This window comes from Salvelinus namaycush, chromosome 19 (genome assembly GCF_016432855.1).
Source record: "Salvelinus namaycush isolate Seneca chromosome 19, SaNama_1.0, whole genome shotgun sequence".
NCBI classification, from domain to species: Eukaryota; Metazoa; Chordata; class Actinopteri; order Salmoniformes; family Salmonidae; genus Salvelinus; species Salvelinus namaycush.
The window spans coordinates 44,608,198-44,752,376 of record NC_052325.1 but is presented as its reverse complement, the minus strand read 5'-3'; the positions used below and the strand labels follow the sequence as shown (position 1 = coordinate 44,752,376).

General features: G+C 41.7%; 2 protein-coding genes across 2 annotated transcripts; one reads left to right on the top strand and one right to left on the bottom strand.

Moving 5' to 3' along the window:
- The first annotated feature begins 52,347 nt into the window (after positions 1-52,347).
- On the top strand, positions 52,348-91,260 carry LOC120064032 (ly6/PLAUR domain-containing protein 1-like). Its single transcript, XM_039014341.1, has 3 exons — positions 52,348-52,351; positions 52,463-52,597; positions 91,004-91,260. The coding sequence occupies exons 1-3, from the start codon at positions 52,348-52,350 to the stop codon at positions 91,258-91,260; spliced, it is 396 nt and encodes a 131-aa protein (XP_038870269.1).
- Positions 91,261-99,983: 8,723 nt separating this feature from the next.
- LOC120064466 (G-protein coupled receptor 39-like) lies at positions 99,984-128,190 on the bottom strand. The gene is made up of 2 exons (XM_039015057.1): positions 126,940-128,190; positions 99,984-102,114 (listed from the first exon to the last, which is right to left on the bottom strand). Exons 1-2 carry the CDS (start codon positions 127,724-127,726, stop codon positions 101,612-101,614), a joined length of 1,290 nt encoding a protein of 429 aa, XP_038870985.1. The 5' UTR covers positions 127,727-128,190; the 3' UTR covers positions 99,984-101,611.
- Between the last annotated feature and the right edge of the window lie 15,989 nt (positions 128,191-144,179).

Here is a 144,179-nt window from a genome sequence, read left to right as displayed (position 1 = left end):
CCCATTACCCAGGTGGAGAGTGCCTGGCGGCTCAAAGGACCATCCCTGCAGCCAATCAGAGCTTGTCAACTCCTCGTTTTCCGACACCACTGTGACCCTTGTCCAATCAGTGCCTTATCCCACTGTGGCCTTCCTTCAGCCCATCCAATCCCTGTCTGAGCCCCTTGTGACCTGTGCCAGTGTCTGTGATACTCAGAGCAGGCTGCCCAGACTAGCCTCAGGTAAAGCCCAGAGATATCTTGTCCAGAGATACGGTGTCTTCAGAAAGTATTCGTACACCTTGATTTATTCCACATTTTGTAGTGTTACAGCCTGAATTCAAAATTGATAAAAAATATTTTCTCTCACCCATCTACACACATTACCTCATAATGACAAAGTTATAACGTGTTTTTAGAAATTGTAGCAAGGTTATTGAAAATTAAATGCAGAAATATCTAATTTACATAAGTATTCACACCCCTGAGTCAACTTTGTAGAAGCACCTTTGGCAGCGATTACAGCTGTGAGTCTTTCTGGGTAAGTCTAAGAGCTTTCCACACCTGGAATGTGCAACATTTGCCCATTTATTATTTTCAAAATTATTCAAGCTCTGCCAAAATTGGTTGTTGATCATTGCTAGACAACCATTTTCAGAACTTGCCATAGATTTTCAAGCAGATTTAAGGCAAAACTCTAACTGTCTTCTTGGTAAGCAACTCCAGTGTAGATTTGGCCATGTGTTTTAGGTTATTGTCCTGTTGAAAGGTGAATTCATCTCCCAGTGTCTGGTGGAAAGCAGACTGAACCAGGTTTTCCTCTAGGATTTTGCCTGTACTTCGCTCCATTCCGTTTCTTTTTTATCCAGAAAAACTCCCCAGTCCTTAACGATTATAAACATACCCATAACATGATGCAGCCACCACTATGTTTGAACATATGTTTATTTATTTTTACCAGGCAAGTCAGTTAAGAACAAATTATTATTTACAATGACGGCCTAGAGTGCTACTCAGTAATGTGGTGTATTGGATTTGCCCTAAACAGAACACTTTGTATTCAAGACAAAAGTTAATTGCTTTGCCACATTGTTTGCAGTATTACTTTAGTGTCTTGTTGCATGTTTTGGAAGATTTTTATTCTGTGCAAGCTTCCTTTTCACTCTGTCAATGAGTTTAGTACTATGGAGTAACTATAATGTTATCCTATCACAGCCATTAAACTCTGTGACTGTTTTAAAGTCACCATTGGCCTCATGGTGAAATCCCTGACCAGTTTCCCTTCTCTCCGGCAACTGACTTAGGAAGGACGCCTGTATATTTGTAGTGACTGGGTGTATTGATACACCATCCAAAGTGTAATTAATAACATAACCATGTACAAAGGGATATTCGATGCGTTCCCCCCCCCTCCCGTACACCAAAAGTGCCCTTCTTTGCGAGGAATTGGACAACATCCCTGGTCTTTGTGTTTGAAATTCAGCGCTTGACTGAGGGACCTTACAGATAATTGTATGTGTGGGGTACAGAGATGAGGTAGTCATTCAAAAATCATGTTAAACACTTCTTGCACACAGAGTCCATGCAACTTATGTGACTTTGAGCACATGTTTACTTCTGAACTTATTTAGGCTTGCTCTAACAAAGGTGTTGAATACTTATACTTAGCTTTTAATTTTGTAAAATTTTAGAAAAGCATAATTCCACTTTGACATTATGGCCATTGTGTGTACGGCAGTGACAAATTGTAATTTAAAGCAACTTTTAATTATGTCAGTCACACAAAATGTGGGGAAAAAATCAAGGGGTGTGAATTCTTTGAGCATTAACAGAGGATTCGATTTGGAGCTAATCAAATCTCACTTAGGGGACCCAAAATGCTAGAGCCGGCCCTGGTTAAAATGCTGGTTGTAGTGCGTGTTTCAATGGAAGGCAGTATCAAGGGATAATATCATGCCACATACAATCACAATAGGTTAATCATTATCTCAATATTGACGGAAGTATTATTGAAGTGTGCCTGGGGACTTCAACGTCCCGTCATGCCTGTATTATGACTTTTATGGCACTAGGGTGCCAGTAAAATAGAAATAGGGTCCTATAAATGCAATAACTCTATGTAAATATAGTCCGGGAGGCGACAGTGATCTGTTATTACTACAACTAAAGCCAGCATCAAGGCAGATGATCACCTTTTCAATGAGCAGAGAGGAGAGGCTTGCTCAGATTAATATGCAAATGTTTGCCCCAGTTTAGACTCTGCCGAATAGACACAAAATGATCCTGTCACGAGAGATGTATTTCACAGAAATAAATAATATCGGCAGTAATTTAAATTCATACCTCATTGCAGAGAGGGTGATCAGTTGGCCCAGACTGCTGTATTTTTTGGTTGGCACAATTTCTGAGGTGGGGCGTACTGTCAACTGGAAAAACAAAACAAAATCACCAATGTTAAGTGATGACCGTGTCTTAAGACGGGACACTAGCAAACCTTTTTGATTATCCAAACTCCAGATTCAGTGAAAGAGGCTCTAGATGTTTTATTCTACAACTGTCTTGCTCTCCTGTTACTGTGTGCAATTCAACAGAACATATTCCCTTAACCTATTTTCTGCATGAGGTTCATTGTGTGTGTAATGACACTCGACAGTGCCATGACAATAATAATTTTTCGCAACAGCAAGGATTGTTTGTCAGATTTGGTTTGAAACAAAAAGGTTTGTGCTCAAACAAATAGAGGTGCTGCAGAAACATGGGAATGGATGTAAGGCACAACACTCTTCATATATCAAGTGATTTAATTTAAAGTAATAAACTGTAACTTAATGTAAATTTTTTTAAACTTTTTATCCATGGAGTGTCACAATTGACCAAATTCGTATGCACTGCAGATACTGTAAACCTGAGGTTGTAAAAGCAAGGTAACTTGACACTGCTGTTATAATGCGGTCTTAGAATTTCTTAGAACTTAAAACAGTGCTCTCTCAGCTACTGCTCTTTTTCTCCTTTTCTCGGCAGGTAGAATGACATGATCGTGACAGAATGACCAGGACGACTGCTAAGAAACCATCAGCAGTGAGTTTATTTTTTATTTGTATGATTGTTGCTTTTATTGGTAGGTGGAATGTAACCAACAAGATTGAACCATTTTAAATCAAAGACAACCCCTGCTAAGAGCCAACAGAGAGAGCAGTCGATACTCCAGTCTAAGTACTGTTAGAACCGGTTTTATATCCAATGAATTGATTATAGCAATCAAGTAATGCAAAGTAATTTTCTGAATAAAATAAAAGTCTCTTAAATCCGCTGTAGTTGATCAACCATAGGTATGCACTTACGGGAGTGGATATGTAAAAGGTTGGGTTCTGTGGAGCCAGTTTAAATATAAAATTACACACAACAAATCAAATGTGGGATAATGAGCTCCAAATCCATTGGCAAACCATGCATAAGGCCTGATGAAGTGCATGGTTGATAATGGAAGTGTCTGCCTATTGCAAACATCACATTTGTTAATGAAAGCAGATGTTAAAATCCAATGAATAAGCACTATGCTCAAGAGGCCTCATTCTGTATTTTATTAGGAACCTGAAATCTCTCTTCACGTAATTAAAAAAAAAATTGCTTAATGCTTAAAAGGATTTCTATTTCTTTTCATGGTTTCCACAAATGGCCCATCCGGTCATGTTCTATAATGAATCAAGGCTTTCCGATATGATGGTCACTCCAAGTTTTTTCGTAATCTAGAGATTAATAAGAATTGTCTTGTGAAAAGTATTCACAATGGTTGACATGTCAATCAATCATACAATTTATGTTAATTGTAAAAAATGTCCAAGGCATATTTTGTAATCCTTCATAGCATAAGAGAATGTCTTGTACATTCATTTTTGTTTTGGTGGATATCAAATACAGATGGAATTGATCATTTTCCCCAAGAAAGTTCAAGGAGTGTTATCTGTTTTGAAATAGGTGGGGTTGTTTGGTTTGAGAATGCAAACTCTTTAACAAATGAGTGGGTCACTATCAATCAATTTAGTCTGAAAGGTATTATATTGTTTCCTGGTTGCATTCGACCACCACCATATCAGCTCTCTTGGTTATTTCTCTTCAATTCCCTTGCCAAATTGGAGCATGGTGAGTCATTTAACAATGTCCTGTGCACTTATAGTTATAGACTGGGGCCAGCCTGATGTCTCTGTCAGGATTGAGAATATTGACCATCACAATACAACCCCACAGGTCTAAGCTATTTGTCAAGCCTCTAACTATCCTATTTCACTGAATGTCCCCTGGAAGATTGATAACAGACAGCAGGACAGAATGACCATAAATCTACTCTGTGTATTCTAGTGGGTCACTTTAAAAGTCACATGTATTGATTGGAATATCAGCAACAATTAGTATTTTGTTTAGTTTTTATTTTACTTTGATTTATTTAGGAGAAACATCCGAGCTAAAGGGTTGAGCTGCTGCTTTCAAGGAGTGGGACACTAATCCGGACGCTTATAAGAAATCCCACTATGCCCTCAGACGAACCATCAAAAAGGCAAAGCGTCTATACAGGTCTAAGATTGAATCCTACTGCACCGGCGCCGACACTCGTCGGCTGTGGTAGGGCTTAAACTGTAACGGACTACAAAAGGGAAACCCAGCCGTGAGCTGCCCAGTGATGCAAGCCTACCAGACGAGTTAAATGCCTTTTACGCTCGCTTCGTGGCAAGCAACACTGAAGCATGCATGAGAGCACCAGCTGTTCCAGACTGTGTGATCACGCTCTCCGTAGATGATGTGAGTAAGACCTTTTAACAGGTCAACATTCCCAAAGCCGCGGGGCCAGACGGTCCACATCCTGGTAATCCAACTGGCAAATGTCTTCACTGACATTTTCAACCGCTCCCTGTCGGAGTCTGGAATACATACATGTTTCAAATAGACTACCCATAGTCCCTGTGCCCAAGAAAGCGAAGGTAACCTGCCTAAATGATTACCGGCCCGTAGGACTCACGTCGGTAGCCATGAAGTGCTTTGAAAGGCTGGTCATGGGTCACATCAAGACCATCATGCCAGAAACCCTAGACCCACTCCAAATCGCATACCGCCCCAACAGATCCACAGATGACAATCTCAATCGCACTCCACACTGCCCTTTCCCACAATGACAAAAGGAACACCTATGTGAGAATGCTGCTCATTGACTACATTTACATTTACATTTAAGTCATTTAGCAGACGCTCTTATCCAGAGCGACTTACAAATTGGTGCATTCACCTTATGATATCCAGTGGAACAACCACTTTACAATAGTGCATCTAAATCTTTTAAGGGGGGGGGGGGGGTTAGAAGGATTACTTTATCCTATCCTAGGTATTCCTTAAAGAGGTGGGGTTTCAGGTGTCTCCGGAAGGTGGTGATTGACTCCGCTGACCTGGCGTCGTGAGGGAGTTTGTTCCACCATTGGGGTGCCAGAGCAGCGAACAGTTTTGACTGGGCTGAGCGGGAACTGTACTTCCTCAGAGGTAGGGAGGCGAGCAGGCCAGAGGTGGATGAACGCAGTGCCCTTGTTTGGGTGTAGGGCCTGATCAGAGCCTGAAGGTACGGAGGTGCCGTTCCCCTCCCAGCTCCGTAGGCAAGCACCATGGTCTTGTAGCGGATGCAAGCTTCAACTGGAAGCCAGTGGAGAGAGCGGAGGAGCGGGGTGACGTGAGAGAACTTGGGAAGGTTGAACACCAGACGGGCTGCGGCGTTCTGGATGAGTTGTAGGGGTTTAATGGCACAGGCAGGGAGCCCAGCCAGCAGCGAGTTGCAGTAATCCAGACGGGAGATGACAAGTGCCTGGATTAGGACCTGCGCCACTTCCTGTGTGAGGCAGGGTCGTACTCTGCGAATGTTGTAGAGCATGAACCTACAGGAACGGGTCACCGCCTTGATGTTAGTTGAGAACGACAGGGTGTTGTCCAGGATCACGCCAAGGTTCTTAGCACTCTGGGAGGAGGACACAATGGAGTTGTCAACCGTGATGGCGAGATCATGGAACGGGCAGTCCTTCCCCGGGAGGAAGAGCAGCTCCGTCTTGCCGAGGTTCAGCTTGAGGTGGTGATCCGTCATCCACACTGATATGTCTGCCAGACATGCAGAGATGCGATTCGCCACCTGGTTATCAGAAGGGGGAAAGGAGAAGATTAATTGTGTGTCATCTGCATAGCAATGATAGGAGAGACCATGTGAGGATATGACAGAGCCAAGTGACTTGGTGTATAGCGAGAATAGGAGAGGGCCTAGAACAGAGCCCTGGGGGACACCAGTGGTGAGAGCACATGGTGCGGAGACAGATTCTCGCCACGCCACCTGGTAGGAGCGACCTGTCAGGTAGGACGCAATCCAAGCGTGGGCCGCGGCGGAGATGCCCAACTCGGAGAGGGTGGAGAGGAGGATCTGATGGTTCACAGTATCAAAGGCAGCCGATAGGTCTAGAAGGATGAGAGCAGAGGAGAGAGAGTTAGCTTTAGCAGTGCGGAGCGCCTCCGTGACACAGAGAAGAGCAGTCTCAGTTGAATGACTAGTCTTGAAACCTGACTGATTTGGATCAAGAAGGTCATTCTGAGAGAGATAGCAGGAGAGCTGGCCAAGGACGGCACATTCAAGAGTTTTGGAGAGAAAAGAAAGAAGGGATACTGGTCTGTAGTTGTTGACATCGGAGGGATCGAGTGTAGGTTTTTTCAGAAGGGGTGCAACTCTCGCTCTCTTGAAGACGGAAGGGACGTAGCCAGCGGTCAAGGATGAGTTGATGAGCGAGGTGAGGTAAGGGAGAAGGTCTCCGGAAATGGTCTGGAGAAGAGAGGAGGGGATAGGGTCAAGCGGGCAGGTTGTTGGGCGGCCGGCCGTCACAAGACGCGAGATTTCATCTGGAGAGAGAGGGGAGAAAGAGGTCAAAGCACAGGGTAGGGCAGTGTGAGCAGAACCAGCGGTGTCGTTTGACTTAGCAAACGAGGATCGGATGTCGTCGACCTTCTTTTCAAAATGGTTGACGAAGTCATCCGCAGAGAGGGAGGAGGGGAGGGAGGGGGAGGAGGATTCAGGAGGGAGGAGAAGGTGGCAAAGAGCTTCCTAGGGTTAGAGGCAGATGCTTGGAATTTAGAGTGGTAGAAAGTGGCTTTAGCAGCAGAGACAGAAGAGGAAAATGTAGAGAGGAGGGAGTGAAAGGATGCCAGGTCCGCAGGGAGGCGAGTTTTCCTCCATTTCCGCTCGGCTGCCCGGAGCCCTGTTCTGCCTTTTTAAGACTACAGCTCAGCGTTCAACACCATACTGCCCACAAAGCTCATCACTAAGCTCATCACTAAGCTAAGGACCCTGGGACTAAACACCTCCCTCTGCAACTGGATCCTGGACTTCCTGATGGGCTGACCCCAGGTGGTAAGGATAGGCAACAACACATCTGCCATGCGGATCACTCAACACTGGGGACTCTCAGGGGTGCGTGCTTAGTCCCCTCCTGTACTCCCTGTTCACCCCCGACTGTGTGGCCAAGCACGACTCCAACACCATCATTAAGTTTGCTGACGACAACAGTGGTAGGCCTGATCACCAACAACGATGAGACAGCCTATATGGAGGAGATCAGAGACCTGGCAGTGTGGTGCCAGGACAACAACATATCTATCAATGTGAGCAAGACAAAGGAGCTGATCGTGGACTATAGGAAAAGGAGGGCCGAACAGGCCCCATTAACATCGACAGGACTGAAGTGGAGCGGGTCGAACGTTCCTTGGTGTCCACATCACCAACAAACTATCATGGTCCAAACACACCAAGACAGTTGTGAATAGGGCACGACATGCATGGGTCCCCAGATCCTCAAAATGTTCTACTGCACCATCGAGAGCATCCTGACCGGTTGCATCACTGCCTGGTATGGCAACTGCTCGGCATCTGACTGTAAGGCGCTACAGAGGGTAGTGCTTTCGGCCCAGTACATCACTGGGGCCAAGCTTCCTGACATCCAGGACCTATATAGGTGGTGTCAGAGGAAGTCCCCAAAAATGTTCAAAGACTCCAGTCACCAAAGTCATAGACCGTTCTCTCTGCTACCGCACGGCAAGCGGTACCGGAGCGCCAAGTCTAGGACCAAAAGGCTCCTTAACAGCTTCTACACCCAAGCCAAGGCATACAGTCAGCCGTTTACATACCAAGTAGGCCACTGGGAAAACAGGCAGCACTTAAAGTACATGGCACTAGCTAGCAAAAAGATGGAACTTTACCACAACAGATAAAGACAAAAAAATATATTATACTTCTCACTAGTTCCTCCACCTCCTCCCTCCTTAATCCTCCACCCCTCCCCCTCCCTCTCTGCAGACAACTTTGTCAACCACTTTGAAAAAAGGTTGACAACATCTGCTACTCATTCACTCAGCCTATTGAGTGCACTGGTCTCACTCACACAGAACTACCCTACACCCTACAGCCTACAGCCTACACCTTCTCCCCCCTCTCTCCAGATGACATCCTGTAACTAGTGAGGCCTGGCCGCCCGACAACCTGCCCCCTCGACCTTCTCCCATTCCTCACTTCCCTCATCAACTCATTCCTGACCCCTGTGACTTCAAAATGTCCCGAGTTGCTCCCCTCCTCAAGAAACCAACACTAGACTTATCTGACGTCAAAAACGATAGACCTGTATCCCTTCTTTCTTTTCCTTCCAAAACACTTGAGCGTGCTGTCTCATCAACTTTCTCATTATCTCTCTCAGAACGATCTTCTTGACCCTAACCACTCAGGCTTCAAGACGGGTCACTCAACCGAGACCGCTCTTCTCTGTGTCACGGAGGCTCTCCGCACTATCAAAGCTGATTTTCTCTCCTCTGTTTTCATCCTCCTAGATCTATCCACTGCCTTTGACATTGTGAACCATCAGATCCTCCTCTCTACCCTCTCAGGGCTGGGCGTCTCAGGCTATGCACACTCTTGGATTGCATTCTACCTGGCAGGCTGCTCCTACCAGGTGACGTGGAGAGGATAGTTCTCTGCAAACATCAAAGCAGTGACTCAGTCCTATAGGTTCATGCTCTACAACATCTGTAGAGTACGACCCTACCTCACACAGGAAGCGGCAGAGGTCCTAATTCAAGCACTTATCCTCACCCGTCTGGACTACTGTTGGCTAGGCTCCCCGCTTGTGCCATAAAACCCTTGCATTTTGTCCAGAACGCAGCAGCTCGCCTGGTTTTCAACCTTCCCAAGTTCTCTAATGTCACCCTGCTCCTCCACACTCCACTGGCTATCAGTTGAAGCTTGCATCCACTTGAAGACCATGGTGCTTACCTACAGAACAGCCTACATTCAGGCTATGCTCAAACCCTACACCCCAACCTGAGCACTCTGTTCTGCCACCCCTACGGGAGGGTCGCTCCCACTCAGCCCAGTCCAAGCTCTTTTCTGTCCTGGCACCCCAATGGTAGAACCAGCTTCCCCCTGAAGCTAGGACAGCAGAGTCCCTGCCCATCTGAAACCCCTCAAACAGTATCTTAAATATTCCTCCTCACCTCGAAAAAAACACCAGCACTTGCCCTAGACCTCCCCACCACCACCCCCCTTCTAGCTCTGACTACTGACAGCTAAGGTATTGAGGAAAAATGTACTTTCTATGCCTGTGATATGTGGTTGTCCCACCTAGCTATCTTAAGATGAATGCACTAACTGTAAGTCGCTCTGGATAAGAGTGTTTGCTAAATGACTCAAATGTAAAATGATTGAAAGAAAAGTTGGGGAAACACGTGTACAACATTTGACACCAATTCTCCAAACTAAGAGAATTAAAAGATGATATGCGGAAAGAGGAGATCATCATGCATATTGACTTTGCAGAGAACTACCTGTGTAAACACACCAGTGAAATCCAGGCAATTCACTTAGGTGATTATCACAAGTAGGTGACCCTCCACACCTGTGTTGGATATACCACAAATGTGACCCAATTCAGGAAACTAGAGGTATATATCGCAATTCAGGAGAGCCGTTTGAATGTAAAAAATATGTTTTTATCAAAATGCGTTTTTTGGCAGAAATGTCTTCTTGAACATGTGAACTTTCATGTGCCTTAATATCAAACTTGTATGCCATCTGTAAAGACTAATAAAATTGCTAAATTACAAGCCTAGTTGGTTAAGCCACAGAAAACGAGAGTAACCTTCCCGCTAGCCATGATTGGCTGAGATAATGAGTGGCCTGGACATGCCGAGAGATGGGTTTGGATTGGTCTGCCATGTAGCACGCGTGTCGAACACAGCTTTCTTTTTTAAATGTATCACGTAGTAAAACTGCATAAACCTCATGTCAAGTTAAAGTGTACTGTTAACGTTAGCTGGCTGGCTCACTAGCTAACGTTATGTGTATGCTCTCCATTTTCTGGAGGACTGAGTTTTGAAATCAGTGGAATTAAAGTATGATAACTAAGGAGATGGAGAAAACACCAGTCTGGAATCCATCTTCAAACTATGGGCAACCATGCATGACATCAGACAGGAGACGCGTCCAACCATGATGTATATCGGTAAGATAGCCTAGCTAGCAAAATTTTCAGATATTACACATTTCTAATTTTGACAGAAAGTGGTAGCTAGCTAGCTGCATGTCTTAACAAAAGACTCCACTATGCAAGTATCCATTCCAATAGAATGTCATGGCAACTGTTGATAAGACGTACTAGCTGGTAAATTCACTCTGGCTATCTACTCTGATTTCAGACCACGGGTAAGATAGTCTAGCTAGCTACATTTTCAGATATTACGCGTTTCTAATTTTGACAAAGTATTTTCATGCCAAGTTAGTGTACTGTTAGCTAGCTAGCTAATGTTAGCTGGCTGGCTCGCTAACTAACGTTACGTCATGCGTTGGGATTCATTGTTTACCTAGCTATCTAGCTAAATTTTTTAACAAAAGACTCTCGTCTTAGTGTGCCAGAGCGCAGAATAACAGATGAATTTTTGAACGCTCAACACCCGTTGAATAAGTCTGGTGTCATTAAATGTCAACAAAGCGTAATTCAATTGTTGCCAGCAGTCACCAACGCTCTGGATAACATGAAAACAGCCTAACCAGCTCTGCTAGGGTGAGTAAAATGTTCAGAGTGGGGTGTTCTCTCATTATGTGTCTGGAAGTAGCTAGCCAATGTTAGCCAGTTAGCTTGGGTACTTGACTGTCATTGTGAGGTCCAGCGTGTGCTCTAAACACGAAACACTCTGCATTTACGAACGAACAATCTGACAGCACAGTTGCCGTCACCAATGCTCTGAATAACATACAGTAACAGCCTAACCAGCTCTGCAAGGGCGAGTAATGTTCAGTGAGCTGTTCGCTCTCTCTCTCTTAAATGTCTGGAAGTAGCTGGGAAGTTAGTACAGAACTCACGGATCAACCGTTAAAGAGATGGGTGGGGCTAAGGCTTAGGAGGGTGTGAACAATGCTTAATGGGTGTAGACAAAGAAGGGCTCTCCAATAGTTGTACCAAAACATTCAAAGACGGTTTTCTCAAAAGTGAGTTTACAAGTTGATCAACTTTCAAAGCAGAATTACTTTCCCATTGTTTCCTCAAATTCAGTGTATGATATACCATTTTGTAGCTCTGAGTCTCTACTTTTATCCAATGTAAAAAAACAGAAGTTCAAATTTTGCTACATAAGAACGAATCCAGGTGGTGAGTCACAAATTATACAGTTTCACTTTGCTCACTGAGCTCTTCTATGCGGATGAGCCCTTTGCTATCTGGGTCCATCTCTCAAAAACACTGTCCTACTTCCTTGAGCTCTGCCCATCGGCTACTTTTGGAATCGAACTTTGTTAAACATTTAATTAATATAAGACAATGGTTGTTGTTCAAAATGTTTGCAAGAAGAAGAAAAAAATCTTATTTTTTTTTATTTTACATGTCATTTCCACCACACCCATATTTTTAGGTACATTTGTATATTATGTATAATTTATATTTGATTTGTTTTAGATATGGAAATCATATGGTTGTTATCATAATCTCAAAAAAAGGTTGGGTTGAAATATCTTATTTTTCACGATAAATAAATGTTTCCAGCTGTCACAAAGGCAAGTTTATCCATTCAGGGGTCGTACTGAATTATTAATATTAAGAAAACCTTAAAAATCCCTAAAAATATTATTCAATACAAGTTCATGTACAAATGTATAAGAAATGTTATAAATTAATTGTATGATATTTAATTTTAAACTATAATGGATGTTTAATGACGTGATGGAAATAACATTTGTCTATGGCTGTCTGAGAAAAATTACACAAATATATACATTCCTGAATAGTACGATCGCAGCCATTATCAGACAAATCTAAAACAATTATAATACTGGTAAAATGGTTTCAATAAGTTTTCATTTCTGAGATGTTACAGGGCCAAAGTTGCAGAATCACCCACACACTGTTTTATACTATTACAGAACTGCTCATATGAACAGTTTCTGCCTTATGTCTTGTTGTTTTAATAGCAGCAGAATACTTAAAAAAAAATGCTTTAAACACCCTTCACTGTACCGTAGTTTGCTGAAAGGTTAGATATTCAACAATGGCCCGACGACTGATACGTGTTATGTTCTTGGCACCTTTATCTGTCAGAAAACTTGTGTGCAGGAAATTGAAGTTGACATGAAGTGTGGCTTCTGCATCGTTTTTCTGTATAGGTAGCTTTTTTTATGAGACGAATTCAGGAAGTGTGTGTGTGTGAGACATGTTTTTTTCTCATCACTCATCACTCATCACTCAAATTTCAAAACTCTGTTGGCCTGAAAGTATCTTTGCAATGTCCTGGTCCCAATGTCAAAATAGAATATTATCAAGTTTTTATTTTATACAATGCCATAGTTATTGTCTTCCTATTCAAATACGGCCTTTATTGAAGCATACTGTAATTAGCAAAGCCATAGTGGTTTGCTACCTGTATTTAGCAGGGGTTGGAACCAACATTATTTTCCAATCATTTCGTTCTGAACAGAAACATTTTTTTTTTCATTCCGTAATGAAATTGATAATTTTTTTAATTAGCTCGACATTAAATTACTTCACCTGTCAGTACAGGTAGAGCAGCTTGCTATGCAGGGGGCAACCTATAGTTGTTTTAGCCTAGGCAGTCGATTGAATTTTTGTTCTGTAACAGTATAGGTCACTTTCGTTCCCAGTTTTAGTTTCTGTATATCAAAAAATGACATTCTTTTACAGTTTTCGGTTCTGTTCCCTGAACCGGTTCCAACCCCTGGTATTGAGGAAGGAAGCCCTTTGTGGAGCCTTAACAATAAGTTTAGTACTTTGGTGTGTAGATTAGCTAAGTGCATAATGGTTTTCTCATTCGGGTGTACCATTAGTGGTCTCTTCACAGTATTAATAGTAATGTAGGATTGGTGATGATTAGGAACAAGGGATTTTGCTGGTCACGTCACGTGCAAGGGAAAACTCTGGGCCCTATATACAGCTGTATTTAAATAAAAAATGAACAATCTTTATTTCAGTCCTCTAGGTCCGCACTTTGACCCAATGATTGGCATGATGATTAGCATTATTGGTATATATTTAACATCCAAAGGCAAGACCTGATCCATCTGTGCTCCTACAAAATCTCCCCTTGAAACCAACTAAATAGTCCGGCAAAGAGACATAGTTGCTCAAATGTTATTGATCATTCAGAAAGGGGTGATTTAGAACACATTAGCATGTTTCACCTTTCCTCAAATCCCCCCCCCCCCCCCCCCCCCCCCCCCGAAAGTCTGCTCTGTAGGTTTTGTTTAATGCAGTATTGATGCACTTAATTAAGGTTTAAAACTCCTTTGTCATTTGAATAACTACCGTCGGGGGGGGGGGGGGGGGTAGGTTCCATTTTCAAATATGCAGCTTTCAGTGAAATCATTATATGAGCGAAAATGACTTCATTTTATGGCTTTGACCCAATGTTACATTCCAACACGTTGGCAGCTGCAGAGCGACAGGTCTCAAACATTTTGCTGAGCTCATATTCGTTCAATTGCAAGTCATTCATGCCATTTGCAATGAAAATCCTCCACTGTCCATACGGCTGAAACACTAATAAGATTTGATGTACTGCCAAAATCAACTTTTGTTTAATTACTAGGAAAGTTGACCAAGTTTTACTTTCTGCCCAACAGCAGTGGGTGAGCAAAGTTTGCGGATTTTCATACTGAAACAATAGAATTTGCATTTGTTGTGTAACACAGATGTTGATTTTCCCCACTGTATCATCTAATCCTCTTTTCCTCTTCCATTTCAGACTAAATGATCAAACTAAATGTGCAGCATCGTGGGGAGAGGGATAGAGAGGGCAATCAGCAGCCATGTAACCTAAAGGAGAGAGTCATGATTACAATGGCTCATGAGTCAGACAAATACCTACCTATACCATCCTGGCTCCACCAAGGCTCAAATCATGGCTCATCGAAAAGCAACACGGTGTCAGTGAACTATGGGTGCTCGCTGAAAACCTGTGATAATGGATCAACCTCTGAATCATGTCTTTATTCTGTGTTTTGAATTTTGGAATAAAACTGCCAATTACAATGTGTTAGGGTAACATATGAAGGCTACTAGAAGCCTGAAAGCTGCCCATTTCTGTCTGATGGGCTTCTATCCACAGTACATACCTGAAGTGTTAAGATCAGCATGCCATTGATTTAGTCACGGGCAATAGTCATGGTCTGCTGTAGTTGACACACATTAGCCTCATCAGTAGCTTTACCAGTTAGCTCACACTTAGCTACTGTACTGTAGCTGACTAATTGCTCCTTATTTTGTCAACTTACATGTAGATGGATGGCTTGGGAAGAAGGTCCCCATGATCTTCTCTCTTTCAGGGTTTTTATTAAAGGGATAGTTCACCCAAATTACAAAATCACATACCTTGTAAGCAGTCATTGGCCAAGATAAGGCAGCAATCCATGCTTTGGTTTTACTTACAGTGTAAGGAAAGCAACATGTAATTTGCGTGAACTATCCCTTTAACAGTTTGCAACACAATACAGACTGACTAGCTCCAGTACAAATAATTACCTAGGTTCTGTGCTGGGCAATATGTACTGTCAACTGATGCTTCAGTTCACAGCAAACAACTTCAAGGCTCTCTGATTTGGATAATAAGCCACCAATCATAGAAGTAAAGTGTAGGCGGGATCTCTACTTATAACTGTACATCAGTAGATGTAGTACATTCAGCCTCAAACCGTATGAACAAGTAAATATAAAAGCAGGTTAACTTTGTATTTATCAAGCACTTTTTATTACGTGTTACACATTCCTGAACTTGTGTATAGTCATGTAGGCCTCTGATCTCAGTTCTACATAAGCTCAACATGAATATTGCTATGCAGTTTGCTCAGGGAAATGCAATTACTAATTTAGGAAATATTTATTCATATATGGCTATATGGAAGTTATTAGCAGGTGTTCAATTCAACCCCAACACGTTTGTAATGTACACACACAAAAAAATCTAGTTTCACCTAAGTATTATCAAGTATCTGATTCCACAGCTTTTTTTTGGTTTACTTAACTTTTCAATCAGTGTTACCTGAACGTAACATTTTTAGTTGTCCCAAACATATGCAAATGTTTTTGTCAATCATATGTTCATTCAATTAGAAATTATTATTTTGGCAACTTACCAACAAAAAAAGGCTGTGGAAGTATACACACACACACACACACACACACACACACACACACACACACACACACACACACACACACACACACACACACACACACACACACACACTGTTCTTTTAACATACAATGTCTTCAACTTACAACTTACTGTAATTATTAGGACAGTGAAGTATTGTTTCTTCTGGCTCTATACTTAAGAAGTTTGCATTTAAAATCAAACACTGACTGAGGTTAAAGTTCAGGCAGTCAGCTTTAATTTGACGGTATTTTTTATCCATATCAAAAGTATTGCGACAAATTCACTTATGTGTATTAAAGTAGTGAAAAAGTTAAGTATTTGGTTCCATATTCATAGCACGCAATGACTACATCAAGCTTGTGACCCCTCAAATTTGTTGGAAGCACTTGCTGTTTCTTTTGGTTGTGTTTCAGATTATTATGTGTCACTTATTGTAAATAATAATAGAAAATGTTTCTAAACACTTCTACATGACTGTGGATGCTACCATGATTACGTATAATCCTGAATGTATCGTGAATAATGATGATTGACAAAGTTACATATGCACAAATATCATACCCCCACAAAAATTATAACCTCCCCTTATTGTAATGGTCTGTTAGTAGTACACAAGAAAAACTATTTTATTAATCATACTGATTAAGGAATAACATTAAAACAGAGTAATATGCCCTACCAACATTTGACAACGATACAGAAACACCTAAAATAAGTAAATAAGTAAATTAAATTAATGATGAGAGAATAGTCAGATTAAATGATAACTGACACAAACATGATGGCGTAGCAGGAATATCGGAATGCCATGTGGAATAATAGTTCATGTATAAATGAACATGCACTATGTAAGCATGTGCAGTGCATTCAGAAAGTATTCAGACCCCTTGACTTTTTCCACATTTTGTTACAGCCTTATTCTAAAATGCATAAAAATATATCCCCTTATCAATCTACACTCAATACCCCATAATGACAAAGCAAAAACATGTTTTTAGGAATGTTTGCAAAATTATTACAAACAAAAACTTGAACTTGAAGCGCTGTTGGCAGCGATTACAGCCTTGAGTCTTCTTGGGAATGACGCTACAAGCTTGGCACACCTGTATTTGGGGAGTTTCTCCCATTCTTCTCTGCAGATCCTCTCAATCTTTGTCAGGTTGGATGGGGAGTGTCGCTGCACAGACATTTTCAGGTCTCTCCAGAAATGTTTGATCGGGTTTAAGTCCGGGCTCTGGCTGGGCCACTCAAGGACATTCAGAGCCACTCCTGTATTGTCTTGGTTTCTCCCATCTCTACAGAGGAACTCTGGAGCTCTGTCAGAGTAACCATCGGGTTCTTGGTCACCTCCCCGACCAAGGCCCTTCTCCCCCGATTGCTCAGATTGGCCGGGCAGCCAGGTCTAGGAAGAGTCTTGGTGGTTCCAAACGTCTTCCATTTAAGAATGATGGAGGCCACTGTGTTCTTTGGGGACCTTCAATGCTGCAGAAGTATGTTGGTACCATTCCCCAGATCTGTGCCTCAACACAATCCTGTCTCAGAGCTCTACTGGAAAATTCCTTTGACCTCATGACTTGGTTTTGTTCTGACATGCAATGTCAATTGTGGGACCTTATATAGACAGGCGCGTGCCTTTCCAAATGATGTCCAATCAATTGAATTTACCACAATTGGACTCCAAGTTGTAGAAACATCTCAAGGATGATCAACGGAAACAGGCTGCATCTGAGGTCAATTTCGAGTCTCATAGCAAAGTGTCTGAATACTTATGTAAATAAGGTATTTGCAAACATTCTAAAAACCTGTTTTCGCTTTGTCATTATGGGGTATTGTGTGTAGATTTTGTACGTCAATGTGTCAAATATGTAAGTTGAAATATGTTAAAGGTACTGTGTGTGTGTGTGTGTGTGTGTGTAACTAGTTCCACCGCCTTTTTTTAGATAAGATGCCAAAATAATAATTTCTAGTTGAATGAACATATGAGACAAATTGAGCGTAGTGTACATTTAACATTTGACAAATAACAATAAGTATACAACAGAAATACTATTTGTCTATTATGGACTACATCTGATACTTTTTTAGGGCCCAGTGCAGTCAAAAATGATGTGGTGTTTTATATATATATTTACACACTCTGAGGTTGGAATAATACTGTGAAATTATTTTAGCGTAAGAGCTGTTTGAAAAGCCTCCCTGAAATTTCAGCCTGTTTTGGTGGGATGGAGTTTTGGCCTGCCTGGTGACGTCACCAGGTCGTAATTTGGTAATAGACCAATAAGAAAGAGTTCCAAACCTCTCTGCCAATAACAGCTAGTTTTCCCTTCCCAACTCAGACCACCCCCAGACAGTCCTAACTAAATTCTTGCTTGAGAAATTGCTATTTTCTAAGAAGCTTTTTTTTTAAACCATTTTAATTGAAAACAATCACAGTAATGTACTTAATTGTTCACCAAAATGTGTTTTCCATTCGTCCAACTTGATCTAAAATGGCTGTGTGAGGTATTGCGTGTAGGCAACTCCATTTTAAGCTCCAAATATAATGTATATTGTCTGACCTTTTCATTGTTATGAATGCATACTGACATGTTTGGCAACTTAAGCTGCTATATGAAATGTTTTACTTCCCTAACGCTTTTGGAAAATGATTCCCTGCCTTGCCTTGTATAAATTGTGATGACCATTTACCTCAGGGCGGTCTCTCTCCTCTTGGGTATATAGTTCATCTTCAGTCCTGGTAACCTGGGGTATATAAAAAAATAAAATACTTAGAGGAAATTGGCACACTACTCCAACAATACAACAACATAGGCCTATGTATCCTAAGCAGGGTTCATACAGACATTGGCAAGTCAAATTCAAGGACTTTCATGGACTTTTTCATGCACTTCATTGTTATTTTCAAGGACCTCAATGTTATATAATTGTACATATAGTATAGAATATATAATATAGAACTCCCCCTCCCCATAAAAAGCATGCAAAAATTGTCCAAAAAGTTGTCTTTTTTCTGTTAGCCTACAGTATGTGGCCGACGTAGGCACACATAATTAGACATGCACAGCGGTAGCATTAATCTCACCATTTGAATCTCACCATCGCTGTTTTTAAGAATGAGAAAGTGACCAAAAGCGAAGTTATTCTTTTAATGGAAGGATTTGTATGGAAAGCCAAGTCGAAGCCAACATTAGATGCTGTCGTCCTCATAATAACCGCAAATGATTTTACCGCAACATAGTAGTGCAACACCTTTCAATTGAAGAGGCAGGAAACAAATGAAAGTGGCCACACCGCTCACAAAAATGGTTCAAAACATAAATAACAGATAATTATAAGGGGGAGGGATAACTTATACATTGGCTACAATAAACATTAGAACTTTTCAAGCATCAAATTGAGGATTGTCTGAAGGTAGACCTAATCCAGTACTTGAATTTCAGAGCTTCAAATTTAAGAAGGCTACTTCAAGCCCCTGGTATTGTTTAAAATTGCAGGTCTAACATGGAAAACAAAATGTATTTGTCATGTTATTTCATTACCAGATCATATTGTGAATAAGCCCATTAGGCTATGTCATTTTGTCATTATATCCAGAATAATGAATAATGTTGCGTGTTGCTCAATAGTCCATCCTACACAATTGCTCACAGTAGACTCAGTGTCCAATCCATGGCACAAAAACATATAAAAACATGAACTCATTAACGTGACTCTTTCTCTGTTAAATCTAACGAGACCCTGCTGTAAATCAAGCAAGACAACAACAGATGATCAACATCAATTCACTAGGGATATTAGATCCAATGTGGATCCAGGCACAATCACTGGTGTAACAGATGAGACAAAAATATTCTGGACATTCCTCGCAAACACCCTTTTTCCAGCACTTGGGCTGTTGTTGGACCACATGCCCTATCACAACATCAGTTTTCACTTGACTGTCATTCTGAAAATTCCTTCCTGGATCAGATGATGTGTGAAAATATCATGGGGTAACTAATCAGCTAGACACCAAATGCGCATCCAATAAGTATTATGCATAATTATTGAAGAATCCCATTAATGACAGTATCGATTTAGGTTTTAAGTATCAAGCTAAGGGGATACTTTTGGTTAGAAGCATTTGATTTTGCAATGCATACATTATTTTGAATGTATGTGCCCATGAAAACTGTTCACCCCCTAACATAAAGAGGCACAAAATGTTACATAGTTACACTGCATTTCTGAAATCCTTATAGAAGAAACTGTCGGACAGCTGGATCCAGGATTCAAGTTCAAAGTTCCACTTAACTGATTAATTCTCAATATATGATAAAACGGCAACTTACACAGCCGTAAATGCAAGGCCAGAAAAGTAATGTTTTATGTCACACGATTTTGGACAAAATCCGCCAAGACACCAACCATAAAGGGTTAAACATAGGTTTTAAATCAACTCATTAATTGTATTGAATATAGCTATGATTCCCCTTATATCTTAATGTAATGACATTAAAAAAAATGGCTGATTATTATCAATGACTTATCAACAGCTGTAACAAGTTGTCCAGTGTAGGAAATTCTCACTGGTACCCTGGTTATTAAAAAATATATATATATTACCTATTGTATTGCCCCCATATTCCCAACTGACCATAGTCCAGCCTACATCATCACTCATGACAAAATGGGTAAATGTATTATGACAGAAAAAGCTTTTGGGCTTTCTGAGAATCAAGCCAAAAAATCCCTAAAACTATTGGGATACATACCGGGTACATTTTCAATATGACTACTCTATTTATACTCCCTATAAACAGACAAGGGGAAATCTGCAGTTCAAACAATTACAAAGCACATCCCCGCCACCGTTTTGGTAAAAATCTGGTGGGGCTTGAGAAATGTAACCACTCTCAAATTCAAATTCATTCAGGGATATAGATGCAAGGACTGACCATCCATGATATCAACATTATAGTTTGAACCATGTTTTGAGGATGTAGAGTGTTTGTTTACAATTACATCGTGACAAACAATGGAGTAAAACAAGCTTATATTTTGGGTTCTGAAGGGGTATGACAATCAAACTAAGCTCATGGGCCATTTGTAAGTTAAACTCTTTTAAAACCAATGGGTATATATCATTCATTTAAAAGTCCAAAAATGGATACAACCGCAGATTGCCCCTTTAAACTATTGCGTAACATTAATTGACGACAATGAAATGTTTGTCAACAGATTGTAATGCAATTTCAAACAACTAAGTCATTTACCTAGATGCCACTTAAAATATTCTGCGTCCCCCTAATACACACTAACACGTGCATATCAGTGTTTACACTCATTATAACCCTTTAATTATTGCAATATTTCATTTATTTGTAAGAAAATAGGAGTAAATGTCCATTTGTTGTTTTGAGTCTCGCAATATACAGGTAACTGCCAAAATAAAGGAAACACCAACAAAGTGTCTTAATAGGGCGTTGGGCCACCACAAACCGCCAGAACTTCACACTTTAAAACCCCTATGTTCCTTTGAGACCCCTATTTCAAAGTCACTGAGGTATCTTCTAGCCATGGTAGCCAAAATAATAGGCAACTGTTTGTTTTTTGTTTTTTTCAGCATTATACTAGCACACAGCTCGGACACCCATGCATACCCCACAAGACATGCCACCAGAGGTCTCTTCACAGTCCCCAAGTCCAGAACAGACTATGGGAGGCGCACAGTACTACATAGAGCCATGACTACGTGGAACTCTATTCCACATCAATTAACTGATGCAAGCAGTAGAATCATATTTCAAAAAAACAGGTGACTGTGAAGAGACACACAAAGGTACAGAGACATGCATACGCACGCATTGTGATATTGTTGTATGGTGGTATTGAACATTTTGTGTTGTGGATATGTGATGGTGTCGGGATGTTATATGACGCACTGTTTTATCTTTAGCTCATTCAGTACAAACATAGTTCACTGTTTTATCTTTTGTTTTATATATAATTTGGCTTTGGTGTGTTTGGACCCCAGGAAGAGTAGCTGATGCCTTGGCAGCAGCTAATGGGGATCCCTAATAAATACAAATACAAATGATGGGATGTTGATGGCTTATTAATTAACTCAGGAACCACACCTGTGTGGAAGCACCTGCTTTCAATATACTTTGTATCCCTCATTTAGCCAAGTGTTTCCTTTATTTTGGCAGTTGCCTATACATGTGTAACGTATACTAGCCATTTAAACCATTCTAAAGTGTCAATCAAGTCTTCCGATGTGGTACTAGTAGAGAGAGCATAGAGTCGTGTGTTTTGATATTTATGGAGAGTCAATTTCAAAGGACTATTGTATTTTTCTAGCGCTCCTGTCTTAATACCCAGTATTTGTATGCTGTACTATGTATTATGATTTGTGTTCTTCACCATTTCTTCTCAGCTGCCTGTTTTTCTATGAACCCAATGCCAGTTATGTTCCCACGTGTGATCATTTCTCCAATGTTTGACAGTGATATCTTCTGTTTCATGCTAAACTGTTATCAGGGTGAAATAAACTACTTCAGCACTTATGGTGTTGCTACAACCATAGGACATTGTTACGGTGTTATATTGACCAAAGAACATTTGTGTGTTGTGTGACGTATTTATGTCTGTGTGTGAAGAGTCAATCTGGCTTGTGAGGGCATTAGTAGATACAATTGCAATATACTGTACGTACAAAATCTACTTGCGGAGTATACTGTACATAAGACTTACAAAGCTGTCACATTGCCTTAAAATCATTGTTGAACGTTAAGTCCATGGGTCAAATAATCATTGATCACCTAAGGCCACAAGTGACCCCGAACCTCACCTTTGCAAAGACAACCTGTCTTTTCTCCCAACTCTGTCTCTGAATGTGGATCTACTGTACTTCCAACTAATCCTCTAAAAGTAAAGGTGACTTTAACCTTGAGCGGTGAGCGCTGTCAACGTGTTATCTACCACTGATCGGATTGAATCTCGGCCTTAGTATCATTCTGCAGCATTAATATTAGGGATAATAAGACAAAGGACAACATCTCTACATTTCACAAAATGTTAAATATTCTCACCCTATAGAGAGGGCAAGCTTCCTTGATAACAATCTGGTGGATTACAGTCGATGTGAGCCTAAGTTACGGCAGGTACAGTAGCCTAGCGGTTAGAGCGTTGGACCAGTAACCGAAAGGTTCAAATCTCCGAGCTGACTAGGTGAAAAAAGATGTTGATTTTCCCTTGAGCAAGGCACTTAACCCTAATTGCACCCGGGTCTCCGTAAACAATGGCTGATCCCTGGCTGTGACCCCACTCTCTGAAGGTGAGTGGGATATGCAAAAAACACATTTCCCATTTCACACCACACACTTGTACAGGTTACACACTTGAGTTAGAGATTAGGTTATTTTAAACTTAATAAAACAATCTTATTTTTGTAATGCCCTAAGGGGTTTATTTCAAAAAGTAATCTGGGGGGGATCACGTGACCCTTGAACGAGATGGCCGCATGAACTAGGAGCTCCGCACAAGTAGTTTCCAATTCCTAATCTTACCTCCACTTCAAGTTTAAACTCATTTAGCTTTAGTCAAAAAGTCATGGCGGCTTCAAAAGGCAACACTACAGGTGACATTTTTACCCGGACTCGAGTACTAGCGACGGAAAAAGCCTCCAAGAAGCAGCTAGCTTCAGAAAAAGCTAGCGCCATTAGCCAGGAGAAAGAGGACCCGTTCCCCCCCGAGGCCCAACGAATGCCAACCTCGCACTCTGTCGAAGACATCTTTTCTGAGCTGAGATCCCAACGTACAGAACTCAACACTAAACTAGATGCCATTAACGCTCAGCTCAGTGCGATAGGGGGCAAGGTGACAATCCTGGAAAATGCTTTGCCTGACATAAACAACAAGATAACCATAAACGCGGGGCGCCTGGACGAGGCAGAGGGGCGAATCCTATCCACGGAAAACTTATTGACAGACGCCATGGAAACAATAGCATATGCTAAAAAAAAAATAGAGCAGCTGGAAGAGAAAACAGAGGACCTGGAAAACAGGGGGCGAAGGAATAATTGTGTTCTATTAAATCTGGGCGAAAAAGAAGAGGGAAACATGCCACTGATCCGCTACCTGCAAGACAAACTTCCCGAGTGGCTCCACCTGTCCACCGACAGACCCATAGAACTCGAGAGAGCTCACCGAGCACTGAGGCCCCCACCAGCAGCCAGACAACCACCGCGCCCAATCACCATACGTTTCCTGAGATTCACCGACAAGGAACGAGTCCTACAGGCGGCGAAAACCAACACCATTACAGTGGGAAACGCCAAACTCACCTTACTCCAGGACCTGTCAGCTGGAATACGCCGAAAGCGCCGAGAGTTTGACGAGGTGAAGAAATGCTCCATTGACCGAGGCATCTTTAGGGGATTCAAATACCCAAACGAGCTCAGGATTCTTCACCAAGGAGCCCTGCGACACTTCAAAACTCCCGAAGAGGCAAAACGTTTTTTGAAAGACAACCCCGGTCAATGAGAAATGGACCATTGACTAAATGCGATTACTGTTATTACTAAAGGAGGTAAGACAACATATAGCCAATATCCAAAGACCCACCGCCCTGCTAAATTTCATTATAGCCGTCCAATCTATATTTATGTTCCTTTAGCTGAGAGGGATAGGCCCCATATTATAACCTAGGCCTACTATATGTAGGCTGGGCTATTGATTTTATTTTCTCCCTTTTTTAATGTGGTCTGGACGGGGGCTACGTTGTCAGTTACTCAATGCGGGCGGAGAGGATGAGGCATTTCTTTGGTGGGGAGGGGGAGACGTTGTGCGTTGCTAACTGTTCCCGGTCTTTTTTTTTTTGTTGGAACACAGAATTGTGACTGAGCGGGGAGGTAATAGATCCAACGGGATATGTCGAGTTGTTTGGGAACTCGGCTGGGGTGTTCAGAGATTGTTATTTTATGTAAACAATTTATTTTCCTTTTATGTGAACGCAGCTGTAACTACTATCCACCTTTACCCAGAGATGACTTGCACTAAAGTTCGATTACTGTTCGATGACGATGACTAGTACCTTAAATCTATTGACATGGAACTGCCACGGTCTAGGCCATGCAATAAAACGGAAAAAGATACTATGTGCTCTAAAAAAGGAAAAAGCAGACATCGCGCTATTGCAAGAGACACACCTCTGTGATGCTGAACATGCCAAACTCCGCAGAGCTTGGGTGGGACAGGTGTATTTCTCATCTTTCAAATCCAACAGTAGAGGTACAGCAATACTTATCCATAAGAATGTTCCATTCATAATTGACAAAAACATATCTGATCCGGAGGGGAGATTTATTTTGATAACTGGGTCACTGTATGGGCAACCAATTACTATCTTAAACATATACGCCCCTAACACAGATACTCCTGCTTTTATGTCGAAAATGATAACTCTGTTCAATGAGCATTGTGTTTCCTTTGGAGTGTTGGCCGGAGATTTTAATTGTACCCTGAACCCAACCCTAGACAAATCATCTCAAGTCACCACCACAAATCCTAGATCTGCAAAGATGTTGAACTCTCTTACTAAAGAGATGGGACTGATAGATATCTGGAGAGAGACTAATAGCTCAGCTATGGACTATACATACTACTCTAATGTCCATAACACCTACTCCCGTATAGATTACATTTTTATCCCAAAGAGTTTCATAAATTCAGCCACGTGTACAATCGGACCCATAGCGCTTTCAGATCACGCCTTTGTCCACCTCCGCTTTGACCTCTGCAAAAACATCCCGAGATCAAAGAGCTGGAAATTCAACACCTCCATGCTATCAAACGAAGCATTCCATACATTGGTAACTACATGGATAGACAACTACACACAAGACAACAAAGATTCTCCTGTTTCTCCGGCCACAATGTGGGACGCTGCTAAAGCCACACTAAGAGGTCATCTAATTGCATATGCTTCCTCTAAGAAAAAAGCAATGGAAGCACACAGGCTAGATCTGGAGAGGGAGCTGGAACGCTGTGAAAAAGTACATAAACAATCCCCAGACAGCACCTCCTGGAGTCAACTTAAAGCAGCCAAAGCCAAACTGAATTTGGACTATACTCGGGAGATTTAAAAAAAAAGTTTTCTTTACTAAACAGAAATACCATGAGTATAGCAATAGGCCTAGTAGATTGCTTGCTTATCAATTAAAAAAAGAGCAGTCAGAGCGTACAATTATGGCTATCCGAACAGCAGAGGATGAGGTCACATATGATCCAAAAAAGATCAATTTAACTTTTCATGATTTTTACTGCAAACTATATACCTCTGAGAGAAAACACACGGAGGCAGAACTCCACTCCTTCCTAGAGGGAATCTCGCTACCTAAACTATCAGAGACCGACCAAGAAGATCTCAACTCCCCCTTCACTCCTGAGGAGATCCTGGAGGCAATTACCTCCATGCCACCTAACAAGTCCCCAGGCCCAGATGGATTCCCCAGAGAGTTCTACAAAGCTTTTTGGCCCCAGCTTAGCCCTATTTTCATGCCAATGCTGGAGGATTTTTGCAAAAACGGAGTTCTCCCAGACTCAATGCACACAGCTCGCATTACAGTGTTGCTCAAAAAAGACAAGGACCCCCTATCCTGCTCCTCCTTCCGGCCCATAAGCTTGTTGGATTTCGACTACAAAATAATTACCAAATTGCTCGCCAAAAGACTAAACACTCTTCTTCCCAAAATAATAAAAGCGGACCAGACGGGATTTATTAGAGACAGATACTCTTCTGATAACATTCGCCGTCTTTTTGATATTATTGATCAAGTAAACGCACAGAAGACCCCTGTCCTGCTGGCTTCACTGGATGCTGAGAAGGCGTTCGACAGGATGGAGTGGAGCTTTCTGTTCTCAGTCTTAGAGAAGTTCAACATGGGCCCAAACTTTATTAAATGGATCAAATCACTATACTCTCATCCAAATGCCATGGTGACTACTAACGGACTGAACTCTGACAGATTCCCTTTGGGACGGGGCACAAGACAAGGGTGCTCGCTGTCCCCCCTGCTCTACTTGTTGGGGGCGGAGCCTCTGGCAGAGTTGATAAGGAGCAATCCAAGTATTATGGGTGTTCCTGCAGGCGGCCTGCAGCACAAGATTTCGCTTTACGCGGATGATGTCTTGCTCTACATATCCAACCCTGAGAAATCCCTTCCTCCCATTTTAGATACAATTGCTCAGTATGGCACGTTTTCAGGTTATAAGATTAATTTTAACAAATCCACTGTCTGCCCTCTCAATATTACACTCACCAGTTCTATGAAGACACTATGCCCATTCCAATGGAAGACACAGGGGTTTCAATACCTTGGGATATTCATAACACCAGATCTGAATAGGCTTTTCAAAGAGAATTATCTTCCACTCCTGGATCAAATCAAGAACAACCTCCAAACCTGGATCTCCCTCCCAATTAGCTTAGTAGGAAGAATTAATGTAATCCGTATGAACATCCTCCCTAGACTGAACTATTTATTTCAGATGCTCCCATGCTATCTCCCAGCTTCCTTTTTCAAAACAATTAACCAAAGCATCACCAAATTTATATGGGGCAATAAAAAACCTAGGATCAAGCTTTCCACTCTATCGAAACCTGAATCTAAGGGTGGTCTTGCCCTTCCCTCCCTTCAATTGTACTACTGGTCTGCCCAAATCCGCAACATGCTAACATGGATCACAAACAGACAAGAGTCAACGTGGAGCCAGATAGAAGCCCAATCTTGTGGTTCATTGCCACTAAGCTCAACTATATTCATTGATAACTTTAGTGAAGTGGGCAACATAGCCAAAACATTTGTGATTTACAGTACCCTACGAGCGTGGAGGGACTGTAAGAAATACCTGGGCATCTCCTCCCAAATATGTTCTCACTCGCCTATAGTAGGCAACCCAGACTTGCCAAAAGCCCTGAGAGATGCCAACTTTAATCTTTGGCATACTCTAGGAATCAGGACCTTTTCAGACCTATTTCATCAGAAGACCACTACACTGAAATCCTTTCAAGAGCTCTGCAATGAATTCAATGTGCCAAGATCCCATTTTTTAAAATATCTACAAATTAGACATGTCATCTCCTCATTTACTTCCAAGAGGAGGTTTAGAACTCAGTTGAATGAAGTTGAAACCCTTCTTGTCACAGCACAATCCATTAAAGGCAAAATATCCTATATCTATAGACTCCTTTCTGAGAAAGGAGGATCCTCCTTTACTCCTTTGAAAATAATATGGGAAAAGGACCTTGGTCTGACTATCAGTGATGAGTTATGGGCGGAGGTTTGCGACAGGGTATACTGCTCCTCTACTAATGTAAAAATGAAAGAATCTAATTACAAATTTTTGTACAAATTTTATTACACTCCCCTGAGACTCCATAAAATGAAAACAGACATTTCTCCTAACTGTAATAGATGTACCTCTGAAAGTGGAACCTATATGCATGTATTTTGGAGCTGTAGAGAGATTGCCAGATTTTGGCAATCTATACATACTGCTGCACAGAAAATACTAGATGTACAGTTTGATATGACCCCGTGTCTCTATCTTCTTAATGCCCAGCAGGACTTTGTTCTTGATCCTGACAGAGAAAATTTGCTCATGACCATTACATACTTTGCTAAGAAATGTATTCTTCTATTGTGGGCCTCTAATACTTCTCCTACATTTAAAATGTGGATTGACCAGATTGTTGACTTTCTCCCTCTTGAAAAGCTCACTTATGACCTCCACAAGAGACAGCCCAAGTTTGATAGACTCTGGTCACCACTACTCAACTATATTTCAAATTGGACAGAGTGAATGGGGGAATCAGGGAGATGAGCAGATGCGTGTTGTGTAAGGTGCTGTAAAATCTAAAAACTAATTATTGGCTCGTCATCTCAGCTAAGGCTGGAAATAAAAAAAATTTTAAGTCACATCTGTGAATGTGGAATGTGTTTGGTTGGTTGATTGAAAACTTAATAAAACTTTAAATTGAAAAAAAAAAGTAATCTGAATCCCCAAAAATACCTGAACTTTTGTTCTGGCCTACTGGGGCTAATTAGGAGATTTTGAGCTCTGCTGAAGCAGGGTACTCATAACAATTAACAGTCTCTCAATGGGCAATTGTGGAGGAATAAATAAAGCTAATTAACTAATCTCCGTAGCCAATGTCAAGAGTGACTCCTTGATAGCCCTCTGATCCTCTATGTCAAGAGGTTATGATGGAGGAATGTTGGGAGTACGCAGTAGTCCGTCCCTGCCTCCACACTCCTCCCCCACATCACTATGGCAAGAGTGCGGTTGCCATGCTCACTGTTAAGTCAGGGGACACAAACTTTTCATGCCATTTCGCCCAGTGGGCTGTGCTATACCTCACGGTCTGCGTAGATTTCAATGCGCACACGGGTGCACACAGCTTCAAGAACAAGCCGAGCACTCACTCAAGGGTTAGTGCTATTCGAAATCCTTGGGACGTCCCTACCCTAAACCATAACCTAACCTTAAACCTTGCCTTACCCATTTTAAATTGAAACTTCAATGGGTATATACAGTGCATTCGGAAAATATTCAGACCCCTTGACTCTTTCCATATTTTGTAACATTACAGCCTTATTCAAAAATTGATTAAATTGTTCTGTTTTTCCTCATCAATCTACACACAATACCCCATAATGACAAAGAAAAACTTTTTTTTAACAAATAGAAGAAAAAAAATCTGACCCTTTACTCAAGTACTTTTGGCAGCGATTACAGCCTCGTCATCTTGGGTATAACGCTACAAGCTTGGCACACCTGTGTTTGGGGAGTTTCTCCCATTCTTCTCTGCAGATCCTCTCAAACTCTGTCAGGTTGGATGGGGAGTATTGCTGCACAGCTATTTTCAGGTCTCTTTGTTTCAAGTTTCACAAAATAAAGATGTGGAACTCAGAGCACGCTGCGCCTTGGTCCGTCTCTACACACAGCCGTGACAGAATATCCCACCACAACAGGACCAAGCAGCGTGCCCAGGTGGAGAAAGTATCATGGACTTGGGAGGAGATTTTGGATGGGAAGGGATCCTGGACTTGGGAGGAGATCCTGGCAGGACAGGATCGCCTTCCCTGGCGGGAGGCGCAAGGAGAGAAGGGAGCAACGACGCAGGGGTTCGCGGCCACAGAGTAAGCCCAAAAGACAGCCCAAATTGTTTTGGTGGGGGGGCACACGGGGTGGTTGGCGGAACCGAGGAATGAGCCAGAGACCATCAGGGAGTCGAAGGAGGAACTCGACGAAAGATTCCGGAGAGAGGTGGTGGCGATGAGAGTGCTGCAGAGCGGGCGTGCTGAGGAGCGTGACACCAGTCCGGTGTCATCTGCACCAGTTTCACGCATCTGGCTTCCAGTGCGCCTCCCCAGTCCGGTACGTCCGGTGTCTCCTCCTCGCACTCGCCCTGAAGTATGTGTCCCCAGTCCGGTATGTCCTGTGCCTGTTCCCTGTACTCGCCCTGAAGTACGTGTCCCCAGTCTGGTACGTCCTGTGCCTGCTCCCCGTACTCACCCTGATGTACGCCTCCACAGCCCAGTACGTCCTGTGCTAGCTCCCCAAACTCGCCGTGCGAAGTGTGTCATTGTTCCGGTACAAGTTGTACCGGCCCCACGCATCAGGCCTCCAGTGCGCCTTTACAGCCCAGTACGTCCTGTATTTGCTCCTCGCGCTCGCCCTGAGGTGCGTGTCACCAGTCCGGTACCACCAGTGCCAGCCCCACGCACCAGGCTTCCTGCGACAGTTCCCAGTCCAGAGCTTCCGGTGACAGTTCCCAGTCCAGAGCTTCCGGCGACGTTTCACGGTGCGGAACCTCCAGAGACGGTCCACGGTCCGGAACCTCCAGAGACGGTCCACGGTCCGGAACCTCCTGAGACGGTCCACGGTCCGGAACCTCCTGAGACGGTCCACGGTCCGGAACCTCCTGCGACGGTCCACTGTCCGGAACCTCCTGTGACGGTCCACGGTCCAGAGCCTCTGGCTCCAGGGCAGGAGCCTTCCTCTGCGCCGATGCCCAGTCCGAGCACGGCGTCTAGTCCCGCTCCATGGCAGGAGCCTTCCTCTGTGCCGATGCCCAGTCCGAGCATGGCGTCCAGTTCCATGGCAGGAGCCCTTCTCTGCGCCGATGCCCAGTCCAGGCACGGCGTCCAGTCCCGCTCCATGGCAGGAGCCTTCCTCGGCGCCGATGTCCAGTCCAGGCACGGCGACCAGTCCCGCTCCAAGGCCGGAGCCTTCCTCTGTGCCGGTGCCCAGTCCAGGCACAGTGTCCGGTCCCGCTCCATGGGAGGAACCTTCCTCTGCGCCGATGCCCAGTGCAGGCACGGCAGCCAACTCAGCTCCATGGCAGGAGCCTCTTTCTGCGCCGATGCCCAGTCCAGACACGGCGTCCAGTCCCGCTCCATGGCAGGAGCCTTCCTCGGCGCCGATGTCCAGTCCAGGCACGGCGTCCAGTCCCGCTCCATGGCAGGAGCCTTCCTCGGCGCCGATGTCCAGTCCAGGCACGGCGTCCAGTCCCGCTCCAGGGCCGGATCTTTCCTCTGCGCCGGTGCCCAGCCCAGGCACGGTGGCCAGTCCCGCTCCATGGCAGGAGCCTTCCTCTGCGCCGGTGCCCAGTCCAGGCACGGCGTCCAGTACCGTCTAGACTTTGAGGGTGATGTGGTTGCCCATTTTTTCAGTGAGATATTGATTGTCCCACCCCTATCCCAACCATTTCCTTTCCCTCTCAGGACCTGGTTTGCAGACTTCTTCCTGGTTAACTTGATCTTGTGGGTGGAGGACTTCAAGGCAGCCATCCCCTTCGGCACGCTGGAGGCCATCTTTGCTTTGTGGTTTGGCATCTCCGTGCCCCTTACCTTTGTGGGCGGCTAGCCTACTTCGGCTTCAAGAGGCCTGTGAGTTTCACCTATTAATCAGTCTGTATGAATAACTCTTTCAGGTCATCTTACATCATGTGCATTTCCCTCGTGTTTGCAACCTCTTTCAAACTGGCATAACAGAGAAAACATGGCACACTAACAAGCGTCTAATGTGTTTCTATGCTACTCCCTGTGCTCAAGACGATTGAGCAGCCATTGCGAACCAAGAGGATCCCTTGGCAGGTCCATGAACATTCTTTCTTTACCAAGCCCGTGCCCAGAATCATCATGGAGGCATCCATCCCTTTGGCTGCATCTTCATCCTCAACAGTATCTGGTTTGGGTTCCTGTTCCTGGTGTTCATAATTTTCCTCATCACCTGCTCCAAGGGCACCATCCTGCTGTGCTACTTCCACTTGTGGGTGGAGCCATACATGCATGGATATGGTTATCACAATATTGGCATACTGTGCTCTCTTTGCATGTACATGCATTGTGTAATACCTGTAAAATGGATTTCCAACATTTCCAGTTTGCCAGATTATCTGTGCATTTTTGTTAAGATACCAAGTGTAAAGTCTTCGTGTTAACAGTAAATCTATTTTAGTTCTATGAAAACATACTAAATGATGCAACTGTTTCTTTCTCATATCACTCCAATTTCTCTGCTTATTGATCCAAGCACTTAGACCTCACTAGTGTCAAAAATGTCTATTGAGCCAAACCTAAAGAGTGTGTTGTATAGGACTCACTGGTGGTGGCACTCCTTCCTGAACATCTCTTTATGGCAGTTTACCTGCTGGTCTACGACATGCACTACTTCTTCTCGAAGCTGCAGATCATCCGTGCTGCCACTACCATCCTCTACTTCACCATGATCATCATCTTCACCACCACCACAAGGCTAGACAGTAACATGTTTTTGCAAATGAGTTCAAACAAATTGGGTATCTACTGATTTTCAATTTAACAAACACAATGCTGGAACTTTTGGCAGACTTTGGTCAATTTGTCAGCTGTTTCCAGCCACCTTTCTCAATCGGAATTGTATCCGCCTTTAATACATGGACATTGGTGGTGCTGTAATAACGAGCCGAGTCAGTTGAAAATATTGATGCCAGGGATATTTTTTGTGTCTGTTTACTTTTTCATTAGTTTTTGCTTTTATTTATTTATTTCTGGTACCCTCCAACCTGCGTGGCGTTTCATTGTTAAAATCATCCCGGTTTTGAGATGAAATGCCTGTGTGTTGCAAAGCCACATGCTCTAAGTCCTCTCTGCTCTACCTAGGTGTTTTAAATGGGCAGATGTGGGTACTACTAATACAGAGAACCATTGTAAATGTATTTTCTCCTCTTTAATGCTTTTTAAACCACTTTTCAAATCGAGTCAAAGCCCTTAAATCTGTAGTTTGAAGCATATATAAAACCTTTGTTTCACTATTACATATCCAACAAACATATCACACAACACTTTTACAAGGGTATCTGACAGAGGTGTGGACTCGAGTCACATGACTTGGACTCGAGTCAGACTTGAGTCACAAATATGATGACTTGCAACTCGACTTTAACACCAATGACTCGTGACTTGACTTGGACTTGAGCCTTATGACCTGACTTGATACCCTCCCCAAATATAAAAAATTATGCTATTAAAAAAGTGTGCAGCGCATCAACTCTTCATTTAACGGATTACAGTTTGAATCGGACAGCAGCCAATCAAATTGTGCCAACTGAGAAAAAGTTCTGCGTGGCAGTGCAGAGGAACGTCGGCGGGTGAATTCAGATGGAGCCCTTGGAAAGATGATACCCAATATTATTATTTTCAGATATAAAGATGACGCTGTATCAACAAAAAACGGATTGCAACTTGCAAAACATGCGGGAAGAAAATTACAGACGGAGGCGCAATAATTTCCAACTTTGTTCGACATTTGAAGCTGCACAAAGAATGGTAAGTCGTGGCTAATATAGCCGACAGCTATATATTTTATTACTTTACTGGTGTATCATGTAGGCTAACGTAATGTTAAATCAATGAGCCTCCACATAGTCAGTCAGTGCGGGAACATGATCATTGCACCCAAGATTGAGCTACAACTGGCTAGGCAGTTGGTAACCTAAATCCTGCCTGATGTTACTGCTCTTCCTAAAACCATTGACATACGTTAGCCTATTGTAACCACACAGAGAGAGTGTGTGTGTGTGTTAAGGTTGGGCAATTGTGTACAAGCCTACATCGCCCGATCGCGCCCCATAGCGATCCTCGATAGTCGATCACTATGGGGGGGGGGGGGGTCTTTCATGGATACCCATGTATTTCCATGGAAATATAACGTTTATTTGGAAAGTAATAAATATATAGATATTTTTAAAAGCATTCATGATTTGCGTAAATGTAATATACCATTACTCTTGTTAAAAATATGAAATAGTATTACATTTGGTGAACAGCACATTATGACTTCTTTAGGACGCGAAACTCAAAGTTTAGGACTTGAGACTTGACTTGATACTTGACGGTCTTGACATGGGACTTGACTTGGGACTTGAGTGCTAAGACTTGAGACTCACTTGTGACTTGTAAAACAATGACTTGGTATCTGATGATTCTTGTCATCCAATAATGTATGTCTGCTTTCTCTTCTGGTCAATATTAGTTTTATATGTTTAGGTTTTTAGCACTCACGTCCACTTTACATGCATACTTAAAACACATCCGAGCTTGACGAGTCCTAATTTCACGGAACTTTTTAAAAACGGGAGACATTTACAGATGTGACGCAGTGGTCTAAGGCACTGTATCTCAGTGCAAGAGGCGTCACTATAGTACCTGGTTCGAATCCAGGCTGTATCACATCCAGCCATGACTGGGAGTCTCATAGGGTTGGCAACAATTGGTCCAGCGTCGTCTGGGTTTGGCCGGGGTAGGCTGTCATTGTAAATAAGAATTTGTTCTTAACTGACTTGCCTAGTTAAATTAAGGTTAAATATTTATTTTTTTCATTTTTTTACATTTTTAAAAAGTGAAAGTAGGTTCAAGAACGACAATACCTCACCCGATTGGTCAGAAGAAAAATCCCTCAACCAGAGCTCGTGTTTTCTGTGCTGTCTGTTTACAGATACATTTTTTTTACAACTGCAACACTTTTGGCACAGGTTAGTTGCAAAATTAGTGCCAAAACTCTATAGTGTAGGGCTCTTTAGGACTACTGTCATTAACATACTTGTTGGATGGAGTGGATGCAAATTGGTGTCAAGCTGTAGCCTAGTTGTCTAGTGATATTGTCGAACATCAGCTGATCCAGGAAAGAAAACAAATATTGATAGAAAACAATAAAGATAAATGGTTGACTACTTCTGGCCACTGATGGCACGGAGAACACCAGTACCTGCGCACACCTGAAAAACAAAGCAATGAGTGCTCTAAACAGCTGATTGACAAAAGCAAAGAATAATAAATAAACATAAATCTAATGCATTGGAATGAAGGGGGGGTGTCCGTTTCATTTGAGAGGTTTTATTTTCATATTTACCACTGCATTTTGAAGTAGGAGAATGGGTAAATTAGCATTATTTAGACTCCACAAAGTTGTACTTTTGTTGCATTTAGGGGAGGTAACATCTCATTCAGGGGAGCTGAGCCCCCCCACCGAATGACTTGTAACTAGGGTGCGGCAATTAACTTAGGCCATTAAAATGAACAAGTGTGCCCTCTGCGGTCAAGACGGGCAAAATCAACACCATTACAATGAATATCTTTAAATCGCTCCCATTTCCTGGTTGTTCAAATTCTAATAGTAAGCCAAATGGGAGTGTGAAAAAACAAGCAATTTATAGTGTAAAGAATCATTGTACCATCTAAACCGCTGTAAAATATCTGTTCAGTAACCAAAAATGTTGTCTTTTCAGCTGTTTGAAGCTGGTGTTCAAAACCGAAAGTAAGACACAAAAATGAAACTTAAGAACAGGGAGCATAGAAATAGGCACATAGAAGATATCTACCGCTTCTTAATTTTGCTTTCAATGAATGACACATATATAACTCACATTTCTATGTAAATTGGGTCGGTTTCCCAAAAAGTTACATATTGCAGCTTTAATATAGCTGTTTGCTGAACAACATGTCTTATGTCAAACTTTATTTTGCAATTTAGCTATCCTCTAGGGACAAGGGCACATCTATGCTGTTGGCAGTGGGTCAGCATATGGAATGCCATATAACAATGGTGTGTGAACTCTACTAAGGTGAACTCGAGAGCTCATTGAATGGCCTCTCCAACAATCCATTGCATGTATAATAATCAGAGACCACATGTTTCATAAGTCTGTAAGCTAGTAATTTATATTTGATATTAATTTTGGCTTACATAATCGTAGCCTTGCTCAAGTGGTGCTTTGCAACACTAGTCATTTTATCAATTGATTCGTCAGCAATTCATATGGAATATGTCATCCATGCTTTATGAGCTCAGTAGACCTACTACTGCCTTTAAAACTCTTCACTCTTGGCATTTTAATTTCATTTGTATTTGATCTCCTCACAAACAAAATGTATTCCGTTTACTTGATATGTCGTGTCAGTCACTGCAATCAGTTCTATCTCGAATAATGGCGATATTCTTCAGCAGCAAACTATTGTATGTGGCAGGGTGGTCATCGACAGTAATATGTCAATTAAGAACGGTGGCTTACAGCTTCAGTTATGTTGTGCGTAGCTTACTAATTCAATTTCACGGTTCTGTCATTCTAACAATTTGTCGCAGGTGGAGCTTCAGTCCCGTAAGAACAGGTGACACCTTGCCGAACTGATCCGGGGGAAATGCTTCTTTATGCAAGCTTCAAACATCCTGCCCTACTGACAACGGGTTGGTCCCATAGCCACCACCTTGCAAATTTAAGGCTACGTAGCAATGGGTTCACCACTCTGTTTCCTATACTGCTACCGCTCATCTGGCACCTGCACGGGTTTGGGTAGCACTCCGTTTTTCATAACACCTTTACTCAAGTGCCTTTTTAAAGGCTGGTCCCACAGTTTATATGGTCATGTTGCAATATCGCCCGATTTCAGATCTCATTATGGGTTAGACCACATGTGCCAAACTCATTCCATGGAGGGCCAAGTGCCTGCAGGTTTTCGCTCTTCCCTTGTAGTTGAATAATGGTCACTAATTAGTAAGGAACTCCCCTCACCTGGTTGGCTATGAAAAGCCAACTGACATTTATTCTTGAGGTGCTGACCTGTTTCATCCTCTACAACCACTGTGCTTATTATCTGACCCTGTTGGTCATCTATGAACGTTTGAACATCTTGAAGAACGATCTGGCCTTAATGGCCATGTACTCTTATAATCTCCTCTCGGCACAGCCAGAAGAGGACTGGTCACCCCTCAGAGCCTGGTCCCTCTCTAGGTTTCTTCCTAGCTTCCGGTCTTTCTAGCGAGTTTTTCCTAGCCACCGTGCTTCTACATCTGCATTGCTTGCTGTTTGGAGTTTTAGACTGGGTTTCTGTAAAACACTGTGACATCTGCTGATGTAAAAAGGGCTTTATATATACATTTGATTGATAGGTCTTAAGTGAAAGTAAAAACCCGCAGATACTCAGCCCTCCGTGGAATGAGTTTGACACCCCTAGTTTAAGACGGTTGGCTCTGAGTACGGTTTTACTACAGACGCTTCCCATCAATGTACATCTGGGGGAATTTTTAGACTAGTAGTCTGCAGTTAATCGGTTTTAGGTTACGGATAACTGGTTCATCTTTAGGGGGCCTGACTCATAGGCCTAGTGTCAGCATATCTCACACTAGTCAGGCACTACGTCTAGTTGCGTCGTCTCGTGCCATCTTTTCCCATTTATATCCAATCAGAACGACTGTTCATTGCAACAGAACAATTTTAAGGCAAAGGGTGGGTACTTTGAAGAATTTGTTTAACACTTTTTTGCTTTCTACATGATTCCATATGTGTTATTTCATAGTTTTGATGTCTTCACTATTATTCTACAATGTAGACTTTTGAATAACTTTTAAATAAATAAAACATGAGCTGGCGCACAGCCAGAATAATAGTTTGTGTTGAAGGTGCTGACTAACGGTGAATAAACTATAAAAATGAAGTCGCACACTCCATGTGTCATCTCCCAGCAATTTAATGGGTATTTACCAACATTTCGGCATCACTGTGCCTTCCTCAGGGTCTGAGGAAGGCACAAGGCACAGTGATGCCAAAACGTAGGTAAATACCCATTAAAATTGTTGGTACTGTATAGTTGGTACTTTATACTGAACAAAAATATAAACGCAACATGCAAAAATGTCAAAGATTTTACTGAGGCACAGTTCAAAGGAAATCAGTCAATTTCAATAAATTAATTAGGCCCTAATCTATGGATTTCACATGGCTGGGAATACAGATATGCATCTGCAGGTCACAGATTCCTAAAAAAAAGTGGGCCTCGCAATTGGCCTCTGGGTCTCGTCATGGTATTTTTGTGCATTCAAATTGCCATCGATAAAATGCCCAAAGCTTATACCCGCCCATACCATAAACCCACGGCCACCATGGGGCACTTTGTTCACAACGTTGGCATCAGCAAACCGCTCGCCCACACAACACTATACACATGGTCTGCGGTTGAGAGGCCGGTTAGACGTACTACCAAATTCTCTAAAACAACGTTGAAGGCGGCTTATGGTAGAGAAATTGACATTCAATTCTCTGGCAACATTATTAGTTAACATTCTTGCAGTCAGCATGCCAATTGCACATTCCCTCAACTTGAGACATCTGTGGCATTGGGTTGTGTGACAAAACTGCACATTTTAGTGTGGCCTTTTATTGCCCCCAGCACAAGGTGCACCTGTGTAACAATCATACTGTTTAATCAGCTTCTTGATATGCCACTCCTGTTATGTGGATGGATTATCTTGGCAAAGGAGAAATGCACTTTGTGACATTGGCTGATGTAAAAAGGGCTTTAGAAATACATTTGATTATAAATGCTTTTGATTGAAATGCTCACTAACAGGGATGTAAAGAAATGTGTGCACAAAATGTAAGAAAAAAGCTTTTAGTGCATATGGAACATTTCTGAGATTTCTTTCAGCTCATGAAACATGGGACCAACGCTTTACATGTTACGTTTATATTTTTGTTCAGTGTAGTTACGGAAGTTCAAATCAGTAAGGCTGGTCTGAATGGATCGTCACTTTTCATTAATCTCGTAAACTCATGATTTACATGACTTCCTATTTCACTCATCAGCATAGCTGGTATTTGTATGGTAGTGTCTATAATGTTACCTCGTCAGCTTAGAATCACGTCTCACTTCCTTCTTTCCTATTAGCAAGCGTGTGGAATGTCATTCACATAATAAACTGCAGCTTATGAGCATGGCACACTAATGCAATTCTACCATGGTTGCTGATTAACCAATTGGCTCACTCGTGCAATAATCACTATCCTTTCTTTCAACCAATGGGCATGAATCTGGAGGATTATTTATATGTCAACTCAAACCTTGTCTCCCACTTGTTGTTTTGCAGTAACAGTCTTCCAATGACCTTCCACTTCCCCACTACCACCAGCATAATAACCTTAAGGCCCGACATTGGAACACCTTTCCCCCAGCTGGGGGGTTTCGATTCTAGCTGCCCAGCATAGGGCAACCTGTCATCAGCATCTGACTCTGAGGAGCAATCCTCAGAGACGAGGCCTACCCCAAACGATTCAATAAAATTCCTTATTATATACTGTCTCTTGTCATTCAGTTAAGCCTGTACTCGATTGAACTGTGGGACTAACTACCTCGACTAAACCGGTACCCCTTGTATATATTCTCGTTATTGTTATTTTATTGTGTTACTTTTTATTTTTGACTTTAGTTTATTTAGTAAATGTTATCTTAACTCTATTTCTTGAATTGCATTGTTGGTTAAGGGCTTGTAAGTAAGCATTTCACGGTATTCGGCGCATTCGGCATTTTATACATTGGTGTCAACATGGGCCAGCATCCCTATGGAACGCTTTCGACCCTTTGTAGGCCATGCCCCGACGGATCGAGGCTATTCTGAGGGCAAAAGGGACACCATACAGCGTATGTAGATGGGTCTACTATAAAACTCACACCATATCATACACATCATAGATTTCTTCAGCTGGATAAAAGTCTGTTTTTGATAGTTGAAGTTATTGTGTAGATAAATTAATATTGTTTAATAAAGGAAATCTGAGGAAAAATCTACCGAAGTTCTATCAACACATCTCATGTTCTACTCACGCATCGAGCACTCTTGACCATTGCTACTCGCCCTTCCGGGATGGCTACAAGGCCCTTCCCCGCCCTCATCAGATCACACCTCCATTTCTCTACTCCACTCCTACAGCCAGAAACTTAAACAGGAAGTACCCGTGGTAAGGACTGTTCAATGTTGGTCTGACCAATCGAAATGTTCCGGTTTGTCTCTGAAAATAGTATAGACGTATACACTGACTCTGTGACTGAGTTCATCAGGAAGTGAGTAGAGGATGTTGTTCTCACTGTGACGATTAGAACTTATCCAAACCAAAAACCATGTATAGATGGCAGCATTCGCGCAAAACTGAAAGTCCGAACCAACGTATTTAAACACGGTAAATTGACTGGGAACATGGACGTGTACAAACAGACCAGATATGCCCTCCGTAAGGCAATTAAAGAGGCAAAACAACAGAACGTGGACAAAGTGGAGTCGCAATTCAACATCTCAGACGCACGATGTATGTGGCAGGGACTCCAGACAATGACAGATTATAAAGGGAAAGCCAGCCAAGTCGCAGACACCAACACCTCGCTACCGGACAAGCTAAACACCTTCTTTGCTCGCTTCGAGGAAAACACTGAGCCGAAGACGCGGGCCACTGCCACTCACAAAGACTGTGAGCTCTTGTTTTCCATCGCCGATGTGAGAAAGACACTTAAGCGTGTTAACCTTCGCAAGGCTGCCGGCCCAGACAGCATTCTAAGCCGTGTCCGCATAGCATGTGCAGACAAGCTGGCGGAGTGTTTACGGATATATTCACTCTCCCTATCCCAGTCTGTTGTCCCCACTGGTTTCAAGATGTCCACCATTGCTTTCTTGGGTACAGGAACAAAGGTAGCTGAACTAAATGACTATTGCCGCGTTCCCGGCAGGCCGACCCCAGGTGATGAAGGTAGGCAACACCTCCGCCACGCTGATCCCCAACACGAGGGCCCTACAAAGGTACTCCCTGTTCCCCCATGACTGCTTGGCCACGCACGTCTCCAACTCAATCATCAAGTTTGCTGACGACACAACAGTGGTAGTCCTGATTACCAACAATGACGAGACAGCCTACAGGGAGGAGGTGAGGGCCCCGGCAGAGTGGTGCCAGGAAAATAACCTCTCCCTCAACAAATCGAAGGAGCTAATTGTGGACTTCAGGAGAGAGCAGAGCGAGCACGTTCTTATCCACATCGACAGGGCCACAGTGGAGAGGGTGAAAAGCTTCAAGTTCCTCAGCGTGCACATCACTGACAACCTGAAATGGTCCATTCACACAGACAGTGTGGGGAAGAAGGCCCACACCACCTATTCAACCTCAGGAGGCTGAAGAAATTTGTCTTGGCCACTTAGACCCTCACAAACTTCTACAGATGCACCATTGATAGCATCCTGTCGGGCTGTATCACCACCTGATACAGAAATTGCACGGTGAGCAACCCGCAGCGCTCTCCAGAGGGCCCAACGCATCACTGGTGGCACACTACCTGCTCTACAGGACACCTAAGCCAGAAGGTGGAGACCATACAGGTGCATCAAAGCTGAGACCGAGAAACTGGAAAAAAGACTTCCATCTCGAGGCCATCAGATTGTTAAATGTATTTTTTCTTTATTTAACTAGGCAAGTCAGTTAATAACAAATTCTTATTTTCAATGATGGCCTAGGAACAGTGGGTTAACTGCCTTGTTCAGGGACATAAACAGATTTTTACCTTGTCAGCTCAGGGATTCGATCTCAACCTTTCAGTTACTAGTCCAATGCTCTAACCACTAGACTACTTGCCGCCCCAAATAGTCCCCATTAGCCTAGTGTACCCTGCCCTGAACCTTAGTCACTGTTACTAGCCAGCTACTTTACCACTCGGTGCTCTACCCTGTACCTTAGAGACTGCTGTCCTATGTACATAGTCATTCAACATTGGTCAATTTTTACATACTGTTTTACACACTTACAGTGGGACAAAAAAGTATTTAGTCAGCCACCAATTGTGCAAGTTCTCCCACTTAAAAAGATGAGAGAGGCCTGTAATTTTCATCATAGGTACACTTCAACTATGACAGACAAAATGAGAAAAAAAAATCCAGAAAATCACATTGTAGGATTTTTTATGAATTTATTTGCAAATTATGGTGGAAAATAAGTATTTGGTCAATAACAAAAGTTTATCTCAATAATTTGTTATATACCCTTTGTTGGCAATGACAGCGGTCAAACGTTTTCTGTAAGTCTTCACAAGGTTTTCACACACTGTTGCTGGTATTTTGGCCCATTCCTCCATGCAGATCTCCTCTAGAACATTGATGTTTTGGGGCTGCGGGACAAGTCTCTGAATTTCCTTGAGTGGCCCAACCAGAGCCCAGACTTGAACCCGATTGAACAGGTTCAGGTCTCTGGAGAGAACTGAAAATAGATGTGCTGTGACATTCCCCATACAACCTGATAGAGCTTGAGAGGATCTTCAGAGAAGAATGGGAGAAACAGACCAAATACAGTTGTACCAAGCTTGGAGCGCCATACCCAAGGAGACTCGAGGCTGTATTCACTGCCAAAGGTGCTTCAACAAAGTACTGAGTAAAGTGTCTGAGTTCTTATGTAAATTAGATTTCATTTGTGTATTTTTTATAAATTAGCAAAAAATGTCTTAACTTTTTTTGCTTTGTCATTATGGGGTGTTGTGTGTAGATTGATGAGGGAAAAAAATATGTAGAAAAAGTCAAGGGGTCTGAATACTTTCCGAATGCACTGTTTTTCACCAGTATCACAGTGCCTTCAGAAAGTATTCATACCCATTGACTAATTCCACATTTCGCTGTGTTACAGACTGAATTCCTTGTGTTTTAGGTTATCCTGCTGAAAGGTAAATTCATCTCCCTCTGTCTGGTGAAAGGCAGACTAAACCAGTTTTTACTCTGTCTATTCAGGACATAAAGTGAATTTCTTTGCCACATTTTTGGAAGTTTTACTTTAGTGCCTTATTGCAAACAGTTATCAAACATGTTTTATTCTGTACAAGCTTCTTTTCACTCTGTCATTTAGGTTAGTATTGTGGAGTAACTACACTACACTCCTATCACAGCCATTAAACTCTAACTGTTTTAAAACCACCATTGGCCTGGTGAAAACCCCTGAGTGATTTCCTTCCTCTCCGGCAACTGAGTTAGGAAGGACATCTGTATCTTTTTAGTGACTGGGTGTATTGATACACCATCCAAAGTGTAATTAATAACTTCACCATGCTGAAAGTGATATTCAATGTCTGCTTTTTTATTTTTACCCATCTACCAATAGGCGCCCTTCTTTGCGAAGAATTGGAAAACCTCTTTGTGGTTGAATCTGTTTAAAATTCGCTGCTCAACTGAGGGATCTTACAGATTGTATGTGTGGGGCACAGGAGGTAGTCATTAAAAACGCACGTTAAACACTATTATTGCCCACAGAGTGAGTCTATGCAACTTATTACGTGACTTGTTAAGCAAATTCTTACTCCTACATTTACTTAAGCTTGCCATAACAAAGGGGCTAAATACGTATTGGCTCAAGATATTTCAGCTTTTGATTTTTTATTAATTTGTAGAACTTTCGAAAACCATAATTGCATTTTGACATTATGGGGTATTGTGTGTAGGCCACAAAATCTAAATGTAATCCATTTTAAATTCAGGCTGTAACACAAAATGGTGAAAAAGACAAGGGGTGTGAACACTTTCTGAAGGCACTGTAAATGCTGTTAATCCCAGTCGTTTGGTTACATTAATTTATGTTAATGTATTAATTAGTCATTTACCGTTCTCCTTCTTGGAGTGGAAACATTGGTTGCAGAGTTCACAACAAAACAAGTTTTGGTTTATTTCATAACCATCATTTACGAGATTTGTAAATGTTTTCATTGTCTTTTGTTTTGAGTGCATGTGAGCAATGAGCATATGTCTGGTTTCTCTGTCCTGATAATGTTGAGGGAGTGTGTCCGCCTGAGCACGCATAGAAGTACCTGGTCTGCAGCGTGGAAATGTAGGAAAGTGTTTTTTTTAACATCCATTGCAAATGATAATATATTAAAACTATAGTTCCTCACAGTAAGCTATTTGAAAGATCTTTCCAACAATCTCCCCTTCGACAATCAACCATCCTCGGTGTGAAAGAGCAATGGCCGGCAATGGATCACGTTGTATCAATGTGTCAATATGGCAGAGGTTGATGATCTCACAATAGTTTACTTTTAACTTTTGAGATTTTGATCATTTTAATTCAGGCTGTAACACAAAATGGGGCAGCAGGTAGCCTAGTGGTTAAAGCGTTGGGCCAGTAAACAAAAAGTTGCTATATCAAATCCCTGAGCTGACATCTGTCGTTCTGCCCCTGAACAAGGCAGTTAACCCACTGTTCCTAGGCTGTCATTGTAAATAAGAATTTGTTCTTAACTGACTTGGCTAGTTAAATAAAGGTTAAAAAAAATCAGATTTTTCTGATTATACACATGACAATGATTAACATTACGACCACAAGATGTCACAAATTTATTTTCCCAACACTTTCCCTGGCTGCCACTGCTCTTGCTCAACAAAAAGTTCCTCTGTGTCATCACAATTTGTGGACAAAAATATAGTATTTCCACTGAAATGTTAAACATGCTAATTGCTAACCCATTAGCTAACATTTTAACGACACCAATAATCACAAAACATTGATGGCTTGATTACAACACAGCACTGTTGAAGGTAATATATTTTTTAAACGCTGTTGAATATGCCGATTTAATACGGGATGCTAGATAGCTAGCTACGTTTTGAAGAGAAAGCTTTTCAATTGGTATCTCTCCCCCTGTTTTCAGTCACAGGTGGGGACTGGATTAGGTGTGAGCAGTGCAGTGGTGGACTCATGAGTTGGGCTGCAAATTTACTGGGGATAGCTTTATTTGTGACCTACAGGTACAAATTAGCATCGTGCAATAGCAGAGCATAAGAGTTGCCATATCAATGTTACACTGAGTTCATTAGTTAAGTTATTGTTATTAAATGGTATTCCAATGTAATTTAATGCTATTAGTTATATTCTATTCCAATATTCTATTCCAATTAATATTTTTTATATGAATTAAAAACAAGTATTGAAAACATTTTGTTCCTGAACGTCATATTAAATACGGCTGGATATTAACATTTTTTTCACGCCCTGATCTGTTTCACCTGTCCTTGTGCTTGTCTCCATCCCCCTCCAGGTGTCACCCATCTTCCCCATTATCCCCTGGGTACATACACCCGTGTTCTCTGTTTGTCTTTTGACAGTTCGTCTTGTTTGTCAAGTCAACCAGTGTTTTGTCTCAGCTCCTGCTTTTCCACAGTCTCTCTCTCTCTCTTTTTTCTTGCCCTCCTGGTGTTGACCCTTGCCTGTCCTGACTCTGAGCCCGCCTGCCTGACCTCTCTCGTGGGAGGCCTTTGCAGAGCAAAGGGAACAACTACTTCAAGGTCTCAGAGCGAGTGACGTCACCGATTGAAACACTATTAGCGAGCACCCCGCTAACTAGCTAGCCATTTCACATCGGTTACATGTGCATAGCCACCACGGGTAATAAGGGTGCTGAGGGTGCTGCAGCAACCCTGAAAATATTAATCTGAAAAAACGTATATACTGTATATTAGAAAAAATCTATTTCCACAAAAGTAGTGCACTGTTAGCAGAACGATGTAGCCATCTGTAGTGTGGGCAAATGTATTTTTTTGGGGTGCCCATTGTCGTGCCATTCATCTGCCGCCATCACCCATGTTTCAGCATGATAATCCACGGCTCCATTTCGCAAGGATCTGTATACTCACCAGACATGTCACCCATTGAGCATGTTTAGGATGCTCTGGACTACATGTATGACAGCGTGTTCCAGTTCCCGCCAATATCCAGCAACTTTGCACAGCCATGGAAGAGGAGTGGGACAACATTCCACCGGCCACAATCAACAGCCAGATCAACTCTATGCAAAGGAGATGTGTTGCACTGCATGAGGGAAATGGTGGTCACACCAGATACTGAATGGTTTTCTGATCCACGTCCTTACCTTTTTTAAAGATATATGTGACCAACCGATGCATGTCTGTATACCCAGTCATGTGAAATCCATAGATTAGGGCCTAATTTCTTTCTTTCATTGAACTGATTTCCTCATACAAACTGTAACTCAGTAAAATCTTTGAAATTGTTGCATGTAGCTTTTATTTTTGTTCAGTATATTACTGCATGTTGACTAACCAATTGCAGTAAAATTTTATTAAATATATTCATGATCAGTTTCATGTATTTCATTCAGGTAAATTTAGTAGATTGGCTTGATAGCAGAATTGACGTTGTTGGTTGGCTCGCATGCAAAACTTGATGTTACACATCGTTCACTTTTGGGAAAACGGGTCCAGCCACTTGGTAGCTATCGTTAGTTCAAATAAAGCTGAATTGTGTAATAATATTAACAGTGCAACAGTAAACTATAAAGCATAAACCCACCATAATGATGTCGGTGAAGAAGTTAGGAATGACCGCCAAGTCAGAGGATTCTCGGTTGAACGTGGACGCGCATCGGACAGTCCTTGCACTTTGAAACCCACGCCCATCGTGACGTGCGGCACCGCATGAAATGGAGTGAAAAGAGTGTGTCCCCTTAAAATCAGAGGTTTCCAGCGCTGGACGTGTATAGGAGGCTACCGTGGACGTTCGTCGGATCCATGTATGAACTCTAACTCTGAGCTCCTCTCAACTTTGCCAGGTCTAATGTTTCCTTACCAAGTGACACCAGCGAGAGAATGCGGGCTCTTACTTACACAAGTTTGTTCTGGTTTATGCTCAAGTCAGGTATGTTACCCCCGGGATGTGTTAATTGTAATGCCAAGCGCGTCTCTTGCAGTTTTGGAACACAATAGCCTTCCTAAATTATTTGTAATAACATCAATGTACTAATTGTTTGTTTAAAACGATCTAACAATATTTGGAGAGGAAGAGAAGCTCAGGGTGGGTAATTGATGGCCAGTAGGCTACCATGCAGGGCAGGCAATGATCCTTGGTTATTTGTTAATGGGAAAACATTTGGGGGTCTTCCGTTGAAACCGTTATAATAGCAAACTTGTCGGTACTATTTTGTGACATTTCCTAATGCGTCTTTACGCACGGTTTGGAACGGTTGACGTATGAACGCAAAATATTTTTTCACACCAGCTTGTGGATGTGAAGAGAACCAGACAGGCTTGATTTCAGATGGAAACATTGTTTGAAAATGTTTCACAAATAAGGGTAAGCTACCCGTAGATTGAACGTGGTGTGTATTGATGTTTACATTACGGTATATCTGTTTTTGTTTTGTTTGAGAATAGATTATGGGTAGTTCGACATATGAATGTGTTTTACTCACAAATACAGAAGGAGCTTAATGCTAATAGAACTGCGCTGTGCTACATATGAAATAGTTCTGTCTGCCTGGCAATAATGTTGTTAGATTTATCCCTGGAAGCTGGTTTGACTGATTTAGTGGAGAAATCAAACATTACATTTTGCCTACTGTCTGCCATTTACTAAAAGTTTTCAAAAATGTATGTTTACCCAAGCATAACTCCAGAATATGTGTGACATTTGGATTGGGTATTGGCTACTGTTGCACACTGGATGATGGAAAGGGGGATACCTAGACAGTTGTACAACTGAATGCATTAAACTGAAATATGTCTTGCGCATTTAACCCAACCCCTCTTAATCAGAGAGTTGCGTGTGGCTGCCATAATCAACATCCATGTCTTCGGCACCTAAGGAACAGAGCAGTACTGATTGTACAGTCATTCTTGTTTTCTTTCTTTGAGTCACTACTCAACTGTTGATGGATTTAGTTGCTTGCTGTGTCGTAGTTGGTAGGAAGTGAATAGTCTGCATTTAGATTTTATTCAGGTGCATTTTCAAGTTGAATAAGGTCTGACAGGGCTTTCTTACTCTCGTGAAGAAAATTGTATTTGCATCTACCATGTCGTAATATCTGATGATCTGTCAGGGGAGCACATTCTTCAACATGCACAGTGCATCAGGTAAATGTTTCTTTCCATGCCTGCCATTGTCAAGGTATATGGTTTTGGTGAATTACAACACATACTTTATGATTACATGACTTAACCACAGTAATTGCAGCTACAGTTAGGTAATTCAGCAATCTGTTCAACTCTAATAAGCCACTTGCACATTATCACCATTATCTATTCATCAACAGTGGTGTAAAAATACTTAAGTACTACTTTTTTGTTTTTTGGGTATCTGTACTTTACTTAAATATTTATATTTTTGACTACTTTTACTTTTACTTCACTACATGACTTAAGAAAATATTGTACTTTTTACATTTTCCATGACACCCAAAAGTACTTGTTACATTTTGAATGCTTGGCTAGACAGGAAAATATTTCAATTCACAATTCACTTATCAACCGAACATCCCTGGTTCCGTATTGCCTAAACACATGCTTCGTTTGTAAATTATGTCTAAATGTTGGAGTGTGCCCGTTGCTTTCCATAAATAAATAAAAAATGGTGCCATCTGGTTTGCTTAATATAAGGAATTTGAAATGATTAATACTTTTACTTTTGATACATAAGTATATTTTAAACCAAATACTTTTCGACTTTTACTCAAGTAGAATTTTACTGGGTGACTTTTACTTGAGTCATTTTCTATTAAGGTATCTTTACTTTTACTCAAGTATGACAGTTGGATACTTTTTCCACCAGTGTTCATCAATAAGATTGTCCCTTATTTTCTTCATCAGCTATGAATCATATTATGAAAAGGTATGCCTACATGCATTCACCTAAAAGGGTTCTTCTGCTGTCCCCATAGGAGAACCCTTTGAATAACCCTTTTTGGTTCCAATTAGAACCCTGTTTAATAGGTTCTGGTATTTAATGACGCCGAAGGAGATGGCTGCCGTTTTACAATCCCGTAACCAATTGTGCTATTGTGTATGTTTTTTGTTGTTGTTGTGTTATTTGTAACTTATTTTGAACATAATGTTTCTGCCACCATGTCTTATGACCAAAAAGAGCTTCTTGATATCAGGGCAGTGATTACTCACCCTGTACTGGAGGAATTCTTCAACGAGTCAGACGGGAGGGATTTACACCAGACATTTGCAGGAGGAAAAGATTAAGATATCGTGGACGACAGTCCGGGTGCCTTGTAAGGATCCGTCGCAGAGAGGGTAATTTACCTTTACCATCGGTCTTATTAGCCAATGTACAATCAATCGATAATAAAATAGACGAACTACGAGCACGTATATCCTACCAACGGGACATTAAAAACTGTAATATGTTATGTTTCACCGAGTCGTGGCTGAACGACGACATGATTAACATACAGCTGGCGGGTTATAAGCTCTTTCGTCAGGATAGAACAGCGGCTGGTAAGACAAGGGGTGGCGGTCTTATGTTTATTTGTTTGCTGTTGCATGAAATCTAAGGAAGTCTCAAGGGGTTGTTTGCCTGAGGTAGAGTATCATGATAATCTGTAGACCACACTATGTACCAAGAGAGTTTGCATCTGTATTTTTCGTAGCTGTCTATATACCACCGCAGACCAATGCTGGCACTAAGACCACACTCAATGAGCTGTATACGGCCATAAGCAAACAGGAAAACGGGCTAATCCAGAGGTGGCACTCCTAGTGGTTGGGGACTTTAATGCAGGGAAATAAATCAGTTTTACCTAATTTCTATCAGCTTGTTAAATGTGCAACTAGAGGGAAAAAACTCTAGACCAGCTTTACTCCACACAGAAACGTGTACAAAGCTCTCCCCCGCCCTCCATTTGGCAAATCTGACCACAATTCTATCCTCCTGATTCCTGCTTACAAGCAAAAACTTAAGCAGGATGCACCAGTGACTCGGTCAATAAGAAAGTGGTCAGATTAATCAGATGCTAAGCTACAGGACTGTTTTGCTAGCACAGACTGGAATACGTTCCGGGACTCTTCCGATGGCATTGAGGAGTACATCACATCTGTCACTGGCTTCATCAATACGTGCATCGATGACGTCATCCCCATAGTGACCGTACGTACATACCCCAACCAGAAGCCATGGATTACAGGCAACATCCGCACTGAGTTAAAGGGTAGAGCTGCCGCTTTCAAGGAGCGGGACTCAAACCCAGAAGCCTATAAGAAATCCCGCTATGCCCTCCGACGAACCATCAAACAGGCATACAGGACTAAGATTGAATCGTACAATCTCCGACTCTGACGCTCGTCGGATGTAGCAGAGTAAACTATTACAGACTACAAAGGGAAGCACAGCCACAAGCTGCCCAGTGACACGAACCTGCCAGACAAGCTAAATGACTTCTATGCTCGCTTTGAGGCAAGTAGCACTGAAACTTGTATGACAGCACCAGCTGTTCCAGACGGCTGTGTGATCACGCTCTCCGTAGCCAATGTGAGTAAGACGTTTAAACAGGTCAACATTCACAAGGCCACAGGGCCAGACGGATTACCAGGACGTCTACTCAACACCAAAGTGCCCTCAAAGCTCATCACTAAGCTAAGGACCCTGGGACTAAACACCTCGCTCTGAAACAGGATCCTGGACTTCCTGACGGGCCGCCCCCAGGTGGTAAGGGTAGGGAACAACGCATCCGCCACGCTCATCCACAACACGGGAGCCCCTCAGTGGTGCGTGCTCAGTCTCCTCCTGTACTCCCTGTTCACTCATGATTGCATGGCCAGGCACGACTCCAACACCATTGTCAAGTTTGCCGATGACACAACAGTTGTAGGCCTGATCACCGACAATGATGAGACAGCCTATAGGGAGGAGGTCAGAGACCTGGTTGTGTGGTGCCAGGACAACAACCTCTCCCTCAACGTGATCAAGACAAAGGAGATGATTGTGGACCACAGGAAAAGGAGGACTGAGCATGCATCATTCTCATCGACGGGGCTGTAGTGGAACAGGTTGAGAGCTTCAAGTTCCTTGGTGTCCACATCACCAGCAAACTGTCATGGTCCAAACACACTAAGACAGTCAAGAAGAGATGGCAAGACAAAGCCTATTCCCCCTCAGGAGACTGAAAAGATTTGGCATGGGTCCTCAGATGTTCAAAAGGTTCTACAGCTGCACCATCGAGAGCATCCTGACTGGTTGCATCACTGCCTGGTATGGCAACTGCTCGGCCTCCGACCGCAAGACACTACAGAGGGTAGTTCGATAGACCCAGTACCTCACTGGGGCCAAGCTTCCTGCCATCCAGGACCTCTATATCAGGCAGTGTCAGAGGATGGCCCTAAAAATTGTCAGACTCCAGCCACCCTAGTCATGGACTGTTCTCTCTACTACCGCACGGCAAGCGGTACCGGAGCGCCAAGTCTAGGTCCAAAATGCTTCTTAATAGCTTCTACCCCCCCAAGCCATAAGACTCCTGAACCACTGATCAAAGTGCTACCCAGACCCCTCTTTACGCTGCTGCTACTCTCTGTTTATAATCTATGTATAGTCACTTTATCTCTACCTACATGTACATATTACCTCAACTAACCGGTGCCCCCGCACATTGACTCTGTACCGGTACCCCCTCTATATAGCCTTGCTTGTCATTTTACTGCTGCTGTTTAATTATTTGTTACTTTTTATTTTTTATTTTTTTTACTTATGTATTTTTAACTGAGCACTTAAAAAATGTTTCTTAACTTAAAGGTTCTACATGGAACCCAAAATAGTTCTACCTGGAACCAAAAAGGGTTATCTTATGGGTACAGCCTAATAACCTTTTTTGGAACCCTTTTTTTCTAAGAGTGTAGTAGAGTTTGGACATATCAACACATATATTTGTGAACTGTTTGATAGTATTACCATGCCATATGTCCTCTGAAATATACTGTACACTGTCCATGGCGTAACAGGCTTTGGTTTTTCCAATTATGTTTTGAGGTTGGACTTTAGCACGTACTGCACACCGGTTAGTGTCACCTCTCTAGTCAGTATGTGTTACACCGGTGCTGGCTTGTCCATCTCGTTAGTAGGAAGGTGTTTCACCTGTGCTGGCCCAGGTGCTTTTTAAGAGTGGCTGGCCCAGTACTCCAGGTATCTTGATAGATTCGGTGGGTTAACACCTTTAGTTGGCGCTCCCTATTTAGATTCCTAGACAGACAATCTGTTATCTGATTTCTCCGACTTAGTTTTGCTCTAACTTTTTGGTTTGCTTCTTGTCTTTAAGTTTGGCCTGGGCTTTTCTTTTGTTTACCTCATCTTTGGCAAATTTAGTGGGTGCTCATGGTGGGTCTCTTTTTTAAATTTTATTTTAGGGTCCAGTTGTTGTTGCTAGTCAACTGTCAGTGGACACCCCATGAGTGTATTTCAGATCCCCTTCTAAACCCCCATCTGTTTCGTTTTGGTCGTTGGTTCACTGACTTTTAGTTCATTCATCTGTTTGAGTGACATTTTTTGGTTTTCTTGCTGGGGAATGTAACAATGGGTATACCAGTGTCTCACTTGATACTTTTGTATTGTACTTTGCAATTCATGCAGGTAAGTCCATTAAGAACAGATTTGGAATGACAACCTGTGTTCCTCCTGTATGTTGTAGGGCTGGCTCTGCAGATCCAGTGTTATCAGTGTGAAGAGGTCACTCAAAATGACTGCTCCACACCTGAGTTCATCGTCAACTGCACTGTCAACGTTCAGGACATGTGCCAGAAGGAGGTATTAGTGACAGAAGACGGTAAGCCAAATGTGATATGAATTTACTTGACTTAAACCCTTCTACTCTGTGAGGAACATACAATAGGTCTTCCTAGCTGAGAAAGAGTTGTTTTGGTGGTTTGTTCTTGCTGACGAATGTGTTGATCTTTCCGTAAGGTGCCTTCTATCTGTAACGTGTAAAAAAATTATACATAAATAGGTTGATATACACTCTGTCTTGAATAAGAAATGAATGCATCCAAATGAACATGGACTGTCCGGCCTCAACCTATCCACCTGCTGCTAGATAGCCAACTTCTATCGTCTACTGGGTTCACAGACCCAGGATCAGCAGAGTTTGAATTAGCCCACGGTTAGTCAATGGTTTTGATGAAAGGCGAAATAATTGCAGTGCAGCATTAAGTCAGTATTCAAAATCATAGTCAGTTAACCATAATGACTATGATGAATGTGAAATTATAATATTAAAACATTCATCAGAGCCATTATGGCCAAGTCAGAGTTGTAATCTCAACTAATACACATGACCCTTTGTATTCTTTAATTTGTGTGTTTTTATAGCTTTGAACAAAGAAACATTCACGAAAACTAAGTAGTGAGTAGAAGGGAAATCATGTTTAACCTTTTCACGTGTGAGTTCCAAATTACTCTAACGGTTGCCCCAACGCTAGTTATTTTTTGTTTATATGTGCGTGATGTCAATGCACTCACTGTTCCAAAATGTGATTGTTATACAATAGGACAGTTGACCCGCACTGCCCTCAAACCAAGGTACGCTGCCTGCTAATTATCTATGTTTCAACTTGTCAATTTCAAAAAAAAAATTCTAACAGTTTGAATTGAGGTGTGTTCCGCCTCATTAATTCACATAACAAGTAGCCCATTTCACTGTTGCGGACCATTTATTTGATGCTTTACTGAGCCGGACAAACTTCTCTCTTCAACGATAGCCCAATCACTTCCCCAGTGTTTCCAAAGATCAAGTATGAAGACAATGCGCATCTCCAGTCAAAACAGGCCTTGCACAAACTTTTTCCACCGGCACATTTTCTGGATGGCACCCACATTGCCTTCATTGTTTTCCTTACAAACTGGACTTTGACCGTGTGGTTCTATCAAAGTAAGAGGCTTATTTTCTGTATATCGTGTTGTCGTTTCTACAGTAGCACACCAAATGTATGTATGGATCATAATGTATTTGGTATTTAATTCATGTGTTTTCAAGTACTAGTGACAAGTCATGCATTCCAATTCTTGCATAGATTGTAATGGACACGTGTGTGTTGTGATACTTTTTTAAAAGTTGTACTGATTATGATGAGCTAATGCTAAGCTATTTGCCAGCTATGTGTGGCACCATGTTTGTTGACATTATACAATGCATTCTGGTTGTCACGTAAGCATCGGTCAGACCAAAGATGTTATAACAAGGGATAGTTCACTCGACTGACATATGGTGCTTTCAAGACAACTGGGAACTCAGAAAAATACTAGGTCAAATCGTGACGTCAGTGATCTTCAGGTCGGAAAGTCGGCGCTCTAGATAGAGGCTCGAGTTGGATGACCGTTCAATACAACTTTTCCCAGTTGGAGCTAGTTTTTTCAGATTTCCCAGTTGTCTTGAACCCACTGAAGTCAGATTCCAAGTTCCCAGTTCTGAACGCAGCATCAGGCTAACTTTGGCACCTCAGAGTTACCAGCTTAGACCCTCTATTTTATTTAGCATATAAACTTCCCCTGTGTTTGCCCCCCATTTATTGATAAATTCTCTATCATAGTAATATTTCCTGCATCATATCCCTCCACAATACCTTCCCCCATGGACTTGAACACCCCCCACATATGAAATGAATCCCCCCTAAAATGGTTTCATCCCTGTTTTAGCTTTTGCGCTACGGTTAGGCAGTAGGCTTGTATTTGTTCTGATGTTCCGAGGTAAAGTTTTATTTGCTTTGTGATTTGTCAATGTTAGAGGACTTGTCAAGTCATGTGCTCTGGTTCTTGAATACACTGTAACAAGTACATTGAAGATTTGTATTATGCTGATCTTTTGACTTTTTATGTGCGTCTTAAAGTGAATTCTGGGATTAGCGAGTTTTCGCCAAGTCCAACATAAACAAATGTGGCTGCCATCATAAAGAATGAATGTGCTATTAGCTTAGCTGACGCATCTCTTTTCTAAACAATCAAATGTTTTCCCCTTGTGCTCACCAGAGATGTGGTACATTGTAAACAAGTCTAGCTGTTAGGTTGTGCTGACAAAAAAAAAAAAAGTTAGCGACCTAACTATTTAGCAGCTTGAAGCTTCCGCTCCATTACAGCCCCGTCAATGTGAATGGGGGCGTGCTTGGTGCTCAGTTTCCGTTTTTTGCGTAGCTGTTGCAACTGGAACACCTCATTTGTGCATCAGGTGGTTCCAATGCTTTGACTGAGTATTATAAACCTTGGGGGGGGGAAAAACAAAACTTCTTTCAAGTAAAAATATTTGAAGTTAAAACGGAACCATGTTACGGTACGCGCTGCTGACAGCTGGGTTACTGAGGGGCTGGGAGGTTACAGTCGTGGTAGACTGCCTAACCGACAACCCACGGAATTGCTCCAGCAATGTATTCAATGTGCGGTCATGGCATACTGCCAAGGTCTGGAAACCTTCCATAAGACAACGAAGCAACTCCTCGTGCCTTCCAATGGTGGCTCCTTGGGAGGAGATGGCGTTGTGGAGCGGGTCCGAGTTTGCTGGGTCCGCCATGGACAGTTCGTACTATCACGACTCAGGATAAGACCCAGATGCAGACAGTTCGAATAACCAACGTTTATTATAAAACGGGGCAGGCAGAGTCCGTAAGAGTCCGTAAGATACAGAGTGGCAGGTAGGGTCAGGGAAGGCAGAGGTCAGTAATCAAGGGCAGTGTCAAAAGGTACAGAACGGTAGGGTCAGGGCAGGCAGAATGATCAAAACCAAGATAACTAGAAAACAGGAGTAAGAAAAACTTACTGGTATGCTTGACAAGATGGACTGGCAACAGACAGAGAACACAGGTATAAATACACAGGGGATAATGGGGAAGCTGGGCGACACCTGGAGGGGGGTGGAGACATGCACAAGACAGGTGAAACAGATCAGGGTGTGACACTAATCTCTTTTGACCTAAATTGAGTATTGAATTTCATGGCCTCTAATGGCACATTTTAAAAGTATCCTATAAAATAAGGGGATGTACTGTAACTATGTTATCCAAGGAAAATGATTTTGTCTTGGTTAATTAAGTGCTGCTTGTCATCTAGTAGGCTTTGATAAAATGTCAAATCCCCGACCCATGTGGAAATTCAATAACAGTTACAGTGCCTTCAGAAAGTATTCATACCCCTTGACTTATTCCACATTTTGTTGTATTACAGCCTAAATTCAAAATGGGTTGAATCTTCTTTTTTTACCCATCTACACACAATACCCTATAATGACAATGTAGAATTTTTAGCAAATGTATTGAAAATGAAATGCAGAAACATCTAATTTACATACGTATTCACACCCCTGAGTCAATACATGTTAGAATCACCTTTGGCAACAATTACAGCTGTCTTTCTGGGTAAGTTTCTAAGAGCTTTGCACACCTGGATTGTACAATATTTGCACATTGTTCTTTTTAAATTTCTGTCAAGTTTGTTGTTGATCATTTCTAGACAGCCATTTTCAAGTCTTGCCATAGATTTTTAAGCAGATTTAAGTTAAAACTAACTCTGCCAATCAGGAACACTGTTTTCTTGGTAAGCAACTCGTGTAGATTTGGCATTTTGTTTTAGGTTATTGTCCTGCTGAAAGGTAAATTCTTATCCCAAGTTTTCCTCTGGGATTTTGCCTGTGCTAAGCTCTATTGCGTTTTTTCTTTTTTTTATCCTGAAAAACTCCTCAGTCCTTAACGATTACAAGCATACCAATAACATGATGCAGCCACCACTATGCTGAAAATATGGAGAGTGATACTAAGTAATATGTTTGGGGCTAATCCAATACAACACTTTGTATTCAGGACAAAAAGTGAATTGCTTTGCCACATTTTGTGCAGTTCTATGTTCTGGAATATTCTTATTCTGTAAAAACGTCCTTTTCACTCTGTCAATTAGGTTATTATGGTTGAGTAACTATGTTGTCTATCCATCCTCAGTTTTCTCCTATCAGTCATTAAACTCTTAACTGTTTTTAAAGTCTCCATTAGCATCATGGTGAAATCCCTGAGTGGTTTCCTTCCTCCTCAGCCACATAACAAAATAAAGGAAAAGGGGTGGGAGAAGAAGTAAGAACCTATTAAATAGAGAAAAATTTATGAAATAGTACTGAGGACAATAAGACCTAAACCAGATTCTAAGATGACTCCAACACAATTTTTGTTGCTGTTATCTTTCGTATGGTATGTTTGTTTCTCCCTGGTGTTTGGTCTGTCATCATCCGTTTCTTAGCCCTGGGTCTGCTTTGTTATCACACTCCTTGAAATTGGGTAATTTTGTTAGGGGGCATTTTCCCCTCCAGATGAACAAAATCAATAAACGCCTGTCTTTGAATGTACAGATGTAGGATCTTAATTTGATCACTCTTTTTGTTGCTGAAAATGTCAGACTTGATTTGCCCTAATGAAAAATGTGTTAACCCCTACTGAAAATGTCCATTAATTATAATCTACATAATAATTCACATTTGCTGTTGCTGCAGGATTATTTTCCTGCTGTAGCAAACTGGCTCAAATTAAGATCCTACATCTATATGATCCAAAGGACATGAACATTGTACTGCGGAGTCGACAGCTCTTTTTAATAAGAAAATGTCCACATGAATGCTCATGTACATTTCTGCTTTTATCATTATCGGCTCCGCTGTGCCACAAGGTTTGGGGAATTCCTCTGACCAGTTTAAGCCTTATCACTGTTTGAAATGTAACGCATACATTTCCAATTTTGTAGGACTCTCTGGGACAACATTTAATTAAAAACCACAATCAGTCTGTTTGAGTTAGGTAAGTTAACTTAGCTTCAGTATTTCATTGGCTTCCTAGAAAGATGGAAGTGTCTGAAGTATGTGTGTTCTAGCGTAGAGTAAGGACTAGATCCCAAGCCAGGTACTCAATCTGTCTACTTCCATGAACAATCCCAATTATTCTCAGCCAAGTGGCTGATGGTAGAATATTGGAGTTTCTATGAACATCGCCCAAAAGAGCCATCTATGAAGAAAATCCATCTGAGGAAAAAAAATCAACACTTCATATTCAAAGGATGGTCATATTCAGCCATGCTCCCTCCTTACCCACCTCTGATTAGGTCTTGAGAAATGACAGGGTGTGCGACTGCTTCACTTGGCCTGGAGTGCTTTCTCAACTCTCCTGGCTGGGTTGATGATTGCTTGTCTCTGCTTGGTTGCAGTTCATTTCAATGGCTGCTTGCTCTTTTGTGGAGCGCTTCAGCCAAACAAGCGTGGACTAATAGAGGACTCCAGTGGCTGATAAATTGCCTCTCCCCTGCGTAGATGGTCTGTCATTAAGAATGTATAATATGGCCACCAGGGTTGATTCCATTAATTAAATTCAATTCAAGTTCCAGGTCAGTCTCAGTAATTAAATTCCATTGTTAGGTAAATTCCAATAATTAAATTCCCAATTCAATATTATGCCAGACAATTTCACAAATTCAGATTAAATTCCCTCAGGCTTTCAGGCTGATCATGTCACTGTTCAGACAGCATAGCTATACTGGAAATATAGAAGTTTAAATTATTTAAAGTGACTCTTGTAGTCAATTTTTGATACCAAGTGCATTCACTCCATTAAAGCTGCAATATGTCACTTTTTGGGCGACCCGACCAAATTCACATAGAAATGTGAGTTGTAGTTCTGTCATTCTCATTGAAAGTATGTCTTAGAAGATGTACTATGTGCTCTATTTCTAAGTTTCCTGTATTTAAGTTTTGTTTTTGCGTCTTTTGGTTTTGTACACCAGCTTCAAACGGCTAAAAATACAATATTTTGGGAAATGCACTCTGAAATGTGCAAAAATTGAATTCCAAAAATATAGATTTGTTTAAATTGGGAAAAAATATCACTTCTATTCCATAACTTGAATATTATTGAAATTCTAATTGAATTCAACATTTTCCACTTCATGAGTGAATTTAATTGGAATTTCTAATTAGGAGAAATGGCCACCCGTGACACAGTATGTTGGTAGCCATCTTTACAATAGCTTGTAAATAATTCAGTATAATCATACAAACAGGATGGGAAATCAAGGCATAAACGTAAAATTGATGGATGCTGCCTGCCTCTGTCTGAGTGGGCATATTGTTATTTGTGGTTCAACACAGAATGCTCATATAGTGGGACATGTATGTATTCCTTTTGGACAGTATACAACATTACTGAAAGATAATTTGATTGCCTTACTACAAGGTAATAATTCCTGACAACCATTCGGAGCTGTAGGCTACAGGTTTACTGATGTGGTCCATTTAATGACTTTTTATTTGGTAGATCTTGCTATGTATGTACTCCACATGCAGTAAAGGTAGCATAACATAACTCCTTAATTCATACAATATGATTTAATGTACATGGTAAGCAGCATTAACATCAATTACGACTGTTTCATATGTTTTATGACACACAGACCAGTGATATGCTTACAATTAGTATGCCTTATTTGCTGTGTATACAGTATGTCACTTGTTCAGCTTGTTTATTCTAAGGGATCTGTTCATTCTATTGTCACTTGTGAATATTAACTGGGAGAGGCGGTGTGCTTGTCTTGATGACAAGACAAATAAGTGTAATGATTCCCTTTCGATTTGGCTGAAGGACAATCTGAATACCAAGCAATAGCAGTGAATCACTTGTGCTTTGAGGCTTTCCAGGTAGTACCGGTATCCATAGATAAGTACCGTGCCACCAGCCGAGCAGAAGAAATAAAACATGTAACGGGGGTGCTTATAAAGATTTGCTCCAATCAATATGTTTTCAATGAAAATGATAGCTATTATGACATAGATTGTTCTGTCAATAATCAGCTATAGGCTTACCTAAAAGGAGGCATTTTGGGTCAAAATACCTTATGATGTGAGAAAAGCTTGTGTACATTTTGTGTTGGTCCTGTAATCCGATCCAAGTAAAGAGTAATGCACAGAAGCTAAGGTCACCTTGTTGATAGTTATGTATTTGGGGAAGCATACATCATCTTTGTTCATACAATTTACTATGCACTCAAATGTTGTACTGTTTGTGCCATTGTGAAATCGTAGACTCCTGGACAGAGCACGGACTAGCTTCTCAGCAGAAATACCCCACCTTATTTTGCAGTTTATCTAAATAAGGAATTACTATTCATAAGGATTAATTCAATTCTATGAAGGCTAAAGCATGCGTTGACTTCAGCTAGCTAGCATAGTTTGGTGATAGCTGCATCTGGCTATCCTAACTAGCTGATATCTGTCAAACCGTTATAACATTCATAAGACACTCGTTCTACAACACCTTGCTATAAAAGTAATTTGCAACTTAGTTTCAATGTTTCATCACGTCATGTAAATACATGTTACTGTGGAAACGGTATAAACTGCAAATTGAATGCCCGCCCTTACTGAAAAAAAACATGCTTCTGGCAAACCGTTGTGGCAAACCTTTGGCCAATTTGCGGCAAGCTCGTTTATTCGCATGCAAATAAGTTTTGTGGCAAACTGTTGCGGCAACTTGTGAACTTTTGGCAAACAATTCTGGGAAACTTGTGGCGAACATTCTGTTTGCTGCAAACGCAGTATGAATTTGCCAATTAAATCAGGCTTTTGTTTACTGTGTGTTACAACATTTCAATTTTCTTATCTACATAAACCAAATCGCATAACTTTAAATGATTTTACACTACATGACCAAAAGTATGTGGACACATGCTCGGCAAACATCTCATTCCGAAATCATGGGCATTAATACGGAGTTGCTGTAGTGTTAAGTTTAATTTCACTGGAACTAAGGGGCCTAGCCCGAACCATGAAAAACAGCCCCAGATCATTATTCCTCCTCCACCAAACTTTACAGTTGGCCTATGTGTCACTGGTGTGGAAAGTAGTAGGCAAAAGGCAGTCACAGGTTTAGAACTGCTGAATTTATTTAAGCACCATAGATCAAAGCAGGACGAAACCCAAACACTGTTGTGCTCAAAATATATCTTCATAAACAAAAAGGCACAGGGCGAATGCAAAGTGCCTATTATAAAATATTCAGGACATAGTAGGAGAGATTCCTCTCAGGAAAACAAGTAACATTTACAAAGACAAATGGCAGAGGGAGTATATATACAGTGATAGCGGGGATTGGAACCAGGTGTTTGTAATATGACGATCCAGGATGTCCCGCTCGGGAACCCAGCACCACTCTTCGGGACCATACCCCTCCCAGTCGACCAGGTACTGGTGAATATCCCCACGACGCCGTGAGTGCAACAGGCTGCGTACGTCATGGGGTCCAGCACTAGCCAAGGGACCAGCTGCTACCGGTCTGAGAGATGCATGAAATGAGGGTGAGATACGGTAATTGACAGGGAGCTGTAATCTGTATGTCACCTCATTGGCTCTCCTCATGACTTTGAACGGCCCCACAAACTGCAAGCTCAGTTTCCGGCAGGGCAGGCGGAGGGGCAGGTCCTTCGTAGAAAGCCAGACCCTGTCACCGAGGTGAAAGACCTGGGCCAGAAACTGCGCTGGAGACGGGTGTCCGGTGTTCCATACATCTTCGGCACGTCGGAACTAGTCGTCCAACGCAGTAGCCTCGATCTGACTCCAGTGCCAGGGCTGGCTGATAGCCTAGAAAATACTGAAAGGGTGTGAGTTTAGTGAAGGAGGGAGTTTTGTGCGTATTCTGCCCAAGGCAGAAATGCAGCCCACTCCCCCAGCCAGTCCTGACAGTAACTACGAAGGTACCTACCCAGTTCTTGATGTACCCTTTCCACCTGCCCATTTGATTGGGGGTGGTACACAGAGGTGAGGCTGACCGTGATCCCCAGTCGTTCCATGAAGGCCTTCCAGACACTGGAGGTGAACTGAGGACCACGGTCAGACACGATGTCCTCCGGGATCCCGTAGTGCAGGAAGACGTGAGAGAAGAGAGTCTCCGCGGTCTGCAGGGCCATAAGGAGACCAGGCAGAGGAATCAAACGACAGGCTTTGGAAAACCGATGTGCCCCTCCAAAGGGGGTAGGTCTGTGACAAACCCGGATATCCCGGGCCAAGGTGGGTCACCAGTACTTGGCGGAGAGACAGTCGATAGCATGGGCTATACCAGGGTGCCCCGACACAGGTGCTGTGTGTGCCCAGGCGAGGAGACGGTCCCGCACATCAGAGGGCACGTAGATACGCCGCTTGGGACAGTGGTCAGGTGAGGGCTCCTGTCGTAGGGCTCGACGGATGTCCACGTCCACATTCCACACAACAGGAGCCACAATGCGTTACAGGGGAATAATGGGTGTGAATTTCTCCCTCCGATCCCCTGTGTCATGCACCCGGGACAACGCATCGGCCTTAACATTCTTGATCCCGGCCAGTAGGAGAGGGTAAAGTAAAATTTGAATAGGGCCCACCTGGCCTGACACGGGTTCAGCCTCTTCGCCGCTCAAATGTACTCCACGTTTCTGTGGTCCGTCCAGACAATGTATGGGTGTTTAGCACCCTCCAGCCAGTGCCGCCATGCTTTCTGCGCCTTCTTGACGGCCAACAACTCACAATCCACCACGTCGTAATTCCGCTCCGCAGGAGACAGCTTCCTTGAGTAGAAGGAGCGTGGATGGGGTTTAGGCGGTGATCCAGTGCATTGGGAGAGAACAGCCCCAACTCCAACCTCGGAGGCGTCCACCTCCATGATGAAGGGCAGAGACGGGTCAGGGTGAGCCAGAACAGGTGTGTTAGTAAAACGTTCCTTGAGCACACGGAAGGATTCGTTGGCCTCCCTAGTCCCGCACAGCTGTCGAAGACCTTCCTTCGGGAGGGAGGTGAGAGGGGCCACCACCGTGCTGAAACCCCTAATGAAATGCCGGAAATATTTGGCAAAACCAAGGAAGCGCTGCACCGCCTTGATGTTGGATGGAACAGGCCAAGACCGTACTGCACTGACCCTCTGCTCTTCCATCTCCACTCCCGTAGTGGATATCCGGTATACCAAGAAGGAGACTGCTGAAAGAAAAGGCACTTTTCCACCTTGCCGTACAGGTGATGCCCTATCAGCCTCTCCAAAATGGACCTGACATGAGACATGTTGCTCGCATTTAGTCAAGTACACCAAGATGTTGTCTATGTACACCACTACATAGCTACCCAACATGTCTCTAAACACTTTGTTAATTAATGATTGAAACACAGAGGGTGTATTTGTCAGGCCATAGGGCATTACTCTGTATTCGTAGTGCCCGGTGCTGGTGCTGAAGGCGGTCTTCCATTCATCCCTCTCTCTGATGCACTCCCAGGTTGTAGGCACTGCGTAAATCCAATTTAATAAAGTACTTACCCACTGTGATCGAACATATGCACGGTGCTATGAGAAGCAGGGGATAACTGAATTTAACAGTAGCCTTATTCAGTGTCCGGTAATCGATACAGGGACGGAGACCTCCCTCCTTCATGAAAAATAAGCTGGAGGCGGTAGGAGAGTTGGACGGACGGATGAATCCTTGGGCCTGTGCCTCCTGGATGTAGGCATCCTGGCTTTGGTCTCTGCATGTGAGAGATGCCTGAGCTGGCCGGCGGGTGGGAACCAAAGCGAAGGATGGTGTGACACTGCATTGGGGCAGGTAGCGTTCTCCTGGCATCCGCCAAACCCAGATTTGTCCATCGGACTGCCAGATGGTGAAGAGTGATTCATCACTGCAGAGAACGCGTTTCCACTGCTCCAGAGTTCAATGGCGGTGTGCTTTACACCACTCCAGCCAAGACTTGGCATTGCGCATGGAAACGGCCATGGAAACCCATTGCATGAAGCTCCCCATGAACAGTTCTTGTCCTGACGTTGCTTCCAGAGGCAGTTTGGAACTCGGTAGTGAGTGTTGCAATCGAGGACTATTTTTACTCAAAATGCGCTTTAGCACTCGGCGGTCCCGTTCTGTGAGCGTGTGTGACCGACAGTTGGAAGTTTACATACATTTAGTTTGGAGTCATTAAAACTTGTTTTTCAACCACTCCACAAATGTCAACCACTCCACATAGTCGGTTAAGGACATCTACTTTGTGCGTGACACAAGTAATTTTTCCAACAATTGTTTACAGACAGATTATTTCACTTATAATTCACTGTATCACAATTCCAGTGGGTCAGAAGTTTACATACACTAAGTTGACTGTGCCTTTAAACAGCTTGTAAAATTCCAGAAAATGAGGTCATGGCTTTAGAAACTTATGATTGGCTAATTGACATAATTTGAGTCAATTGGAGGTGTACCTGTGGATGTATTTCAAGGCCTACCTTCAAACTCTGTGCCTCTTTCTTGACATCATGGTAAAATTGAAAGAAATCAGCCAAGACCTCAGAAAAAAAAATTGTAGACTTCCACAAGTCTGGTTCATCCTTGGGAGCAATTTCTAAACGCCTGAAGGTACCACGTTCATCTGTAAAAACAATAGTACGCAAGTATAAACACCATGGGACCACGCAGCCGTCATACCGTTCAGGAAGGAGACGCGTTCTGTATCCAAGACATGAACGTACTTTGGTGTGAAAAGTGAAAATCAATCCCAGAACAACAGCAACCTTGTGAAGATGCTGGAGGAACAGGTACAAAAGTGTATATATATCCACAGTAAAACTAGTCCTGTATCGACATAACCTGGAAGGCCGCTCAGCAAGGAAGCAGCCACTGCTCCAAAACCGCCATAAAAAAGCCAGGCTACGGTTTGCAACTACACATGGGGACAAAGATCGTACTTTTTGGAGAAATGTCCTCTGGTCTGATGAAACAAAAATAGAATTGTTTGGACATAATGATCATTGTTATGTTTGGAGGAAAAAGGGGGAGGCTTGCAAGCCGAAGAACACCATCCCAACCGTGAAGAACGGGGTTGCGGCATCATGTTGTGGGGGTGCTTTGCTGCAGGAGGTACTGGTGCACTTCACAAAATAGATGGCATCATGAGGACAGGAAATTATGTGGATATATTGAAGCAACATCTCAAGACATCAGTCAGCAAGTTAAAGCTTGGTCGCAAATGGGTCTCCAAATGGACAATGACCCCAAGCATACTTCCAAAGTTGTGGCAAAATGGCTTAAGGACAACAGTCAAGGTATTGGAGTGGCCATTACAAAGCCCTGACCTCAATCCTATAGTAAATGTGATAATAGCAAAAAATAGATATTTCCCAAAGAAATTGTTGAATCTTTCATGTACTGTAGCTACAACATGTACATGACAGAAATGTGAACACTATGGGGATGTTGACCATAGGATGTTTAAAGGGACAACTACTGAATTATTTACATGAACCAAGTGATAACTGAGCAATAGATGTCAACCAATGGAAGTTTAAAAGATAAATAAAAATATGTAGAATTAAAACAAACTAAATCGACCCCAATTCAGAACTATTTACTTTTTGGGTGAGCTTTGGCGATGGCGGCCCTGTGGAAGTCCTTTGTCCAAATCTTGTTGAATGCATGCATGCACTGAAACTATCAGAAAACGCAAAACAAACAAATTAGGATGCTGAAAACTATTTACATTTTAGCATTTTAAAAGGAAGCAATTGAGTTATGCCTAATATGGCAATTCATATTATTTTTCCAAAATAAGTTATTGTTACTCTAAAAGATGCTATGTTATAAATAACCCAATTTGGTTAATTTCGACAACCCAGCGGTGGGTCAATATTGGACAAACACAGCATTAGGTTAATTCAACCCAGCGGGTTTGGGTTGTGCTTCTAACCCAGTGTCTTGGGTTGAGCACTTGACCAAACTGCTGGTTAATATTAGACTATATTGCTGGGTTAAAACCCAGTGTGTTGGAACATAAACCCAGCACATTAGGTTGAGAAAATGGCCCATTTTAGCTCGGTCATTTTTTTAATGTAATCCTTATTATTTTCAGTGTCATCCTAATTTAAATTTTGCTTGCAAATTGTTGCCTTCTCTACCATCCCACCCCCTCCATTTCCTACACACACAATCAAGATGCAACGTTGTATTTCAAATGATTTAATTTGTGTTGCTTGCATTTCAGAACATCGTCAGACAATTGTCCACAATGTACAAGAATATATAATTTTTTTTTAAATAGCACATTGAAACAAAACCCAATTGTCTAAATACTGCATTTGGAAAGTATTCAGACCCCTTGACTTTCTCCACATTTTGTTAGATTACAGCATTAATCTAAAATAAACTAATTTGTATTTTTCCCTCATGAATCCACACACAATACCCCATAATGATAAAAGAAAAACAGGTTTTTATACAGTAGCAGTCTAAAGTTTGGACACCCAGTCATTCAAGTTCTTTAAAAAAATAAAAATAAAAATAAATATTTTCAACGTTGTAGAATAGTTGTGAAGACATCAAGATAATGAAATAACACATATGGGATCATGTAGTAACCAAAAAAGTGTTAAAGAAATCAATCTGTTTAATATTTGAGATTCTTCAAAGTAGCAACCCTTTCCCTTTGACCGCTTTGCACTCCCTTGGCATTATCTCAACCAGCTTCATGAGGTAGTCACCTGGAATGCATTTCAATTAACAGGTGTGCCTTGTTAAAAGTTAATTTGTGTTGTGACAAAGTAGGGGTGGTATACATAGCCCTATTTGATAAAAGACCACAAGTCCATATTATGGCAAGAACAGCTCAAATAAGCAAAGAGAACCGACAGTCCATTGTTACTTTAAGACATGGATGTCAGTCAATCTGGAAAATGTCAAGAACTTTGAACGTTTCTTCATGCGTGCGTGCGTGTGACACTGTCTGTCTTAAGGTGTATTAACACAGATCTGTCTATCAGACAGTGCCAGAGCTTATCAATAGATATTCACATTAACTGACACACTTCAGCTATCTTAGGCGACCACACACACACACACACAATGCTGTTTTGTCATAAAATAAATGGTCTACAATTGGGTTGACTTTACTAAGGACATATATGAATGACTCATTACTTAAGTAATAAATATGTAATTCATAAAGAACTTTTCACAATCTTCAAAATGTAACATTTGTATTTATTTTTGTTGTGATAGAATGAAAGCGTACCATCATTGTGCTCAATGGTTTTTGCGACTGCACTTACATTTACATTACATTTAAGTCATTTAGCAGACGCTCTTATCCAGAGCGACTTACAAATTGGTGCATTCACCTTATGATATCCAGTGGAACAACCACTTTACAATAACACTTTACACTTTACACACTTTACACTTTACAATATCCCTACCGGCCAAACCCTCCCTAACCCGGACCCGGACGACGCTAAGCCAATTGTGCGTCGCCCCACGGACCTCCCGGTCGCAGCTGGCTGCGGCAGAGCCTGGGCGTGAACCCAGAGACTCTGGTGGCGCAGCTAGCACTGAGATGCAGTGCTCTAGACCACTGCGCCACCCGGGAGACAAAAAAGCCCTATTTATAGCTCATACATTGACTTAAAAAAAAATATATATATGCAAATGTACCCACTTTATGCATACAGTCCTCTATGTGGCTCGTTTGCCTTTAGTTCAGCTACTGAAGTACGTTATGGTACGCTTTCATTCTATCACAACAAAAATAAATACAAATGTTACATTTTGAAGATTGTGAAAAGTGCTTTATGAATTACATATTTATTACTTAAGTAATGAGTCATTCATATATGTCCTTAGTAGAGTCAACCCAATTGTAGACCATTTATTTTATGACAAAACAGCATTGTGTGTGTGTGTGTGTGGTCGCCTAAGATAGCTGAAGTGTGTCAGTTAATGTGAATATCTATTGATAAGCTCTGGCACTGTCTGATAGACAGATCTGTGTTAATACACCTTAAGACAGACAGTGTCACACGCACGCATGCTTTTTGATGGAAACTTCTCCGGTGGGAAAATGTGCATATTGTTTTATGCAGATTTTAGAATATTCTCATGATAATGTGTCGCAAATTGGATGGAAGTCAAGGTTTACAAATGCTATCATCTAATTTCCCCCATCAATCTCCCTATACCTATCCACTATTTAAACTTAGACTGCAAGTCAATGAAGGACTTTCTGGACTGATTGAAGCTGGGTCGGAATGTCTTCGCAACCTCGTCTATAAGATAGGCACGATGTCACCTTGTGTATCTGGAGAGAAGAATGTTTAGTAAATAACTTGATTGTTTCAGGCAAAAAATAAATGAGCATCTGAAGCACCGACAGCAGTATCATTTCAAACTATACCTGCACTTCAAAGAGAAGATCTTGGGACTGCTTCTCCCTGGGCTGGCGAAGCGAAGTTTTGTCCTTGACGACCGTGATCCAGTTATCAGTGAGTTTCCCTAAGCAGTCCGGGTTGAAAATGTAGAAGTCCTTAGCAATCTGTAGTAAAGCAGACAATTACATTTTAAACATTTTACGTTTAGGTTTTTTGACAAACCAAAACATACATTGACAAAAATTTTACATTTACATACATTTCCAGAAACATTAATAACATCATGCTTGCTCAGATCCACATGTTCCCACCGTATCCACACCCAATGCTGTTTCTAATGCTTGTGAGACTTCATATGACTTAAAATTCTGTTATGTTGGAGCCAGACAATTTACTTTTCCATTGCAGTTAATCACTAGTGAGGTGTTAGCCAAACTCTCAATGTCCTTCTGACTTCAGTCTGGAATGGCTTTTTGATGTCGGCGCAATGCGTCAAATGAAGGGTGCTGTGATTTTACTGGTTGGCTCGCTCATCTGTCTTTCTCACTCAAACACTCACAGCCCCGAGCGCCGCTCTATTACAATGGTTGGATTTTCAAATCCAAATAATGAGAGAAAAAAATTATTTGAGAGAATCCCATTGCACAATTTATTCATTAGCCTCCTTTCCAGAACAGTGTGGTCACAGCTCTCTGCGCTGTGAGTCATGTGGGCCATGTCAGCCAGGCTAGTAAATCACAGCAAACAGAATCAAATTCAAGTCTGTTTTTGTAAAAAATGTACCCCACCATAGCTGGACTATCCAGCAGACACAGATACCTTCGAACTATCTCGAATGTCTTTGCTCCATTCTGTCTGGTCCAGTGAGACCTCTGGATCACGGTCTCCTTCGTGTACTCCGTAAACTGGTTTGCCGGCCAGATGTTCAGCCACATCTGGGCTACCCTTTCACATTTGACTCTTGTCAACGCACAGTATTCCAATTAATTATACATTCCTTTTAAAAAATGTGTTTTAAAAACACACATCTTTCAATATGTACCTAGCAAGACCAGGGTACTGCCAAAGATTGGTGTGTCGCTTGGTGCGTCCACAGTTCTATGTATTCACATTTGTGTGTCCCGAGGACCTCCCCTAGTGTATAAAAAAAATGTGGCGTTTACAGAATACTCACTGCGTGTAAGGCTTTTATGTTCTTCTTTAAGCTTCAGGCTATAGTCGAGTCGTCCAAAAGCAAAAGAGCTTTCCTGGTCCATCTCCTCTGCTGCAAAAGTGGGGGTAAAAGGGAAAGGGGATAACCAATCAGTTGCACAACTGAATGCATTTTACCGAAATGTGTCTTCTGCATTTAACCCAGTACTACCTACTGCAGTTGTGCCCTTGAGCAGAACACTTTACCACTAAGTGCCCATGAGCTGCTTCCAGCCTGTTGTGTGTCAGGTTGGTCATTGTGACAGAATATCTGTTCAAATGACCCAATAAAACAAGTATGGTCAAATTAAAGCCAGGCTATATATGGTAGCTGTGCATGTAATGTATCTAGTCCAAAATTGGCTACATGGTTCTAAGAGGCTTTGGTTAAGTTGTCTTTCAAGTTTCCATTAAGGTTATACTATTGGTTATCGATGACAATGTGAAAGACATAGATGCTGTTTTACACAGGGTCAATAAAAATCTGTTGGTTTTTTTCACCCCAAAGCCTGTCCCCACTCTCAAAAAATAATTTCTCAGTTTTACTTACACTCCAACTTTTGAATCAAAGATTCCAGGTTCCACTCATTCAGCGTAGCCTTTACAAAGCTGTCCATTCATTGGCCTTAGTCACTGCATTTAAGTACAGAAATAAATACATGTTAAACATTACTAGCTTGCTATACTAACTTGGCTACATCAAATGTAAGGCACTCTGTTAGCTAGCTAACATAATTTGCGTCCGTCCTCCTCAACTTAACAATTCCAACTAATGCTGCCACTGTCAGAAACCATTGAAAACCAGTACAGTAACGCTAGCTAACTCAATCAATCACCATGCAAGCAAGAGATAAGCCTGCCAAATAGCTTAAATTAACCCAGATGAGGAATAAGTCAAATCTAGCTACGGTGCATTTGGAAAGTATTCAGACCCCTTCCCTTTTTCCACATGTTACGTTACAGCCTTATTCTAAAATGTATTGAATTCATTTGTTACCTTATCAATTTACACACAATACCCCATAATGACAAAGCAAATACCAGGTTTTTAGACATTTTACAAATATTAACAAATCAAGCAAAGATGCACTGTGTTTTAAAGGTAGGCCTTGAAATACAGGTACACCTCCAATTGACTCAAATGATGTCAATTAGCCTATCAGAAGCTTATAAAGCCATGATGTCATTTTCTGGAATTTTCCAAGCTGTTTAAAGGCACAGTCAACTTAGTGTATGTAAACTTCTGACCCACTGGAATTGTGATACAGTAAAAGTATCTGTCTGTAAACAATTGTTGGAAAAATTGCTTGTCATGCACAAAGTAGATGTCCTAACCATCTTGCCAAAACTATAGTCTGTTAACAAGACATTTGTGGAGTGGTTGAAACACTTAGGTTTGAATCATTAACATTTGTTTATGTAAACTTCCGACTTCAACTGTAAATATAATAGCTATAAGTAAAATCCATAAAACAACTTAATCATGGCCATAAGGCGTGCCTCCCTGGCAGTCACCACCTTCTTCCGCTTCTCTTCCCTCTCCCTCCGCTCTTCACGCTGCCGTGCCGCCTCCGTCCTTTCGGCGTCCTTTACAGTTGCCAACCTTCCATCTTCTCCATGTCCTTCAGCACAGCCATCCACTCTGGTTCCTTATTCTTTTTATTAGGAGGACTGAAGGATCCCCCCTCCACTTCTGGACCCTTCTGGGAGGGAGAGGAGCCCACAGCCGCACACTGGGAGGAGGATGATATGAGAGATAGTGGCCGTGTGGTGATGGAGTGGCAGCCCCCCAGCGCCTCATCGATCACTGCATGCCACTTCCAGGATGCGGCTGTGGCCTCCCCTCCCTCCATGCTGCCTCCGGTGGGGGGAGCTTTCAACTTCTGAAATGATGGAAAAGGATAGCTTTCATCAACTAATATTGCATAACATGAACATTACAGTCAGCTCAAAACAGATAAACGGACGTGACAAATCAAGACACTGTAAAAAAAAAAGTCCAGTCTTTTACAGTTAATTACTGTAAAAGTACAGTATATTCACTGTCTCAAATTTACAGGATGATACTGTCAATATAAAAAAACAGTAAGTTCAAGTATTTTATGAATTTACAGTATTCCTGGCAGTACAGTAGAACCTTTGTTTAGGAGAACTACAGCGAAAATATAGTACATGTACGTATCAGTCAAGTACATGTACATTACCACACAAATATGGAGAGTGTGGACACATGTGAATGACCGATACATTTTTATTTAAGGCAAAAGGAATAGGCTGGACCACAAAATGAGCTATGCAAGAGGACTCTAGACAATAACATCCAATTTAGCATATGATTACTTGTTTGCCTTCTCCTAAAATAATAAAATAGGATGTTAGCCTTTTCAAACATGCAATCATAATAGGCATTAATGTCATCCATTCCAAAACATGTAAATCTGTTAATCAGAACTAGAGTGAATACAGATGCAATGGTTGCCTCGCTCTTGCCTGCCCCTCTCCTATAGTGTGTGTTTATATTTGTCCTATTTCACAAGTTTGTAATTTATACATGTGTATTGGAAATGTATTTTTTGCATCTCTCACTCTCCCTGAGACCCCCTCAGAGAGTGTGGTCCATAGCCAGGGTCAGCCATTATGAACGGCACCGCTGCAGCAATTAGGGTTAAGTGCCTCAAGGGCAGATCGACAGATTTTTCACCTTGTCGGCTCAAGGATTTGAACAAGCAACCTTTCAGTTACTGTCCCGGCGCTTTAACTGGGTGCAAACAAAACACAAATGAAAAGGATAGAGGTTCCACTCTTGCGTCTTCAACAAACTGGGACGTTACATTTCGGTCCTTGAAGCCTTCAACCAAAATATAGAAGCCATTATGCAGGTAACTGAAATAGTCTGCTCTCAACATTGCAATTGTCCAAATGTATACTGTGTCATTCATACCTTCAGAACCACATAACAGAACTCCAGAACAGCATTCCAGAAGCGCCCCAGTCCGCCGATCCTTTTTGCCCAGGTCTCCCCTAAATGAATCCCAAAATTCAGGCAGTGAGAGAAACAATAACAAATCATATACAGTATGTTACTTCAACCAATAACATTCAAATGAGCATACTGTATACAGTGCCTTCAAAAAGTATTCACACCCCTTTTTCCACATTTTGGTGCTACAGCCTGACTTGAAAATGGATTAATGTCGAAGTGAAATTTTAGTTTTCAGAATTTTATACAGATTAATAAAAAATGAAAAGCTGAAATGTCTTGCGTCAATAACTATTCAACCCCTTTGTTATGGCAAGCCTAAAAGAATACAGGAGTAAAAATGTGCTTAACAAGTCACAAGTTGCATGGACTCTTAATAATAGTGGTTAACATGATCACCCTATCTCTGTACCACACACATACAATTATGTGTAAGGTCCCTCAGTCGAGAAGTGAGTGTCTAGCACAGATTCAACCACAAAGACTAGGGAGGTTTTCCAATGCCTCACAACGGTCACCTATTGGTAGATGGGATAAAATAAAAAAGCAGACACTGAATATCCCTTTGAACGTGGTGAAGTTATTAATTACACTTTGGATGGTGTATCAATACACCCAGTCACTACAAAGATACAGGCGTCCTTCCTAACTCAGTTGCCTGAGACGAAGGAAACCGCTCAGGGATTTCACAATGATTCTAATAGTGACTTTCAAACAGTTACAGAGTTTAATGACTGTGATAGGAGAAAACTGAGGATGTATCAACAACATTGCAGTTACTCCACAATGTTAAACTAAATGACAGCATGAAAAGAAGGAAGCCTGAACAGAATAAATAAAACATTAAATATATATATATGTATTCCAAAACATGCATCCTTTAATAGTGCAAAAAATGTGGCAAAGAAATTTACTTTTTTGTTCTGACTACAAAGCAGTGTGTACTGACTACCACTCTTCATATTTTCAAGCATAGTGGTGGCTGCGTTATGGTATGCTTGTCGTCATCATGGACCACGTTGTAATTTTTTTTACAGGTTTGACATTAGCTTAAATCTATGGCAAGACTTGAAAATGGCTGTCTAGCAATGATCAACAACCAACATGAGAGCTTGAACAATGAAAATATAAATAATGGGCAAATATTGTACCATCCAAGTATGCAACGCTCTTAGACTTACCCAAAAACACTCACAGCTGTAATAGCTGCCAAAGGTGATTCTAACATGTATTGACTAATCAAGAGAGAGTATTGTTTTTTAATTTTTTTATCATAGAATTTGCATTACACTTTGACATTCGTTTTTGTATGTTTGTGGATCGTTGACAAAGGACAATTTTAATCCCACTTTGTAACATAACAAAATGTGTAAAAACTTCAAGGGGTGAGTACTTTCTGAAGGCACTTGAGAGGTTTTGAATTAGCCAATGTCTTTTAAATAACTAGAAATACAGCATATGTCAAATGTAAGCATAGCTACAGTTGGTCTAAACAACATGAATCACTCATGTCTATCAACCAAGATTCGGTAACCCATAATGTTGGCTATATTTCTCCGATTAACTGACACTTCAGAAGGAAAACCAACAACAACCATTTACAAAAAATAGAGGCACAAAAAACAGTATCTAGCTTGCTACCTCAATAGCACAGCTGACGGTAGCCAAACGTCAATCTAGCTAGCGATCATAAAACATGCATGCAAATCGATTGCGAGCTAGCTAGTACACTGAATTTCAGCTTCCTGCGTATACAGGAAGTGACTTAATTGGGGGTCATAGGGGCGGTTTCGAGGGGTTAAAAAGGTTACTCTTCCCAAATTGTACATTTTTGTGACCGGGGGACCCGAAATATGCCATTTTTCCCCCCTCATTTTTTTCAGTTTTAGAACTGAGAGCCTTGTTATGAAGAGGATATTGGCCACAGTGTTTAAGACTGACTTGAAATTGTTTGCCTGTCTGTCTATCGGAGAGGGGGGACAAAAGTGAGAAGGGGGAGTAAGAGAGAAGACAATAAGGGGATAAAGAGGAGGGAGAGAGACTGACATGAGAAATTTAAACCATGTGACACTGATCTTTTCCCATTGACTTCAATGTATTGATAAAAATGTCAGCTAATGTGCAAAAAATGTGTCAGGATGACGTTTTCCTACGATATGTTGTGTTTTGTTGTTTACTTGAAGAGAACTATCAAAACTCGAAACCCGCCTTTTTATAAGGTTCCAATGCATTGTGTGGGTTTGAAATTCCCAAAATGTGTGCAGTGAATTCTACTAGCTGAAAAGCCGAAATGAGTATAACATACTGGCATTTTAAGCATACTCGATTTCAAAATTTCACATACTATAAAACAAAAAATGTGCGTACCCAAAATGTCTACTATTTAGAACGCAAGTACGTGTATTCGGACACGGCCACTATCTCTCTGCCTGGTAAAGAACCTTGAGCCAGGAAGTTTCCGACCCTTAAATTTGTTGAACAGTGACTGTAAGATATTAGCCAAGACCCTCGCCCCAAACCCTTAGAGACGATAATCCATCTAGACCAGTTTGGGTTCATCCCAGTTCGTCTCTCTGCGAAAAACATTTGAAGGCTAACTCTCTTTATAACCCCAGTGATGGCAGCATCCTTGCCGAGAAGACCTTTGGCAGGATAGAATGGCCGTACCGGTTTCATACGCTCACCAAATTTGGCTATGGTCCCATGTTCATTAGCTGGGTTAGGGCCTTATACAGCACCCATAATTAAAAGATGGGTAACTCTCCCCTTTATGGTGTAGAGCTGAAATCTTGAAGATTAATGCAGTGCCTAAGCTAGCCTATGTCATCGCTTCCATCCCTATCCAGTTCGGGCAAACTCTCTCCCTGCAGTTCTTATGGAAGAATCAGAAACCCAGGTTATGGTATTGGAAAGTAACTACCTATATTCAAAGGTGGACTAGAGACCTATTCGCATGGGACTAGTATTACCAAAGAACGTTGGTTATGCAATTATTACCCCAGAATGTCGCCATTCCAGAGGACATTTCGGATGGTACTTTAAAAAAAATATAAAAAATAATAATAAAAAATAAAAAATAAAAAAATAAATCAATAAATGTACAACTATGACGAAAGCCTGGAGGTTTCTATTCTAGGCGTGAGGCTATTTCAGCATGTCCAAGTGATAACAGGCTACAAAGAACTCGAGCTTGGCTCCCAAGTATCTAAACCATACCAAACCATCTTTTGTAAAGTGTCGCCATAATATTTGAATTGAAGAAGTGTGATCATAATCATTAGGAAATTTTATCTATACACACTACCTGCATAATTTAAAAAAATGTATTGAATTAAATGCACGTCTCGTTTACATGCCCTTCCATTCGGAAAGTATTCAGACCCCTTGACTTTTCCCACATTTTGTTACGTTACAGCCTTATTCTAAAATTGATTATATTGTTTTGTTTTCATCATCAATCTACACACAATACCCCATAATGACAAAGCAAACACCGGGTTTTAGAAATGTTAGAAAAGTTATTAAAAAGAAAAAGCTGAAATATCACATTTACAGAAGTTTTCAGAGACTTGTTGAAGCTCCCTTTGGCAGCGATTACCGCCTCAATTCTTCTTGGGTGTGACGCTACAAGCTTGGCACACCTGTATTTGGGGAGTTTCTCCCATTCTTCTCTGCAGATCCTCTCAAGCTCTGTCAGGTTGGATGGGGAGCGTCGCTGCACAGGTATTTTCAGGTCTCTCCAGAGATGTTTGATCAGTTTCAAGTCCGGGCTCTGGCTGGGCCACTCAAGGACATTGAGACTTGTCCTGAAGCCACTCCTGCGCTGTCTTGGCTGTGTGCTTAGGGCCTCTGTCCTGTTGGAAGGTGAACCTTCGCCCCAGTCTGAGGTCCTGAGCCCTCTGGAGCAGGTTTTCATAAAGGATCTCTCTGTACATTGCTCCGTTCATCTTTCCCTCGATTCTGACTAGTCTCCCTATCCTTCACCACAGCATGATGCTGCCACCACCATGTTTCACCGTAGGGATGGTGCCAGGTTTCCTCCAGATGTGACGCTTGGTATTCAGGCCAAAGAGTTAAGTCTTGGTTTCATCAGACCAGAGAATCTTGTTTCTTGTGGTCTGAGAGTCTTTAGGTGCCTTTTGGCCCTTTTGGCCTACTCCAAGCAGGCTGTCATGTGTCTTTTTACTGAGGAGTGGCATCCGTCTGCCCACTCTACCATAAAGCCCTAATTGGTGGAGTGCTGCAGAGATGATTGTCCTTCTGGAAGGTTCTCCCGTCTCCACAGAGGAACTCTGGAGCTCATTCAGAGTGGCCATCGAGTTCTTGGTCACCTCCCTGACCAAGGCCCTTCTCCCTGATTGCTCAGTTTGGCTAGGCAGCCAGCTCAAGGAGAGTCTTGGTGGTTCCAAACTTCTTACATTCAATTTTAAGAATGATGGAGGCCACTGTGTGCTTAAGGACTTTCAATGCTGCAGAAATGTTTGTGTCCTTCCCCAGATCTGTGCCTCGACACAGTTATGTCTCGGAGCTCTACCGACAATTCCTTCGACCTCATGGCTTGGTTTTTGCTCTGACATGCACTGTCAACTCTGGGACCTTTATATAGACAGGTGTGTACCTTTCCTAAGTTTATTTGTCACGTGCGCCGAATACAACATGTGTAGACCTTACAGTGAAATGCTTACTTACAGGCTCTAACCAATGGTGAAAAAAAGGTATTAGGTGAACAATGGGTAAGTAAAGAAATAAAAACAACAGTAAAAAGACAGTGAAAAACAGTAGCGAGGCTATATACAGTAGCGAGGCTACATAGACACCAGTTAGTCAGGCTGATTGAGGTAGTATGTACATGTAGATATGGTTAAAGTGACTATGCACATATGATGAACAGAGAGTAGCTGTAGCGTAAAGAGGGGTTGGTGGGTGGGTGGGACACAATGCAGATGGCCCGGTTAGCCACTGTGCGGGAGCACTGGTTGGTTGGCCCAATTGAGGTAGTATGTACATGAATGTATAGTTAAAGTGACTGTGCATATATGATAAACAGAGAGTAGCAGCAGTGTAAAAGAGGGGTTGGTTGGGGGGGGGGGGGCACACAATTACAATCATGTCCAATCAATTGAATTTACCACAGGTGGACACCAATCAAGTTGTAGAAACATCTCATGGATGGACAATGGAAAAGGGATGTACCTGAGCTCAATTTCGAGTCTCATAGTAAAGGGTCTGAATACATTTATATATAAAGTGTTTGTGTTTTTATTTTTAATAAATTAATGTCTAAAAACCTGTTTTTGCTTTGTCATTATGGCGTAATGTGTGTAGATTGAGGATTTTTTTACATTTAATCCATTTTAGAGTAAGGCTGTAACGTAACAACAAAATGTGGAAAAAGTCAAGGGGTCTGAATGCACTGTAAATGTTATTCACACCTCTAAGTCAAATATATGTTAGAATTACGAATACAGCAGTAAGTCTTTCTGGGTAAGTCTCTAAGAGCTTTGCACACCTGGATTGTACAATATTTGCCCAGTTTTTTTATATTCTTAAAGCTGTTGATCATTGCTAGACAGCCATTTTATGTCTTGCCGTAGATTTTCACGACGATTTTAAGTCAAAATTGTAACTAGGCGGGCCTCCCGGGTGGCGCAGTGGTCTAGGGCACTACATCGCAGCGCTAGCTGCGCCACCAGAGTCTCTGGGTTCGCCCCCAGGTTCTGTCGCAGCCGGCCGCGACCGGGAGGTCCGTGGGGCGACGCACAATTGGCCTAGCGTCGTCCGGGTTAGGGAGGGTTTGGCCGGTAGGGATATCCTTGTCTCATCGCGCTCCAGCGACTCCTGTGGCGGGCTGGGCGCAGTGCGCGCTAACCGAGGGGGCCAGGTGCACGGTGTTTCCTCCGACACATTGGTGCGGCTGGCTTCCGGGTTGGAGGCGCGCTGTGTTAAGAAGCAGTGCGGCTTGGTTGGGTTGTGCTTCGGAGGACGCATGGCTTTCGACCTTCGTCTCTCCCGAGCCCGTACGGGAGTTGTAGCGATGAGACAAGATAGTAATTACTAGCGATTGGATACCACGAAAATTGGGGAGAAAAGGGGGTAAAATTAAAATAAAAAAATAATTAAAAAATTGTAACTAGGCTACTCAGCAACTTTCAATGTTGTCTTGGTAAGCAACTCCAGTGGATATTTGGCCTTGTGTTTTAGGTTATTGTCCTGCTGAAAGTGAATGTCTCCCAGTGTCTGTTGGAAAACAGACTGAACCAGGTTTTCCTATAGTATTTTGCCTGTGCTTAGCTCTTCGGTTTCTTTTTATTATAAAAAAACGTTCTAGTCCACCACGCACAGAACGAGCAGTATGACTGATTTCCTGCAAGACAGGAATGTCAGTGTGCTGCCATGGCCAGTGAAGAGCCCGGATCTCAATCCCATTGAGCACATCTGGGAGCTTGGGCCATTCCCCCCAGAAATGTCTGGGAACTTGCAGGTGCCTTGGTGGAAGAGTGGGGTAACATATCACAGCAAGAACGGGCAAATCTGGTGCAGTCCATGAGGAGGAGATTTTATTTTTATTTTTATTTATTTCACCTTTATTTAACCAGGTAGGCAAATTGAGAACACGTTCTCATTTACAATTGCGACCTGGCCAAGATAAAGCAAAGCAGTTCGATACATACAACAACACATAGTTACACATGCAGTAGAACAAACATACAGTCAATAATACAGTGAAAAATAAGTCTATATACAATGTGAGCAAGTGAGGTGAGATAAGGGAGGTGAAGGCAAACAAAATATATATAATAAGATGCACTGCAGTACTTAATGCAGCTGGTGGCCACACCAGATACTGACTGTTACTTTTGATTTTGACCCCCCCTTTGTTCAGGCACACATGATTCCATTTCTGTTAGTCACATGTCTGTGGAACTTGTTCAGTTTATGTCTCAGTTGTTGAATCTTGTTATGTTCATACAAATATTTACACATGTTAATTTTGCTAAAGCGCAGTTGACAGTGAGAGGACGTTTTATTTTTTTGCTGAGTTTGTTTTTACACAGGGAGTCCTTCAAGGATGTCTCAGCCAGCTCAGAGATGACAGTTACTAACTATAGAATATTGATTGTTTGTGCTGAAATACATTGCAGTACAGTAGATGTAGATGTTCTAGCCACATGCTTTGTTGTGGGGCTAGTTTGTGAAGGCCATTGAGTAGGGGTGTCTGCTTCTCTGCCTTAATGGCACAGCAGAACTCTCATGTAAAAGTTAAATCCTACCGATCCACACAAGGGTTGAGATGTATGATTGTTTGCTGCTGTTCGTGCAGCCAATCATAGCATTTCTCATTAGTGTTTGGGAGCACTTGGTCCATTTTTTTTACTCTTTGCCCACAGACCACCTCAACATTATATTTTAGACTGGGTAGTGCTACAGACACTTTGGAGTTCCACTCTGAAATTGGAATGAAATCCCTCTAGCGGAAAAATGGTCTAAACACGATTGCTTCTGAAATCTTTATGGTCGTTCATGGAATATGAATTGAGTGTTTCACCGTTGCCTTGTGTTGTGAGATTTATTGTAATGATTTTGACCAAACATACCCGGCTCATCAAACACACACTTTTTGAGTTACAACTGCATTACTGGTGGTATGGAATACAATCATAATGCATAATACATAAAGGTGTAGTGGCACTGTGACTTTAAAAAGCGTGTTAAAACCCTCGCAAGGCTGCCGGCCCAGACGGCATCTCTAGTCGCGTCATCAGAGCATGCGCAGACCAGCTGGCTGGAGTGTTTACGGATATATTCAATGTCCCCACATGCTTCAAGATGTCCACCATTGTTCCTGTACCCAAGAAAGCAAAGGTAACTGAACTAAATGACTACCTCTGTCATCATGAAGTGCTTTGAGAGACTAGTCAGGATCACCTCACCTCTACCTTATCTGACACCCTAGAATCACTTAAATTTGCTTACCGCCCCAATAGATCCACAGACCATGCAATCGCCATCACACTGCCCTATCCCATCTGGACAAGGGGAATACCTATGTAAGAATGCTGTTCAATGACTATGCATGTAGCTCAGCATTCAAAACCATAGTACTCATCATTAAGCTTGGGGCCCTGGGAATGAACCCCGCCATGTGCAACTGGGTCCTGGACTTCCTGACGAGCCGCCGCCAGGTGGTGAAGGTAGGAAACAAAACCTCCACTTCGCTGATCCTCAACACAGGGGCACCACAAAGGTGTGTGCTCAGCCCCTTCCTGTACTCCTTGTTCACCCATGACTGCGTGATCACGCACGCCTCCAACTCAATCATCAAGTTTGCAGATGACACAAAAGTAGTGTGCCTGATTACCAACAATGACAAGACAGCCTACAGGGAGGAGGTGCCAGGAAATTAACCTCTCACTCAATGTCAACAAAACAAAGGAGCTGATCATGGACTTCAGGAAACAGCAGAGGTTGCACTCCCCTATCCACATCAACAGGACCGCAGTGGAGAAGGTGGAAAGCTTCAAGTTCCTTGGCGTACACATCACTGACAAACTGAAATGGTCCACCCACACAGACAGTGTGGTGAAGAAGGCGCAACAGCACCTCTTCAAGCTCAGAGGCTGAATAAATTTGGCTTGGCACCTAAAACCCTCACAAACTTCTACAGATGCACAATTGAGAGCATCCTGTTGGGCTGTATGACCGCCTGGTACGGCAACTGCACCACCCGCAACCATAGGGCTCTCCAGAGGGTGGTGCAGTCTGCCCAAAGCATAACCAGGGGCAAACTACCTGCCCTCCAGGACACCAACAGCACCCAATGTCACAGGAAGGCCAAAAAGACCAAGGACAACAACCACCTGAGCCACTGCCTGTTCACCCCGCTATCATCCAGAAGGTGGGGTCAGTACAAGTGCATTAAAGTTGGGACTGAGAGACAGAATCTGTTTTTCAATCTCAAGGCCATCAGACTGTTAAATAGCCATCACTAGCACCTTAGAGGCTGCTGCCCTATATACTTAGACTTGAAATCCCTGCACACGTTAATAATGGAACACGAGTCACTTTAACAATGTTTACATATTTTGCATTACTCATTTCATATGTTTATACTTTATTCTATTTTACTGCATTTTAGTCTATGCCGCACCGACATTACTCGTCCAAATATTTATATATTCTTAATTCCATTCCTTTACTTTAGATATGTGTGCATTTTTGTGAAATTGTTAGATATTACTGCACGTGTTGGCCTAGAAACACAAGCGTTTCGCTACACCCGCAATAACATCTGCTAAAAATGTGATTTTATTTGAATTCTAATCTAAATGATGGCAAACAGTGCCTCAATAATCGTATACAAAGTTCAGGATAATACATGCAGTCATCCATATTATTGAAATAATAGCTTCAAAATATGTTGTTATGCATATTTCTATGATCTCACGAGGTACCAATTATTGGACATTAGGTACGTACATCAGACACAAACACAAGGTGACAGTTTGAATTGTTCTTGAATTTTGTTCGTTTCATGTTGCACTGTTGTAGCCTGACAATAGAAAACAAACTATTGCATACTTCTCTGGTTGCTATGCTGTCATGGACTACTCATCGAAGATCTTCTTCTTTTTTTCCCAGAACCTTTCAAAAACTGTCATGTTTACCTGTTTAGGATGCCACTGCGATGACAAATATGTGAACAAAGACCTTTAATTGGAATTATGTCACCGCCTCAGTTTCCACTTTTATAGTGGAAAGGCACTGTGACAGTGTATACTCCATGGTTGAAATGGCACACTAATAGGAATGCTACATGGGCTTTCTGAGACAAGGTGTCGGCTGAGCACTTTCTCGGCACCAACATTTGTTTTGACACAATGTTCAAAGGTTTGCTAGCACCGGTAGTATTTATACTTTGACATTCAGGCATGTATGTAGTCTATTGGGCTTGACTAACACCGACGTCAAGACTTTTGTAGGTGCACATTTTTGTTGTTTTCTGAATGGTCACGTACAAACTGAGATTTGAGTTGTCTGTATTTTGAGTCATGACCATTTTTCCTTGAATTAGATTAGGAACAACTCATGGGTCTGTTTACTTGCAATATGACATTGTTGCTTGTACAGTGAAAGGATTACATAACACAGTCACCTGTTAGACATTAACACTAAATGGAAAATAACCATCAGACAAACAATTTTGTTAAATCTGGCTAATTTTAAATTAGATCCTAAGTGGGGGAAAAAAGTATTTTAATATATCAAGTATACTTAAATATACAGAAATAAGAAATGTCCTCGCACTGCCAACTGTTTATTTTCAGCAAACTTAACATAAGATTCAACAACTGAGACATAAACTGAACAAGTTCCACAGACATGTGACTAACAGAAATAGAATAATGTGTCCCTGAACAAAGGGGGGTCAAAATCAAAAGTAACAGTCAGTACTGGGTGTGGCCACCAGCTGCATTAAGTCCTGCAGTGCATGCATCTCCTCCTCATGGACTGCACCAGATTTGCCAGTTCTTGCTGTGAGATGTTACCTCACTCTTCCACCAAGGCACCTGCCAGTTCCTGAACATTTCTGGGGGGAATGGCCCTTGCCCTCACCCTCCAATCCAACAAGTCCAAGACGTGCTCAATGGGATTGAGATCCGAGCTCTTCGCTGGCCATGGCAGAACACTGACATTCCTGTCTTGCAGGAAATCACGCACAGAACGAGCAGTATGGCTGGTGGCATTGTCATACTGGAGGGTCATGTCAGGATGAGCCTGCAGGAAGGGTACCACATGAGGGAGGAGGATGTCTTCCCTGTAACGCATAGTGTTTGCCTGCAATGACAAAAAGCTCAGTCCGATGATGCTGTGACACACCGCCCCAGACCATGAGCGACCTTCCACCTCCAAATCGATCCCACTACAGAGTACAGGCCTCGGTGTAACGCTCATTCCTTCGACGATAAACGCGAATACGACCATCACCCCTGGTGAGACAAAACCGTGACCATCAGTGAAGAGCACTTTTTGCCAGTCCTGTCTGGTCCAGCGACGGCGGGTTTGTGCCCATAAGTGACATCGTTGCCGGTGATGTCTGGTGAGGACCTGCCTTACAACAGACCTACAAGTTCTGTCCAGCCTCTCTCAGCCTATTGCGGACAGTCTGAGCACTGATGGAGGGATTGTGCGTTCCTGGTGTAACTCGGGCAGTTGTTGTTGCCATCCTGTACCTGTCCCGCAGGTGTGATGTTCAGATGTACCGATCCTGTGCAGGTGTTGTTACACGTGGTCTGCCACTGCGAGGACAATCAGCTGTCCATCCTGTCTCCCTGTAGCACTGTCTTAGGCGTCTCACAGTATGGACATTGCAATTCATTGCCCTGGCCACATCTGCAGTCCTCATGCCTCCTTGCAGCATGTCGAAGGCGCATTCACGCAGATGAGCAGGGACCCTGGGCATCTTTCTTTTGGGGATTTCAGAGTCAGTAGAAAGGCCTCTTTAGTGTCCTAAGTTTTCATAACTGTGACCTTAATTGCCTACCGTCTGTAAGCTGTTACTGTCTTAACAACCGTTCCACAGGTGCATGTTCATTAATTGTTTAAAGTTCATTGAACAAGCATGGGAAACAGTGTTTAAACCCTTTACAATGAGATCTGTGAAGTTATTTGGATTTTTACGAATTATCAATGAAAGACAGGGTCCTGAAAAAGGGACGTTTCTTTTTTTCAGAGTTTATACATATACTGTCATTACATTTCAACACACTTATTAAAAGTGTAATTTATATTCATTGTCTTTTAGTATACTATGTTCACAATCATTAAACTTAAACCCACTCATTCAATGGATGTGATGGTAGATCTGAGAATGGATCAACAACATTGTATTGACTCACATTTAATGATTTAAATGACAGTGAAATAATACAAATATACAGAATAAATGCAAAGTCTTGTGTTTGGGGCAAATCCAACACACCACTGAGTATCTGACGCCTTATTTTCAAGCATGGTGGTGGCTGCATCATGGTATGCGTTACATAGGCAAAATACTGGAGTTTTTCCAGATAAAAAGAAACGGGATGGCGCTAAGCAAGGCAAAATCCTACAACAGGACACCTACAGCACCCAATGTCACAGGAAGGCCAAAAATATCAAGGACAACAACCACCGTAGCCACTGCCTGTTCACCCGCTATCATCCAGAAGGCACGGTCAGTACAGGTGCATCCTAGCTGGTACAGAGAGACTGAAAAACATCTTCTATCTCAAGGCCATCAGACTGTTAAATAGCCATCACTAGCACAGAGGGGCTGCTGCCTATATACACAGACTTGAAATCATTGGCCACTTTTAATAAATGGAACACTAGTCACTTTGTCACTTTAATAATGTTTGCATATCTTGCATTACTCATCTAATATGTATATACAGTATTCTATACTATTCTACTGTAGCTTAGTCTATGCCGCTCTGACATTGCTCGTCCATATATTTATATATTCTTAATTCCATTCCTTTACTTAGATTTATGTGTATTGGGTATATGTTGTGAAATTCTTAGATATTACTTGTTAGAAGCGCAAGCATTTCGCTACACCCGCAATAACCTCTGCTAAACATGTGTATGTGACCAATAAAGTTTGATTTGATTTGAATTCACCTTTCAGCAGGACAGTAACCTACAACACAAAGCCAAATCTACACTGGAGTTGCTTACCAAGAAGACAGTGGAGGTTCCTGAGTGGTTACAAGTTACAGTTGTGACAAAAATCTGCTTGCTTTAAAATTGCTGTGTAGGCATGAGCACCAACATCTTGACAGAGCTTGAAGAATTATGAAAATAATGAAGGGCTAATATTGCACAATCCAGGTATGCAAAGCTCTTAGGGACTTACCCAAGAAGACTCCACGCTGTAATCACTGCCGACGGTGTTTCTAGCATGTATGCAATGACAATTTTAGTTGTTAAAAAATAAATAGAAATCTTCCACTTTGACATTCAAGTATTTGTGTAGATTGTTGACAAAAATTACAATTAAATCCATTTTTAAACCAACTTTTTAACATTTGAAAAATCCAAGGCGTATGAATACTTTTGGCAGGCACTGTACTTTCTGAATTCCTGTTCAGAGGAGTGCAGAGAAAGTTGACAATAACGGTTGTTTATTGCACTCCTGAGTATACTTTTTCATATCTCAAGAAAATATACTTTTTTGAAAGTATACTTAAATGTCCACAAAATATATTTAAAGTATATTTTCAGAAACGCATGTGCACAAAAATGAGCATATTCCCCAGCATCCTTTTCTGCAGCTGAAGTTTTGATTTATAATATATTGTTCCTCATATATATCTTATTCAATATATCGTAGTAGGGATAGTTTCAAGTCTCAGTTAAACATTTGTCATTTTGCGAGACAGTGTTTTTTATGTGTCTTTTCTAACATATTGTCATCTGAAATGAAGTCTCCCTATAGGCACAGACATCAGTTCAACGTCTAGTTTTGATTTTTATTCGGTTGAGTTGTCAACTAACGTGAATTCAACGTGAAATAACCAAAAAATATCACCATGTCATTGGATTTAGGCTCAAGGTTGGGTGAAAGAAAATTCTAAATTCCTTTTACGTTGATTACTTTTTGCAAATCCAATCAATTTTCCAAGTAGATTCAACCATCACATTTCATTTTTTTTGGTTGAAATGACGTGGAAACAACGTGTGTGACAGAATGAACTGTGGTTCGTCAATAGATTGTGTAATGGTGACAGTCATAACAACAAGGGTTTAGGAGTTTAAATGAAAAGACATATCAAATGTTAGAAATTCACCCACTCAGCTGCTTTTGCCAGAATTGAAGTCCGAAATATGCCGCCACCAAGTTCCACAGCAATTCTCTCGACGTGAGTTAAATGCAAAGGTAAGTCAACAAGTTTTTCAAAAAGATGGCTTTAATGAACTGGGTCATCTTTGGTATGGAGTCTGTAGCTGCAGGATACTTTCTATTCAGAAGAACAGATTCTTTGATAGCCATCAAATAAGAGCAAAAGGTCTTATGATACGTTTTGACATACTTTTTTGGGAAGTAAAAACAGGTCTGCTATAATGATAGGTAGCTGTAGTGATATTCGTATGGACAAAATAATGCTATTTTGAGACAATAAGGGGATATGGTGAACTGACAGGAATTGAAAACATTTTTTGAGTAAAATGCTTCTTTAAAGAATGTGAGTACTGGAACAACAAATATCTATTGTTGCCTCTTTCAAGTCAATTTTCAGATGCCTTGTTTACTTGATAGAAAAGGAGAACTCTATTGTCTTGCATTTAAGCACAGCGTTCCACCACCTGACAGCTCTGCATGTAACTTACACTGATGTGTTCGTCCTGTAAAGATGTGAGTCAGGTTTGATGGCCCAGTGTCTTTGTGGTGTGGTAGGATATCCCCTTGTTTTTAGCCCACAAAGCCATAATGTTCTAGGCTATACTTCATCTGTTCAGAATTGAAGGTTTGATACCAGTTGGGGAGAGAAGTGGATTTACAATAGCATTTTTAAATGTAGCTGCCAACTGTGAACCATTTCTTTATGACATTGTTTTGCGTTTAGGCAGTGGCGATTTTAGCATGTAAATCTTCGTGGGGCAAACTCAAAAAAATGGTTTTAGATGCATGCCAGCAAAGCCACAACACAACACTAAACAATACATTAATTGCACTATAACGATGGCAAACAGTGTCTACAAACTGTTAGGGCCTACATAAATCTGTCCCAACAGCAGAGTCCAAACGGCAGTCCCAACACTTTACAACTGTTACACCTGGCTATCAGTGGAGCCTTGTCTGGCAGTGAAACAGTAAAAAAACAGCTGTACATTTTTTATTTTACCTTTTTATTTAACTAGGCAAGTCGGTTAAGAACAAATTCTTATTTACAATGGCGGCCAAACCCGGACGACGCTGGGCCAATTGTGCGCCACCCTATGGGACTCCCAATCACGGCCAGTTGTGATACAGCCTGGATTCAAACCAGGGACTGCAGGGATGCCTCTTGCACTGAGATGCAGTGCCTAAGACCGCTGTGCCACTCGGGAGTGATATGGCTGACTCTCTTAAACAAATGTGGTTTCTACTGACAATTGAGATGTACAAACTATGGCATAAGCAAACGACGAGCGGATAATCTATAATTTCGATTAAGACATTAATGAGCGAGCTAGGAAGTACGTAGTCAATGTAACTATATTTGTTCAGCACTTTTGAAATGTACAGCGACAGAATTCGGAACATTGGCCATTCTGACAGTATTCTCCCTGTACACCAAGTCTGAACAGTAGACTAAATTATCAGGGGAAAAGGGACCAAATTATTAGGGTGAGGCACATGGGCTACTAACAGCTTACTACACAACATATACTTAGTATTAGTTTCTTACCTAGAGTATACATATCCCCCTGGCATATTACATAATTTATGCTGCAGCATACAATACATGTTTGGACTCACCTTGTTGTTTCTCACTTGAACAGGAAGGTGGCGTGGCGGTCCTTCGTTGGAAAATTCTGTCATCAAAGTCTGTCATTCTTTGGATTTATGGTGCTTTCAAGACAACTGGGAACTCGGAAAAAGGTTGAAGCATTTTTTAAATTTTATTTCAACTTTATTTAACCAGGTAAGCTAGTTGAGAACAAGTTCTCATTTACAACTGCGACCTGGCCAAGATAAAGCAAAGCAGTGCGACAGAAACAACAACACAGAGTTATGGAATAAACAAGCGTACAGTCAATAACACAATAGAAAAAAAGAAAGTCTATATACAGTGTGTGCAAATGGCATGAGGAGGTATGGCAATAAATAGGCCATAGTAGCAAAGTAATTACAATTTTAGCAGATTAACACTGGAGTGATAGATGAGCAGATGATGGTGTGTAAGTAGTGATATAGGTGTGCAAAAGAGCAGCAAAGTAAATAAAAACAATATGGGGATGAGGTAGGTAGATTGGGTGGGCTATTTACAGATGGACTATGTACAGCTGCAGCGATCGGTTAGCTGCTCAGATAGCTGATGTTTAAAGTTTGTGAGGGCGATGCAAGTCTCCAACTTTAACGATTTTTGCAATTCGTTCCAGTCATTGGCAGCAGAGAACTGGAAGGAAATGCGGCCAAAGGAGGTGTTGGCTTTGGGGATGATCAGTGAGATATACCTGCTGAGATAAGGCGGAGCTTTACCTAGCATAGACTTGTAGATGACCTGGAGCCAGTGGGTCTGGCGACGAATATGTAGAGAGGGCCAGCCGACTAGAGCATACAGGTCGCTTTGGTGAGTGGTATAAGGCGCTTTGGTAACAAAACGGATGGCACTGTGATAGACTGCATCCAATTTGCTGAGTAGAGTATTGGAAGCTATTTTGTAGATGACATCGCCGGAGTCGAGGATCGTTAGGATGGTCAGTTTTATGAGGGTAAGTTTGGCGGCGTGAGTGAAGGAGGCTTTGTTGCAAAAATAGAAAGCCGATTTCTAGATTTGATTTTGGATTGGAGATGTTTGATATGAGTCTGGAAGGAGAGTTTATAGTCTAAGCATGACCTTAGTGATCTTCAGGTCAGAGGTTTAGAAAGAGGCCCGAGTTCCCGACTTGGAATTCCTAGTTGGATGACAGTTCAAAAAGTATTTTTCCAGTCGGAGCTCATTTTTTCAGAGTTCCCAGTTGTCTTAAACTCACTGAAGTCTGTGATTTCCCAGTTCCAAGTTTCTAGTTTTGAAAGCGGCAGAAATCCTGCTGGATTGACAGCATGGCCAATGTTGAATGTTTATCCTTTTAAGCTTGGAAAAGAGAACCTTAAACCCAGACTTGGACCACACATCCACTCCACTGAATAGCAGGCTAGTGATTGCTTTGCTATGCTTTCAGCTAGCCACCGATTCCTTCCAAATCACTCATTGTTGAATTTGCGATTTCCAACTTGTTGCGTAATGTTTATGTCCAATGGCCGATGAGCACCGCCACATTTTATCTATAATTTATCTTCATAATTTGTCTTCATATGACAAGGATTGAAAAGGATTTGCCAGTAGTTTGTTGACTTGATTCATGATGATGCTTGCTAGCTAAGATTTTGGATGTATATTGTTGAGTCCAGTCCAATCAAAGCTACTGTAGATATAACGTGATTTGAACACTGAGCTAATCACGGTGCAACTAGAGAACATTACTAACCCCTATGCTCCGTATTTTCTGCTGGCTGCCCCACCACTACAGAAAGCCCTGAGCTAGGCTGAAACACCTGCATTTTGGAGCTGCCTTATTCAAGAAAGCAAATAAGCATGTTTGTATGTGGCTTTTTTAACAAAAATGTTTTTCTTCATAGCTTGCAAACTGATATGTGACACGTATTAATGCCAAATTAACATGCAAAACATGTAAAATATGTATTTATTTTTAGCTAAACAGGTGGGGCTCAAAACAGTGGCGACCCTGAATGACAGGTTGCCCCTGCGTGTTAGGCATCTCCCTATTACTGCATTTCATGCTTTGCATGTACAGTTAACACTGGTTATTCCCCCATAAGTATCAGTCTGTGTAACGGCTGTCCTCCTCCTCTTCAGACGAAGAGGAGGAGTAGGGATTGGACCAAAGCGCAGCGTGATAATTTGCCATAATGAAGTTTATTAAAGAAAAGACGAAAACCGAAAACACTTCAACAAACTACAAAATAACAAACGAACGTAGACTGACCTAAAACATGTGAACTTACATATAACGAAGAACGCACGAACAGGAACAGACTACATCGAACGAACAAACCGAAACAGTCCCGTGTGGTGCAACATACACAGACACGGAAGACAATCACCCACAAACAAACAGTGTGAACAGCCTACCTTTATATGGTTCTCAATCAGAGGAAACGTCAAACACCTGTCCCTGATTGAGAACCATATAAGGCTAATTACACCTAACCTAAACATAGAAACACAAAACATAGAATGCCCACCCCAACTCACGCCCTGACCAACTAAACACATACAAAAACAAGAGAAAACAGGTCAGGAACGTGACAGTCTGATATGGCAAATTGTCTTTCCTACATTGTATGCCACAGGTCTACATGTACATTGAGGTCTAAAAGATAAGCATTGTTCTCTCACAAAATGATTATACTACCACAGACTATGTGTAGCAAATTAATCCTGACAAAATATTTTACTAAATCATTCTCAAGAGCCCGATATCATGAACATTGCAGCATCATTCTTGATAGCCGCAAGCCACTGGCAGCATCGGGGTAAATCTCTGGGATGTAGAATGCTGAAACAACATGACATCAAGTCATGTTACGCTTGTTTGTAATTAGCATAGCAAGACACAGAACATAACATGGGCATGTGACAAAAGTTAGAGAAAAACAAACATTTTCCCCAAAAAATTGCCTAGAGAAGTAATGGGATTATTGTGTTGGTTGTTCAAAAGTAAACATTGCCATCATCCAAGTGTGTGGGCACGTCCCATCTAGGAGTGGTACCTGCATTCGTTACAAATGCCGGACTTTGTGGTTCACTATGAGCAGCCAAATACACAGGAAGTCGAAACGTCTCGAATCTTGCAATGAAATGAAAATGTGTTCGTTCTAGGTTGTGGTTACGATAATTTTTATGTTTATGATAGCGTAATAATGTCAATATAGTAATGACTATATGCCGTGACTGAGCCATGTTGAAGTTTCCCTTTTAAATAGTATTTATTAGTTTTACTAGCTCTGTGTATCTTCAAATTTAAAAAAGTGAGTGCCACTCCCCCACGCTCTGGCAGCACTACACCCGTGCTGCGCAAACAGCATCTAATGGCCACGTTTCTGTTCTTGTTCCAGGGAAGCACTACCGCAAGTCCTGCGCATCGTCTGGGGCCTGCCTCATCGCCTCCTCTGGCTACCAGCAGTTCTGCACAGGGAAGCTCTACTCGGTGTGCATCAGCTGCTGCAACACTCCCCTCTGTAATGGACCCCGTCAGAAGAAACAGAGTTCCAGTAACAAAGTTCCGTCTGCCGCTTCGTCCCTAAGCCCACTACACAGCCTCTCCCTCCTTTTTCTTCCCTTCCTCCTGCGCCCACCCTCCATATTCAGCTGAGAGCCTATGATTGGCTGGTTTGGTCTCATCAAGACTGTGGTTCAAATTTTTGAGGCTTGCCTGAATGTACGGTGTTCATATCGTCAATGGATGTATGACGCTGTCCTAACATAGACACTGTATTTAGTTGATGTCCTAATAAGGACAGCAACTAACGGTCGAAGGTCATTGATTGAAGAAAGGTTCTGAAGGAACCTCCCTAATATGTTTATAGTGTCAATGATATGCACCACAGGAAAGGACTTTGGCGAGTGGAAGTTAGATGGCCATGGAGCAATATCATTTCCAATGGGTCAAATTTTTTTCTGTGGACTCTATGGTGCTGATCTTTACATTGTCATCACTGATTGACAGACATTGACTGGCCAACTGAGGGCACTACAAGGTAATATGTACAGTTGAAGTCGGAAGTTTACATACACCTTAGCCAAATACATTTAAACTCAGTTTTTCACAATTCCTGACATTTAATCCTAGTAAAAATTCCCTGTCTTAGGTCAGTTAAGATCACCAATTTATTTTAAGAATGAGAAATGTCAGAATAATAGTAGAGTGAATGATTTATTTCAGCTTTTATTTCTTTCATCACATTCCCAGTGGGCCAGAAGATTTCATACACTCAATTCGTATTTGGTGACATTGCCTTTGAATTGTTTAACTTGGGTCAAGCGTTTCGGGTAGCCTTCCACAAGCTTCCAACAATAAGTTGGGTGAATTTTGGCCCATTCCTCTTGACAGAGCTGGTGTAACCGAGTCAGGTTTGTAGGCCTCCTTGCTCGCACACGCCTTTTCAGTTCTGCCCACAAATATTCTATAGGATTGAGGTCAGGGCTTTGTGATGGCCACGCCAATACCTTGACTTTGTTGTCCTTAAGCCTGTTTGCCACAACTTTGGGAGTATGCTTGGGGTCATTGTCGATTTGGAAGACCCATTTGCGACCAAGCTTTAACTTCCTAACTGATGTCTTGAGATGTTGCTTCTATAGATCCACGTAATTTTCCTGCCTCATGATGCCATCTATTTTGTGAAGTGCACCAGCCCCTTGCAGCAAAGCACCCCCACAACATGGGATGGTGTTCTTCGGCTTGCAAGCCTCCCCCTTTTTCCTCCTAACATAACGGTGGTCATTATGGCCAAACTCTTTTTGTTTCATCAGACCAGAGGACATTTCTCCAAAAAGTACGATCTTTGTCCCCATGTGCAGTTGCAAACCGTAGTCTGGCTTTTTTATGGCAGTTTTTGAGCAGTGGCTTCTTCCTTGCTGAGCGGCCTTTCAGGTTATGTCGATATAGGACACGTTTTACTGTGGATATAGATACTTTTGTACCTGTTTCCTCCAGCATCTTCACAAGGTCTTTTGCTGTTGTTCTGGGATTGATTTTCACTTTTCGCACCAAAGTACGTTCATCTCTAGGAGACAGAACGCGTCTCTTTCCTGAGCGGTATGGCGGCTGCGTGGTCCCATGGTGTTTATACTTGCGTACTATTGTTTGTACAGATGAACGTGGTACCTTCAGGCGTTTTGAAATTGCTCCCAAGGATGAACCAGACTTGTGGAAGTCTACAATTTTCTTTTCTGAGGTGTTGGCTGATTTTATTTTTATTTTCCCATGATGTCAAGCAAAGATTCACTGAGTTTGAAGGTAGGCCTTGAAATACATCCACAGGTACACCTCCAATTGACTCAAATGATGTCAATTAGCCTATCAGAAGCTTCTAAAGCCATGACATCATTTTCTGGAATGTTCCAAGCTGTTTAAAGGAACAGTTAACTTAGTGTATGTAAACTTCTGACCCACTGGAATTGTGATACAGTGAATTATAAGTGAAATAATCTGTCAAAACAATTGTTGGAAAAATTACTTGTCATGCAGAAAGCCGACTTGCCAAAACTATAGTTTGTTAACAAGAAATTTGAGGAGTGTTTGAAAAACGAGTTTTAATGACTCCAACCTAAGTGTATGTAAACTTCCGACTTCAACTGTATATTTTGTAGATGAGCTGGAAGAGGTATATTTGTACAGTAAGGGCTCTATTCAATCGGTATCGCTGAAGCGCTAAATCTTGCGCGCTACTGTACAAATGTTAATTTCTGATTGAGTCTCTGCGACAGCGGGAACGTTGTCTCTAATTGTGAATCGTGCTATAAAGCTGAACTGGACTACAGACACAAAATGAACAAAAACACAAATAAACCAACAAAGAGTAATTGACCATTTTTTTGGATTACGGCATCCATTTTAGGAAGTCGTCAACTCTGTCAGTGGTTAGTTATGGATGCCATGCAAATCAATGGAAAATAATACTTTGGACACAATGTACAATGCAGGTCATGATGAACAGTGTTGAGAACATTTGGTGAATGTGATAATATGAGTTACAGTATGGAGAAGTGTTTATCTCTTGTCAAGGAAACAAATCACTGTAATCAACACTTCCAATACGAACCTTTTCCAATGTTCCAACTTTTAAAATGTACAGTATGAGATGAAATTGGTAAAAAATGATCCTGACTGTGCTTTGACTGCATGTAATATGTTCGACTCCTCACGTCTTTAGTCTGTAGAGGCACCACACTTAGAAATCAGCTTGTGACAGATTGTTGCAGTGTTTGTTGGACGATATGCTGTATTCCTCTCTGATTGATTGATTGAATACTGTAATAGAGAAGACAGCTTAGTGGCTCTCCTTGGGTTCAACTTTCATGGTCACCTAGAAGTCATTCTTGACTGTTTGACTCACCACATCAATTCTACTTCATAACCGAAGCCAAGAAGCATATTTAGTCACGTTTATCAAATCAAATTGTATTTGTCACATGCGCCAAATACAACATGAAATGCTTACTTACAAGCCCTTAACCAACAATGCAACAATGCAATTTTTTGAAAATAAGAGTTAAGAAAATATTTACTGAATAAACTAAAGTTTTTAAAAAGTTACAATGAAAGAACAGTAACGAGGCTAAGTACAGGGGGTACCGGTACTGAGTCAATGTGCGGGGGTACAGGTTAGTTGAGGTAATATGGGCGATCAATGCAAATAGTCCGTGTAGCCTTTTGATTCATTGTTCAGCAGTCTTATGGCTTGGGGGTATTTTGCAGCTATCAATAAAGTGCAGAAATTGTCTAAACTAATGCGTAAAAGCACATAGCTTTTTGTGAGCGTGAGTGCGGCCACTGTCTAATATACTCTAATGTAGGCTTCAATAAAAAGGAAACTTTAGATTACTTTTAGATTTACACTTTATTCCTTTTATAAATCCATTTGCATTGCATGCGTACTCCTTTGCACTTTTTATCGATTTGACGCTATTATCCATGCATAGAAATGTCCTTGTTTTTGAAAGAAAAGCAAAAAAAATGTGTCCATTAAAATAACATCAAATTGATCAGAAATACAGTGTATACATTGTTAATGTTGTAAATGACTATTGTAGCTGAAAACTGCAGATTTTTTTATGGAATATGTACGCATATGTAGAGAGGCCCATTATCAGCGACTCCGGGATGCTGGCCTTCTAGACAGAGTTCCTCTGTCCAGTGTTCTTTTGCCAATCTTAATCTTTTCTTTTTATTGGCCAGTCTAAGATATGGCTTTTTCTTTGCAACTCTGCCTAGAAGGCCAGCATCACAGAGTTGCCTCTTCACTGTTGACGTTGAGACTGGTGTTTTGCTGGTACTATTTAATGAAGCTGCCAGTTGAGAACTTGTGAGTTTCTTAAACTAGACACTTTAATGTACTTGTCCTCTTGCTCAGTTGTGCACCGGGGCCTCCCACTCCTCTTTCTATTCTGGTTAGAGCCAGTTTGCGCTGTTCTATGAAGGGAGTAGTACACAGCACTGTACGAGATGTTCAGTTTCTTGGCAATTTCTCGCATGGAATAGCCTTAATTTCTCTGAACAAGAATAAACTGACGAGTTTCAGAAGAAAGGTATTTGTTTCTGGCTATTTTGAGCCTGTAATCGAACCCAAAAATGCTGATGCTCCCGATACTCAACTAGTCTAAAGAAGGCCAGTTTTATTGCTTCTTTAATGAGCACAGCAGTTTTCAGCTGTGCTAACATAATTGCAAAATGGTTTTCTAATGATCAATTAGCCTTTTAAAATTATAAACTTGGATAAGCTAACACAACGTGCCAATGGAACACAGGAGTAATGGTTGCTGATAATGGGCCTCTACACCTATGTAGATATTCCATTAAAGATCTGCCGTTTCCAGCTACAATGGTCATTTACAACATTAACAATGTCTACACTGTATTTCTGATCAATTTTATGTTATTTTAATGGACAAAAAATGTGCTTTTCTTTCAAAAACAAGGACATTTCTAAGTGACCCCAAACTTTTGAACTGTAGTGTATACATGCGTAAAGAACAAACCTGTCCAGACCTGTTTGGATAATGCATTGTGTCATTTGGAGATACACTTTGTAGCCTATTCTACTCTGTGCATTTTATTTATACTGTGCAGTAATTGTACTTTGTGCACACACCAGATACTCAGCTCGTCTGTGTGGTGAATTTTTTTATGGATGGGAGAGATACTCTGAATATTTATTTGTACGGCTGTGGACAGGTCGAGGTTATCGGGACAGTAGCCCCACACTGGGCACAAACTGGTTGAATCAACATTGTTTGAAAGTAATTTGTCAACGCATTGTGACGTTGAATCTGCTTGGCAAATGTATTGGATTTGAAAAAAGTATATTTAGGCCTATAAAGCATTTGCAAAGCCATCAACAGCTATTGTTTCAATTCACCCCAGAATTCAACTATAAATAAACAATACAATAGGCCTAGTTCTGGTTGATTTTAAATTGAAGGATATTTAATTATATTTAATTGTTTGGTTGTCAGTGCAACCAAATATCAACAGTTAAAGAATAGCACTAAATCAAATCAACCTTTTATTTAAATTGCATTTCAAGTTTGATTTGACTTAGTCCTATTCTTTAACTTAGATTTTTGGTTGAGATGGAGACATGAATTCAATATATCAATTATACATTTGTAGACAAACTGGAATTAAAGGCAGACTAAGTCGGTGGCACAGATGGTACTATCCAATCAGAAGATGCATCTCCTTCAAATGGTGATATTTGGTTAAATTGACATCAAAACACAATGCAATATAACTTATGAAATTCAATAAATAGCCTCCTAACTTGTTAACCAATTATTTGTTGGATTAACGTCTCCAACTCAGCCATAAACAAAGGTTAAAGAATGGGATTAAGCCAGTGGCTCACATGGTGCCATCTAAGCAGTAGATAAATCGTCTTTAAATGTTGATATTTGGTTGTGTTAACCAGACGCAATTCAATATTACTTTTGTAATACAGAAAGTAGTCTAAAGTTAAGACTAATGTAACATTCAACCTTAAAATGAGTAACACATCCATGGACACATTTTGAGGTCACTCAAACTATTAGTTTCTTCTAATGTAGTCACATAAAGCGCGCATGTTCACGATAGCATGCCTAGGTCATCGCAGGTCTGTGGAGATCTTCACAATTGCTGTAATAATCTGCAGAGAATCTCAAAGGACAATGATCACTTGTACTATGTCCGTTTAATTTAATCTCAACTGCAATCATGGTTCATGATGATGCACAGTGATGACACAGTCTGTTTTATACAACAGTTTTGTTGAATACTAGCTTCTGATTAGCTAGAAGGGCAATCTAGAATGTACATTAAAGCAAGATAACGGGACAGTTAGAAGAGATATTGGGACACCTTGCAATCATGACGCAAAAGGCGCCTACACGCAGACCGTACTTGCTACAATATACAGAACGCTAAACCAACAATCACAAACTGAAATTGGATACATTATAAATGCAGGTCCAACGACAAAAAAAATGTAGCTAGCTAACATAGATTTCGTTTTTGCAGAGACATTGTATCCATAAATATCGAACAAACGACTGGGTCACGTCTCAAGCAACCAAAAGATGAAAATATGAATTTGCTTATATAAATGAAAATATCAACGAAATGTTTTTATTTGTATTGGTAAATGTATGCTTATAATATTGTTTTCTTTGGCAACTGTGGTATACGCGGGATAAAAGCTTAAACGCAACAGAATAAAATATGCTGTCATTATGGCTGAAGAGGTTGTGTAGCTGTAGCTAGCTAGCAGCAAGCAAGGGATATGAACGTTGCCACAGCATGGCAACGGAACATAAAGATCGAACAACTGGGTCGTATGTCTAGCAACAAGAAGGTATGAATTCGCTTATATAAATAAATAAAAAGTATTTCTACCAGTAAATGTGTGCTTTCATATTGTTTTCTTTGGCAACTGTGGTACAAGCGTGATAAATGCCACCGTTCTGTACATTACTTTGGAAAAATTAACTCTGCAAAGTGACGAGGCAGTCGTCATCCATTATTTCCAAGGTAATGTAGTGTAGGCGTTTATCCCATAAATAAACAAAACATCTGACATTGTATTCCCATTTGAACGTTGATGTGCTTTTAAATGGTTGAATGCACAAAAAATAAATATGAATTTGGCTGTGAACACTGCATACTACGTCACATATGTGCCCACGTCATTGCTCTCTCTCTCTTTCTGCTGTGTCCACTGAGCCGTTGGGCCCTCCCTGCAACCTCATTGGATAACGAAGGGCAGGCCAATTTATCACTCAAAAGCGAGGTGCTGAAGCTCATTGGCTAGAACTGGAATTGCTAGGGGGCTGGCCCACGTGTGGGGAAATGTAGGGAGAATGGCATGGCACAGCTTCAAGAAAACAGACTTTCAAACTAGGATTTTTGTGGCTAATTGAGATAAAACACTAATTCGGCTCATAGATTATGCATGCATGTATGAACTACACATCGACACATCTAGCACAACGCAGGAGGTTTAAAAAATACATTCTTAGACGTCGAAGTACCGGAGCATTTTAGATTGGTATTTGGTATTTATTAGGATCCCCATTAGCCGCTGCAAAAACGGCAGCTACTCTTCCTGGTGTCCACATGAAACATGACATAGTACAGAATATTATTAGTCAAGGACTGAACTACATACATTTAAAACATTTCACACAGCCTACATATTAATACACAATACAGTTCAATTTACAGTACAAGATATACAAAATGGTTGAGTCTCTTCATAGTCCCCTTTTTGTGCAGTAAGGTGTTCTTTTATCTGTTTTTTGAATCTGTTTTTATTGCTAGCTTGAGTTACCTGGGGTGGCAGAGTTCCATGTAGTCATGGCTCTATTTAATACTGTGCGTTTCCCAGCCTTCTGGACCTGGGGACTGTGAAGAGACCTCTGGTTGTATGTCATGTGTTGTACCAATGAGTGTCCAAACTCTGTGCTAACTGCTTGAACAGAAAATTCGGCACCTTCAACACATCAAAACCTTCCACAGAGATCAATAGTGATGCAGTCAATCCCTTCACAACTTTGAGCCAGGAGAGACTGACATTTTCCCTCCGTGTTACATCTAAGTGCGATATGTGCTGCTTTGTTCTGGACCAACTGCAACTTACCTATGTTCCTTTTTGCTGCACAGCTGGGCAGTAGTCAAGGTGACAAAACTATGGCCTGTAGGACCTGTCTGGTCGACTGAGATGTCAAGAAGGCATCTATGCCCTAGGGTATCATGGACCAACCTCTTCCCATTTTAGCAACCATTGAGTCTATATGTTTTGACCATGATCGCTTGCTATCTAAGGTTACACCCAGCAGTTTAGTCTCCTCAACTTGCTCAATCGCCACATTATTCAATAACAGATCTAAATTAAGTGATTTATCCCAAAAATTATGCTTCTAATTTTGTAGATATTTAGCACCAGCCTATTGTTAGTTACCCATTCTTAAACTGACTGGGGCTCTGTTAAGTTATTTATTTTACTTTTGCAGCCGACATGTATACTGTTGAGTCGTCAGCACACAGTGAATTTACCAGCTACGTCTATCGACAGTTGTCGCAGTGACATCATAAACATTCTATTGAAATGGTTACTTTCATAGTGGAGTCTTTTTTAAAAATTGCTAGCTAGCTAAACAACGAACCATAATCCCAGCATGAATCTGTAGGTAACTAACCAACCAGGTTCAATGATCGCTAGCTATCTAACATTCGGCTATAACTAGCCATGCAAATGGCTTTGAGATAAGAATAATATTATTACACATCCTACACGTAACGTTAGCTAGCGAGCCAGTCAGCTAACGTTAGCTAGCTAACAGTACGCTTTAACTTGAAATTAAACAACTTTCTGACAAAATTTGAAATATGTAATATCTGAAAATGTAGCTAGCTAGACTATCTTACCCGTTTACATGTGTGGACGCTTCTCCCCATGTGTCATGGATGCCTTGGTTGCCCTTAGTTTGAAGATGTAATCTGGAAACAGGTGTTTTATACAACAGCAATGTGTTCTCTTTTCGACTCCCACTGCATATTTGCAATCAAACGCCAGAATTTTCTCCATCTCCTTAGCTATCATACTCCAATTCCACTGATTTCAAAACTCATGGCTAGCGGGAAGGTTCTTGTCTTTTTTCTGAGACTTGTAATTTAACAATTGTATTCCTATTTACAGATGGCATACAAGTTTGTTATTAAGGCACACAAAAGTTCACATGTTCCAGAAGGCATTTCTGCCCAAAAACGCATTTTGATTAAAAAAAAAGAAGTTTACATTCAAATGGCTCTCCTGTGAAGTAATGACACGTGACATTATGCCTAGTTTCCTGAAATGAGTCACAATTTTAATTCAGCCAATCATCAGTCATTTGTGTCAGTTTGCTAAGCACTTGTAACAGGCTAATTGGTCAGCTGTTTGAACCATTTAAAGGGTGTTCTGCTCTTCTTGAGTAGATGAGTGACCTTTTCCTCCTTCCATGTCTGAGTCTTCTTGGCTTAAATTGAAGATGTGGCAAACAGGAGTCACAATTTATTTCGCTACCAACCTCAGCAATTTACCATCCAGGTTGTCGGTACCAGGTGGTTTGTCCTTATTTATTTATAGGAACAATTTTTTCCCCTCTTCCACACCCAAATTGTGGAACTCAAAACTACAGTGTTCATCTTTCATTATTTGGTCCATTATGCATGAATATGAAGGCTCAGCATTTGTTTATTGCATGTCATGCCTATGTTTGCTAATCTTTAAAAAAAAAAGTTCTTACTGGTAGGTAATATCAAAAGGTTTTGCTATGAACAAGCCACCTGCCTCAATGAAGTATGGAGCCGAGTTTGCTATTTTGCCTAGAATTTCATTTTAAGCTTTTTACTATCATTCTTTATATAATTTATCTTTGTTCCATAGTATAGTTTATTCGTCTTTCGGTTTAGTTTATTCGTCTTTCGGTTTAGTTATGTGATTTCTCAATATACTGTATGTTTGCCAGTCTGCTGTGTTGTCAGACTTATTTGCTATTCCCTTTGCCTCATCCCTCTCAGCCATTCAGTTTTTCATTTAATCATCTAGCCATGGGGATTTATCAGTTCTAACAGTGTTTCTTAATGGGCGCATGCCTATCAGTAACCGGAAGAAGTAGTTTCATAAATGCTTCAAGTGCAACGTCAGGATGTTCCTCATTACACTCATCAGACAAACAAATATTTTTCACATCTTCGATGTCATTGCGAAATGATCGTTTACACACAATTTTAGGCCCAGGCTTTGGAACTTAGATTATTTTTAGATATAGCTATTATATTATGATCACTACATCCGAAGGGTGTGGACACTGCTTTAGAGCAGATTTCTGCAACATTAGTAAAGATGTGATCAATACATGTGGATTATTTAGTTCCTGTTCTGTTTGTAAATACTCTGGTTGGTTGATTGATAACATGAACCAGATTGCAGATGGTTGAAAGCATAGTGATAACACACTGGAAATTAAACTAACTTTTGACTGTCTTTGGAGTGGGTGAATAAAGGTTGCAATCTCATTGATCAACGTCTCAACCAAATATTACCCAATTATCCACGTTGAAATGACGTGGTTTGCCCAGTGGGCTATTGCGCTCAGTCTTGAATTGTCGATAACAAAAGTAGGCTGTAATGATGAGAGTATAAAACTATTGACTATAAAAGTGCGCTGTTTTGTCGATTTATACAGTTTGTGTCATATCGGCAGGTTGGATTAATTTGCATACAGGGAGGGAACCAGGGAATCTGGTCACAAAACGGACTAAATTATTAGTTATTACCATGTGTCGAAGCAACAAATCTCGATCAGATAGTGATCGGATCATCTCGTTCGGATGACGACAACCACATGTTAATATAAGGTGTAAACACAAGCCAACTTTATGATACATGTATTTGAATAAACTTCAAAGCACCAAATGCGTCCCCTTATATTTCAGTCTCATCAGGCTCATTTCCCTTTCGCACTGAAATCGAGCGTGATTCATTGGTTGTGGGAAGGGCCTCCTCAGGGCTGGGAGCTGGAGTGTCCTTAGGAATATGTAAGGTAGTGAACGTAGGCATCTCGAACTCCAAGCTCTGAGTCTGAGTAGACCTGCCGCCATGACCACAACGCAGCGACTTTAGCAGGGGCCGCAACGAGCGGGCCGAGTTGGCCTCGGAGCTCCTCAGAGTCCGTTTGTTGACATGCTCAATGGTGAGGCGGCAGCGCAGCACCTGGACAAAGACCTGTTGGAACTGGCGGGAGGAGAGGTTGTACAGGAAGGGGTTGAGCACGGAGCTGAGGTAAAAGAAGGTGTCGGCCACGGGGTGCAATGCCACATAGCTGCGGAAGTAGGGCATGGTCCAGCTGGATTTGGGCACGGCGGCGGTCATCAGGCGACGCACCTGGTTGGGAAGCCAGCAGACAGTGAGGGAGCCCACTATTAAACCTGAGAAAAGAGGGATGGAGACAGGGAGCGAGAGAGGGGGAAGAAGAGAGAGGGGGAGTAAGTAATTAAGAATAGGGAAGTAGACTAATGAATAATGCTAATAAATGTCAGTGCATGGAGGTCTGTGCTGGTGTACAAAAAACGGGCAGTTAGTCCTTAGGGTATCGCGTTGATTTCAAATTACATTTCAATAATTTAGTTGTATTTATATTCATATTGGCATACCACTAAATGGTCCACTGATTATGAATTGAGGGCTTGAAATGCTGTGAAATCTGAAAATAAATGATGAGCTACGGAAATATTTTATTCAGCCCTGTGTCACGGTGAAGTGGAGTTGAGAGTAGAAGAGGTGCATTATAAGTCGACAGTGAGTTGTCCATTAGAGAGGGTAATTACACATTATTACTGACTCCTTGATTGTTTTAGTGAATCTCAAGACTACAACAGTACCCATTCTAATGGTAAAAATTATACAACAAATAAAGATGTAAAGATAAAGATGTTTTCATTAATGGGGGTGTTATTTGATGTGTAACAATTTTTTTAAAGAAAACCCCAGAATAAAGGCAACTACTGAAAAACATTGTCTGAACATTATCCTTGCCAAAATAAATAAAATGGGGTTTTAATATGAATTTTAAAAAAAACATTAATTGATTGTATAAGTTCTCTGTGATGAGGTTCAGGTTCGAGAAACATTCCTCCCTGGCTAATGTTGTATGTACTCTTTGGGGGAAAACACTGATGAATAGGTTATACACTGCATGAAAAAGTGGTAGAATAACTCAGAATAACACAGTTACCTATCTTCGTAATTTATTGTAAAACTTTTTAAGTGTTTAAATGAAATAAGTATTAAACATACTTTAGTCTAACCATGTTTAGGTGTTACAATACATGTTTAACACTGTTTATTTAACTAACACTTTTTAAGTGTTGAAATAATTAAAACTGTTTAGTTTGCTTACCAACATGTACATGAAGTTGCTGATTCTAGACATACATATCTGCACTGTTCTTATTTCCAGTACATACTATGCTGCTTATCTAAAAATTCACATGCAAATTGGTCAAATCCCACTGCATATGGGTCCTTTTGGCTTTGGCTTATACATCTTTTTTTTGTGCAGACTTGAATGCAGGTTGATCTTACAGAATTCTTTCAAAGTGTGAATGCACCATGAGGCAAAGTCATACAGTAGCAAGTGTCAGGAATGGGTCTCAGAAAACTCAAGACAGAGACATTTTAAATGTGAAATGTACAGTATGCTATTTATGACTGGAAAGTAGGCTTAGATTATATGGCATCAGCCTGGTGTGTATGCTTTAGCAGGTGCATAAACCATGAAGTATGGTCTCAGCACATATTTATCATATGCTTTAAGCCTCATGCTAAAGTAGACTAAGCTGACAGTAAAGCATGTGGAGGTTAAACTCCAACCCTTGGTGGTAGTGAGTTTGGAGTCTTATAGCTAAGCTATTCTATTACCTACAAACATGCCGGAATTGTGTTGAAGATACAATATCCACACTCAACCATATTTCTAATGCTAAATGAATAATGCTTAGTTCCACATCAACAAATGCCTCCTGAAGAGACACATTCCTGAGAGCATTGATCGACTGCATCAAGAACTCAAACGTAACAGGTCGATGGGCTCCAATTTCCCAATTGAAATCAAGTTAAGGAAATAGAAATTGGCTAGATCCACAAGTCAAGTTACATCGGAGGCAAAAAAAACGTCTGGTTTTACTAAAATATTTTATTAATTTCAAACATGTCTCTAGACAATACATGCCTAAATGGATAAACAGAAAACTGATAGAGATACTATAAGTCAAATGGAAACTTCTCACCGAATATTTAGCGGGAACATATGAATACCAAAACTTTCAAAGCAGGATTTGCTTATGTCATCAAAAAGACTCCAATGGTGTTCGAAACATTCTTACATTCTGAATCTAATATACACATTATTAATGAATGGATATGAATGCTGTTATGAGTCCTAATGTAAGACAGTTTTGTCAAAATTGGCACGTTTTTCAGTGTGTACGGCTGTGCATTAATATTTAAGAGATATCTTGACATTATTATAACAAACATTATATTACATTATATCCAAGGGTTTTGTGGTAATTTGACGATCAATAATAGATCTGGCTATTTGTTTTCCGCAGACGAAGTTGTTCTTGTGGAAGTTGACCTTTACTTCATAATTGAAAATTAGCTTTATAATCTTGAGTGTTTTTCATTCCTCTCATTCAACTGTCATGTGGTTTAAGCCATATCATTTTTACAGACAAATAATGAAATTAGAGAACAATGCCTGAACTGGAACTAGTCTAATCTGCTCATAAAAGCCACTACTTTACTTATACTTTCCCTCCTAACAGCAAGGTCCTGAGCTAGTCGACACACAACATGCAGACAGCCACCCTTCCAACAATGCAGCAAATGGACAAATGAGACTGGAATGAAAGCAGTGTATACACTGCTCCTGTGCTTTATTCCTACACATACACACATTACTCCTCATACATATGGGACTGGAGCTTGGCATAAGACTGCTGAAGGTGCGTTTTGGGACATGGAAATGATGGAACATAATTATTAATTTATTTGATTGTGGAGACATCTATGAAGTCTGAAAATGATTTAACTCCCTCTGTGTGGAATATTTGTTTTTGTTAGTTCTGCACAGGCTATGAAATACCAAGGCCGCCTATTCAGAACAACATGGCTCTGCAGTGCCTAGTCCAGGTGTTGGCACACTACAGTCAGACAGAGCCCCTTGGATGTCAACACTGGTTCTCCCTGACAGGTTTACCATTCTTGTAGAATCGATTAAGTCTGTCCTTCGCGTGACCATTTAGCTAATACCATGTCCAAATGTTGAGCAGAGAACCATGAAGACAATCCCCGACAGCTATTTGCTCCAAATTCCTGGGGAGGAGATCGATCTGAGTTTGGTTCTTCCTATCCCAAGGCTTCCTCATTCTAGAGTGGCCAGTCACCTGGAAAATTGGCATTGGGCCCGCATGGATTGGTGCCGTAAAACCGTAATAGAATTAAACTGTAAAACATTAAAACGTTATAGCTTCCATAATGGTAGTTGTCAATGACTGTTGATTGATGTTGTATTTTTATGTCTTTTTGAGTTGTGGGTCTTTGGTTGAATACAGTGTCTAGTATCTGTCTTATGCCATAACAATATAACACATAATGCCAAAAACACACACACATACACCTCAAAACATTTGTAGTAAGATCTTGTTGTCAAGGCACACAAAAGGTACACAAATGGTGCACATCTACACACACATGCACACGCACACACACACACACACACACACACACACACACACACACACACACACACACACACACCCTCCCCCCACACACTGTACACCACCACCATTATCGTCCTTTAAAAGCGAGTACTTGGCGAAACACACACTCATATTCTGGCTCAGGGTCTGTTTTTTCTTCGGCTATCCTGCTGGGCGCTCCTGCTGCCTCACACTGCAAATGAAAGAACAGTCTGGACAGGACAGCCTGGTCCCCTGACACACACACACACACACAGGGTTGGGGAGAAACGGATTACATGTAAGTAACTGATCTGCTAATGTAACAGTTTAACTTTACGGCGTCCCCTCGCCCCGACACGGGCGCGAACCAGGGACCCTCTGCACACATCAACAACTGACACCCACGACGCGTCGTTACCCATCGCTCCACAAAGGCCGCGGCCCTTGCAGAGCAAGGTGCAACCCTACTTCTAGGTTTCAGAGCAAGTGACGTAACTGATTGAAATGCTACTAGCGCGTACCCGCTAACTAGCTAGCCATTTCACATCCGTTACACTCACCCCCCTTTCAACCTCCTCCTTTTCCGCAGCAACCAGTGATCCGGGTCAACAGCATCAATGTAACAGTTTAACTTTAAACCGTCCCCTCGCCCCGACCTCGGGCGCGAACCAGGGACCTTCTGCACACATCAACAACGGTCGCCCACGAAGCGTCGTTACCCATCGCTCCACAAAAGCCGCGGCCCTTGCAGAGCAAGGTGCAACCCTACTTCTAGGTTTCAGAGCAAGTGACGTAACTGATTGAAATGCTACTAGCGCGTACCCGCTAACTAGCTAGCCATTTCACATCCGTTACACTAAAATATTGTAATCCGATTACAGACACTTTTTAAAAACGAAATGATTACTTCTAGGATTACTTTTATATTCAGAAAAAAAAAATTCTTTCTGTTTCTCAATGACATTCAAATCAGCATAAAAAAGGTGCAAGTTTAAGTTTGTTCCACCAGCGTGAGTCTGACCCACTGTTTTATATATACACTAGATGATTGATAGGGAGGTGCTGTGTTGAAGTCACAATGCCTCCATCTTAGCAAACCCCCATCAGTGTAAAAAATATTTTGGAAGCTATAGAAATGCATTTATTGATGTCTACATTTGTTTTTGCCAAGCGCAACATTCAGTGTGTAAGCTAGAAAGTTGTGTTGGCATCGAGTAATTGTCTCTGGCCCCCTCCCAGTAAGAGGGAGTGGTGAGCTCTACAGCAGACTCACACAACTCAATCTCTGATTGAAAACTGTTTTCTGTCCCTCCCAAAAGAGAGAATTTGTAGATAACTGGCCTGCTGAGGAGTGACAGACTCCATCAAAGCTGGAGGGGTGTTCTCATCTTATCTATCAACATATACATGGGTCTAACTCCTCTAGCTCAACAATGCTATAGGGTGTAGGCCAGGCAGCAGGCAGTTAGCCAGTCTGCCAGCTTAGTGGAGTCTGCCACTAGCACAGTCAATGTAGTCAGCTCAGCTTTCCCCATTGAGACCGTGTAAGCCTCGATCTAGGTCTGCAAAACTAAACATGGCGGTGTTCGCCTTAACAATCTCACTGGAATAAAGACCTCCTCCATTCCTGTCATTATTGAAAGAGATTGTGACAATATCTCACATCTCAAAATAGGACTACTTAATGTTAGATCCCTCACTTCCAAGGCAGTCAGTCAATGAATTAATCACTGATCATAACCTTGATGAGATTGGCCTGACATGGTTCAAGCCTGATTTATTTACTGTGTTAATTGAGGCCTCTCCTCCTGGTTACACTAGTAACCATATCCCACAAAGGCGGAAGTATAACATTTACGACATTAATTTTTGTTAAGAACGGTTTTCATCTTTTGCGCTTCTAGTCATGAAATCTATGCAGCCTACTCAATGACTTTTTATAACTACTGTTCAAAGGCCTCCTGGGCCGTATACAGCGTTCCTCACTTCTTCACGGACCTTGTAGTCATTTTGGTGACTTCAATATTCACATGGAAAGTCCACAGACCAACTCCAAAAGGCTTTTGGAGCCATCATCAATTCAGTGGGTTTTGTCCAACATGTCTCTGGATCTACGCATTGCCACTGTCATACCCTGGATCTACTGTAGTTTTGTCCTGTGGAATAAATATTGTGTATTTAAATGTTTTTCTCATAATCCTGGACTAACAGATCACAAATAACAAATAATCCAACCAAGAATTATCAAAAGCTGGGACAATCCAATTCTTGACAACCTAAAGATTCCTAGACGCCCTCTTAGACTCCCTCCACCTACCCAAGGACGTCCACGTACAAAAATCAGTTAACCACCTAACCAAGGATCCAAATTAAACCTTGCGTAATACCCTAGATCCAGTCGCACCTCTAAAAACAAAAACATATGTCACAAGAGATTAGCTTCCTGGTATATAGAAAATAACCGAGCGCTGTGGCAAGCTTCCAGAAAATAGAAAAAAATGTTTTGACTAGCTGTAACGTCTGCTTGCAACTCACACTCTCAAACACATAGATCTCCTGAACGCAGCTCACTCTCCAGATCCCAATCACCTGAATTCTGATCACCTGTTCACACACCTGTATGTCATTATCACACACTATTTAGTTCAGTTCTTTGCACCCCATCATTGTGAGGTATTGTTTGTTTTGTGACACACTTCTATTCAGAGCGCTGTTTTTCCCCATAATTAATCCTCCTGTGTATGATAGTTTTTGCCCGCCTCACTAACGACGCCTATTCCCTGCCTGTACCTTAGCCTATCGGATTTCCTGTTATTGCCTAATCTCCCGGACGACGTTACTAGCCTTTTCCCTGCCTGTACTGTTGCTTTGTTGTGTATGACCTTCTGCCTGCCTCCTCCTGTGGTCCTTCACAATATACACCTGCTGTGTCCTGCGCTTGAAACTAGCTCTCTGTCTCCCATCGTGTTCATTACACTAGCTTGATAAGACAGTACCATGCAATATCAACGAGCCCTCACTGCTGCTCGATCAGTCTACTTTTTCAACTTAATAAAACTTAATAAAAACAATAAAACATTTATTTTTGATACTGTCGCAAAGCTAACTAAAAGGCTGCATCCCCCAAGATAGGATGGCCTTCACTTCAGCAGTGATAAATTCATTAATTTCTTCTACGAAAAGATCATGAATATTAGAAAGGAAGTTACGGACTCCTCTTTGAATCTGCATATTTTTTATTTTTTATTTTTTTTATTTTTTTAAATTTTATCCCATTTTCTCCCCAATTTTCGTGGTATCCAATCGCTAGTAATTACTATCTTGTCTCATCGCTACAACTCCCGTACGGGCTCGGGAGAGACGAAGGTCGAAAGCCATGCGTCCTCCGAAGCACAACCCAACCAAGCCGCACTGCTTCTTAACACAGCGCCTCCAACCCGGAAGCCAGCCGCACCAATGTGTCGGAGGAAACACCGTGTACCTGGCCCCCTTGGTTAGCGCGCACTGCGCCCGGCCCGCCACAGGAGTCGCTGGAGCGCGATGAGACAAGGATATCCCTACCGGCCAAACCCTCCCTAACCCGGACGACGCTATGCCAATTGTGCGTCGCCCCACGGACCTCCCGGTCGCGGCCGGCTGCGACAGAGCCTGGGCGCGAACCCAGAGACTCTGGTGGCGCAGTTAGCACTGCGATGCAGTGCCCTAGACCACTGCGCCACCCGGGAGGCCCCGAATCTGCATATTAATCCAAAACTGAGTTGTCCTGAGTCTGCACAGAACTGCCAGGATCTAGAATCAATGGAGACACTCAAGTTTTTAAATCCTGTATCTCTTGACACATTCATGAAAATAGTCATGGCCTCTAAACCTTCCAGCTGCCTTACTGGGCCTATTCCAACTAAACTACTGAAAGAGCTACTTCCTGGGCTTGGCCCTCCTATGTTGACGATAATAAATGGCTCCCTATCCTCCATATGTGTACCAAACTCGCTAAATTTGGCAGTAATAAAGCCTCTACTGAAAAAGCCAAACATTGACCCGAAATGTATTAAAAACCCGTGGCGCAGCAACTCACTGCCTTCCTGAAGACAAATCATGTATATGAAATGCTCCAGTCTGGTTTTAGACCCCATCATAATACTGAAACTGCGCTCACGAAGGTGATCAATTATTTTTTAATGGCTTCAGACCAAGGCTCTGCACCTGTGCTCGTAATCCTCGACCTTAGTGCCGCTTTTGACACCATCAATCACTTTATTCTTTTGGAGAGATTGAAAACCCTAATTGGTCTACACGGACAAGTTCTTGCCTGGTTTTGATCTTATCTGTCAGAAAGATATCAGTTTGTCTCTGTGGATAGTTTGTCCTCTGACAAATCAATTGTAAGTTTCGTTGTTCCTCAAGGTTCCGTTTTAATTAAGACCACTATTGTTTTCACTATATATTATACCTCTTGGTGATGTCATTCGGAAACACAAGGTCAATTTCCACTGCTATGCGGGCAACACACAGCTGTATATTTTGATGAGATGTGGTGAGGCCCCAAAATTGCCTACCTTGGAAGCCTGTGTTCAGACATAAGGAAGTGGATGGCGACAAATGTTTTGCTTTTAAACTCGGACAAAACAGATATGCTAGAACTGTCCCTACTGGGGAGTACCAATATGGCCGACTGGTGGCTTCAAAGCCTCTCAATGGCCAATACATAGGATCAACAATCTAGGGTTTATTTACATCATCGGTCTGACCACAAGACAGAGACTATTATGGTGACACACCGAATGCGTTTGATGGATTGAGGGAAAAGAGCAGGAGTAAATCTAAGCTATTTCTATGTCTGCAAAGATTATCCAACTTGAATAAACGCTTGCAGGTAAGGATGACAGCAGTGTTGTAGCCTACGGGTGGCGCGATACAGATATCAATTATTATTGATATCTACATAGCGCATTGACATGAATTACACTGCTGCTCTCTCATTCAGGGCTCGATTGAATTCGCAACGCGGAAGTTCAGCTTTACAGCGTGATTGAAATTTAAAGGCAACTGTTCTACTTTAGCGGAGACTGCATTCACGGTAAACGCTGCATGTGTCGGCTCAATCGGAAATGACCTTTATATTTCCATTGTGGAATCTGTAACGCTGAAGATGAAGACAGGTTGAATAGAGCCCTTAGCTATTTGCGCCTTACTGATTGTGGTTGTTGTGGATGGCTGTTCACAAATGTACACTGAGTAGACAAAACAATAAGAACACCTGCTCTTTCCATGACATGGACTGACCAGGTGAATCCAGGTGAAAGCTATGATCCCTTATTGATGTCACTTGTTAAATCCACTTCAATCAGTGTAGATGAAGGGGAGCAGAAAAGCTAAAGAAGGATTTTTATGCCTTGAGACAATTGAAACATGGATTGTGTGTGTGTACAATTCAGAGGGTGAATGGGCCAGACAAACATTTAAGTGCCTTTGAACGGGGTATGGTAGTAGGTGCGGGGAATGATAACTCTGCTGGGTTTTTCATGCTCAACAGTTTCTTGTGTATATCAAGAATAGTCCACCACCCAAAGGACATACAACCAACTTGACACAACTGTGAGAAGCATTCGAGTCAACATGGGCCAGCATCCCTGTGAAACGCTTTCGACACCTTGTGGATTCCATGCCCCGACGAATTGAGGCTGTTTTGAGGGCAAAAGGGGGGAAGGGGTGCAACTCAATATTATAAAGGTGTTCCTAATGTTTGGTATGTTCAGTGTACAGTGCATTCGGAAAGTATTCAGACCCCTTGACTTGGTCCACATTTTGTTATGTTACAGCCTGATTATAAAATGGATTGAATTGTTTTCCCCTCTCATCAATCTACACAACCAAACCCATAATGACAAAGTAAAAACAGGTTTTTAGACATTTCTGCAAATGTATCAAAAAATCTATAAAATTAAATATCACATTTATATAAGTATTCAGACCATTTACTCAGTACTTTGCGATTACAGCCTTGAGTCTTCTTGGGTGTGACGCTACAAGCTTGGCACACCTGTATTTGAAGAGTTTCTCCCATTCTTCTCTATAGATCCTCTCAAGCTCTGTCAGGTTGGATGGGGAGCGTCGCTGCACAGTTATTTTTAAGTCTGTCCAGAGATGTTCAAGTCTGGGCCTCTGGCTGGGCCACTCAAGGACATTGAGACTTGTCAAAAATGACCTTGAGTGGGGCTTTTATTGCTCAATCTAATTCGTGCTGAACAGACTTAAAACGTGTGCACTTTTGATACACTTAAACAGCTGCAAATGATCAAGTTATGAAAGTGTTAACAAAAAAATGTAAACAAAATTTCGATAGCAAATGGAGCATATGGCATTAATAAAAGCTCAATCAGACCTCCATGACAACAAAATCATAAACAACAGAGTAGGGCAGGCCAATAAGTCCTTTGCTGACTAAATTCACTCCATGGTAGTCAGCGTATAAGTTCTTTGTTTTTGGGTTATGTTCAGATAAAACAATTTGGATAATCTATAATTACATATTTTCCCTATCCTATTCTTGAAGATCAAGGGGTATTCAATGACTTGGAATGATGGAAATCTCACAGACTTTGTTTTTTTATGTATTATGTATTTTTAATCATATTATTTATCTGTAGTACAAGCAATGGGTTAGAAAAAGTAATGCAACCTCCATTTAGGGCCAGTTATGAAACTCTAACATTGATTTGTCCAGCAATAGATGTCGTTCAATTAGTAATATATCTGATTTGTCTTCTTCTAAAGCATCTTAAAGGGAGAGTAATCTAAAAGTAAAGTAATCAGATTACGTTACTGAGTTTGGATAATCCCAAAATTACGTAACTGATTACAATGTTGGACAAGTAACTAGTAACTGTGAGGAATTACATTTAGAAAGTAACCTACCCAACCCTGCACACCAGAGGGTGGTGGGAGGAGCTATAGGAGGACAGGCTCATTGTAATGGTTGGAATGGAATAAATGGAACGGAGTCAAACATGGTTTCATGCCATTCCAGGCATTACAATGAGTCCATCCTCCTACAGCTCCTCCCACCAGCCCCCTCTGCTGCACACACAGGCACACACACACGACACCACAGAGCCCCGTAAATATGGACAATATGCCGAGCTACTAATTAGAAAACAATTAAAGCTGATTATTCAACCAATTCATTCCATGTCTCTTCTGTAATTGGAATCTCTGATTGAGCCTTTTGTTTCTATTGTGTGGCCAGACATCGCTCTGTGGTGGTTACACCACTATTGTTACGTACTGCAAACAAGTTATAAAACCTGTAAGCAAATGTGAGGTGTAGAGATGCATGCAAATAATGGTTTGTGTTTAGGCCCTAAAGTTTGTAAGTGCTTGAGTATCACAGTGTAATAAAAAGCATAATATGATATAAAACAGCAAACTCACAGTGTGTGTGTGTGCGTGTGTGTGTGTGAGTGTGTATGTGTGCGTGCCTGCCTGTGTGGGGAAGATAATACGTCTTCATTATATCTAAGTCCATGGATCCAGTAAGGACACTTATAAGCCTGGGAAAATCTCCAGTCCTTTTCAAGTCTGTCAGTCACAAATGTACTGGCTGCCCTAGCTAACGCGTGTGAGCAAATTAATTTGCTAGCTAATAGAATATCCTCTGTCGTTAAGCCACTCGAGCAACATTCATTCCGAAGAGGATATTAGTGCAATGATACTGGACTGCAACGTCCAGAGGCAAACAGAGTTTCTACATTTGCTTTGGCCATGTCCAAAATCTGTCTTGCCTACTACTTACTAAAACGGCATACTGTGCTGTGTAGTAATCGTGATACATATGATTTAGAATGTAATGCTTAGCCAAAAAACAACAGCTAGCAACAAATATCAACATGCTACGGTCATCCATACTGATCATTTGTATCTAGTGCGCAATTGAATTGATTCCCGCCATTCGTTCGTTTTGGGAACCCGTCCCCTTCTCTGATTATCAGCTGTTTTCAAACATATGTGGGTCTGGAAAGATGATTCTCTTATTTTATAGTGTGCAGCGAATTTTACTTGATGAAAAGCCGAAATGAGTATGACATCCTGGCATTCAAATCATACTACATTTTTCAAATGTCACGCTACAAAACGTTCTATTTTTTGCATACCCAAAATGCCTACTATTCAGAATGAAAGTACTGGTATTTGGACACGGCCTGTGTGATTTCTTCGGAAGAATCACTAGGCATTGGAAAATGTCAGAATCGGATCTGAAAAGACTGGTAGTGCCATGTCATAAAAGATAATGTCATACCACATTAAATAGTGTTTTTAGTCCAGCTTACAACTGGCATAGTAGGCAGGGTGTGACTACATAAAAGGTATAATGACAATACTGTCTCATTACAACGCCACAAAGCTGTTTCGTCAAGTTGCCTCAAGCCAATGTGGATTCGGTGGTGCAGCTATATAAAGAAGGGGTACCGGTCGTATCTGTGTCATAGGACCACCAATCACTGCTACTGGCAGGACACTGACACTAACTACCTCACACCTCCAAATGAACAGAGAGGAGTATGGCTCGGTTTTAATCATGCTAATGCTGTAGAGGGAACCTGGGCCCTGGCTTCCATTGGTTTTACCCTGATTAAAACAGGAGGCCCATAACAATGCTTTATGGAAAACAATGACTGCGGTCCAGAGCAAAAAAAAAAATGCCTCCCTTGCTCCATCCATTCATCTCTCAATATGACTCATACTGGTCCTCAAGGCATTTTACAGCTGAGTAGCAATAAGGAACAGATTCTTATTTCCAGGTCATTTCACAGTCACAGCCTGAAGGCGGAAGGGATGGCAGGAGCGAGAGAAGGAAAGAAATAAAGAGTGGATAAAAGTTGTTTGTAAGTTTTTCGGACATCTTGCTAGACGCTTCTGATATGCCAATTGGGAAGCTAAAGGCATACAACACACCTTTTGTCTGTTTAAAGCTTTGACTTCCAGAAGTGCTCTGGTTGGTATGATAAATCTCAACGATAAAGCTCTAGAACTAATTGAATGCCAACAGACAAATTAGCAAACACTGCTCAATGCTAAGCTACTAACACTGTGTTCCATGATGCAGAAAATTAGACTAGACTGTTGCATGACTGGAGCTGGCCATCTGCCTCTCTTGACCATATGGATGTGTTTAGTCTCTATTATTTACTCCTTCATATCTGACTAGACGAGATTGATATTCTCAAAAATCTACCCACAAAGGAAAAGGATTGAATCATCTCTAGGAAAAACACAGCAGGTATACAGGAACCTCCGGTAAAAGAGAATATTAACATATAAGTTAATATTTTAACAAGTAATACTTTTTTTCTCAAAAAGATAGGGGTCAAAATTATTGACACCCCATATTTCAATACCTTTCAATTCCTTACCATGCTTGGATAACGGCCCTAAGCGTTTTTCTCAAACGAGTTGGAGAACACATTGGGAGGGATTTTAGACCATTCCTCCATACAGAATCCTTCCAGATCCTTGATATCCTTTGTCTGCGCTTATGGACTGCCCTCTTCAATTCAAACCACAGGTTTTCAGTGGGTTTCAAGTCCGGATACTGAGAGGGCCAATTATCCATTTCTTTGTGGATTTTGATTTGTGCTTGGAGTTATTGTTTTGCTGGAATAACCAGTTATTCTGAAACCAAGTTTCAGCTTCCTGGCAGAGGTAGGGTTGCAAAGGAAGGGTATATTACTGGAAATTGTATACGTTTATAAGTAAACTACGAGAATGTTGGTAACTTTCAAGGAATATATAGAATTTTATTAGAGGACATCTAGTGGCCTTTTTAGGTACTTCAGAATTTCACTGGTGTCTGTAATTATCTCTGGCCCTCTGTGTGACCTTATCACATGTACAATATATACAGCACCAGTCAAAAGTTTGGACACACCTACTCATTCAAGGGTTTTTCTTTATTTTTTACTATTTTCTACATTGTAGAATAATAGTGAAGACATCAAAAGTATGAAATAACACAAATGGAATCATGTAGTAACCAGAAAAGTGTTAAACAAATGTTATATTTGAGATTCTTCAAAGCAGCCACCCTTTTCCTTGATGACAGCTTTGCACACTCTTGGCATTCTCTCAACCAGCTGGAATGCATTTCAATTGACAGGTGTGCCTTATTAAAAGTTAATTTGTGGAATTTCTTTCCCTCTTAATGTGTTTGAGCCAATCAGTTGTGTTGTGAGAAGGTAAGTGTAGTATACAGAATATAGCCCTATTTGGTAAAAGACCAAATCCATGTTATGGAAAGAACAGCTCAAATAAGCAAAGAGAAACGACAGTCCATCATTACTTTAAGACATGAAGGTCAGTCAATCCGGATAGTTTTATTTAATTTATTTAGCCTTTATTTAACCAGGAAGGGCACATTGAGATTTTAAATATCTTTTTCAAGAGCTTCCTGGCCAAGATAGGCAGTACCAAGTCATTACACAATTACAATTATTGTTATTTATCTTCTTGCTCTTTTGCACCCAAGTATCTCTACTTGCACATCATCATCTGCACATCTATCACTCCAGTCTTAATGCTAAATTGTAATTATTTTGCCTCTATGGCCTATTTATTGCCTTACCTCCCTACTCTCCTACATTTGCACACACTGTACATAGATTTTGTTCTATTGTGTTATTGACTGTACGTTTGTTTATGTGCAACTCTGTGTTGTTGTTTTTGTCGCACTGCTTTGCTTTATCTTGGCCAGGTCACAGTTGTAAATGAGAACTTGTTCTCAACTGGCCTACCTGGTTAAATAAAGGGTAAATAAAATAAATAAAAATAAACAGACAGACAACATGAAAAACTACAAGTAATCTAGTAAAAAACATAGAAATCACAGGAGTATAACGAAATACGTAAACAACAATTTAAAAACATTGTCAGGTCAAGGAATCAGCCTCAAAATCCTTCATCAATGATTTAAAAACAGCAATCGGGACAAGTTCATCCAGTTTAAAACTATTTTGTAAGGCGTTCCAAATTCAGTTCGGACATTTGAAACAGTTAGCAGGATAAAGTCCTGCGAACGAAGACAATACCCACCACATTTGTGAAGTATAAAAATGCACAAGTAAAATGGTAATAAACCAAATATGGCTTTGTAAATAAAATTATGTCAGTGACTGAGCCTACGAGTGAGCCAACCCTGGTATATAAAGTGCAGTGGTGCGTAAGGGTTTTGCAGTTTAAAATAAGTCGCAATGCTCCATGGTAAAAGGTGTCAATTGATCTCAAACACTGAGCGGAAACGTTCATATATAATATCACCATAGTCTACAATAGGTATAAATGTACCTAATACTAGCCTCCTTCTGACTTCAAAAGAAAAACAGGCCTTATTTTTCAAAAACACACCTTACTCTTCAAGTGCAGTTGCAAAAACCATTAAGCTCAAGGATGAAACTAGCTCTCATGAGGACCACCATAGGAAAGGAAGACCCAGAGTTACTTCTGCTGCAGAGGATAAGTTCATTAGAGTTACCAGCTTCAGAAATCGCAGCCCAAATAAATGCTTCACAGAGTTCAGGTAACAGACACATCTCAACATGGTCAAATTGCTGCAAAGAAACCACTACTCAAGGGTGTGCAAAGCTGTCATCAAGGGAAAGGGGGCTTTAGAGAATCTCAAATATATAATATGTTTTGATTTGTTGAACAGTTTTTTATGTGTTATTTCATAGTTTTGATGTCTTCGCTATTATTCTACAATGTAGAAAATAGTAAAAATAAAGAAAAACCCTTGAATGAGTAGGTGTGTCCAAACTTTTTACTGGTACTGTAAATCAAAACACAATAATGTTGAAGTAAAGACCCCTGCCAACTAATATCTACACATTTAGTTTTGGAAAAATTAACATTGCCATGTTATTCCGCTACCAAAAACCCACATATCTTTAAACATATCTGAAAGTGACTAGGCAACAAAATAGATAATAATTGTACTGTACTGTACATATCTACTTCCCTGTACTATACTCTACTCTAAGATTTGGTCTTGTGGTCTTGTTTGGGGGCTGAACTCATTAAAATAATTGGGTTGTAGTTTAGTATACATTTTAAATGGAAAAATCTGAGTCAGAGTGTAATTTTGTTACCGTGGAATTGCCCTCTACTATAAAAATAATGTTGAAGCCACCAACTGAGAGAAAGGAATCAAACCAACCACTCTGTATGTCTATGCCTCAAAGCACTTACAGCTTTCACCACTCCACATCTCTATCTGACCAGTGTGAGATAATACACAGAAAGAGAATGTTCACATCAGGGCACGTGTCAAAGGCTAAATGCGGCAAAACAAAATTTATGTTCGTTTCAGATATGCAAAGCTGCCTGTGACTGACAAAAAATATCTAAAGCAATTAACCTTGTGTCCTAGCTGTGATTTGTGGGCAAATTAACGAGGTGGTACACTGCTTTTAATTACTCTCCAAAGTCACAGTCGGCTCGAGATTAAAAGTTATTTTGGAGGTAAAGTGGCACAGTGACAGGGGCGTGACTCGCCCTTTCAGAGATAATTGACAACGGCAATCACCACAGCCAGGTTTTTTTCAGTGAGCTCGTCGAATACCCACTTACAGATACATTGTGACTACTCTCACCATCTGAGCTCTTATATAGGCCTTGCCTATACAGTACACTGAGTGTACAAAACATTAAGAACACCTGCCCTTTCCATGACATAGACTGACCAGGTGAAAGCTATGATCCCTTATTGATGTCACTTGTTAAATCCACTTCAGTCAGTGTAGATGAAGGGAAGGCAAGACAAAATATTTCAGCAACTCAATATTAGGAAGGTGTTCTTAAAGGTTTGTACACTCAGTGTATACTGTAGGTTCACTACTATCATCCCAAAGGCATTTAACCATATTGGACCAGCAGTAAGCAAGTTTGCCTACGAGATGGGAGAACTGCATTCGAAACCTGCATGCAGCATTGCGCTTTTACCATTCACTACAATATTGTCATGTCAGCTTGATTAACTTTAGTTGAAATCCTAGCAGAGAAATACACTATGATACATAAAGCTCAAACCTATTTAAATGTGTAAGTCTCCTGTAGAAGGATGTCGCTTTGAGTTATAAAAAAAAAAATCTACGCAAGCACAAAGTTGGCCCTAAACTCAATAACACATTGGAAAATGGTGCAATGCATCTCTGAATGTATTGCTGCTGCACTTCCTGTCTCTCAATATTAAGCAGTTATGAATTTTATAGTAGCTGAGAGTGATATGATAATTTTATGATGCTGAGGGGAGCGAGGAAGAGCCAGGTGAAGTAGATTGATTCAAATAAGCCGGAGGCAATGGCACCCATTTTTTACCCATGGCCATCATTTGCACTGAGGGTCTGTGCAGTGGCTCTTGTAATACTCCAATTTCTTAATATTGCTAAGTTGCACTTAAGCTGTAAATCAAATGTAATTTCAGCAAAACTTGTTGGATTCAGTATCTTTCTAATTAGCTATGCATAATTTGATTGTTTTGTACTTTGATTCATGGGGAAGAAAGGTACAGATTAAGGTTATTGTAGGCCTATGTATCACCCATTTGAAATTAAACAAATTACTATATACTGTTATCAACTAATATACAGCACATAAGGCTGTATATATGCCTACATCTTAGTAAAGTAGGCCTAGAAAAAGACACCAATAAAGACCTAATGATAAGATTCACACAAATACATAAGACTACACATGCATAGACAATTTATATTTTTCAATTGAAGTTTATTATAGGGAGTTGATTATATCTATTATATCTTCTGGTTAAAAGCAGTCGAGATTGACTAATGCATTATGTTAGTTTATAGGAGCAGAGTAAAGCAAGTCCCTCAACCGCTCAACACAAAACACAGTGATACAGCACAAAAAAGCATTCTGAATAATTGATGTGTTTACAACGTAAGAGACAGGGATCAACATCTTTGCACAAGGCAAATTGACACGCAAAAAAGTCCAACAAATTCTACTCAAGAATACAAACTCGGAAGCTTTTTCCCGTGCATGAGCTTGACAGAGTATATACAGTAAATTATTTAGCGTATTAGTGGAGAATACTAATGGAAAACTGTTTTGCTCCGGTGCTGTAAATCAAATATACTGAAAACACAACACACTTTAGGGGGAATACATGGTCATGACTTTGCAAATATGGCCTATGACTTTTTTTGTGTGTGTGTGTGTGTATTTTTACAGTTTTCTTGCTATTTAAGAGTTAGGCTAACATTAACCCCATTAACCATTTGCAACATATAGCCAGGTAAAGAAACAATGGAACAGAAACAGTGCCCTTCCATGCATTCATTTCAAGGTATGGAACTATACGACTGAACTACAGTATCACTGTAAAAACTTGCTGAAAAGTGGCATAAAATCTTTTTCTAATTTGGTTAAGTGGGGTTTTGCATATTCTTGACTCAATTTGTTTGTCACACGTAGCTGTGATTTGCCTGCTGTTCTCTCTCAAGTGGGGGATATTAGTCTGATTGTGTGTCTGTTGTAATCTGAATGAGAACAGCTGTTCATCTCTGATCTCCACTTGAGACACTCGTGGTGCTTTTCGAACAAACTCAGAATTCATCAGTCCTAACAAACACTGAGGTTTTGTTCAAAGATTAGCTTTCCTGTGAAGCTGATCAGACAGCAATTCATGCAACATACTGTAGGCTACAATAATTGAGTGTATACTACTGGAATTTAATTTATACTCATAAAATACCATTCTCTTAAAAGTGAAGCAGTACAATTAGACTTGCTAGATTAATCCAAAGTAAACATGCCCAATCTAAGACGACTCCAAAATAAATATTTTACCAGGACTACACCGAACTCATTGACAAAGTGAGTTGTGTCAAAGAAGCATGACGAATGTATAGATCATCACTTAAAATAGGTTCCAGGTCATTTCTCCCCCCATGTCCATCCAACATACTCGTCAGGAGTATGAGTCCAAGAATTTGCCAGAGAGTCAGAGGGGCGATTTGCTTAAGGGACGAGGCTGGAGGCAAAGGCAGTGACCCACGGTAACAGATGAAGAAGACAAAGGGGGCATCATAAAACTGAGGTACCATGCAGGGGAAGAGCAGAATCACTGGCCTCCTCATCACAGCTACAGTATCTGTGGACTGGCCTCCGGTCTGGTGAGAGAGCTCTTCAACGTCAACACCCTGATGAACTGCACACCTAGTCATACATTCTACAGCGAGAGCACTGCACTGGCTTCCATCGAAGATGTAGCAGGTTTGGATGGACATTTGGATTTGTAATTCATAGTTAGCTGCTATGACTTAAGACAATAGCAGATTGAGAGAATATTCTTACTCATCCTTTTCATTATTGGCTAATTATATATTAAATGCATAACAATCATTTTGACTGTAAAAACAAGAAATGTATCAGTATGTAAATACATTTGTATGACATAGTTGATATAGTTTAGTATAAATAATGCTATCAGGGATATCATTATTTATATGTAGGGATGCAAAAGGGATGACATGTTTGGTCATTTATAATTGAATATTTATTTTAATATGTATTCATATTTTTTTCATGATCTTTATATTTGTGTCCATGTTGTCCATGTGTGCCTTGTAAATAGACCATGCGGTTCAGGAGAAAAAAGCCTAAATAATGAAAACAATGGCTTATTATGCTATTAACTCTGCAACTCTTCCAACTATTAACTTCTTTCACAACTGCCACCAGTTCGGCCCCAAAACATATACAACAAAGATTATGTTGACATAGTAAAATAAAGTTGTGGAAAGTTGATGGGTTATATTTAGGATAATGTTATACAGCCTTGTGATTATTATTTATTATTACTAATAATATATTATTTTACATCTTATGGAAACTTCACGTAGGGCATCCAAATTCCGATATATTTGCCTATTAACTTATGATTGGTTTATTATACTTAAAATAAATTAAAGCTGGCGCCAATTTTATATTGTCACCCTTGTCTGTGTAGTAACTTACTTATAAGCAATATTATCTCTACTAACACTGATAATATACTGAACAAAAATATAAACGCAACATGTAAAGTGTTGGCCCCATTTTTCATGAGCTGAAATAAAAGATCCCAGAAATTATCCATATGCAAAAAAAACGTATTTCTCTCAAATGTTGTGCATACATTTGTTTACATCCCTGTTATTGAAGTAAACAAGATAATCCATCCACCTGACAGGTGTGGCATATAAAGAAGCTAATTAAACAGCATAATCATTACACAGGTGCACTTTTTGCTGGGGACAGTAAAAAGCCACTCTAAAAAGTGCAGCTTTGTCACACAACACATTGCCACAGATGTCTGAAGTTTTGAGGGAGCATGCAGTTGGCATGCTGACTGCAGGAATGTCCACCAGAGCTGTTGCCAGAGAATTTAATGGTAATTTCTTTACCATAAGCTGCCTCCAACGTCGTTTTATAGAATTTGGCAGTACGTCCAACTGGCATCAAACCGCAGACCACTCGTAACCACCAATGCATAGGACCTCCTGCGGGATCATCTGAGACCAGCCATCCGGACAGCTGATGAAACTGCGAATCCCGGTTTCAACTGTACTGGGCAGTATGGTGTTGTGTGGGCGAGCAGTTTGCTGATGTCAAAGTTGTGAACAGAGCGCCCTATGGTGGTGGTGGGGTTATGGTAAGGGCAGGCATAAGCAATGGACAACGAACACAATTACATTTTATCGATGGCAATGTGAATGCACAGAGATGTTTCAGCATGAAAATGCACAGCCCCATGTCGCAAGGATCTGTACACAATTCCTGGAATCTAAAAATGTCCCAGTTCTTCCATGGCCTGCATACTCACCAAACATGTCACCCATTAAGCATGTTTGGGATGCTCTGGATTGACATGTAATGACAGCGTATTCCAGTTCCTGCCAATATCCAGCAACTTCGCACAGCCATTGACGAGGAGTGGGACAACATTCCACGGGCCACAATCAACAGCTTGATCAACTCTACGCAAAGGAGATGTTATTCGCTGCATGAGGCAAATGCTGGTCACACCAGATACGGACTGGTTTTCTGATCAACGTCTCTACTTTTTTTAAGGTATCTGTGACCAACAGATGCATATCTGTATTCACAGTCATGTGAAATCCATAGATTAGGGCCTAATGAATTTATATCAATTGACTGATTTCCTTATATGAATGTAACTCAGTAAAAACGTTGAAATTGTTGTATGTTGCGTTTATATTTTTCTTCAGTGTAGTAAGATACCGGTAAGAAAACCCCAACCTGTTTCAAAAGGTCGTTATCAATAAAAAAGTCACAATAGCGTTCGATTTGGCTGCTGGGGGGCAAGGAGACCCCCAACTCCATTAAAACCATTGACAACTATGTGCCATTTTCAAGGGATTGTGAAATAAATCGCAGAACTATTTGGTTTTAATATCATCACCTCTTGAAGAGAATAGTCAGAAGTACACATTAAAAAATGAAAATGATCAAATGAATAATATAATAATAATAAAATATACTATTATATATTGCGTAATGCATGTGATATGTGCACATATGTGGGAGCTTGGGGGAAGCTGCTAATAAATGTATATTTTTTTGCTGCATTAGCTGTACAAGTTTAGGATAAGGTTTCAGTAGAGGATGCAACTCATAAAACCAATGTGCTACTGTACTGTACATCAATGTGTCCTGTGTTAATACAGTAAAAGCACGAGCGTTTGATACTACAGAATCTTGTTACAGGTAAAGTGGCTAGAAATGGTAGCATTGCACCCTCTACTCAGAATCAGCGGGCTGGTTGCATTAGTTATTCTCTCACATTAGCCTAGCTCGTGAGAAACACTGTTGTAGACTGGCTGAGGAATTCTTTCTTCCCCAACTTACTGGGAGGCTGATAAATGACTGAAGCTACTGGCTAAATTGCAGTCAAGCTAATGGAACATTATGTAGTCGAGCCCTTTCTAATGAAAAGGGGGAGCAGATGGTAAAAATCCTGACAGGATAAATCATCCCACACAATAAAGACTAGATGAGACAATGAGGGTTTTATGAACACCCCCATAGCAAATTTGGGCGGAAGCCCAGACTAGAATTTTACCCAAGACCAGCAACCATCAACCAGGGACTGTTTTACAGTCTTTCCCAAAATGGCACTTGCTCCATGACACTGTTTATTTATTTTGACCATAGACTGGTACATAAGCTAACTACATTCTGAGTGGAATACAAACTCAAGGATGCTGTTGCAATACTAGCTGCTGAATACAACCGCACCGCTCTGAAAACAAATGCACAGTGAGACCTGTCACTTGTCAAGAGGCAGCAGACCAGCTAGGCGCTGAAATCTATACCTTGCAATCAGTTGAAACACAGCTCTTCAGGCACCACTCAATGAGCTGTTATACCTTCAAGTAGTGATCACTGGGCTAGTAGTGGAATGGAAGCCGAGATGGCACCACCAATTGTGGAGATTGCTGTCCCCTGAAAGGGCTGTGATGGGATTTAGGAATGGAGAAGCCTTAGGAAAAACAGGTACAAGGTAACTAAAGAGAATACTAATTTCTAATGTGAATACAATGATGATTTAGCATGGCTGGTTTACAAGCTTACACAATATGGTTAGCTTGGATGCTACTGTAGGCATAGGCTAAATTTGATTTCTTAGAATATTGGACATCCTGCAAACAGATTTAGTTGAATCATTTATAATAGATGACTGGACAAATATGTTGACACACCGAAATGCAAAATATGCAAGGATATGTTTCCTGCATTTTAAATATTAATATTTCCACTCTGAATGGGTCGAATAGGTGGTTGAGAAGAGTAGAGAGCCGTTATGAGGAGATATGAGGTTAACAATTCTCCGTCTACATTATCAAGTGCCAAATTGAAGTAAATCTGCCCATTTTCATTTAGATTACACAGCAAGTACCCCCATAGAGAACTACTGAACCTGTAATTTCCTACATTATGTTCACATTGGCTTCCGATTCTTTTTGCCATGCGGTAATATTTGCTGTTGAGATAAACTATTGCCTGCAAACCCTGTAACCAATTTAGAGCAAACACTTTACATTTAAGTACATGCTGATTTGACGACACGCAGCCGCACATATTAATCCTATAGACATTGTTAACCTCTACGGGATCGGTGTCCTTTCAAATGGTATCAAGAATATGCATATCCTTGCTTCAGGGCCTGAGCTACAGGCAGTTAGATTTGGGTATTGCATTTTAGGCAAAAATTGAAAAAAGGGTTGAATCCTGAAGAGGTTGGATTTGTGAACAAATGTATACAAGGCTACCTGCTTCCAATACCCGAGTACTTTACAACAATTCAACACAAGGAAATACAATAATAAAGTCCAGAAAAAATTAAGAAATAACTTTGAATACTAAATGTTGTGTAGTATTTACAGTGCATTCGGAAATAATTCAGATCCCTTGACTTTTTCCACATTTTGCTATGTTACAGCCTTATTCTAAAATGGATTAAATTACTTTCTTTCCTCTTCAATCTACACATGATACCCCATTCAGATCCCTTGACTTTTTCCACATTTTGTTACAAAGCAAAAACACGTTTTTAGAATTTTTTGCAAATTGATTAAACCCTAAAAAACTGAAATACCTTATTTACAGAAGTATTCAGACCCTTTGCTATGAGACTCGAAATTGAGCTCAGGTGCATCCTGATCATCATTGATATGTTTCTACAACTTGATTGGAGTCCACCTGTGGTAAATTCAATTGATTGGACATGATTTGGAAAGGCTCACACCTGTCTATATAAGGTCCCACAGTTGACAGTGCATGTCAGAGCAAAAACCAAGCCATGAGGTCAAAGGAGTTGTCTGTCAAGCTCAGAGACTGTATTGTGTCGAGGCATAGATCTGGGAAAGGGTACCAAAACATTTCTGCAGCATTGAAGGTCCCCAAGAACACAGTGGTCTCCATCATTCTTAAATGGAAGAAGTTTGGAACCAAGAAGACTCTTCCTAGAGCTGGCCGCCCGGCCTAAAAGAGCAATCGAGGCAGAAGGGCCTTGGTCAGGGAGGTGACCAAGAATCCGATGGTCACTCTGACAGAGCCCCCGAGTTCCTCGTTGGAGATGGGAGAACCTTCCAGAAGGACAACCATCTCTGCAGCACTCCACCAATCATGCCTTTATGATAGAGTGGCCAGATGGAAGCCCCTCCTCAGTAAAAGACACACAACAGCCTGCTTGGAGTTTGCCAAAAGGCACCTAAAGGACTCTCAGATCATGAAAAACAAGATTCTCTGGCCTGATGAAACCAAGATTGTTCTCTTTGGCCTGAACACCATCCCCACAGTGAAGCATGGAGGTGGCAGCATCATGCTGCGGGGATGTTTTTCATCGGCGGGGACTGGGAGACTAGTCATGATTGAGGGAAAGATGAACGAAGCAAAGTACATAGAAATCCTTTATGAAAACCTGCTCCAGAGCGCTCAGGACCTCAGACTGGGGCAAAGGTTCACCTTCCAACAGGACAACAACCATAAGCATACAGCCAAGACAATGCAGGACTGGCTTTGGGACAAATCTCTGAATGTCCTTAAGTGGCCCAGCCAGAGCCCGGACTTGAACCCGATCCAACATCTCTGGAGAGACCTGAAAATAGCTGTGCAGCGACGCTCCCCATCCAACCTGACAGAGCTTGAGAGGATCTGCAGAGAAAAATGGGAGAAACTCCCCAAATACAGGTGTGCCAAGCTTGTAGCTTCATACCCAAGAAGACTCGAGGCTGTAATTGCTGCTAAAGGTGCTTCAACGAAGTACTGAGTATAGGGTCTGAATAGTAATGTAAATGTAATATTTCAGTTAGTTATTTTTAATACATTTGCAAAAATGTCTAAAAATCTGTTTTTGCTTTGTCATTATGGGGTATTGTGTGTAGATTGATGAGGGGGAAAAATACTATTTAATAAATTTTAGATTAAGGCTGTAACGTAACAAAATGTGCAAAACGTTTAGGGGTCTGAATACTTTCCGAATGCACTGTATTTCTTTCCACATGTGAAATCAATATAACATGATCAAAACAAGGAATGTTCTTTGTGTGAGTTCTCTTGAGATTATCTGTGGACGGTAATGGCACAGACCACCCCAAACAGAAGATGTGTGGGAAATCAATCATTTGAATGGTCATAACATTTCAAAATAGTTTGTTTCAACATGTGTCTTGTGGAGTCAATCAGAGGTTGGGGCCCAGAGTGGTTTTTCCACTGTTAGATAAACAAAGGTGAAGTCGAACAGACATGTCTCAACAACTCCAGTTGGAATGCAATGGTGTACACCCCCTTTGTAACACAAACATGCACACGCACACACACACATTGTGGCCACCAGCTGGCTTAACAAAATGTATCAACATCCATTCCAAATTGCAATCGGTAACATTTTAGATATTTTGGGTAGAGTGTATACTGTAAGTGTTAACATACCTAGAAAAAGTATGGTTTGCTTCTTGGCGGCTTTGACCCGGGCATTCTCGTGTTTTGGCGTGCCCTCTTCTCCGTTGACCCCTCCTCCCATGGGCCTCATGGTTTTCTGAAGGACCAGGATCATGCCCCGACACATGACCCCAACGCTGGCCAGCACCACCATGTACACGATGAACGCCACAAAGATACTGGCCCTGTACACCCCCCACTGCTCCCTCAGGTTGGTGCAGAATGTCAGGTTCTGGACCGGCCCAACGTCTGGCTCTATGACGTGGCCCTCCATTCCCGTGGTGAACAGCAGCGGGATAGCCACGAACACGGCCGTGACCCAGGCGAGAGCAATGAGGCCCCCCGTTCGCTCTCCTGCCAGGGCCTTAAAGCGGAATGGGTGGCAAATGGCCATGTAGCGTTCAAAGCTGAGTGTCGCCACGTTCAAGATGGTGGCATAACTGCAGGCTTCGAACAGGAAATTGTAGATCTTGCAGGAAGCGTCACCCGAGGTGGAGGTGAAGGGGAACCACGTGGCGCTGTAGAGCTCCACGGGCATGCCTATGAGGAGGACCAGAAGGTCGGAGCACGCCAGGCTCACCAGGTGGTCCGTCACGTACTTCTGCATGTAGCCATTATGCTGCAGCACCTGCATCACCTGGATGGTGACTCCATTACCCACAATGCCTGTGAGCAGGATGAGGCTGTACAGGACGGTGAGGAAGATTTTAATGGCATAGTTGGGCTCCAGCTCTTTCCAGTCTTTCTCCTTAGATATCTCGGCCTCCCCCTCATTCATAGTAAAGGATTTATCTGTTAGAGTTTCGATTTCCAAATATATACTTTTTAAAAAAGCTTTTCAGATCAGCAGGGCAGAGTCTTTGTAATGGATTCCAAGAGGAAATCCAATCCAAACAGCCAGGGAGAAATGTATTTTTTCAGAGATAAAGTAATAGATTTCCGACTCCTTCGTCTAAAACTGTGATTTTGTCCAAAAGTAGATTATCCCACGTGTGTTGCGACACAACACATTTCTCACCACGGGCCACTTGGTTGCCCAGATAAACTATATCACAGAAGAAGATTAGGATCCCATTTGCCATACCAGAAAGTTTCTTCCTCGTTTCAGGTTTTCCGAGAAACACGCCTGTGAATAAGCCCTCAAAGTGGCAGGACTTGAGTTTTGTAGGCAGCCATAGGTCGTCCGTACAGTTCTTCTTCCAGAAAGTGGATTTACATGGCTTGGGCCATGCTTCAAGCTGCACTCTGACAGCAGGCACTGATCTCCTCCCCCCTACTAGTTAAACATTAAACTTCAGAGCAGGGGAGATAGATCACAGCCCTGTTCTGTTATCACTACTCAAGTTTAGTATGGCTCTACTTCAAGGTAAAGGGTGATTGTGTGTAGGCGGGACCAAGGGTTACTACACATCTCTTTCGTCATACAGAGGTGTTCCTTACCCAAACATTATCACCTCCCATTTAGGTGAATACGCCTTAGCCTATATGTAGAGTAGACTACGGGCCAGAACAACTCAACTAAGATCATGTCGTTATTCTTAGGCTTATTTACATAAACTATACTGAACAAAGATAGAAACACAACATGCAACAACTTCAAAGATATTACTGAGTTACAGTTCATATGAGTAAATCAGTTAAATTAAATAAATTCATTAGGATCTAATCTATGGATTTCACATGACTGGGGGGGGGGGGGGGGGGGGGGGGGATAGGCCTCAGGATCTCTTCAAGGTACACTACATGACCAAAAGTATGTGGCCACCTGCTTGTTGAACATCTCACTCCAAAATCATTGGCATTAATATTGATTTGCCCCGTCCCCCTTTTACTGCTTTAAACAGCCTCCACTCTTCTGGGAAGGCTTTCCACTAGATGTTGTAACATTGTTGCGGGGACTTGTTTTCATTCAGCCACAAGAGCATTAGTGAGGTCGGGAACTGATGTTGGGCGATTAGGCCTGGCTTGCAGTCAAGGTTCCAATTCACCCCAAAAGTGTTTGATGGGGTTGAGGTCAGGGCTCTGTGCAGCCCAGTCAAGTTCTTCAACACCGATCTTGACGAACCATTTCTGTATGGACCTCGCTTTGTGCACGGTGGCATTCTCATGCGGAAACAGGAAAGGGCCTTCTCCAAACTGTTACCACAAAGCTGGAAGCACAGAATCGTCTAGAATGTCTGTCACGTTCCTGACCTGTTTCTGTTGTTTTGTATGTGTGTAGTCGGTCAGGGCGTGAGTTGGGGTGGGCATTCTATGTTATGTGTATCTATGTTGGTTAATGGGTTACCTGATATGGTTCTCAATTAGAGGCAGGTGGTTTACGTTTCCTCTGATTGAGAGCCATATTAAGGTAGGTTGTTTCACATTGTTTGTTGTGGGTGGTTGTCTCCTGTGTTTGTATGTTGGTACCACATGGGACTGTATCGTTCGTTCGTTTTGTAGTCTGTACCTGTTCGTGCGTTCTTTGTTGTATGTAAGTTCTCATGTCCAGGTCTGTCTACGTCGTTTTGTTATTTTGTTAATTATCAAGTGTAGTTCGTTTTTTCGTCTTGTTTAATAAATTAAATCATTATGTCATCATACCTCGCTGCACATTGGTCTTCCGATCCCTCTCGCCTCTCCTCGTCCGAGGAGGAGGAAGAGCTAGAGTTTCGTTACAGAACCACCCACCTCTCAAGGATCAAGCAGCGGGGAAAAGGACAGCGACAGCAACATCAGAAATCCCAGGACTCCTGGACATGGGAGGAGATCTTGAACGGAGAAGGACCCTGGGCACAGGCTGGGGAGTATCGCCGCCCCAAAGCTGAGCTGGAGAAAGCGAAAGCTGAGCGGCGGCGATATGAGGAGGCAGCAAGGCAGCGCGACAGGTACGAGAGGCAGCCCCATAATTTTTTTTGGGGGGGGGGGCTAGAGAGGAGTGTGGCTAAGCCAGGTAGCAGACCTGAGCGCACTCCTCGTGCTTATTATAAGCAACGCGTCACTGGTCAGGCACCGTGTTATGCGGTTAAGCGCACGGTGTCGCCAGTGCGTGCCCATAGCCCGGTGCGCTATAGGGCAGCCCCCCGAAAGTGTCGTGTGAGTGTGGGCATCCAGCCGGGGCGTATTGTGCCTGCTCAGCGCGTCTGGTCTCCGGTACGCAGTTTCGGTCCAGGGTATCCTGCGCCGGCTCTGCATGCTGTGTCTCCGGGGCGCTGGGAGGGTGCAGTGCGTCCTATGCCTACGCTTCGCTCGTACCGGGCAAATGTGGGAGTGGAGCCTAAGGGAGAGGTGCGCGTAGTAGGCACTAGATCTCCAGTGCTCATCCACAGCCCGGTTCAACCTGTGCCTGCACTCTGGAGGGTACGGGCTGGAATAGTACTCCAGCCTGGGGGAGTGGTGCAAAGGCTGCGCACCAGAGCTCCAGTGCTCCCCCACAGCCCGGTCCTTCAGGTGCCTCCTTTTAACATCAAGCCTCCTGTAGGTCTCTCCAGCCTGGTGGGTCCTGTGGCAGCCCCACGCACCAGGCTGTCTCTCCGTCTCCTCCCTACAGGTGTGCCAGTCTGTCCAGAGCCGCCTGCACTGCCAGTCTGCCCAGAACTGTCTGTCTGTCCCGAGCTGTCAGAGCTGCCCGTTTGTCCAGAGCCGTCGGCCAGCCAGGACCAGCCAGAGCCGTCCAGCCAGGACCAGCCAGAGCCGTCCAGCCAGGACCAGCCAGAGCCGTCCAGCCAGGACCTGCCAGAGCCGTCCAGCCAGGACCTGCCAGAGCCGTCCAGCCAGGACCTGCCAGAGCCGTCCAGCCAGGACCTGCCAGAGCCGTCCAGCCAGGATCCGCCAGAGCCGTCCAGCCAGGATCCGCCAGAGCCGTCCAGCCAGGATCCGCCAGAGCCGTCCAGCCCGGAGCTGCCGTCCCTCAGCCCGGAGCTGCCGTCCCTCAGCCCGGAGCTGCCGTCCCTCAGCCCGGAGCTGCAGTCCCTCAGTCCGGTGCTGTCCCTTATCCTGGTGCTGCCCCTTATTCCGGTGCTGCCCCTTATTCCGGTGCTGCCCCTTATTCCGGTGCTGCCCCTTATTCCGGTGCTGCCCCTTATCCCGGTGCTGCCCCTTAAATTAGGTGGGTTTAATAGTAGGGTGGTCATTGGGAGGGGGATAGGGAAGCTGGGATTGACTATGGTGGGGTGGGGACCACGCCCAGAGCCTGAACCACCACCGTGGTCAGATGCCCACCCAGACCCTCCCCTAGACTTTATGCTGGTGCGTCCGGAGTTCGCACCTTGAGGGGGGGGGGGGTTATGTCACGTTCCTGACCTGTTTTCTGTTGTTTTGTATGTGTGTAGTCGGTCAGGGCGTGAGTTGGGGTGGGCATTCTATGTTATGTGTATCTATGTTGGTTAATGGGTTACCTGATATGGTTCTCAATTAGAGGCAGGTGGTTTACGTTTCCTCTGATTGAGAGCCATATTAAGGTAGGTTGTTTCACATTGTTTGTTGTGGGTGGTTGTCTCCTGTGTTTGTATGTTGGTACCACATGGGACTGTATCGTTCATTCGTTTTGTAGTCTGTACCTGTTCGTGCGTTCTTCGTTGTATGTAAGTTCTCATGTCCAGGTCTGTCTACGTCGTTTTGTTATTTTGTTAATTATCAAGTGTAGTTCGTTTTTTCGTCTTGTTTAATAAATTAAATCATTATGTCATCATACCTCGCTGCACATTGGTCTTCCGATCCCTCTCTCCTCTCCTCGTCCGAGGAGGAGGAAGAGCTAGAGTTTCGTTACAATGTCATTATATGCTGTAGCGTTAAGATTTCTATTCACTGGAACTAAGGGGTCTAACCTGAACCATGAAAAACAGGCCCAGACCATTATTCCTCCTTCACCAAACTTTACAGTCTGCACCTGCATTGGGGCAGGTAGCGGTCTCATGGAATCCACGAAACACAGAATCGTCCGTCGGACTGCCAGATGGTGAGGCTACATGCTTCAGCACTCGGTGGTCCCGTTCTGTGAGCTTGTGTGGCCTACCACTTCGCGGCTGGGCCGTTGTTGCTCCTAGACGTTTCCACTTCACAATAACAGTACTTACAGGTGACCGAGGCAGCTCTAGCAGGGCAGAAATTTGACAAACTGACTTGTTGGAATGGTGGCATCCTATGACGGTGCCACATTGAAAGTCACTGACCTCTTCAGTAAGGCCATTCTACTGCCAATGTTTGTCTAGGGAGACTGCATGGCTGTGTGCTCGATGTTATACACCTGTCAGCAACATCAGAAAACTGATCGCCCACACAACGCCATAAACATGGTCTGTGGTTGTGAGGCCGGTTGGATGTACTGCCAATTTTTCTAAAACAATGTTGGAAGCGGCTTATGGTAGAGAAATTAACATTCAATTCTCTGGCAACAGCTCTGATGGACATTCCTGCAGTTGGCATGCCAATTGCACACTCCCTCAAAACTTGAGACATCTGTGGCATTGTGTTGTGTGATAAAACTGCACATTTTAGAGTGGCCTTGTATTGTGCATATGGAACATTTATGGGATCTTTTATTTCAGCTCATGGGACCAACACTTTACATGTTGCGTTCATATTTTTGTTCAATGTAGAATTTACAAGTGACTGACACGCTTTCACGTACCCTCTTATTTTCCAGTGGTCCGCGGTTGTTCTGTGTAGTTTTGCTAATATATTTGAGAAAAGTTTATTGCAGTTAATTTGATCTATGACCTAATAAGAACAGTATCTTTGAGTAGCAGCCAGGGACACAAGTCCCACTTTTTAATAGAAGACTTTCTACTTGGTGTTGTTGGATTATCTACTAACCAGTGCTTGAAATAAATTGTTTATATGAAAACATTGCCCTGACTGAGGTTAGAACATTCTGCTTTTTTTCTGTGTGAGTGTGGTGCTGCTTACCTGAATTCTTTGTATTATCTTGTTACCAGAACAACATTATTGACTTTACTCGACTGGTGCTTGAAATAAGTTGTGTTTCTTTGGAAACATTGGCCTGACAGACATGACAATTACATTAAGAGGAAAGGATCAACAGACAGAGGCTTTTATCTTCTATTTGTAATGCTGCCATGGTTAAAATGAACACAGGACATTGAATGCTACCTGAATTGACTCAGAAAAGTAACATAAATAGGGCTACACCATCACGGCCATGTAAAACACCCAGGTCTGTGTGTGTGTGTGTGTGCGCGCGCGCGCTGGTGCCATTGGATAGCCAGATTATCTAGTGTCCACAGAAACACTATTATTCTCTACCAATTCTTGTGGTGTACTGTGGTCTTAGGCATGCTCTCACTAACCCCATCTCCCCTGCCTGAGGCTCTAGGACCACAGCTGAGTTATCTTGCAAATTCAGCAGGCCATGGTGTAAAATAGGCTATTAGGCTATTTAGGCTATTTCTTCTTATTACGTATCGTTAATGCCATCTTTTGTGTGCTTTATCAATGCACAAGCACTTTTTTCCCCATTACTATCGATACATTTTTATTAAATGTCCAATGCAGCTTTTTTTATCTCAATATCAAATTATTTCTGCGTAACAATTAAGTACCCTACTGTCTGTTTTAAATTAAAAAGGTAAAATATGATATAACTTCTTAGCAAAGATACATTTCTCAAGCAACAATTTTGCTAGAACTGTCTGGCAGTGGTCTGAGTGGGGAGGGGAAAACTGAATACTAGCTGTTATTGGCAGAGAGGTCCGTAACTCTCTTTCTTATTGGTTTATTAACCAGTGGTGTCACCAGGCAGGCCAAAACTACATCCCACCAGGCAGTCTTTTCAAACAGCTCTTACAGGGCATTATCATAATTTTCACAATTTCCCAGTATTAGTCCAACTTCATAGTGTGTAAGTATATATCTATAGGCGTCACTACAGACCCTGGTTCGATTCCAGGCTGTATCATAACCTGCCGTGATTGGGAGTCCCACGATTGGGAGTCCCACAATTGGCCCAACGTCGTCCGGGTTAGGGTTTGGCCGGTGTAGGCCATCATTGTAAATAAGAATTTGTTCTTAACTGACTTGCCTAGTTAAATAAAGGTTAAATAAATAAAATAAATATATAAAACATCAATTTTGTTGGTACTGCACTGGGCCGTTAAGTCATACAAAAGTTTTACTCTGCATTAAGTTGCAAATGCATGCTGTTAATACTAAATGTGTATTTGCAAGAGGAAGCGACGCAGGTAGAGGACAAAGAGCCGGATGCCTGGTCAGGTCCCGAAAAAGGCGAGTGGGAAAGCTGCCGTTACCGTCAATACTACTCACCAACGTGCAATCATTGGACAATAAACTAGACGAGGTACGATCACAAATATCCTACCAACGGGACATCAAAAACTGTAATATCCAATGTTTCACGGAATCGTGGCTGAATGACGACATGGATATTCAGCTAGCAGGATATCAAATCAAATCAAAGTGTATTTGTCACGTGCACGTGTATTTGTCACAACAGGTGTAGTAGACCTGACAGTGAAATGCTTACTTACAGGCTCTAACCAATGGTGCGAGAAAAAAAAGGTGTGTGTGTGTGTGTGTGTGTGTGTGTGTGTGTGTGTGTGTGTGTGTGTGTGTGTGTGTGTGTGTGTGTGTGTGTGTGTGTGTGTGTGTGTGTGTGTGTGTGTGTGTGTGTGTGTGTGTGTGTGTGTGTGTGTAGCATCAGCTGTTCCAAGCGACTGTGTGATCATGCTCTCCGTAGCCGACGTGAGTAAGACCTTTAAACAGGTCAACATACACAAGGCTGCGGGGCCAGATGGAATACCAGGACGTGTGCTCCGGGCATGTGCTGACCAACTGGCAGGTGTCTTCACTGACATTTTCAACATGTCCCTGATTAAGTCTGTAATACCAACATGTTTCAAGCAGACCACCATAGTCCCTGTGCCCAATAACGCAAAGGCAACCTGCCTAAATGACTACAGACCTGTAGCACTCACGTCTGTAGCCATGAAGTGCTTTGAAGGGCTGGTAATGGCTCACATCAACACCATTATCCCAGAAACCCTTGACCCACTCCAATTTGCATACCGCCCAAACAGATCCACAGATGATGCAATCTCTATTGCACTCCACACTGCCCTTTCCCACCTGGACAAAAGGAACACTTACGTGAAAATGCTATTCATTGACTACAGCTCAGCGTTCAACACCATAGTACCCTCAAAGCTCATCACTAGCTAAGGATCCTGGGACTAAACACCTCCCTCTGAAACTGGATCCTGGACTTCCTGACGGGCCTCCCCCAGGTAGTGAGGTTAGGCAACAACACATCTGCCACTCTGATCCTCAACACTGGAGCTCCCCAGGGGTGCGTGCTCAGTCCCCTCCTGTACTCCCTGTTCACCCACGACTGCATGGCCAGGCACGACTCCAACACCATCATTAAGTTTGCAGACGACACAACAGTGATAGGCCTGATCACCGACAACGACGAGACAGCCTAAAGGGAGGAAGTCAGAGACCTGGCAGGGTGGTGTCAGAATAACAACCTATCCCTCAACGTAACCAAGACTAAGGAGATTATTGTGGACTACAGGAAAAGGAGGACCGAGCATGCCCCCATTCTCATCGACGAGGCTGTAGTGGAGCAGGTTGAGAGCTTCAAGTTCCTTGGTCTCCACGTCAACAACAAACTAGAATGGTCCAAACACACCAAGACAGTCGTGAAGAGGGCATGACAAAGTATATTCCCCCTCAGGAAACTAAAAAGATTTGGCATGCGTCCTGAGATCCTCAAAAGGTTCTACAGCTGCAACATCGAGAGCATCCTGACTGGTTGCATCACTGCCTGGTACGGCAACTACTCGGCCTCTGACTGCAAGGCACTACAGAGGGTAGTGTGTACGGCCCAGTACATCACTGGGGCTAAGCTGCCTGCCATCCAGGACCTCTACACCAGGCAGTGTCAGAGGAAGGCCCTAAAAATTGTCAAAGACCCCAGCCACCCTAGTCATAGACTGTTCTCTCTACTACCGCATGGCAAGCGGTACCAGAGTGCCAAGTCTAGGACAAAAAGGCTTCTCAGCAGTTTTTACCCCCAAGCCATAAGACTCCTGAACAGGTAATCAAATGGGTACCCGGACTATTTGCATTGTGTGCCCCCCCCCCCCCCCCCCCCAACCCCTCTTTTTATGCTGCTGCTACTCTCTGTTTATCATATATGCATAGTCACATTAACTATACATTCATGTACATACTACCTCAATTGGGCCAACCAACCAGTGCTCCCGCACAGTGGCTAACCGGGCTATCTACATTGTGTCCCACCCACCACCCGCCAACCCATCTTTTACGCTACTGCTACTCTCTGTTCATCATATATGCATAGTCACTTTAACCATATCTACATGTACATACTACCTCAATCAGCCTGACTAACCGGTGTCTGTATGTAGCCTCACTACTTTTATAGCCTCGCTACTGTATATAGCCTGTCTTTTTACTGTTGTTTTATTTCTTTACCTACCTATTGTTCACCTAATACCTTTTTTGCACTATTGGTTAGAGCCTGTAAGTAAGCATTTCACTGTAAGGTCTACCTACACCTGTTGTATTCTGCACACGTGACAAATAAACTTTGATTTGGATTTGATTTTATAGTTTTTTTGTTAACAGTAATATTAAAATGCCTAAGTTTTTGATTAATACCATATACTTTTATTTTATTTATTTAGTCAGGAGAAATCAGAGACTAGGGTCTCATTATCAAAGGTGCCCAAGCAGAGCAATACAACTATAAAATGATCACTCTAACAAAGATAAAATAAACACAAGTTACAACATTTTTTATTTAACTAGGCAAGTCAGTTAAGAACAAATTCTTATTTACAATGACGAACAGTGGGTTAACTGCCTTGTTCAGGGATTTGTTCTAGCAACCTTTCGGTTACTGGCCCAACGCTCTAACCACTAGGCTACCTGCCACCCCAAATTACAACCACAACAATTTCTTAATTCAGTCAAAACATCTGCACCTCTCATTCAACACATCTAATAGTAGTCTTAAATTGCCCTGGCAGCAACAAGGAATCAAAATGCAAGGAGTTCTGCAGGCTATTCCAAGATGAGTTTATTTATTTATATATATATATTTTTTTAAATATTTATTTTTTATTCATAGTACAAAAATCAACTTACATTGCTACATCAAACATGTCTAGCAAGGAGCACGTGATGCCGCGGAGCTGAGCAGACGTTGACAAACCGAGCTCTTCAAAGTTATTCTATTATTACCTAAATAACAACGTTGAAACAATATTCTAACATCGGCTGATAAATTGTCAAGTACTTACCTTCCCAAAGAGCCATGGACCTCCGACCGAGAGGCAAGAAGGACGACCAAAACGTCGTTGATTCCCAAGATAACGATAACGCTACAGCTAGCAAGATTAGCATTAGCCCTCATAACTCAAACGACAGTTCCAGACTGTTGCTCTCGGCCTCTTGCGAGCCTGCCGACATGCTGGCTACTCTCCTCCGGGAAATTCAGGATGGTAACAAAGGTCTTTCTATGAAAATCGATAAGAAAACGGCTGAACTCCATTCTTCCATTGACGACCTGAAATCCTCCATGAATGATCTCCTTTTGAGAACGACTGAGGCAGAGTTGCGCATTAGCACAGTTGAAGACACCATCGCTCGACATGACCAGGTCTTGATACAACTGCAAAAGGACAATGCCTACCTCAAAAACAAGGTAGATCAGATGGAGAACCAGAGCAGACGTAGTAATATCCGTGTGGTGGGATTGAAAGAGGACAGCGAGGGCCGTGACCCGGTCCGTTTCTTCACTCAATGGATCCCGGATGTCCTAGGCATAATCAACTTCACCAAGCCACTGGAAATCGAACGCGCCCACAGAACATCAGCGCCGAAACCCCGGCCAGATGAGCCCCCCCGGGCCGTCCTGATCAGGTTCCTCCGTTTCCAAGACAGAGAGAAGATACTGCAACTCGCAAGAGCCAAAGGGGACATCACCATTGATGGCAAGAGGGTCAGCCTTTTCCCGGATATGAGCGCGGATCTCGCAAGACGTCGCAAGCAGTTCAGACCTGCCGCCAAAGCACTGAAGGAGAAGAACATCACCGGCTACCTCATCCACCCTGCGCGGATGAAAGTTCAGTACAAAGGCCGAAGCCATCTCTTCAACACACCGGGAGAAGTGTACACTTTTCTCAAAGAACTGAGCAACGTCTGAGCCAGGACGGTCTCTTTGGGGGATAAGATGCAGTTTGTTTGTTTTCTCTTATCCGGACTGAACCGCTGATATCCTCCGGTCGCTATAATTGATTTGTACATTTTCAACTAACCGTATCTTTCCGGGGTGAGTTCTATTACATTTACAGTAGAGTATATTTTGGTTTAGTCCATATTACTGGGCGAAGCAAATAAGTGGGTCTAGGCCCACTGCTTTCCCCCTCATTTATGTTAATCTTTCGAAAAGAGACTCAAGCAGCCCTTACCGTGGGCAGTAAATATTCAGCCATAAATGTCTATTCACAACGTTTGTTTTCAATTTAGAGAGCTCGCAGGTTTTAGTTTACGCCAAGGTTTAGCTAGTAAGAGCAAGATGGAAAGCGAGCAGCAACGTATCTCTACAAGTGTATTCATGTTTGATTGTTGGGATTGTGGTTTTAGTCTAACAATTGGGGTGGGTGGGATTCTTTATTTTTTTCCCCTTTTTTCTATGTTTATTGTTTCCTTCCTAAAGAGACACATAGGTCACTTCTGTGTTCAAACCAAAGTTGAAACATTTCCTAACTATCTACATATGATAGATTTCCATTCAGTTACATACTTGAAACCCAACTATGCTTAATCCACTAAAATATGTCACATTCAACGTAAAAGGTCTTAACAGCCCGATTAAAAGGAAGAGAGTCTATACATACCTTAAGAAATTAAAGGCTGACATTGTGTTTTTACAAGAAACACATCTTACAGCCAGTGAACACAAGAAATTGAAGAGGGAATGGGTAGGACAAGTTTTTGCGTCCTCTTTTAACTCCAAAGCAAGAGGAACTGCAATTTTGATAAGTAGACACATCCCCTTCTGCGTCAACAACACCATCTCTGATCCCTCTGGCAGGTTTGTTTTGGTGCAGGGGCATATGTTTTCAGAGTCTTGGACCCTATTGAATATCTATGCTCCTAACTTCGATGACCATATGTTTATTCAGAATGTCTTCCTTCAGGTTGCTCAAGCACCACCAGGATGGTTACTGGTTGGAGGAGATTTTAATTTTTGTTTAGATACAGTTCTTGATAGGTCCTCTGATAAACCCTCACTTCTTACCAAAGCCAGCAAGCTCACCATGTCATTCATGAAAGATCTCAATTCACTAGACATCTGGAGACAGTTGCACCCACAGGATAGGGACTACTCTTTTTATTCACACCCACACAAGACACACACACGCATAGATAACTTTTTACTGTCGACACAACTGTTTCATAGAGTGTTAGATGTCGAGTATCTCCCCAGATTACTTAGTGACCATTCTCCCCTGGTATTATCAATCTCCATTCCTACCAAGGTAAATGGAGCATATAGATGGAGACTAAATTCTACACTCCTAAAGCAACCTGAATTTTGTGCATTCATCAAAGAGCAGATCAATATTTTCACTTTGACAAACAAACCCTCCGCTCCTGACAGTTTCATTCTTTGGGACACATTGAAGGCCTATCTGAGGGGACAGATCATTTCCTATACTAAAGGGCTGAAGAGAAAACACGGTGCGGAACTGAGTGCCCTTGAATCTGAAATCTCAGAGCTAGAGAAAACCTACCAAAGAGGCCAGACTAAAGATCTATACAGGCTTTTGGTAAATAAAAAACTGAAATATAATATTCTGAACACGTATCAAGCTGAGAGGGCCATCACTAAATCAAAACAGCGTTATTACGAGCTTGGAGAGAAAGCTCACAAAGTATTGGCATGGCAACTGAAAGCAGAGGAAAGTAAGAGGACAATTAATGCTATAGAACCTCTTACTAATGAGATATCTTTCGACCCTACTGAAATTAATAATACATTTAAGAAATACTATGAAGACCTCTACACTTCCCAATCAAGCGATGATCTATCAGAGATCGACTCCTTTCTCTCCTCTCTCAACCTCCCATGCCTGTCAGGGGAAGACAGCGAGCGCCTGAGTGAACACTTCTCAGTTCCTGAATTGTTGGGGGCCATTAAATCCTTACCTTCTAATAAATCTCCTGGGGAGGATGGCTTCCCTCCAGAGTTCTATAAAGAATTTAGGGAGCTGTTGGTCCCCTACCTTATGGAGGTACTTAAAAAAGCCAGGGAAGACAACTGCTTTCCAGAGTCTTTCTCTCAAGCAGTGATTACTGTAATCCACAAGAAAGGGAAAAATCCACTAAAGTGCGCCTCATATAGACCAATCTCTCTCCTTAACACAGATTGTAAACTGGTCACCAAGATGCTATCTAAGAGACTGGAGTCATGTCTTCCCCTGTTGGTCAACCCAGATCAGACTGGCTTCATAATTAATAGATTGTCCTCCAATAATCTCAGAAGGTTCTTTGATATAATTCACCTTGCTAACAAAAACAAAATACCTAGTGTCGCAGTCTCCCTCGACGCTGAAAAGGCCTTTGATAGGGTTGAATGGCCATACCTCTTTCGCGTCTTGGAAAAGTTTGGTTTAGGTACCGTGTTTGTAAATTTGATAAAATCACTCTACAAATCTCCTAAAGCTAGGATTGCTACCAATGGGATTACTTCCTCCTCTTTCCCTCTCTATAGGGGGAACAGACAAGGTTGCCCAATTAGCCCCCACCTCTTTGCCCTCGCCATCGAACCGTTGGCTGAGGCTATTAGAACGTGCCCTGACATACATGACTTTGAGGTGGGCCCCCATACCCATAAATTATCACTCTTTGCGGACGACCTTATCTTATTTCTAACAAACCCAGAACACTCCCTCTCTCACTTGCAGATCCTACTACAGTGTTATAGTTCTTTCTCTGGATATAAGGTCAATTTAGATAAAAGCGAAATCTTACCGTTGTCTGTCTTTGACCATCATACCATCAAGCACAAGTTTCCTTTTAGATGGTCGCCTATGGGCTTCACATATTTGGGCATAATGGTGGATGGTAACCTGAACAACCTCTATAAACACAATCTGGCCAGTTTGTTGCAAAAGGTGGAGGGTGACCTTTGTAAATGGATGGACTTACCTCTCACTCTACTGGGTAGAATCAATGTAATTAAAATGAATGTCCTGCCCAGATTTCTATATCTGTTTCAATCTCTCCCTATCCCTGTTCCCGCAGCATTCTTTTCCTCTCTCGACAAGATGACCAGACGGTTTATCTGGCACGGCAAAACCCCTAGGGTTGGCCTGGATAAACTGACCCTGGATTACAGTCAAGGGGGCTTAAACCTCCCCAATTTTAGAATGTACTACTGGGCAGCACAGTCTAGGTTTCTGGCTCAGAGGTTTGACAAGGGTCCCTCTCCCTCATGGTTGAACATTGAAAAGCTTGAGGTAAATGATGACACTGGGGCAGAATTGTTTTACAAATGGGACAGAAAATCTATAAAAACCATCACAGACAACCCTTTAATCATACATTCTGTCCTGGCATGGTGCAAACTGCATGAGCTGTTTGGACGAGGGGGATTCCTTTCCCCTAAAACCCCTTTATGGAACAATAGATTGATTCCTATGTTTTTCCAGAATAGTAACTTTAGACCATGGTCTGATAAGGGGATCACTCTTCTGGAACATTGTTACGAGGAGGGAGTTCTTATGTCTTTTGATCAGCTGAAACAGAAATACCACTTGCCTAACAGGGACTTCTTTAGCTACCTACAACTACGAAACTTTATTAGGGTGTCTCTCAAGGGACAATGGAACCTACCTAAGATGTCACCTATTGAACAACTCTGCCACGCAGACCAACCACTGTTCAAGACCATTTCCCGTGTTTACGATGCTCTTATGTCAGGACTAACACTGTCTGGGCTAGATAAACCCCGACTTAGATGGGAAAAAGATCTGGGTATTGATCTTGATGAGGGTCTATGGAGTGACCTATGCAGGGATGGTGTTACATCCACATTGAACTCCAGATACAGACTGATCCAGTTTAATTTCCTCCATCAGCTCTATATCACCCCATCTAGACTGCACAAGTTCAACCCTGATATCCCCTCCCTATGTTTTAGATGTGGCTCAGATGAAGGAACATTCCTCCATTCCACTTGGCAGTGTTCAAAACTACACGGTTTCTGGCAGGGAGTATGCGATACCATATCCTCAATTCATGGGGTTGCATTCCCTTTAGACCCGGAGGTCTGTCTACTGGGCAACTTTACTAACACCAATCTTAGGCAAAGCCACACTATAAAGCTAACAGAAATATTGCTAGCGATTGCCAAGAAATGTATCGCCTTGAAATGGAAACTGGATTCCCCCCTGCCAGTTGCAATGTGGCTATCAGAAGTTAATAGTTGTATCCCACTGGAGAAAATTACTTACCGCTTGAGGAATAAGTTAAATACATTTTACAGAATTTGGCAACCTTTTATTGACTATATGGAGAATCTCCGCCCACATCACATTGAATGAATCTCTATATTATCCTTATATAATGTTTCACACGTAATGTATAATATGTAGCCTACAGCAGGTGACTATATGATCCAATGTCTCATTATATATATTTTTTATTGTATGTTTGTATATATAATTATAATTTGTTTTATTTTTTCTTTCTTTGTTACGCTCATCTGTCACTGTCACTTTGTCCTATTGTTGTCTAATATCTTTTCACGTTTGTCTTGAATGTTGTTAATTGGAAAATGCAAAAAAAATATATATAAAAAAAAACAAAACATGTCTAGCAAACCAAACACAGGTATTAACATTACTCAAACATACAAAAAATATCAATAAAATTACAAATAAAATCATTCAAAAAATAAACAATTTAAGTGCAATTATATTCACTCTGAAAAGATCTTATAATGATTTATGAAGATGTTATTCTTGTTGTTATTCACTAGGGTTAATGTTTTAATAAGATAATTAAATTCAATCAGAAAAATTGGTAATTTTGGTATAGAATTTTGGAATCTTTGTTTGTGTATAAAGTATTTGGCAACAAGAATATAAAAATTAACAATCATTTCAGTGGTTTTGTTATCATTGCAATAGTAACATATTATATATTTCATGTTAAAAATATAGGCAGTGTTCATAATGGTAAATAAGTACTTTGCAAGGTTTTCCCAAAATCCTGACACAAATTTACATTCAAAGAACAAGTGAGACAGATTCTCACCTTCTTTTTCACAGAAAACGCAGATATCATCAATAGCCACAAATTTGGAAATCATAGAATTACATGGATATATCTTATGTAAAATTTTGAAGTGCACCTTATCTTTGTTTGGTATACAGTATTTGTAAGGCCTTAACCATGCATTTTTCCAGACAATGTCAGGAATACGCATGTTCCAGAAAAACTTTCCTCTCGGTGTAAGTTGGTTTTGTGAATAAAGGATTTGTCTTATATATTTATTACAACAAGATCTCTCAAGTAAGCCCATGCCTTCCAATCTGAGTTCTGGATAAACTTTGTGATCATTCCCAAAATTAAGATGACTTTTCACAAGTGTAGTTAGACCACTGGGAACGGCTTTGATCACAGAAATAAACTCTCTGAAAGGTATTGGAAACTCTTTCAATGTTATAAATTGTTCATATGTGAGAATATTACCCTTGTTGTCGAAAATATCAAGAACAAAGTCAATATTCCTCTCATGCCAGCTGGGGTAGAACAATGACTTATTCTATTCCAAGATGAGTTGACTTCCTCATGAAGGGAATGATGACGCAATCATTGCGAGACAGAGGGAATATGGTCCTCAACTCGTGGCTCAGACACTTCTTTCGGGGTAAATGGGGTTAGCCCTGAGTTAGCTTGCCGTGGAGCAGGTTAGTTCTGAAGGATTTGTTGCCATATAAACATTTCTAAAAGGTAAACTACTTTCGTGTCACCAGCTATCCCGAATTAAAGTCCGAGTTGACCAAAGTTAGCTCGCTATGACTCTTCTATCTTGCGTACAACACTCGTCCTGAGTTGAATCTTGGGTCTTTTGTAGGCCGCCCTGTGTCCAATAACAGATACAGAACACCTTACACACAAAATTGAAAAGTGTGAACCAACACACACAACAAAAACTGTGGCGAACAAAT

Coding starts and splice junctions, on each gene's coding strand:
- LOC120064032 (XM_039014341.1), top strand. Junction 52,598..91,003: donor GGTATTAGTGACAGAAGACG/GTAAGCCAAATG, acceptor TTCTTGTTCCAG/GGAAGCACTACCGCAAGTCC.
- LOC120064466 (XM_039015057.1), bottom strand. CDS start 127,726: ATGAATGAGGGGGAGGCCGAGATATCTAAGGAGAAAGACTGGAAAGAG. Junction 102,115..126,939: donor GCAAACCATACTTTTTCTAG/GTATGTTAACAC, acceptor CTCTTTTCTCAG/GTTTAATAGTGGGCTCCCTC.